This window comes from Lucilia sericata, unplaced genomic scaffold, assembly GCF_015586225.1.
Source record: "Lucilia sericata isolate MDLA Ls3-8-SP2 unplaced genomic scaffold, ASM1558622v1 Contig000201F_arrow, whole genome shotgun sequence".
NCBI lineage: Eukaryota > Metazoa > Arthropoda > Insecta > Diptera > Calliphoridae > Lucilia > Lucilia sericata.
Window position 1 is genome coordinate 228,973 of NW_023994229.1, and position 144,179 is coordinate 373,151.

Genomic DNA, 144,179 nt, shown 5'->3' on the forward strand with positions numbered 1-144,179 from the left:
TATAAACTACACTTCATTCAAGATTTATTTCAGTTCCAAGATCAATTAAAACAATTCGATATCGGAATTAGTCCTTGGGTTCATTTAAAGCCAAAGGCTCTGAGAGGAAATTCTTTTTAGAATGATCTTTAAAGGGTTATTTAAAATTCTACCTCAATACTAAAATTACACTTAAAATTTTATGGTAAATAAATTTTTAACAAAAAAAAAAATATATATTTTGTTTACCTCTTCCTACACAATTTTTCTCTGCCCATTTAATTGAAATTATTTTTGGTTTTTCACTGCTTTGGCTGTCACATCAACAACCATAATTTTACGATTTGATTATTTCTTTTGATGATTCAAAACATTGCGAATGCAATTTGCAGAATTTTTTCTTTCTTATATTTTTTTTTTAAATTTTATTATATGGCTAAATGATTATTTGCTTTCAAATATTTGTGCACAGTGTATTGACCTCACTAAAGCGCGCAAAGTGTGAAAAACAACAAAAGTGTGTTGAATGAATATTATATTAAGAATTTAAAATAAATTCTAATTTTAATTATATTCTTATAATAAAATATATATAAAATGATTATTTACAATACTTTTTATCTTGTGATATATCGTTTTTTTCTTTTTTGTATATATTACAAAAGGAAATTCTTTCGAAACTTAAAACTATTGGTGTGTGGGTGTTTAAACTTAACTATGATTTTCTTTAACTTCATCTTTGCACTCTAAGGCTTCGTTGACATAACCCTCTGTGACGGTTTTTTGTCTAGTCATTTCGAGTGATTTTTGTTCGGGTGATTTGGCCCATTCTTGTAATTCACCCGAGGCCCACATCCAATAGATAACACAGCCTACTAGATAAATACCAGCAGAAATAAAGAATACAGTCTTCCATTCTTCACTGGTTTGATTTTGTACCAAATAACCGGTCAACATGGGACTAACAATACCGGGTATGGTGGCAAAAGTATTGCCAATGCCCATCAAAACACTAGCATGTTGGGGAGCAATATCCAAGTGGTTAACGCTGTGAATAAAAATAAATTAGTTATATATTCTAATTAATTTAAGAACTAAAAGACTTACGCAAAACCAGACCAGGCAAATGCTCCCAAACCTACAGCTATGGTTATACACACCACGGACCAAGTAGGATCCAATAAATAGGCGGTGAGTACCATGAAAACAGTTTGTGCTAAGAAAGCACCACAATTAAAGTAACGTCTTACTTGTGTGGTGGTCAAATAACCCTTGACTTGCAGCCAATCGGCCAAATAGCCTGAAACACCCAACAAGATACCCATGGTAAGATATGGCACAGCTGATAGGAAACCAGTTTTATCCAAATTAAAGTTTAAGGTATCTGTAAAAGCAAAAAAAAATTAGTATCAAGTTCAAAATTTTTAGGTGGAACCAAACCTAATTTGTATATTTAGTTTAAATTACCTTTAAGGAATGTTGGCAATTGAGTCAATAGAGTATAAAAACCCCAATTTTCTGAAAAGTGTGATACGGCAATGGCATAGAATGGCAACGAAGTAAATATGGCTTTCCAGGGATGTTTGATTCTTTGTTGTCCTGTAATGCCAATTGTTTTCTGTATATAATTACGTTCATCTTCCGAACAGAAACGATCCTTATCGGGTCCCGAACGTACAATAACCAACCACAAGACCAACCAAATACAACCAATAACACCAAATACATAAAATACACTTTCCCAGCCGTAGGCTGAAGCCAAGAGTCCCGACGAAGGCATGGCAATAACAGTACCAGCATAGTTGCCGGCAAAAGCTATGGAAGCCATGCGTGAACGTTCTAGCGGTGGGGACCAACGGGACCATACAGCGTGTATACAGGGGAAGGTAACGCCCTAAAGTGGTTTTAAAAAAGAAAATTGATTTTAAAACGAAAATGTGGCTTTTTAAGTTCCAAGTTTGTACTTACCTCAAAGATACCTTCGATAATGCGCACTGCCAGTAACATTTCCAAACTGTGCTTAGCGGCCATGGGTGTAAATAGTGTTAAAATGGCCGTGGTGCCAATACCAATACCGAAAACCTGGAAACAATGTATATTTTACATTAGAGAGGAAAAAGTAATAAAATGTAGACGAATCATCTCCATAGAGAAGCATTGATTTTTAAATGTGATCCTTCCGAAACATCTATTAAAAAAATTTCAAAAAAATTTCTTTCAGTTTTAAATGGAATTGTAATAGAAAAATATTATGGGTTCTATCATGAACCAAATCCCCAGATTGTTTAATTAAATTGTATCACAATTTCGATAATTATGAAGTTTTGAGTGAATGAACCTAGATATTCTTTAGGGGGATCTTTGTCGATTATGGTTGGACGTATTCAAAATTTTATAGAGCCACAATTTATATCTGATTTTTATTTTATGTGGGCTCCGGTAGTTTAGTGATTAGTGTTCTAGTCTGGTAGACCGGAGGTGGTGGGTTCAATTCCCCCCTGAGGCCTAGGTGTATTTCTTCGGATTTGATGTATATACAGTGATTTTGGATATGTCCCTAATAAGGGTTCCATGGTAAACAATGGACCCATCCACATAACATCTTCATGTCATATAACCTTCAAAATTATGACTTTTAACGAAATAATAAAGTTTACTTGGACACACAGACAAGCGAACATCATCGAATAGACTTCTAAGTTTCTGATATTGAAGTCAGAACCGATTTGTACAAGTCCGTGTGTAAAAAATATCATTAACATTTAACATTTAACTAACATTTAACTATTACATCTTACCAAATTACCACCAATTTTAGCTCCTATAAAACCGCCAATAAACTGGGTCATTATATAACCATAGAAAAAGGAACTTAAAATCAGACCCTTCTGCTTAGGATCCCAAGGGAAATCTTGTTCCCATGATTCGTTGCCATTCTCATCGATCACAGTACGATTCTCTGTCATAGCCACAATGGCCACACTTAAATTGACACGCAAAGAATAGACATTGAAGAAACCAAAGAATGCCAACAAGACCACTATATAACGACGCTTTCGCCAAAATCTCCAACTAAGCGGTTCTGCTTCAACAATTTCGTTTCTGAAAAAAAGAAATATATATATTAACAATCAGAAGGGAATTTTTAGAAAAAGTCTTGTTGAATAACATTAAAAAAAAGATTGCTATTGCACAGTTATTGCACAAAACAAGGTCAACTAATCAAGCGATTCGTACTTCTAAGCTTCTTCGGCTGCTCTAATGCAAAGAGTCATCAGCAATGTAATAAAATAGTAAATTTTGCAATCATTTTTTAACAGCAGTAGTTGCAAGAGTACATCCCCGTTTAAAAAATAACTGCCACTTAAACCAGACTAGCAGCTAACCAACGAAACCGACAGCTTAATCAGTGTTTCTTTTAATCAAACAGCTGGTAAGTCACTTTCGCTTTCACAATACCCACAGCAGCTTGTTGCTGTTTTACAATCGCAGCAGGACAGACAGACAAACGGACTAATATAACAAAAAAAAACACGTTTTTCTATAGATACAACTTAATATATATTTTGTTGTTGTTTTTTTTTCTACTTTTCTGTTTACACTTTTTTGTTGTATTCTCTATTGTTGTTTTTATTGTAGCAAAAATATAAATTTATTGTATATTTAAATTTATTTATAATGATTTGTTTCTCTGTGCTATTATTAATGCTTGAATGAATTTTACTCTCATAGAAAATATTGCATAATATGTGTTTGAATAGAACTGATTCACAGTGGGTTAATGTGAAAAATATTTAAATTCTAAAATATCGATCTTTGGTTAGAAGTTGTACATATTTTTTGCAGTGAAAACTGAAATATTTTCACTTAAAGATCTTCTTATTCCCTAGATTGATCGCTTCGAGCACGAAATATAAAACATTTAATAAGAAATCATTTTTTAGTGTAATAACGATATAGTTAAAGAGAAATCTATCTATATTTATTATAGCCTACACCACTATAGTGGGAAGCTCATAATTATGTATAATATAAATGTATCTCGATGAAAGTTCTCACAACTAAGTTTTATACAAGCCTTGATGACCTTGCCGAATGATCGGACTTTATTTGACCCTAGCCCCCATACAAAGCCCCCTTCAGAAAGTGACTTGAATATCCGCAATTCATTTATTAGCACTGTTATTGCAATGAAATTTAGCACAGACAAATATTATATAAATACAAATCTATATAGTCCATTTTATCGGGATCAGTCCACATTAGCTCCTATCCCCCATATAAAGCCTTTTTTAGAAAATAAGTTTTTCGTCAATAAATTGCTTAAATAAATCGGAATCAAGGTAATATTTAAGATATATGCTTTATTGTGAAAAATAAATCACATTTAATATTCATAACTGGTGTAGGGTATCATTTGGTCGGCCAAGCCCGACTATACTTTCTTACTTGTTAAAAGATTGAACATTTGATCATTAATGAAAGATTTTGAATATGTTGAATATTTTTGTCTATTAAATGCTGACCAATCTATTGAAGATGAAGATCTTTAAGTGAAAATTTACCTTTGAATAAAGATCTACAGCTTTTCAAATGAAATACCGATTTTTAAATATCAATATTTTATTTTATGATCGATATATAATTTAAAGATGGAATTTTTATTTTGAATCTTTCATTAAAAGTTTCTGCTGGCGATTTTCTCTCTAGATAATAAGATAAATGGAACTGCTGTAATTTTGTGATTGATCTGTCAAGATCGGTTTTTTATTTTGAACTTGAGCTTTAGTTTATAGATCGATGTTCGAATAAAAGTACAGTTCTCTCATTTAAAGTTGCATCTGTCGTTACAATATAATTTTTTCATTTAAAGATCAATATTTTATAAAACTATCGAAATTTCATTTAAAGATCAAGATGCAGTTGTAATTTTCAGATCGATTTTTCATTAAAGATCACTTCCTTATTTTGAAAATAAATTTTAAAAAATTAATGTTTCATTTTAGAAGGAAATTTCATTTTAATCAATTTAAAATGATCTTTCATTAAAAGTTTCAACTATCAATTTTTTATTTAAAGATCATAAATATCGATCTTTCACTAAAAAAAAAAACTATTTCTCATTCCGATTAATAGTTAATTCCTTTAAATTATTCATATAAAAATGGAACAGCTGTCATTTTGTGATCTGTCAAGATCGGTTTTTTATTTTGAACTTGAGCTTTAGTTTATAGGTTGGTGTTCGACTTAAAGTTCAGTTCTCTCATTTTTTTTTATTTAAAGATCAATATTTTATAAAAATATCGAAATTTCATTTAAAGATTAAGATGCAATTGTCATTTTCAGATCGATTTTTATTTAAAGATCACTTCCTTATTTTGAAAATAATTTTTTACATATTAATCTTTCATTTTAGTAGCAATATTCATTTAAATCTATTTAAAGATCGGTTTACTAAAAGTTCGATCTTTCATTAAAAGTTTTAGCTGTCGATTTTCTATCTAAAGATCATAAATATCGATCTCTAACTAAAAAAACTATTCTTAATTCCGATTAATAGTTCATTCCTTTAAATTATTCATATAAAAATGGAACATCTGTCATTTTGAGATTGAACTGTCAAGATCGGTTTTTTATTTTGACGTTGAGCTTTAGTTTAAAAATCGTAGGAGCAGCAACTGTCGTTACAATATAATTTTTTAATTTCAATATTAATATTTTATAAAAATATCGAAATGTCATTTTTAGATCGATCGATGCTATTGTCATTTTTAGATCGATTTTTCATTAAATATCACTTTCTTGTTTTGAAAATAAATTTTTATTTGAGAAGGAACTCTCATTTAAATCTTATGTGAATATCGCCATCTATTATTAAGTTTTTTCATTAAAAATTTTTAAAATAAAATTTTTCACTAAAAATTCAAAAATTTTCAAAAAATTACATTTCATAAATTTTTTACTAAAATTCAGTAAAAAATCAAACTTTCGCTCAAAAATAAAACTTCACTAAATTTTAACAAACATTTTCTATAAAACTAAAATTATTTAAAAATTCTCAAAATCGAACATTTTTATTAAAAAATTTTAATTAGGTCAAAAATTCTGAATTGTTAGAAAAATTAAAATTTTCATTAAAAAGTGAAATTATTTAGAGGAACTAACATTATTTTTTGAGTGTAAACAAATTCATTATGCAAAGTTTTTTTTTTTTAGTTTTTGCGTATATTTTTTTGTTTATTTTTATTTGAAAGATTTGAACATACAGGTTGCTGTTTTACTATGTCATGTTAGTGTTGCTATTTATTCGATAATATCTGGTTGCAGAGAATAAAACTAAACTAACTTATATATACAAATGTTTTTAAAAATAAAAGTTTACAATAATTTGCATAAACTCTTTTAGTTTATTGACTTTAACAAAAATTACTTAATATTTCTATAAAATTCTAATTTTTTCTAAATAACCCATATCAAACTCACTTTTTAACATAAAACAAAAGCGTGTTTCTTATGGGGATTAAAGCCGTTTAAGATTCCATAAATAAAATATTTATAAAAAACTGGATTTTAGCCATTAACAATAAAAGTGGCAAATAAAAAAGTTTTTAAGTTTAAAAATAAAATATAGTATATTTTTGTTTAATAAAGTTAAAACATTTGTACTTTATCTGAATGTTAAAAATAATATTGGAATATGTTTGAGTTCCAAGAAACATGTACTTTTTCAGATTTGACTTTAATTTACATTTTTGTCAAAATGAGTTAACTCCAACAAAGTATTTGCAGCCTTCTTTTAAAACTAAGAACTTTTTATTTGAATTTTCAATGAATTTGGGATGAAACTGAATTAAAAAATTTTAATTTATTAGATTGCCAATGTGTTTAACATATTCAAAAGTGATTAACTCCATTTAAATCAATTATTTAACTTATACTACATACACATTTAACAATGAAAGTTATTTTCAGGTGATAGGTAACTGTCAGCTCAACTCAACTCAAGCTCAATAACAACTTATATTTACTACTTTTTTAACTTTTTGTTTCTTTTTAAGAAATACCGGTTTAACTTATTAAATCATTACCGTTTAAGCTCCAAAAAATAAGCAATGATAAATTGTTACATGTATTCAAAATATAATTGGGGTCTTATCGTGTGTTTGATACTATGTTAATTTCAACCCAATCCCACAATAGTTTGAATTTATTAAATTTGAACTTTCGCATTCCTTTAACGTTTAGTTTGGCAATTTCGTCGACATTGAAAACATGTATGCGGTAAAATGTTTTAACATGATTGATAACTTTTTCAATGTTCACGCTTGCAAAATACTAATATAACATCCAAAACATTGGATTGATCAAGCCAAAACAATATTTTTTTCTTGTTCACTCTTATTACCATCAACATTTTTGATCAAATATTTGTCTTAGATTTTATATACAATCTTAAAAATAGCTTAAAAAAGAAATTCCAAAGGAATTTTCTTAAAATACGCAAAAATCAATTTAAAGTAATAACAGCTGGTATTTACCAAAACATAATAAGCAACGATTGATTTATATTTCCTAATCTAATTAGTATAGTATGACATGTTATCACTTGATTTGTCACAATATTTGCACATAATTATTATGCTAAAAAATATATAGTTAAGATCAAATCAAATAAACAAATCAATTGCAGTATAAATTAATGATAATAAACTAAACTCATAAGAATGTGACGTTAATGATTTTGTGTTAATAAACACACTATTTTGTTAGCATACTAATATAATAAATTTTAAATTGTTTAATATAACAATCGCTAATTGTGTCCAACTACTAAGAACAAGTAGTAAACGTTAAAAAAAGTGAATGTTTTAAACCTTAAACAAACACACAAATTTTAAATTGTTTTAAAACTATGCAAAATCACCAGCAGTTGTTCTAAGAACAATAGTTAGGAGTTTTGAATGTTAAAGTGCAGTCACTCAAACAACCAACTAAATATTCAGCCCTATTTAGGAAAACATGTCTTATAGATAGGTAGATAGATAGATAGATAGATAGATAGATAGATAGATAGATAGATAGATAGATAGATAGATAGATAGATAGATAGATAGATAGATAGATAGATAGATAGATAGATAGATAGATAGATAGATAGATAAGATAGATAGATAGATAGATAGATAGATAGATAGATAGATAGATAGATAGATAGATAGATAGATAGATAGATAGATAGATAGATAGATAGATAGATAGATAGATAGATAGATAGATAGATAGATAGATAGATAGATAGATAGATAGATAGATAGGTAGATAGATAGATAGATAGATAGATAGATAGATAGATAGATAGATAGATAGATAGATAGATAGATAGATAGATAGTTTTCCAAGGTTCAATATACACACACAAAATTTGTCTATTTTTGATGAAATTTTCAAGGATGCATCGGATTTTTACTCATACCTCCGTTATTTATGGGCGGATTTTAAATAGGAAACTTCTCGAAAGCATGGACCCCTAAGTTATCTGGGGTCTTCAGAGAATTTATTTCAACAGACAGACGGACATGGCTTCATCGTCTTAGCTATCTATAAGGATCCAGAATATATATACTTGACTTGTAAAAATTACAAACGGAATGACAAACTTATATATACCCTGCTAACGAAGGTGAAGGGTATACAAATTAAATTACAGTATGGGTTATTATAAGTATTCGGTGTAGCTGAAATTTTTTAATCAAATCGTTTGTTAACTGAAACCCCAGTTTCTTAGCTTAATTACAAAAAAATTATTTAAGATTTTAATGGGGTGGTCTAGTTTACTAATTCCAAATTTACCTATTTAAAATTAATTTTTATTTTGATGCTTATCTCTTAAAATATAATTCAGTCAGTGAGAAATGGCATGCGAATATTAAAAGTTGTGAATATGTAAAACAAATAGCACTAAAAAAATTACAAAACAATTTAAAATTATCTAGATTTAACAAAAACAACGGGGAATTTTTACACTTAATTTACAGTGAGTGATAAAACTATAAATTTGTATTATTTAAATAATCCAAAGATTATTATCTACTGTATTTCTTAGTAAATGGGGCGAACATATTTTAGTGGCCCCACTTATTACGTCAATTCTATATTTAATGAACTTTATTTGTTTAGTTTGAAATTGAAATCTCTCTTATCTTTTATATGATTTTAATTTACTACTTTAATTTTGATTAACTAATTTATTGGAGATCTTAAACTGATTAGCATTGTAATCTTGTTTAAAGTGTCAATTGACTAGTTTAAGTAGTAATACTAGTTAGATTAATAATGTTTTTATTAACAAAAAAAAAATGAAATATGTTTGTTTGTCCTTGACAAAGAAATTTTAAATTGATTACTTTAAGATATGATATCTGAATGAATTGTTAAGTTGTAAGTCGTATTTACAACAGTTGTATACATTTATACTATAACGTGTGATCATCTTCTGATAATCTATTTAACAATAGCATAATTTTCTTATATTGTATAAATTTATACAACATACATGCATACAACACCAATTGGACTTTTGTATTTTGTTCATACAACTTATACGATAGTTTGTGAATTGAATAAATAACCGAATATAGTTGTGAATAATTGTAAAACTATGGAGGTGATGCAAATGTATTTCTTTATATTAGTTGAAGGCCGTTTCGTTTGAAAATCTGATTTCCTAGTTCTTGACTGCAGTCTTAAGCTTTTTTTAAATTATTTCTACACCATTTCCTATTTATTTTGTATTTCATGGTTTTAAAATAGTTTTTTTTCGAAAAACGTTAAATTAGAAAAAGCTAATAACAATTTATAAACGTTGAGGGACCTTTTATGGGAAGTAGAGTCAATTGTGGACCGATCCTCATACAATTTGGTAGAAGATTTTAACTCGTAAGAAACTGACTTGTGTCGAATTTCATATCTATACTCTTATTTTTAAGTCAGTAATGAGAACTCAATTTCTGAAATTGAAGGGGGATCTTAAATGGGAGGTAGGGAAAATTATGGTCCGATCTTTATAATATTCGGTGGAGAGATTTTTACTCGTTTGAATCTTACTTATGTCGTATTTTTAAGAAGGTAATGGGCGTTAAAGTAATTTTTTTTAGGAGACCTTATATGGGGGATAGGGTCAATTATGGACCGATCCTCATAACATTTGGTAGAGAGATTTTGACTCATATGAAACTTATGACGAATTTCATCGCAATACTCGCATTTTTAAAACAGTTATGATTGTTAAAACTGGTTTTCGTGGGCCACTCGTATGGGGCTTATGCGAAAACGTGGACCGATATCATCCATTAGTAGTACCAAACAAACCTTTTTGCTCATAATACCTCATAATATTTGGTAGAGAGAATTTGGCACATATGAAACTTACTTATGTGGAATTTCATCGCTGTACTCGCATTTTTAAAATAGTTATGATTGTTAAAACTTGTTTTCGGGGGCCACTTGTATGGGGCTAAGCGAAAACGTAAACCGATATTGTCCATAATTAGTACCAAACAAAGAAAATTACTTATTTGTAAGCCAGTAATATGCGTTAAAGTAATATTTTGTAGAGGACCTTATATGAGGGGTAGGGTCAATAACGAACCGATCCTCATAAAATTTAGTAGAGAGAATTTGGCTCATATGAAACTTATGACGAATTTCATCGCTATAGCAGCATTTTGAAAACAGTTATGATTGTTAAACCTGGTTTTAGGAGGACCACTTTTATGCGAAAACGTGGACCGATATTGTCCATTATTAGTACCAAACAAACCTTTTTGCTCATAAGAAACTTACTTATGTCGTATTTTTAAGCAAGTAATGGTTGTTAAAGTAATTTTTTGAAGGTGACTTTATAAGAGGGATAAGGTCAATTGTGGACCGATTCTTATAAAATTTGGTAGAGAGAATATAGCTCATGTGAATCTTATTTATGTCGAATTTCATTTTTGCTCGTAAGAGACTTACTTATGTCGTATTTCTAAGTCAGTAATGAGCGTTAGAATAATTTTTTGGAGGAGACCTTATACGAGGGGTAGGGTCAATTATTGATCGATCCTCATAACATTTGGTAAAGAGAATTAAGCTCATATGAATCTTATTTATGTATGTGGAATTTCATCGCTGTACTCGCATTTTAAAACAGTCATGATTGTTAAAGCTAGTTTTTGGGGGGCCACTTGTATGGGGGCTATGCGAAAACTTGGATCAATTTTCAATACCAAACAAAACTTCCCTATGGGAAATATTTGTGGAAAATTTAAACTCTCCAGTTTTTTTTTCGTTCGGACTCTATCGTGCTTTGAGCATACAGACAGACGAACGGACAGACGGATGGACAGACAGATGGACATGGCTAGATCGTCTCAGAATTTAATAAGGACCCATCTTTTTTGATGCTGGATATACAAGTTACGACATACTACGATACAACAACAGCAATTGTGAATTGGACAAATATGTATGTATATGTATGCAAAAATTATATTGTTGTTGTTTTTATGACTATTGTAATATTTGATAACATACAACGCTTAGTATACAACAACGATTGTGAATTGTACAAATATGTTGATATTTTTAGCGTTTTTATTTTAATTGGAATACAAAACTTCATGGAATATTTCCGAATTTCCAAACTGGTTTTGAGAGTATTGCTACTTTTGAAATAAAATTGTATTGCAAATGGTGTAGCGTGGCTAGTGAATGGATTATGAGTAATATGATGAAGTCTTGTTTAAGTACCTATAAAAACCTCAAAGAAAAATAATGCAAATAACTAGAACAACTTGTAAGTGTATATGCAATTGTTCATTGTATGCAAGTGTAGCAGAATTGCAAATATTTGTATAATTGCGCAATTTACCGACACACCTTTAATTGAAATTACTTATTAACCGAAAAAAGAAAACGGAACTTTATTTAAATAAAAAACGTTTAAAATTATCTTATTTTATTTTATAAACTTACGGATCATATGTTGATGATTCCAATTGATGATGATTATCTTTTCCATTCTTTGCAGGTTCTTCGTTCATGATTTCCTCTTTTTAGTTATTACAAATCGGCTTGTTAAAAAGTTTCCTCCATAAATTTTACACTTAAAAGTTTAGACGGCGGCGGTTTGATTTCTGTAAATATTTATTATGAAAATAAGGTAAATATTATTTATTTATAAACAAACACGCTATGATCATTAAATTATTATAACTATTAAAATGAGTTTTAACTGTTGCAAAACCTTCGCTATAAAAATATTTCATTTTAATATTTTAGAACTTTTATTTTCAAATTGGCACGCAATTCATCTACTTATTTGCCATTTAATATTTATTTAACTAATTTACAATAATTTGCTTAAAATATCAGCTGTGTTACGTTGCATTTTTATAAGGTCTTTCCCTAACGTGTTGGTTTAATGATATTCGTTACGGGACTTTATTAGGGAAATATGAAATGCATCACCACACGTTAGCGTTGGAGTTATTTGTCAACAGCCGAAAATAAGAAAAACAAACAACAAGCTACAACTTCATTTAAAAAAACACTTAACTAAACAGGTAAGTACTTGAGCTATTAAATATTGTTTTTCATTATTACTTAAATGTATTGCATTCCTACTTATACATACACACTTACGGACATACAAGTATGTACCTTAAAGTTTTTTAATTAATTTTATATATTATGCACAATATTTTTGCTTTCACGTGCTTGTATTGAGAGGAAACGTATCGAAATGTTTTCTTTTATAAAAAAACAAGTTTTGTTTGTTAAAGTTTGTTTTTTTTTTTTAATTATTTTTAATATGTCACTCAAATTACGTGCGTATTTAGTTAATTATCAATTGTTTTTATTTGATAATTTAGCAATGACCGATTCCAAAGTTGATATTTGGTCTGAAAATCAATCAATAAATGCACTGAAGAAGTTGTTTCAAGTGCAGTTATCGTTTAAACGAGTTATTTGGTATTTTTAAATCTATTAGAATGTCTGGTTTCTAGATTAGCCGTTTCATTCATAATTGCTTTACTGCGATAAAGTAAATACAATGGCTATAATATAACAAAAAAGTAAAGCACACTTTTCTAATTAGAAACGTAATTTAAATTACAAAAATGTAACAGTATTCTTTTACGAGCTCTACCGATCTCTCTTACAATGAAAATTCACATTCGCATAGTAAAGATAGGGAGAGAGTAACTTTGGTAACAATAATATATATGGACTTATGAATTGATAATAAGAGCTTAGTTTTGAAAAATTTTAATTAGTATAAGAGATACGTGGATCTAATATTGAGCGCAAATAGATTGGAAATGCTTTAGCTCTGAAATATATAAATTAGATCAGATCGGATTGCCTTAAGCAGTACTTCCCGATTTTGAACTTTTCTAAAGCAATTTAGTTGTCCACAGAAATATGAGTTTTCTTATGAATCTCGCAAGCTTATTGGTCGCAGATCCATAAAAGAATTTACTCCTGGTCCTTATTAGATTCTTAGACGATCTGGATGGGTCAGTCCGTTCTCCTAACCGTCTGTCTGTTGAAAGCACAATAGAGCATGTGAGTGCTAGGATAATAAAGTTTTGTGAAAAGCGGACTTTATTTGACCCCTAACTCTATGTAATGTTCCTTTAAGCAAGAATTTATAGTTGGGCATGGCCGACCATATGATAAAAATGTTGATTATTTTTTAGATAATAAAAAAGTTATTTAATATTTACCATAATTCAGAAATATTTTAACAATTTGCTGACAAGAAAGGGATTTGGGGGCAGGGAGTTCATATCACAGTCGTTATAAATTTTGATAGAGCGATTAAAGTTATTTATGCAGAATATTATCGTGATGTTAGCGTTTATAACCGTATTTTGAAGAGCACTTTGTATGGGAGATATGGTAAATTGAGGAACGATCATAACTCAAATCAGCAGTATCATTAAAACGTTTATAAAACTAAGTTTTGCCGATTTTTGAAGAGATACAAGAACATTTAACATATTTATGAGCTCAAAAGTCCTATTCGGGGGTACGGTTGTATGGGGGCGAAATAATGGACAGATTGGAACCATTTTCAATAGGCTTCGTCCAAAAGAAGAGTATGTGCCAAATTTCATCAAATTATTTTGAAAATGCGACCTGTAGCGTGCGCACATGGTTAACATGGACACACAGACGGATGGACGGACATAACTAATTAAAGTGATTTTGGACTCATTGGTGGGTGGGTGTAGGTAGTTTTGACTGTGTTTTGACGCATAATACCCTCCCAACTATAGTGTTGTAGGATATAATTATCTTAACGTTGATACAAGTATAATGCTGAAATTTCCCACTAAGTTTTATATGAATAAAGTTCGCTCAGCCAAAATATATGAGAATCAGTCCTGCCCCCATATACCCCTTTTACAGAAAATTAGTTTATTTACTAAAAACGAATTAAATTTCTATAGAGTTCGGTCCATAGAGCAAGGGATAGTTAGAGTGATGAGGTTTTGCAGACTTTATTTGACACTAGCCCCTATATAATGACAATATTGACATAATTGTCCCTTCCAACTTGTATGAGGATCGTACCTACCCCCTATATCATAATTTTTACAGCAGTATATATATCATAATTTTTAAATCAGTTTAACGTCATTAAGATAAAATTCGACAAAAACGTTTTGTTCTAAAAAATTTAATTTTCTTTAAAATTCTATAGAATTTGGTCCATAACTGGCCCTAGTTCTTTTACAGGAGCAGACTACATAAGTTAGCCTATTTGTAGGGCGTAAGAAACAGACATAAAACAAGTTCCTTGGCAGGTTCTTTCAAGGTCGTTCAAAGTTGCAGTTTATATGAAGACAACTACACCTTTAGCTCGATAATATGCTGAATAAATTTAAATGAAATTTGTGTATATTTTTACATAAAAGTACCGGTTACAAAATTGAATTGAATTGAACTAAGAAGAAGCATAACACAAATAAATAAAGGGGACCTGTCAAGATCATCACTATGTTATTGAGAATTTTTGGCAGATTTTATAACTTGTCTAAAGATCTGTTAAATTTCTTAATATTTATACTAAATTGGAATCGCTATGGGAAATTTTCACATTTTAACAATGAGGAGGTTATAAAGATGTTATAGGTATAGGATCAATTGAGCCCTTTTATAAATTCTTAACAAATGTCTCTCTAATATTCCCAAATTCAGGTTTTAATCCAAAATGAGAATATAACTTTGATTAGCTGTGGTTATTAATAGTATTAAAATTTAAAACAAAGCTGAGCACTATTACAACCGATATTTCAAACCGTTATATTTTTATTTATTTTCTTGTTAAATAGTTAAACAATTTCAATCAATATACATACTTGAGTAAGTTAGCAGTAATTTCGTTTAAAATATTTGAAAAGCTCACGTCCAAATCCAACAGGTATGCGAGCTTAACGAGATGAAAACTTAGATTAAATCTCAAGTTAAGTTTGGATTGACAGACCACACTAAATCAAACTATAAAACTACACTAAACGCGTAAACTTATCTTACTCCACGTACTATATAATAGATATTAATTGAATCTATGCGTGAAATTAAAACCACAAAAATCAAAATTATTTATTTGCAGAGGAATTTTTTCGCGCAAACTTTTTAACACACAACGGAAGAACTCAATAAAAGTAAACTTTATGACAGGGCTAATAAACCAAAGTAATAAATGAAAGTTGTATTTATATGGCAAAAAAATTTTTGACTGCAAACACAAATATAGTTGTTAATTATCTAAATACTTAAAAATGTCCATATTAAATAATTTCTTTAAGTACTTATTTAACTAATCGTAAAAGAATATAAATTTATTATGTTTGTTTTTTTCAAATTTTATAATCTTTTGAGTGCAATTTGGAGAAATGTCGAAATTTTGAAAAGTTTCTTAAAAGAAAACACAAATATGTACTAATAAAATCTAATACCAGCGTAATTAGCAATGAAAACAAATCTAAATCTCGTTTTATACTTTTTTTTTGAATATTTCCTCATGTGCCAATTAACAAACAACAAAAATTGTTATCTTTATGTCACATAATAGTAATTCTGTTGTATCTTTATTTGTATGAGAATTAATCAGTGTTTTTTTTTTGTTGTTGTTGTATTTCATTTTATACTTCTTAGTTAATAAGTATTTTATTGGCAATTAACTAATATAAATATTTTTTTGTATTGTGTAGAAAGTACAATGGCAACAACAACAATAGCACAATGTTAATTATAGTTGAATTAGATTTAATTTTTTTTGAAAATCATGGAATTTGACATAATTGTATGTATTTCTGCCAGTCAGTGTTATTTAAGCAAATTTAACAAAATTTTTTTAAGGGGCAATACAATTTTTAATATTTACCTGCTGCTTAATTTCAAGTTCCTTGAAATACTTTAATAAATACACTTTTCTATCGAACTTTCTCACTAGAAATATATTGTTTTCTATTTTATTTTCTTTTATAACTTGTTGTAGTTTCTAATAAACCAGTAATTTTTTTTATTGTTTTCCTTTTTGGCAATATCGAGTTTGAAACTGTATTTATGTTTTATTTATTGTTGGTTGTTTTTTTTTTTTGTTATTAATTTTTGCAGCTTGTAACACTTGAAAACCGTCTAAAGCTTTTGAGTCTCTGCAAACGACTAAAACCCCAAATGTCTGTTACTCCACGAATACGGTTTGAAAACAAATCCAGTCAGTAACTACTACTCATACGACTGGCAGCAAAATAACTGCTTTAACGGCAGCATTATTGTTTATGATCGTTTGTTATTTTTTGTTTTATTCAAACACCCTCTTCTTGCTCACGCTTTGCTCACAATTCATGTTTATTGGGTTACTTACTTGTGGTATTCGATTTCTCAGTATGCGCGTTACTAATTGATTAGAATGGGAACCACACAACTACTGACGAAAAATAGTCTGAATTTCTGTGCAATTCCTCAAATTTGTGCTATGGCTAGGGAAAAGATTACTCACAAAAATCTATTACAGCGACTGGTTCTTTGGTACATTGAAATGTCTCATGAAGTAGGCGATCCAAATTCAGGCATCTAAAGTATAGTCTATAGTCTAGTCTATAGTCTAGTCTATAGTCTAGCCTATAGTCTACTCTATAGTCTAGTCTATAGTCTACTCTATAGTCTAGTCTATAGTCTAGTCTATAGTCTAGTCTATAGTCTAGTCTATAGTCTAGTCTATAGTCTAGTCTATAGTCTAGTCTATAGTCTAGTCTATAGTCTAGTCTATAGTCTAGTCTATAGTCTAGTCTATAGTCTAGTCTATAGTCTAGTCTATAGTCTAGTCTATAGTCTAGTCTATAGTCTAGTCTATAGTCTAGTCTATAGTCTAGTCTATAGTCTAGTCTATAGTCTAGTCTATAGTCTAGTCTATAGTCTAGTCTATAGTCTAGTCTATAGTCTAGTCTATAGTCTAGTCTATAGTCTAGTCTATAGTCTAGTCTATAGTCTAGTCTATAGTCTAGTCTATAGTCTAGTCTATAGTCTAGTCTATAGTCTAGTCTATAGTCTAGTCTATAGTCTAGTCTATAGTCTAGTCTATAGTCTAGTCTATAGTCTAGTCTATAGTCTAGTCTATAGTCTAGTCTATAGTCTAGTCTATAGTCTAGTCTATAGTCTAGTCTATAGTCTAGTCTATAGTCTAGTCTATAGTCTAGTCTATAGTCTAGTCTATAGTCTAGTCTATAGTCTAGTCTATAGTCTAGTCTATAGTCTAGTCTATAGTCTAGTCTATAGTCTAGTCTATAGTCTAGTCTATAGTCTAGTCTATAGTCTAGTCTATAGTCTAGTCTATAATCTAGTCTAGTCTAGTCTATAGTCTAGTCTGTAATCTTGTTTTTAGTCTAGTCCTTAGTCATGTCCACCCAAAATGCGAAGGACATAACTTAGTCGACTCAAATTTTACTACCAGTCGCTTGCAGTCTTAATTGTAATCAAACAATTAATCCAATCGCTGTAAAACTACTAAAAACTGTCGGCTTGATTTCTTTATCTTGTAAAAATGGAAAAAAAATGTTTTGCAAAATTTGTTTTCGTTGCTAAAAAACATTTTAAACTAAAAAATACTACAAAATACAGTTTATCTGAGAGGTAATAACAAAATTATAATCGCAATATGTTTTTGTCGATTAAGACATTTGATAATCTAGATGACATCTATAAATTAAGCTGATAAGTAGTTGGTTGGTGCTAAAACTTTAAGTACTTTTTTTTATTTCATTAATTAATGTTAGGAATTTTTTTCATTTAGTTTCAAAACATATCTTTTAAGTAGTAAACTCTTCAAATATAATTGTAATAAACAATAATTTGTTTATAGAAACAATGTGATATATGGCTATAATTTATGGGAGCGGGGGGGACTATAGCACAGCTAGAAAGTAACTGAAATTTTTTTTGAATTCTTTAAAATGATAGGCATAAAAAGAGTTATTAAACCTTTCAGAGAGTATTTAAGATTGATATTTATTTCTACAGCTGTCATGGTAACAGTCATAACACTAGTTAGTACTTTGACTAGTTCTTTGGGAAATGTTTTTTAAATATATTTTTAAGTATAGTTGATATCGGGGACAAAAGAGATTCTTTTAAGAACATTACTTTAACGCTCATAATTGGATTAAGAATATCAGTATAGCGATGATATTTAACATGGAGTCGAACCAGAGAACCACATAATCTGGTACCACTGTAAACACTAGCCCGCAGGTCAGAGTTTCGGGCTTTGTCTTGTCTCGGTTATTCGAGAGGTCCCTTCGGTACGCGGTGACTGTGGTATAAAATCGAATTCGCAGGAAGAGAATGTCGGTTAAAAGACTGATGCACGGTAAAGTCTATAATTCTGGAAAAGTTCGGCGCTGTTGCCGAGACAACAGATACCCCGCACGCGTTGGAAATTAGTTGGTGTTAGTGTATATGATACGGGATGAATGTACGTAAAGCACTTCCGCTTCTACTCTAACTCTACTCCAACAGTACTTTGATTCGAAATTTGTTACCGATCCAATATTTTTTATTTTTTGTCACATAATCTAAAAACTGCTAGTAAATGTTTAATGGCGGTCCAATAGATCAGCTGGTAGAGAATTACATACTTTTAACTCGAAATCTTATTTACAAATCGATTTATAAAAACCTGGTTCAACAAAAAACGATTGCGCTTCACTATTTTCTCTAAAAGAGAAGAAAACGATAACTAATTTAATTTTTAATCAAAAAAGAAATTTATTTTCTATTTAACAATTTCAAACATTCCTCAAAACCCCATATAATTCTTTAATATAACAAAATGGCCACAGCTATAACTACCACAGAACCAGCAGATAACCTGTATGCCGAATATTTAGAAGAAGAAACGCCTAAAGAGCAACCAAAAAAGAAAAAATTGACCAAAGCCGAACAAATGGAACTTAAACAAAAAGAAGAAATGGAATTTAAAAAATTGGAATTAAGAGTAAGTTTTTCAACTCCCTTATGAGCACTTCCATAAAATATTATAATATTTTTAACGAATTTCCAAGGATCTTATGAATAGAGAATTTGAAATGTCTAAGAAAACCGCAAAAAAATATCATAAACATTGGGAAAATATGTGCCGGGAAGTTAAATTAAAAGAAATGAAACAGGAATTAGAGGTATGTGGTTTTGGGGCTCTGAATAAGAAGTTGAATATAATTCTTTTAAATATAATTAGGATTGGGAAAAGAAAGTTAATCGTGTTATGCAGCAAAAAGATGAAAAAATTCAACTTATTTTAGATGAAATCTCTATAACAAAAGAAATGCATAAAAATAACTTTTCCTGTCAACTAGAGATTATGGATTATTTAAAGGGTGTGTTATAATTTTTTTCAAATATGGGTAATTTTATGTTTTACCAACTATTTTCTACATAGATGCTTTAAAAACTTTCCAAGAAACTTCCCGCCTTTTGTATGAACAACAAGCCTCAGAAATCTTGCATGATTTTTACGACGAAGTTGCTGCAGCAAAAGAAATCGAAAATTCTATCAAATTAAATTGTGAAAGTGTAGTTCATGCTACTGATCTTTTAGCTGAGCAGGAACTATTAAGCGATTATAATATATTCCTAGACAAACGTGATGATCGTGTTAATACCGAAATTGAAAAACGTTATCGTTTACGTGATGCTGTCACTAAACGAATGAAAGATCTACGCAAACAATTAATAGAATTTCTCGATTCACTAAGAAATGTTTCTTTGGATGTTCACAAATATGAAAGAGTTAATACTTTAATGGAACGTCAAAGGAATTTTGTTACGGAATCGAATAAACTTAATGAAGTAGAGCAGCATGGTTCTCGTGTTTACAGCGATCTGCAGCATGATTTGTTGCAAGTAGAGGCCGATGCTAAGCGCAAGATCAATGATCTAAAATTAGAACATGCTTATTTTATGCAAATACGTAAAAATATTGAAAATGAAATTAAGCTTGATCGGGAACAGACCCACGAGAAGCTAAAGATAATGAGTAGTGAAAGTTTTAAGGTGCTTAAAGTAAGTTTTTGATTACAGGATCACAATGATGTAAAAACAGATCATGTTGCTATACAGAACTATTGTTTTAGAAATTTCAAAAACTACATAAACATGGTGAACTGTTATTGTCTCTGGCGGCCAATTGTAGAAAATTTCAAACAGAATCAGAAAAGGTAGTAGCTTGGGGTGATTTTCAAGAACCCTTAAATGATGATGACGACCGCGATAAGGAACCTTTTGAATTGGAAATTCTAAATCTTAAAGATCATGTAGATATGACAGAAGCCGAATTAAAAAATAATATAGAATTAATGAAGAATTTTTGGCGTCGTCAAGCCTTGGCTGAAGCTCAAATTGTACTACTTGAAGAACAGAAACAGCAGTTGCTAAAGGAAAATCAAACTTATATTGAGACTATCAAACGCTTAAGCAAGGCCGATAATGTGGAAGATCTTAAGGAAACTTTGAAAATTCAAAGCGTTTTAAACAAGGAATCATTTTTTTAGATGTAATGGATTTGGATGGATTTTCTTATTTGACTTGGTTTTCATTTTATTAAAATTCTTTGAACTTTGTACTTGAAATTTATTTTATTATTGCCTTCCTTTGGGATCGTAATTTAGCACATCAAACGTCAAAATCTTATAAAAAGACACCGACCAATCTCGATCGTTAGTGTCATTTAAATTTGGTGTGTAATCACGACGAAAACGTATAAATATTTCGGCAAAAACTATACGATGCGGCACTGCCAATACCTCGTAAGGAGTTTTAAGATCCGTATCCAGTTTTCTTAAAATCTCATTGATTTCTACTGCCTCTTCAGCTGAATCAAAATCTTTTGTATTCCGCAATCCCACAAACAACATATCGATGAAACAATATCTGCGACCTATAAATAAAAATAGACTTTTTTTTAATAAAAGTATAATTTTAAATAAAATTTTTACTTTACCATAATTATGCTTTGTGGTCACTTTCATGGGTATAGCTCTACGTAAATGTTCCGTCTTGAATCGCACCAATTTTAGACGTGTATCATTACGTGATAATATCATGTCTTCAGTTATTTGCTGATAACCTATGGGTGTGGTAAACTCTCTGACCTTAAGGGTATTTTGATCACGTATTATGTTTGTTAGGACCACTGCAGCCTAGAGAATGTCAACAGAAAAATTTAACAGATTTTTTTTATATAATTAACATAAGTGTGTTGAGTAAATTAGTATGTTGTTGAAATTTAAGTCTAAAATCACCAATACAGGTTGTTGTCTTTGCTAAGGCATTGTTTTTTTTAAGTAAATCTTCAAACCTTTGATTTCTGTTGTACACTATTGTGAATTATAGTTAGTGTTGCCAGAAAAATTTTGATTCATATAACCCCTCGCTTCACCATCGTGAGAATATATAGTTTTCCGACCCTATAAAGTATATACATATATCCTTATAGATGTTGAAATCTATTTTACAAAGACCCTAGATATCTTCTGGGAGATATCTTTTGGATCTAAATCTTCAATAATTCTGTGATACATGCTTTCGAGAAGTATCCTATTTAAAATCGAAATCATGTCTCAAGGCAGATACAAGATTTCAATCTTGCAGCTAACAGGGACTAAAGAAAAATTATTCTTAACATTCATTAGACAGGCAGGCAAACTTCACTAAACTGATAGCAGTGAAAGGTAAAAAATATTATGAATTCACCCACATCTAGTAATGCTGCATTTTATATCGATTTCAAAATTTTATTTTTATGGAAGAAAATTTCGACGTGAAAAACCGAAACATTTTTTTTAAATGGAAATCTTAATTACAATTTTAATTTATAGTGAAAATTTGAATTTTTGTAAAATTTTAAGTTTTTAGAGAAATTTTAAGTTTTTAGTGAAAATTTAAATTTTTAGTGAAAATTTGAATTTTTAGTGAAAATTTGAATTTTTAGTGAAAATTTGAATTTTTAGTGAAAATTTTAATTTTTAGTGAAAATTTTAATTTTTAGTGAAAATTTGAATTTTTAGTGAAAATTTGAATTTTTAGTGAAAATTTGAATTTTTAGTGAAAATTTGAATTTTTAGTGAAAATGTGAAATTTTAGTGAAAATTTGAATTTTTGGAGAAATTTAGATTTTTTTTAGTGAATTTTCACTTTTTAGTGAAAATTCGAATTTTTAGTGAAAATATGAATTTTTAGTAAAAATTTCGATTTTAATGAAATGTTGAAAACTTTTAAAGAAAATTTAGTTTTTAGGGAAAAATTTAAGATGAAATTCAGTGAAAGATTCCGATTTTTTGTGAAAATTTTAGTTTTAGTGAAAGATTCAATGTTTTGTGAAAATATTGATTTCTTGTGATTTATACCTTACACCACTTTAGTGGGGAGGGTATATTGAATTTGTGCCGATGTTTGTAACACATAATAATTGAACCTACATCCACCTTAAAGTATACCAATCGGCTTAGAACCAATTTCTAAATCGATATATTTATGTCCGTCCATCTGTCCGTCGGTATCTCTGTCCTCCAATGAAAACCTTTTAATCAAACTACAAATCGCAGTTTTAAAAATAATTAAGATTGGTCCATTATTTTACATAGCCCCCATACAACTGAACCCCCGAATAGGGATTTTGACCTCATAATTATGTTTAATATACTTATATCTCTACAAAAAGCGAACAAATTCAGTATAAATCTATTTTATGTAGACGTAGATTCGTCCACCAAATATTATGGGGATCGGTCAACATTTTCTCCCAATAAAGCCTATTTTAGAAAATTAGTTTTTCATTAATAGATTGATACAATATAACTTCTGGACACATAAAACTATTTTCCCAAAATTTTATTACGGTTGCTGTCACGGTAACTTATTTGTGACTTTTTAAATTGTATTCCGAGGAGAATATTTCTTCAAGTTCATTGTCCCTTTCGTGTTTCAACAGACATACGGATGGACGAAAGGACATTTTTATAAAGACACGCGCAATTAACTGCCTATATTTTTTGGACCATATTTGTCTTCATTGAAGAAATAGCTATCTGAACTCCGTTGGACAAGTTTTGCTGGGACCAATAGGTGAAAAGTTACACGCATTTGAACAAAACCCTGTATGACCAAAATACATTTGACCCACTCTAAGTCCGGCAGTTCTGGACCGATAGCGCTGAAAAATTGAGTCTGGCCCACTATCCAATAGTACTAGCATTGGTGCAAATTTCGTCAAAATCGATTTTTTGAGTTGGTTCACTTGATATGAAATTGTTCATATAAACCACTAGCAGACCTCTAGTATTAAAACTATCGCTTCTACAAGTAAGAAAATAAGCGCTGAAGCAAATTGAGAGCAAACCTTAGTGTTCCCAAATTCCTTAATATTATCTTGGAAAGAAACCCAAATTAGTATCTAGATATCTCAGTCCATTTCATAATCAAAAAACACAATATAATCACTTATCAAAACCTTACCTGTTTTGAACCCCTTATAAATTCCGATTCCACAAAATCTGAATCCCAAAATAAGCGAAACTTAAATAAATTTAACTTAGTCCACAAATATCTCCAAGGATTATGTAAATATATTAATTTTGGTATAATTTTACGATTTTCATAATTAAATTCCATTTGACGTTTCCAATTGTGGTTATAACGCCGGCGCGTCATACATGGATATCGCCTCCAATAATTTGTGATTAATTTTGTTGCATTGTTATTAAACGAAAATATATTAGATAATTTACATAGAAATTTTGTTAACATTTTTGGATTTTTTTTAAGATTTTGTTTTTTTGTTTTGTTTCTTTTTTTTTTTTTTTGTTATGTTTAGAAAATTATAAAATGCCAAAAGTTCAACTTTCTTTTCAAAAATAAAAATCTATCTTTTTTGTATTTCTCTTTGCATTTTTTTTTTTTTTTTTTTTTTTTTGAAAAATTATCAAGCAACAACAACACCCACATAATTTCAGTATTTTGAAATATTGTTTTCATTAAATGTTGTATTGAATAGTGTCATATTTGTGGTTAGTAGTTAGTTTATATTTGAAAAGAAACATAAGATAGCTAAAGGGGCTGTTAAATAAAATGTAAATTAATAAATATATGCTATAATATTTTCTCTTATATTTTAGTATAAAAGTAGTGTAAAATACTTTAAAAATAAACCATAAAAAGTCTACCAGAAAGAACATTTCCTTGTGTTCTTTTTTCTTCCAACAAAGACCACCTAAACTGCCTGTTGAAATGTATGAAATTTAAATAAAATTCCCATTTGCCTATGAAAAGCAAATTTCTTTGTCCGATTTGATAATGTTTTTGTGTCTGTTTTTTCAGATTTTTCTTTAATTTTTTTTATAAATGTTTTTTGTTTTTTTTTTTGTATTTTTTTGAATCGTGAGTCATGAATAGCCTTGGAGAGTTATGTTTTAAAACGCCATTTCGCGCTTAATAACTAGTTAATGATGATCTTTTATCTGTATTATAGTAGTGTAGTTATACTTCATATAGTTTGCTTCAAGATGTGGCATATTTGTATGTATCGGCATAATATGCAACAACAACAGCAACAACAACAAACACATGCTTACACTCATATAATATTAATATTATTATATAGTAGTTTCTTGTACTGACTGTGTGAAGAACTCTCTGTGTGTTATTTAAAAATTCAAACGAAACAAGTTTTAGTTTTTATTGGTCAAATGTGGTGGTTTTGTTGCTTAAGCATGGCCAGGATCCTTTTGGCAGTCAGCGTACAACATTGGCGCACTGATTAGCTGTAAGAACACTCTATATGCCACAAACAACAAACTTATAAAAGCGACGACTTGTTTTTTTGTTTTTATTTTTGTAACTTTTTTTTGTTTGTTTCTTGGTTTATTTTGTTTGTTGCACACACAAAGAAATGGCAACATAAAATTGAAGAAAAAAAAAGAAAAATATCAAAAATCCAGTTTAGACCAGACGCGTGAGTTTTTTTTTTTAATTCGAGTCCAAAAATAACACAAATTTTCATACCCTATATTACAATTTTAAATGTATTGTATTGCATGGCTGGCATGTCATGGTGTATGGGTATGAAACTGAAGATTTTATTTATACACACATCCATACACTTACCATACGTATATTGTCCGATAGAAGGAAGAGTGTCATAACCTGGTATTTATTTATACACCAATATGGAACTTAATTTCTTAAATTAAAAAAACTAAGTTCAACGGCCAAATCTTTTTTATCTCGAAATTGTGTAAATATTTGAAGAAATAAACATTTGGCGCAAAAGTTTATTTGACCTTACCAGACATTTGTAGGAGCAAATAAAGTATGTTCTATGGACTATTCTATAGACTAGTCTATGGACTATTCTATAGACTAGTCTATGGACTATTCTATAGACTAGTCTATGGACTATTCTATAGACTAGTCTATGGACTATTCTATAGACTAGTCTATGGACTATTCTATAGACTAGTCTATGGACTATTCTATAGACTAGTCTATGGACTATTCTATAGACTAGTCTACGGACTATTCTATAGACTAGTCTACGGACTATTCTATAGACTATTCTATAACTAGTCTATGGACTATTCTATGGACTAGCCTATGGACTATTCTAAAGACTAGTCTATGGACTATTCTATGGACTAGTCTATGGACTATTCTATGGACTAGTCTATGGACTATTCTATGGACTAGTCTATGGGCTATTCTAAGGACTAGTCTATGGACTATTCTATAGACTAGTTCATGGACTATTCTATAGACTAGTCTGTGGACTATTCTATAGACTAGTGTATGGACTATTCTATAGACTAGTGTATGGACTATTCTATAGACTAGTCTATGGACTATTCTATAGACTAGTCTATGGACTATTCTATAGACTAGTCTATGGACTATTCTATAGACTAGTCTATGGACTATTCTATAGACTAGTCTATGGACTATTCTATAGACTAGTCTATGGACTCTTCTATAGACTAGTCTATGAGCTATTCTATAGACTAGTCTATGGACTCCTCTATAGACTAGTCTATGGGCTATTCTATAGACTAGTCTATGGGCTATTCTATAGACTAGTCTATGGATTATTCTATATGGACTATTCTATAGACTAGTCTATGGACTATTCTATAGACTAGTCTATGGACTATTCTATAGACTAGTCTATGGACTATTCTATAGACTAGTCTATGGACTATTCTATAGACTAGTCTATGGACTATTCTATAGACTAGTCTATGGACTATTCTATAGACTAGTTCATGGACTATTCTATAGACTAGTCTATGGACTATTCTATAGACTAGTGTATGGACTATTCTATAGACTAGTGTATGGACTATTCTATGGACTAGTCTATGGACTATTCTATGGACTAGTCTATGGACTATTCTATGGACTAGTCTATGGACTATTCTATAGACTAGTCTATGGACTATTCTATAGACTAGTCTATGGACTATTCTATAGACTAGTCTATGGACTATTCTATAGACTAGTCTATGGACTATTCTATAGACTAGTCTATGGACTATTCTATAGACTAGTCTATGGACTATTCTATGGACTAGTCTATGGACTATTCTATAGACTAGTCTATGGACTATTCTATAGACTAGTCTATGGACTATTCTATAGACTAGTCTATGGACTATTCTATAGACTAGTCTATGGACTATTCTATGGACTAGTCTATGGACTATTCTATGGACTAGTCTATGGACTATTCTATGGACTAGTCTATGGGCCATTCTATAGACTAGTTCATGGACTATTCTTTAGACTAGTCTATGGACTATTCTATAGACTAGTGTATGGACTATTCTATAGACTAGTGTATGGACTATTCTATAGACTAGTGTATGGACTATTCTGTAGACTAGTCTATGGACTATTCTATAGACTAGTCTATGGACTATTCTATAGACTAGTCTATGGACTATTCTATAGACTAGTCTATGGACTATTCTATAGACTAGTCTATGGACTATTCTATAGACTAGTCTATGGACTATTCTATAGACTAGTCTATGGACTATTCTATAGACTAGTCTATGGACTATTCTATAGACTAGTCTATGGACTATTCTATGGACTATTCTATAGACTAGTCTATGGACTATTCTATGACTAGTATGGACTATTCTATAGTCTATGGACTATTCTATAGACTAGTCTATGGACTATTCCATAGACTAGTCTATGGACTATTCTATAGACTAGTCTATGGACTATTCTATAGACTAGTCTATGGACTATTCTATAGACAAGTCTATGGACTATTCTATAGACTAGTCTATGGACTATTCTATAGACTAGTCTGTGGACTATTCTAAAGACTAGTCTGTGGACCATCCTATAGACTAGTCTGTGGACTATTCTATATACTAGTCTGTGAACTATTCTATAGACTAGTCTGTGGACTATTCTATAGACTTGTCGATTGACTATTCTATGGACTAATCTATAGTCTATAGTCTAAGACTAGTCTGTGGACAATTCTATAGACTAGCCTATGGGCTATTCTGTAGACTAATCTATTAACATTTCTACGAACTAGTCTATAGATTAGATTGTCTAGTCTACACTAGTTTATGTTATATGAACCTTGACCAAAAAGTATATTTTGTTAAAAAAACTTTATTTTCGGAGTTATGACATTATTATCACTATCACGACTATAGTTGTGCTATCTTCAATGTGAGTGTAAGTGAATTTGAGAACAAACAAAATTTATACCTTGAATGGTTTTTATGAATTGTATGAGATGAAGATATTTGATTAAATTCTTCAGTTATATCAAGATTATTGACTTTATATAGTTAATTTTATTAAGGCATATTGCACATAATGGAAATATTTTCGGCGAAAATTTAAAAATCTGCTAAAGAGATGAAAATAATAGTAATTTTATAGGATTATTTACAACAGAGAACATTAAATGTATGTTTAGAGTGAAATTGTGTAAAAAGTTTATGAAAAATTTTTATGAGAAATTGTATAAATTAGTTTGTTCGTATATATGGACTATAGATCCTTTCAGAATTGTTCCTTTTGCCATAATTTTTTAAAAGATTTAGTTAATTGTATCGCTATCTCATCTTCTGAAATGGAACTTCAATCGGAGGCTATTTTCAAATGTGGTTCGATTTTTGCCATATTTAACCTGTATTCATGCTAGATATCAATAGAAAATATTTGTAAAACTTTTAAGTCTCTAACTCTTCCAAAAGTGCTAAAGGCCTTATTTGAGCGCTATCTAGTAAGTAAATATTAAATTACGTTTTTAAGAGTTTATTTGAAAATTATTCGGAAATTAATATTCTATACGCAATTATTACATTTCGTTTCAGTTAAAATAGCATTAAAATTAACTTTAACCCTGCCAATTGCAAAAAATAAATATTGATGAAAATGTCTCTGAATAAAATGAAATTTCTTTTTCCTCTTCAAATAAAAGTTATTTGGGCAAATACTCCATTCTTTGTCCATGTAATATGTATGAGGGTCAAGTTAATTTTAATGTACACATTTTCTATTCTCTTAAAGGTGGAGGGGGTAAATGAATCCATAAAATTAAAGTGCGCTCATAGAATATAAACATATTCTGAACGTAAAGATACACAAACACACTTCCACATATATTTTTACCACTTTATTTGTAAGTGTTGGTCTTATGGTTGCTGTTGTTGTTATTCGTATTGTTATAATTGTTTGTAACAATTGTTAAATACAAAATAAATAAATACAATTGAATGTGCTTCTTCTCGGCTACATATGTATATATTTTATTTACAATACTAAACTATTTAAACATACATTTCAACAATAACAGAAACAACAATAGCAACTACGAATATAGTGTTCGAACTTCGAATATTTATATTTAGAGAATGAATGTTATTGTTGTTATTGTTTTTATGGTGATGATATAATAAAAATGTGTTGTAGTTGTTGTTATTATTGGGTTGTACTCCCGCAAACCACCCACTACCAGGCAATATTTAGAGCTAGAAGTTCTCTTTTGATTAACTTCATCAAAGAGTGTTTGTGTGTGTGTGTGTAAGTGCATTATGTGTGAATAATCAATTTTACACACACATAAGTGCACAAATAGTTATATGTGTGTAGTGGTAGTTAGTGTAACTAATTTGTAAGTGTTTGTAGTTTTTATTATACCCTACAGCCCTGTAGTGATGAGGGCAGATGTTTGTAAATATGAAAGAATCATATCGTGTTTATCCAAAATTTAGATCCCTGTCTACAATATCCGTCCCTCTATACATTTAAAACTTGTAATCAAAATCCAACTCCCAAGTATGAACCTGGCTAATCTGTGGAATATCTGTGGAACGTTTAGATATAATGGAACAATTATGATAAAATTTAGTACTCAACAGTGACCAATATCAGACTGTAAAATAAGGTTGCTTTAGGATATCATTTTAAAGTTCACTAGTTCACACCACCAAACTATATGTATCGGTGCATAGTTGAGCTCCCTTTTACGCTTCTTTTGAAAAATCTGTTTATCTTCAATAAATCGTATAAATATATCGATTATACCGTTAAAATCTATAAAGCTCGGTTCATAACTGAAAATCACTGAAACGCCCAAAAACTCGCGACAAATGAGCTTCCTAACAATATTAAACAATTGGACCTAACCCGGTATGAGTCTCCCCTTTTAACACCATAATTGTATGGTATCATATGATCGGACATGTTCACCTATAACTTCTTATTTGTTTACTTTATGTGTGGACTTTTCGTACGTCTACTACGACGATGAGTGTAACAAAACATAACAAACGAATAACAAAAAACCAACAACAAATGCCGGCAAAACACTTGTGTAATTATTCCAACTGAATCTATTCCAATGAATACAACTGACTGACACGGTCACTGCTGTCTGCATCGTCTGCATCACCATCATACTACAATTTCCAACTGCAAAAAAAACTTTAGTGGGAATCTTTTTCTGCTCGTTTTTCGTTCGTAACTCAATGAGGGAGTTTCTCTGCAAAATTTGAAGATGTTTTTTCTTTTTGCTTAACCATGAGTTAAAACACAGCAAAGAGTAATTTATCATTAAATAGAGAGCGAGAAGACTGAGAGTTTGTAAAATACTTCTCTGGCAGATAGAGAGAGAGAGTTTGCTAATAGGAAACAGTAGATAACTAAGAATTTATATAACAATCTTCATTTTCATTCTTCTCGATATCAGAATTAATTATCTTTGTTACCTCATATCATATCACATCCAACCATCACTTCTGCATGTTTTTCTTTTCAATTGCTTTCGTTCTTCTTGTTTTTGCTCTAGAACACTTGATAATTGAATTTTAATGTTTTTTTTTATTCTTTTCATTGTGATAATACTGTGGGGCTTGGCGCCTTTGTATGAATATTTTTCACACGTTCAATACTTGCGATTATTTTAATACCAAGTTTTGAAATATTAATGATTTCATAAGTTTGTATTATTACAAAAACTTGTCAACCTTTTTTTCTATTTAGTATTTTTTTTTCGATAGCATTTAAAACTTAATTTTTCATTAAATTTACAAATTGTTTATTTTGTTAATTTAAGTAAACAAAGAAAAAAAATTCAAATTTTATTGACTACAGTTTATTAGCAAAAAAAAAGGGTATTAATACGTTGATTTATCCTGACTGTAGAAGAGAACTTGTTTTGTAATTTGATGAGTAAACAGCATTCATATGCACTTTTGGTCTCTTTGTAATGTAGCCCAGCAAACATTTCATTACCAATTCTCTAAGACTTATCACTGAGATAAATATGTATATTCAATATATATACATACATACCAATAAGTATATAAAAATTAATATGTATTTGTTTGTATAAATATAAATATTCAAAACAAAAATGGGCTGACTAGCAATAGAGGGCGTGGCACCTCCCATATTAATTATATACAAAAAAATCTATATATGAGAAACTTTAAGAGCAAAAATCCGAAAAACATTGTAATCCATATGAGCATATGGGAAAAATGGGTAAATTAGCAATATTAGCAAATTAGACACCTCACATATGAAAGAAATACAAAAATTCGTATATCTGAGAAACTATGAGAGTTAGAATTTTGCAAGAATAACATTGACATCCATGTGTATATTTGTATAATATATTGTCAGATTATTAATAGGGGACATGACAACCGTCCCTTTATAATAAAGTTCGTATATTTGGGAAACTACAACAGGTATCAGACCTCAACTGTTGTATAAGTAGCTGTAATATCAATATGGTTTTAGGAATAGACCCACTAGCAATATAAATACTTAGAGTCGTACATCTGGAAATATATACCAGGAAACTTTTACATCCATATGAGCATTTAAGGAAAAAATGGGCAAACTGTCAATAGTGGACGTGGCACTTTTCATATAAAGCGAAAAATGTGTTTGTCTTGGGAACTAGAAAAGTTCCCAACTATAACTAGTCTAATTATGAAACTAAATATGAATGGCTCCACACATATAGCGTACCCGTTTCTGATAAAATCCAGATCTATAACTTTTGAAAATTCTTCATAATCGTGGACACGGTTGTTTGTTTTATTCTATGTGATCTTACTTTTCAGCTGAACAATACTTGGTGACAGTCCGGAACAAGTTATTTTTTTTATCTATTATTACGGTGACTAGTTGTTTGAACATTTTGAGACAGTAACCACAAATTACTCTGATTAAAAATGTACAAATAGCTCTGCATAGTTCAAGTAATTAATTCCTCAAGTATAATACAAAAGAACATGTTTCAAAAGTCCCCTCTCTTTATTACTTCGAGGACAGTACAGTGAAAACTATCCCTTTGCTCGTTTACTTAGGGTACAGCAAAGTATTTACTACGTAGACTCTGTATTACAAGGTGTACCTGTGGAACGATTACATACAAGATAGACTGCTATTATATAGTAAGACACGAAGACGAGTGATGCCAATTCAGAATTCTCAATTATAGGCCATTTGATTTGGAACATTACCAATCTGATGAATTAAGACCTATTTAAGTTCTGCAGTTCTGTAAAATTTTAAAGAGGTGAAGAAGAATTGTAGGGGATTACTTCCTAACTCCGGAAATTTTATTAAATCAGGATATACTATAGCCTTCAGATTCGCGTTTGTGGTTAAATACACTAACATATTCCACCCTATATGGTTCTATAGTATTTGTGCAGTTATTGGAACTATTTTGTCAGCGTATGTGATAAAAGTTTTCATTCAGGTCTTGTCCATTGCTAAGAAGAATAATGAAATAATTTCTGATCAACTCCAATCATAATCGTTTGCTAACTTATCGTGAAGACTCAAGAGAAGATTCCCTTTAATAAGCATGGTGAATTCTATAACACTGTGTTGAAAATTTAGAGGGCTATTGAAGGCCTCCGGCACTGTCAACTTCATACTTTTTCAGGATATCTTGTAATCCGCAATACATTACTAAAAATTACTAAAAAATAACCCACTAGAGGTAAAATCTACTCCAACGAAATACTTCAACCTACTTGGTTGAAGTCAAATTGTGGAATAACCTGGCGAAAGTACCCAAATTCGAGAAAGGGAATTTCTAGTTTGGGCATTAACTAGAAGAAGATATTGGACTTTAGTAGTATAGAATATTTCGGGCAAAATATGTTATGAGATTTGTTAGAAGCAACTTATAAACATCTCATTGTAGGATCATCCAAAAATATAGATTCTTTTTAAATGAGTTTTCCACTTTCCATCTCTGAATTAAAAGGAAAAAAGTACTTTTGTTTCTTATTAGATTATTATTATTTTTTATATTTTATTTAAAATAAGATTGTGGTTTTATTGATTCATTATTTTCTCTTATGAAATTGTTCATAGTTTGTTTTGAAAATACAACAAAATTTCCCAGACAGATATAAGAAATCTAGAAAGATGTATGATTTTAAAAATATGTAATATTAATACATATAATAATGTAATGAAACAGGTAATGTTTGTTGGGTTATATTAATGTGTGAGTTTCAAGTTGTTGAACAAACAAATGCTGTAGTAGCAGCAATAAAACAACAACAACGATAATAACAACATTTTTAGCGGCAGCAGCAAGAGTTGTATTTGTATCATGCATTGCACTCCAACTGGAATTGTTTTTATTTGCCAGTGGTAGCAACGATTCAGTTGGTTTTGGGCTTTTGTCTGTTTCGGTCATGTTTACAAAAGTGAAGCAACAATATTTATTGTTGTAATTTTGTTCTTTTTTTGTTAATTTATTGTTTTATTTATAAAAAAATAAAAACAAATTGTTTTGTTATTTATGTTGGACAGACAGACGGTGAAGATGTCATATGTAAACAATATTAATTTTAAATAATGCGTTATTTTAAATGTCTGTGCGTGAGAGATACTTTTGTAGTTCTAAAGTTAAACATGAAATAAAATAAAACAAAGTGCGGTTTAAATAAAATTAAAGTAATTAGTGCAACGTTATTTAATTAAATTGTTTATAATTCTAAAGTTATATATAAAAAGATTTTAGAAATAAAACTTTTTATACCTTAAATGGTTTTACCTTTTGTTTTGATAGTTTAATGCATTTCCCAGATACATACATGCAACATACATATGTAGATACAAATGTATATGTTTAGTTAAACACAGGGAACACATTGAATCAATATATTTAGTACTAAACATACTTTTTTTTTGTAAAATCTAAACACAAAAAGTATGCAAGTATCTCATACATAAATTTTATACTACGAAGATACAATACTACAAGTACTAATATATGTACATGTATGTATGTGAGTATCTGTGCAGACGTAGTAAAGTACAAAATCCAAGTACAACACACGGTGGATGAATCTACTATATAAATGGATGGAGGTATGGATGCATCATAATTCCAGTTTTCGTGTGTGTATCATTTCGTCTTCTAGTCTTCAGCAGTTGAAAGAGAACTTGCTAAACAAAAACAGGATAAGAGGAGAAGAAGGAGTAGTTGATAGAAAAGGAACAACCAGAAAACATACAACAATACAAATACACTACAAACACTAAAGAAGACTATAATACTTCATTCACACAGATACATAATTAAATACATAAATAAACATACATACAAACTTATTTACTACATATTAAATGCACTAAAAATAACTTGAAAAAAAAAATAACAACAAAATTCCATATAGATACTTATATGCAACATCATAGTATTTATGCTAAACTTACAATATTTATGTATAAAAAATATGTTACATACATACATAAACTATAAGTTTCTTAAATGAAATTGTATCTTTAAACGTCATTTGAGATTTGTGGTTTTAAAAACGGTTTTATAGCGCAACGAACGAATGTGTTAAAAAGTCATACTCATACTTTATTTTTTACTTAACTGCAATTAAATATCAAATTGAATTTATTCATACAAACATACATACATACTTACATACATATGTGTAATATTTATATGTTTAGTGATACAACAATAATAGTTGTGTTTTGTTGCTATCAATGAGTGTTAACGCTTAAAGTTAGCAACAAAACGAACATTACCTACTTGGCATCACTCCTCAGAAGAAATCTGCTAAATCTTGAAATTATTTACATTTTCTTAAAAAAGGTTTTTTTATTTGATATTTTTTTTTGATTTAAATTTTATTTTAAAATATTTTTTTATTGTTTGACATAAACACATTAATATTTGTATTTTTATTTTTGAATTGGTAGCACTTTTATCGACGTTAAAATTAACTTGTATAATTTTACACGTTAACTCCTAACGTTTATAAATTTTAAATTTATATGAAATTGCCTTTGAACGTTAGCAACAAAACACAACTAATATTTATATTAAAAACAAAGATACATTTATTTTGGTTATCTTAACTGCTGCGACACTTAAATAAAAACTTAAGAAAAAGCAACAATATTTTATGAGCAGCAAATTGTTAAAAAAATTAAAATAAACCGAAAAAAAATCATAAAAACAATTACAAGGTGATGGGATTTAACAGCAACAACAATAATTTAATTTGCTGACAATGCAGCAGCAGCAGCAATAATTACAACGGCCGCAACAACAAAAAACAATAACCGAGGTGAGTTTTTTAAACCAACCAGTTAGTTTAGTTAACTGACGTAATTTGCACATCGTACTCTAGTAGTGTATCTGTCAAAATGCAATAAGTTTTTTTTTTTGTTTAACCCATATTCTGCTTATGTTTACAATTTTTTATGGTAAAATTTAGAAATCATTGGTTTTGCTTAAATTTGAATATCGAATGAGTCAGTTAATATTTTACATTAATTTGTTATACAACAATATCAATACATTAATAAACATTTACATTTTCACTTGATACCAGAAAATCACTTCACTATTTCCCTTTATAAGATCAAGTTCTAGATTTGTCTTCTATATTACAATATTTCTGGCATATTCCCCAAAGTCCTATTAAACACATTGCAGCAATATGTAGGCCGTTTGTGCTGTTTTGAGATTGACAACAACAGTTGCAGCAGACAGACACTCTTTGATGCAATATTTTTCAGTGTTAATGTCGAAATTTTTTTACATAAAAATAGTGACTTGTTTTTTTTTTACAAAATTCTAAGTTGTTTATATGGCTGCTCTATGTTTTTTAAAGTCTCTTGAATATTATTTAAGAACCTATTAGTCAACAATTTTCTCCATGACAGCACTTAATCATTACGAAATGTTTTATAGATACTAAAATATAAACACTGTATGTACTTTTTTTAAAAAGTACCTTTTTAGTACTTTATGACATTTAAACCTACTATAATCTAGTCTACAGATTATACTATAGACTAAACTATAGACTAGACTATAGACTAGACTATAGACTAGATTATAGGCTATACTATAGACTAGACTAAAGACTAGACTATAGACTAGACTATAGACTAGACTATAGACTAGACTATAGACTAGACTATAGACTAGACTATAGACTAGACTATAGACTAGACTATAGACTAGACTATAGACTAGACTATAGACTAGACTATAGACTAGACTATAGACTAGACTATAGACTAGACTATAGACTAGACTATAGACTAGACTATAGACTAGACTATAGACTAGACTATATACTAGACTATAGACTAGACTATAGACTAGACTATAGACTAGACTATAGACTAGACTATAGACTAGACTATAGACTAGACTATAGACTAGACTAGACTATAGACTAGACTAGACTATAGACTAGACTATAGACTAGGCTATATACTAGACTATAGACTAGACTATAGACTAGACTATAGACTAGGCTATATACTAGACTATAGACTAGACTATAGACTAGACTATAGACTAGACTATAGACTAGACTATAGACTAGACTATAGACTAGACTATAGACTAGACTATAGACTAGACTATAGACTAGACTATAGACTAGACTATAGACTAGACTATAGACTAGACTATAGACTAGTCTATAGACTAGACTATAGACTAGACTATAGGCTAGACTATAGACTAGACTATAAACTAGACTATAGACTAGACTATAAACTAGACTATAGACTAGACTATAGACTAGACTATAGACTAGACTATAGACTAGACTATAGACTAGACTATAGACTAGACTATAGACTAGACTATAGACTAGACTATAGACTAGACTATAGAATAGACTATAGACTAGACTATAGACTAGACTATAGACTAGACTATAGACTAGACTATAGGCTAGACTATAGACTAGACTATAGACTAGACTATAGGCTAGACTATAGACTAGACTATAGACTAGACTATAGGCTAGACTATAGACTAGACTATAGACTAGACTATAGGCTAGACTATAGACTAGACTATAGACTAGACTATAGACTAGACTATAGACTAGACTATAGACTAGACTATAGACTAGACTATAGACTAGACTATAGACTAGACTATAGACTAGACTATAGACTTATAGACTAGACTATAGACTAGACTATAGACTAGACTATAGACTAGACTATAGACTAGACTATAGACTAGACTATAGACTAGACTATAGACTAGACTATAGACTAGACTATAGACTAGACTATAGACTAGACTATAGACTAGACTATAGACTAGACTATAGACTAGACTATAGACTAGACTATAGACTAGACTATAGACTATAGACTAGACTATAGACTAGATTATAGACTAGACTATAGACAAGACTATAGACTAGACTATAGACTAGACTATAGACTAGACTATAGACTAGACTATAGACTAGACTATAGACTAGACTATAGACTAGACTATAGACTAGACTATAGACTAGACTATAGACTAGACTAGACTATAGACTAGACTATAGACTAGACTATAGACTAGACTATAGACTAGACTATAGACTAGACTATAGACTAGACTATAGACTAGACTATAGACTAGACTATAGACTAGACTATAGACTAGACTATAGACTATACTATAGACTAGACTATAGACTAGACTATAGACTAGACTATAGACTAGACTATAGACTAGACTATAGACTAGACTATAGACTAGACGATAGACTAGACTTTACACTAGACTTTACACTGGACTATAGATTAGGCTATAGACTAGAATATAGACTTTACTACAGACTAGACTATATTCTAGATTATAGACTTAAGAAAGTTTGTACTAAAATGGATATTTTGAAAAACTCCGATTTCAAGTCAATATTACAAAGAGTATAAACTCTTCAAACCAAAAATGTTTACGTTTTTGAATACTTCAAATGCACTCTACCATAGTAGTACCTTTATATAGAGTTTGTTGGGAAATTTCTCTTTATTTTGGTAAAAAACCATAAAAAGTATAAAAAGCTAATAAAACGATTTCCTCAATATATTACCTTGAAATATTTTCAATTTACATTTCTTTTATTATTTGTTAAAAAAATGCATTTTATTTATGGAAATTATATTACAAAATAACATGCATTTTTACCCAAAAATATGCACTCTATAGTTGCACGATCTATAAAGGGTTAAATGACATTTTATAGTAAATTCATTTACAGCTGCTGAACATCAAAAATCATGTGTTTTCCGTGCATTCGAACGTATTATCATATTGTGAAGATCGTCATGCGAATTTTCGAAAAAAAATTAACAAAATCAAAAAACAACATTTTAATGTTAGACTTGTTGACTTGAGCTTGTGTATTTATAACCATTTATGGCCCGGCCGGTTGGTTGTTGTTGTCTTTATAGGTTGTGTGATTTAATTGCAGTGTATCGAGTTAGTGTTTGTTTCTTTTTAACTGTTTTTGGTGGTTGTTGGTGGTGCTGTTGATGTTGGTGGATACTTGTACTACAGCTTTTCTGTTTTTTGGATTTTCGCATCATCATCATCATTTCTATTCAATTGACAATTGCATCTCTGGGGACACCACAGTGACAATATTGAGACAAACATTTATCAATTTTCTTTATTTGTTTTCATTTGTTTTGTCCAAAACAAGCTGCTGCTCTTACTACTACTGCCATTGAACATTCAAAAGAAAAAAAAATATGTATATAAAACATAATTGAAATGACTGACTTCTACGGTTTTCGGCTTTCTTTTAAAAACAACTTACATATAAAACATAATTACAAACAGTCAGATAATGTACATTTATGTACGTATAATACATTTATTCATACATCCATTCATACTTACAAAATACGCACAACTTTCTTTCTTTCCACATACAAATTTAAACATATTAGATCTGCCCTTAAAAATAATTTTAGATCCATGCAAAATACTTGCGTTTGTAGACCAGACTATAGACCAGGCTTTATTCTCAACTATAGGCCTGACTTTAGACTAAAATGGAGACTACATTTTAGACTATAGATTAGACTAAAAGTCCGTGGACCAAATTATAGACCAGAATATAATCTAGACTATAGACCAGACTATAGTTTAAACTACAGACCTGACTTTAGACTATGCAGTTTATATCAGGTTATAGTCTAGACTATTGCCCAGACTGTACTCCAGAACAGACTTCAGTCTAAACTATATACCTGACTTTAAACTATAAAACAGACAATAGTTTAGACTCTAGGCCAGACTATAGTTTATACTATAAACCAGACTACAAGTCTAGACTGTGGACCAGACTATAGACCAGACTATATACCAGACTTTAGGCTATAAAAAGGCTATATAGACTTTAGGACTCTATAGTGTAGACCTATGCTACAGACCAGACTGCGCTATATGAAGAGTAGACTTTAGTCCAGACTATAAAACAGATTTTAGACTATAAAAAAGATTATAGGGTTGACTCTAGGTCAGTCTATAGGTTAGAATATATACCATTTATATAGACCAGACCATTGTCGAGACTTTAGGCCTGACTATACTCTAGTTCTAGACTACAGTTTAGATCTTGAAGATACATAGCTATAGTCTTCTTCTGAATGTCTTACCGAAACCGAACAAATCATTTTTAGCGGGGCAGACCTATTCAACATAAAGTGGTAATGTAACTGGCTCTTTTGTAATGAACTGTGTGTATGTGGAGTGCTGCGGTGTGGCAGACTGCTGCTACTCAAATTAAACTTTCTGGCTTTTAGACGCAGTTAGTTTACAAGTCTTTAGCAAGATGATTATTATCATTGCAAAACAAGCATATAAATATAGAAATATCTTTTTATCTAACTATAAATGTATATGTGTTCGAGTGTATGTTTGTATGGTGGTACTAGTAGATTTTAATATATGTGCATCCATAGTATGTATTTGTACATCAAACAATATTCGACGTCGTCAAAATGACAATTTAATGCGCGATGAAAGTCTGATGGTTGAAATGAAAAGTGCGTAAAAGTCGTCAACGTCTTGTTGTTGCTCGCCTTTATCGCCATCGCCTTTAACCGTTTAGTTGATTTGACTTGGGTTGAGTTTTGTTGTCAATATCAGTTTTGTTATTTTACCCACAAATCTACTGTCAACCAAAATGTATAAAATAAAAAAAAAATCAAAACAAAATCATAAAACTTTTTTTCTGTTTGAAGCGTATAAGGAGGCAAGAAGCTCAAACAAGTGGTATGACCAGCTACAATTTTTATGGCCTAAAGCAGCTTAGATAGAGTTAACAGCATGGCAAGGCAACCAGCTTTATTTATTTGTACAGACAACTCTATACATAAAGATTTATTTACGATTTTTGTTGTTTTTGTTTTCTTATTATTATAATTATTTTGTTTTCTGTTTTTTTTTTTTTTTTTTTGCCATAGTGAGAGAAGAAACTATTATTCGATCATACTTGTACATAATTACAATCATGTACATAAAAAGAAAAATAATAAAAACTTTTGAACAACCTTCAAGTCATTTAAGCCATTAAATGTTTATTGGGTGGGTTTTTTTCTCATAATAAATCCAATCAGCTAAAATGGTGAAACTTTTAATATATTTTTGGGATTAATATTTATAGAGAAATTTTTAAAATCATTTTTGTTTTTTAGAACAGCGTAACAAAATATAAAACAATAGTTTTAATTAATATTGTGTTATTTTATTATAAATGTCATTGTTGGAGGAGAGGTTATTTTTGAAAGTGTTATTTTTGCAAAAATTATTGAAACTTCTAATAAACACTTGTTTCATTTAATATTATATTAATTGCAATTAAAAAATAATTTGTCATTTTCAATAATATTTTAAGAGTTTCTATATACGATCGTGATTTTTTCAATAAAAGTTTGTTTGCACTTTGAAGTTTTTACGCAAAACAAGGTTATATTTCAAATCCAGTTAGAGGAGAATGGAGTTAAATTGAAATTAATCATATTATTCTGACTTTGACAAAATATTTCCTGATTTTGTGTATTAGTCATATCTTACTATATATATACCTGTTTATAAATTTATAAATTGAAATTAATTTGGGTCGAAATACTTGATTTTCTCCCATCAAGTGTTTTTCAATATTTCCGTCGATAAAAATTTTGTACCTCTTTCTTGACTACTTAAGTATTTTTTATCAATTTTATATATAGAAGTGCTTCGACTATGTTCGAGTTGTTATTGGAATTTTCAATATGATTTGACCTAATTTAAATATGCAATTAAGTTAAGGAATATAAGATCACATTATTATATTTGGAACATGTTTAGAAGAGGTTTAGGTATTTATTTTGTAAACTTCGATAACGTTATAAAAGAGATGAAATTTGAATTGAAACGAATTTCATTTCAAAGTTTTCATTTGAATACCCATAATATTATTATTGTTATATTGCAAAATTTCCTTAAATCTTGCACAAATTTTACAAACAAATTTTGTGAAATAAATGTTTTGGGTTTATTCGTATTAAATTTGACATTTTGATTTATTAAAGGTCATTAAATAATGAATGATATCATAAGTCATGAAAGCTAATAGTAAAATTTTAATATTGTTTAATAAAAAACCAAATAAATTAAATAAAGAAATGTTTATCTTTTGTATAATGATGTTATTTTTTTAAAAATAATTATGAGCTAAATTGGGTTTTTAATGGAGCATAAATTTTTATAGTCAAGATGTTATTTTTCATAAAAAAATAGCTTAATGATTCTTTAACATTTCAAAGATTCTTAAAATCGGCAAAAAACTCTAACTTTCGGGTAAAGCAAACCACTTAGAGAACTCGTTTATCACTCTCTGCCGATGTCTGATTTAGTCATGAGTATTAGTCACTCAACCCTTGCGCAAAAGGATATTCACACCCCCCTGACGACTATATCAAAATTGATAGATGAATGGACGAAACTCAGGTGGTCAAATATCACCACTTGTAGAATATCGAGACTGCCCACTCTGACAACAGATAGGACTAGGACTCTCTTGTCTCTTAGTAAGAACTAGGCTTCTAACTGGTATAATTACTGGGCACTGTATGATTGGACATATGTCGGAACGTACGTTATAGCTACTGTAGAAGCTGCTTCGACGAAGAAGAAGTGAAATCGGTACAACACCTTCTATTTGACTGCCTAGCCTTACAAGAGCATAGACTACTCTATCTTGGTAGAACTCTTTTCCATGATCTGGACTGTCTCGGAGATGCGTTACTAGTAAACATGATCGGTTTTATTAGAAGCACCGGCTGATTTTCAGGGAGAACGAACGAACCAAGTTCTCAACGAAATTAGGGAGGGAAACCATTCTCTCAATATTAGAGAATGGCAATTCTAAGGGTATCACAATGGACCACAAGGCCTCCGAGTGAACTCGCTTACTAGCTAGCAGCCCACTTAACCTAACCTAACCATTAGTCACATTCTGTGTTTCTATAAAGTTACATTTCTTATGGGCCTAAAATTGTTACCTTGAAATGTTCAATATTCTGGAGATGTTATATTTTAATTCAAATCTATAGATAAACTTTTTTACACTAAGATGTGTCATATATGTATGTATATAGTAGTATTCGATATTGCATGATCATTCTATGGACTAAATCTGAGAATTAACCAAAATCATCATAAAATAGATATAAACAACTAATTATAATACCCTTCAAAGCGGTTAAATGATTGGACCTTTAAATTTAAATAAACAGAAATTTAACTTTAACACGTACACAACACTAACATCAATTAAATTTTAATAAATTCCATAAACAATTATAATGAATTTTAATATAACCACATAACCACTTTGAAAATAACCAACTTATGTTAATTTCTGAGTGAAATGAAGAAAGGTACTAGTTCTGTATAATTCATTATTAGTCTGAATTAAACAGTTCTTTTGATCTTATGCTGTCAGACAAATTATTTTATATTCAAATAGTTATAATTCTGAAACACTCTTTATTCCAGTAGTATAGAACTAGTTCTCTCATAAACAGTCCAAAAATAAATATTCTGAAAAAATACATGCGGACATCTGTTTAATAAAATTCTAATGCTTTTTTTTATTTTTTTCCTCACTATACTACAAAAAAAATTTCATATTTTTGCACTAAATGAAAATGATTTTATCACGCCATACAAGTATAATTGACTATTAAATAAAAACATACAAAAATAAACTGTTACTGTTTCTGTTTACTTAATATGGCCATTTTGGCAGCATTAACATTGGTACCGAAAATTTTTTGGCTAAAAAACAAAACAAAACGCGGTGATTTTTGTTTTATCTTTGCAAAGTGTTTTACATTCGATTGTACGTGAGTTTAGCTTTAAAGGTCTTTTTTATTTGTTGTTTGCTTTTTGTATGTTTTTTTTCCCTCGATTTTATTTCATTTTTATTTTTATACATATAATTTAATTTTTTTATTTAACGGTCTTTTACATTATACGAAAATAACAATTCTTTTTTTTTTGAAAACAATCAGATGCAGCAGCAACAATAAGTGACATTGTTGTTGTCGTACATTTATGCAGACATAAAAATAACCACGTATGAATAGTTTAATATAAATGATGCAAATATACAAATAACTGCAATATAGCAACTACATTTGTTGTAACAGCTACAGCAGCAACAACAATTTTGACATTTGCTCTACAAAAACAAAAACTCGAAATGAATTTAGTGTGTGAGAGTCTAAATGCATTTATTTACATCTCTAAGGGTATTTGAATAAATTAGTTGTTAATCGGTTAATCGATCAATTTTAAAATAAAGAATAGACTATAGACCGGCCTATAGACTAGACTATAGAGTTGACAATAGACTAAACTATAGACTAGACTAAACTATAGACTAGATTAGACTAAAGACTAGACTATAGACTAGATTAGACTAAAGACTAGACTATAGACTAGACTATAGACTAGACTATAGACTAGACTATAGACTAGACTATAGACTAGACTATAGACTAGACTATAGACTAGACTATAGACTAGACTATAGACTAGACTATACACTAGACTATAGACTAGACTATAGTCTAGTCTATAGTCTAGTCTATAGTCTAGTCTATAGTCTAGACTATAGACTAGACTATAGACTAGACTATAGACTAGACTATAGACTAGACTATAGACTAGACTATAGACTAGACTATAGACTAGACTATAGACTAGACTATAGACTAGACTATAGACTAGACTATAGACTAGACTATAGACTAGACTATAGTCTAGACTATAGACTAAACTATAGACTAGACTATAGACTACACTATACACTAGACTATAGACTAGACTAGACTATAGACTAGACTGTTGACTAGACTATAGACTAGATTATAGACTAGACTATAGGCTAGACTATAGACTAAACTATAGAGTAGACTATAGACTAGACTATAGACTAGACTATAGACTAGACTATAGACTAGACTATAGACTAGACTATAGACTAGACTATAATCTAGACTATAGACTAGACTATAGACTAGACTATAGACTAGACTATAGACTAGACTATAGACTACACTATACACTAGACTATAGACTAGACTATAGACTAGACTATAGACTAGACTATAGACTAGACTATTGACTAGACTATAGACTAGATTATAGACTAGACTATAGGCTAGACTATAGACTAAACTATAGACTAGACTTTAGACCGACACTACACTAGACTAAAAACTAGACAATAGAATAGACTATTGACTAGAATATATACTTGACTATAGACTAAACAATATACTTTACTAAAAACTAGACAATAGAATAGACTATTGACTAGACAATAGACTAGAATATATACTTAACTATAGACTAAACAATATACTTTACTATATGCTAGACTAGATTATAAACTACATTATATTCTATATACTAGAATATACCTATTGTCCAGACTATACAATAGACTTGAATATATACTAGACTATAAACAAGACTGAAGACTAAAATATAGACTAGACAAGACGCTAAAAAAGAACTATTGGATAGACTATAAAAAATAGTATATTATTTTATTCCAGACTAAATATGTGCTAAACTATAGTTCAGACTATTATCTGAACTAAAGTGCAGACAATAAATTATAACTAATATACTTTAGACTATAGTCGTGACTCTAGATTAGACTATAATACAAACTATAACTATAACTCTAGCTTAACTTATAGACAAGGCTTCAGATTATATTACATTCCAGAATTTAGACTACTATCCAGAGATTATACAAGCATCCAGAGTTTAGATTAGACTAAAGTCTAGACTATAAGCTATCATAAGTTTTACAGTAATTTTTACGCCTGTTTGTCTATCCAACATCAAGAGACTTGCATTTGCGACTAAAAGTCAAAACCTATATAGCAAAATGGACTACAATGGGTGAGAGTATAAGCTGCCTTGGACAGACAAATGCCAAAAATCAGGTTCAAGTAAAAATAGCAAAATTACATTGCAATTTCAATGTTTCATTTTACTTAAAAGTGCAGTCATTGCCTATATAAAAACACCTCAAGTTAAAAAGCAAGTTAAACAGCTAATTTCTAATTATCCATTTAACAATCCATGTATAATTATACATTTGCTCGATTAATCGATTTAAACAGAAAACGCCGTTAATTGAATACCCTATTATTTGTTTATTTACCTACAGACAATTATTTGAAATAAATACTTGTGAATAAGAAGAAAAAAAAAAGTAATAAATACAAGTACGACTGGAGAGAAACACAAAATTTCAATAAAAAAAAGAAAACCTTCAACGAATCAAACAGAGTTGTTGGTTGACTACTAAAGTGTTCATTAAATAAAATAAATGGATCAATTGCTTAGTTTCTATTGTTGTTGTTGTTGCTACAACGCTGCTGCCATTGATGTTATTGTCGTTGCTGAATGACCTGATACGAGTACGAGACAACAACAACACAACAGGTTGAGAAAAAAAATAAATAAAAATATTTCACTCATAAAGATTGTAAATAAAGAAATAAATAAATTTTATTTTATTTACAATGTTAAACATGTTGCTGATTAATGATGATGATAATTATGTTGCTCATAATGACGTTAATGATGATGAAGGCAGACCAACAACGTTGTTGATGACGACAATAATGTTGATGATGATTGTTATAAATTAGTTGAATTCATTTAAATATTCTAAATATGCAGCTTTCTAAAAGTTATTAAGCTCTTGCTTTTTTGTCTTCTTCTTCTTCCCCGACATTCACATACTTATTGCTGCTTGTTGTTGTTGTTGTTGTTTTTGTGTCATTCTAATCGTTTTTATCTAATTTTAAATTGTTGCTTAATTTGTTTTTTTTCTGTTGCTGTTGTTGATTTTTTCTTTCTTATTTTTTATTAAGTACCATACATAATTTGTGGTTTTTCCTACTTCCTCAAATATATCTGTCTATCTTATGCATAAATACACCACAATCTTTTTTTATGAGTGAGTATTTATACTAGATACATTTATACCGTTCGAATATGTAGAAGTATTAATAAATTTAACAGAGCATAAAAGAATGTCTTCATTTAATTTAAATGAGCTGTCATAAAAAAAGTAAAATAAAATATTATTAATAATTTTTTTATTTATACAGAAATTAATTTCACCACATAAATATTCATTCATGAGTATTATCAAATGCCGCAAAGTGCATTATTTTCTACCACCACCATCGCTGATTGTCTCTGTCGTATTTTTAGACAAAACACATTTATTATTGTCATTTTGTTATGTGGAATTTCAAAAATATAGAATTTGTTTTAAAAATAAAAGTGTATATATAAGTGGAACACTGCATTTTGAGCGGAGAGTGATATTTCAAAATTTCAAACTGTTGAAATAATGTCTGTTCTATATTGATGACCTCATTTTTAGAAAATTAAATTTTTTTTTCTTTTTTGTATTGTAGAATTAGGACCTTATTCATAACAATTTATCAGAGGATTATAAGAGAAATTTTCAGAATTTTTCATTTTCATTTTCTGCTTGGAAATCAAAGCAGATACCTTCGAGGTGTCAAAAGTTGAATTTTCATAATTTTGAATTTCAATTATTAAGAAGGCTATAGACCTAACTATAGTCCAGAATTATACTAAACTGTAATCCAGAATTATACTAAACTATAGTCCAGATTTAAACTAAATTATAGTCCAGACTAAAGCTATACTTCAGAGTGCAAACTGAACTATATAGTGCACCCTATAAACTAGATCAAAGACTAGACTTAAGACTAGACTATAGACTAAACTGTAGACTAGACTATAGACTAGACTGCACACTAGACTATAGACTAGACTATAGACTAGACTATAGACTAGACTATAGACTAGACTATAGACTAGACTATAGACTACACTGTAGACTAGACTATAGACTAGAATATAGACTAGACTAGACTATAGACTAGAATATAGACTAGACTAGACTATAGACTAGACTATAGACTAGACTATAGACTAGACTATAGACTAGACAATAGACTAGACTATAGACTAGACTATAGACTAGACTATAGACTAGACTATAGACTAAACTATAGACTAGACTATAGACTAGACTATAGACTAGACTATAGACTAGACTATAGACTAGACTATAGACTAGACTATAGACTAGACTATAGACTAGACTATAGACTAGACTATAGACTAGGCTATAGACTAGACTATAGACTAGACTATAGACTAGACTATAGACTAGACTATAGACTAGACTATAGACTAGACTATAGACTAGACTATAGACTAGACTATAGACTAGACTATAGACTAGACTATAGACTAGACTATAGACTAGACTATAGACTAGACTATAGACTAGACTATAGACTAGACTATAGACTAGACTATAGACTAGACTATAGACTAGACTATAGACTAGACTATAGACTAGACTATAGACTAGACTATAGACTAGACTAGACTATAGACTAGACTATAGACTAGATTATAGACTAGACTATATTATAAAAGTGTTGAATGCAGGTTCAACGAAAAGTATTAACAATTCGCCATTGATTTTTGTCGCTCATCGTTATTTATTATTCCTAAAGAGATTTTTAAAACCCGTTGTTGATTTGTTTTTGGATAAAACTCATGAATAAACTCTTTAGATGATTTGAAACTAAATGCATTTAAGTTTAATGCAATGTGTATCGAGGTACATTAATAATAATATTAAAAGGAAAACAACATTAAAAACAAAAGAAAATATTTAGTTAAATCAACAACAAGAGTTGGTCATTATAATCATAAATACTACAACTGCCACACATACATACATCTGTACGTATGTATGTATACAAAGTGATGCTAAATAATGTTACATACATTCATATGTACTATACTAGTATTACCATTACTTTATTATATTCTCACTTTAAACTAAGTATGTAGAGCATGTCAAAGTAGGTCTGTTCATTTGTTTAATGTCCGTCCTGGCAACCAACTCACTGTCTATTAACATCTTGTATATTTGCAAGATGTATAGTATTGTATTGCACAAAGTTTTAAAAAACAATATATGGAATTTGCATATATACACACATACACACTCACATTGTTGGCTCACAGTGAGTGTGTGTGTAATTGCAAGATGTTGAATGTTAGAAGTCGGATTTCATAAATTATTACAATTTTTTTTTTTTCATTTTATTATTATTTATTCTGTTATATGTATAGATGTGTGTATTATTGTCCATACTGGTTTTTAAATGTTTCACATTTAAGTGTGTGTTTTTTATTTACTTTTTTGAAGCCTTTATAACGGGTGTCAGTGATATCACACTGACCAACAAACAAACTCCATCCACTCCACCTTGTTGCAAGTTGCAACAAGTTATAACGACAAACAACACGCACACACACTTTACACCAGTTGCCACGATAGAGTAGGATTGTTTTGATTAAAGCTAAAGAAAAAAATGTTTTGAATAAAAAAAGTATATCATGTTTTAATTAAACAAATTCAATTCATTGGCAGGCACTTTGTCACAAAATTTCAATAAAAAAGACGCCTCAAAAATCAGTCAGGTTTTTAAAAATACAAAACAGTTTGAAAATTTAAATTTTCACTGCAATGCTTGTGGTACTAGGCATTTGTTATAAGATGGATTGATTATTTAACAGGGTATTTGATTTATTTTTTTCCTTCATTATCGATTTCTCGTTACAAATTCAGGCGGCAAACAAACACTCACATCAAAATTGAAACTGGAGCAAATGTTTTATTTGAATTTTTGTTGATTTTTTTTATTGGTTGCTTGCCACAATTATTGGCTTTGAATTTGTATTTTATTTAAACGAAGCAATAAAGAGTTAGTTAAGTGATTGTTAGTTTAAGACAATAATGTTTTATAAATTATCTGTCTATTACCGAGGCAATATTTGTTATGTGACAATGGTTTTTGGAAATTTATTTGCAATACTTTGATGGAGTGATTTTAGCATTGATCACCGTGACTGATCGAGTTTTTTTACACTTCACAGTGTGTTTTTGATTTTTTTGGAAGCTCCTGTTTTTGTGATAGTTAAAAAGTTTGTATTTTTATGATCGCAGAATGTAGGTTGAATTGTTGTGAAACATAGAGATAGATAGATAGATAGATAGATAGATAGATAGATAGATAGATAGATAGATAGATAGATAGATAGATAGATAGATAGATAGATAGATAGATAGATAGATAGATAGATAGATAGATAGATAGATAGATAGATAGATAGATAGATAGATAGATAGATAGATAGATAGATAGATAGATAGATAGATAGATAGATAGATAGATAGATAGATAGATAGATAGATAGATAGATAGATAGATAGATAGATAGATAGATAGATAGATAGATAGATAGATAGATAGATAGATAGATAGATAGATAGATAGATAGATAGATAGATAGATAGATAGATAGATAGGTAGGTAGGTCTTATCAAGACTCAAAAGAGAAATGTCTTGAAGGATAATGACAACCCCCAAACTAATGATGAAATTCGGAAACAACATAAATCCTCGCAGCTTCTACAATCTCAGCATTTTTCTACTATAATAATTTAACAAATTGCACTTTGTGACCTTATATTTATCTATTAACAAATTTTAAAAGTTTAAATCATAATTACTTTTATAAATGAAAATAAATCATGTCCTTCTTGTTTTGAAAATCGTGCTTTAAAATGTGACCATATTTAACACAAATAAATTGTCTATTTCATTATTTTTTTTTTTTTTTTTGTCATTGCAATTATTTTATTTCACTCGAAAACAATTGATTTCTTGTGTATTTCTTTGGCCAAGTGTAAATTGGAAATGGTTTTTGTTTTCTTCTGCTTTATCTGCTTCTGTTACCAGTATAACTGGCCGATCAAGTGCAAGTACTCAAGTGTTTAAGTGTATGTATCTGGTCTCTTTGGCATATAAAGAAAAGGAAAATAAATCTGGTATAAACCAAAAACAGCGGCCTACTCATTCTCAAGTGATATCTGACGTTACTCAGTGTTAGTATATCGGCAACTACATCTGTAGTTGTTGTTGTTTATATTATCATGCTGTTGTTTTTGTTTTAAATCTGATATGTAAATATTTGTTAACAATCGTATGGATTATTTTCTTTTTTTGTAAAAAAAAGCAAAAGCATCACATTCTTTTGAGCTTTAAAAGGGAGAACTGACAAATATGTTCACATTAATTAAACAGATTGCAATAATTTGTCTCTGCTGTTACAGCTCCTCTCTCTCTCTCTCTACCACTGACACCTCGTTCAATAATGCAGTGGTGCATTCACATTGTTGTGCAAGTAATTGGAAGTGAAATGAAAAATAATAAAATTTTTGGAATACTTAATTTAAATACAAATAAACAACAAACTAAATCATACGTTTGTATCTCTAGATCTGGCTATTTATGAACAACTGTGATCTTTAAAAAATATAAATAAATGTACCGTGCGATCTTCTCGTGTACATGGTTGATTAAAATTTCATTGAATTTGTCTTTAAAGTTTAATCATGAAAATATTTTTATACGTTTATTTATTATGTAAAATTGTATTTCCCAGTAATAAAGGGGAGGAGATGTTGGGGTTAATATGTTTCTCTTTTGATCATGGTATTGTTGTTGTTATTGTGGTTTTTCCTCAATATACAGATACATTTAATTTAATAATATTCGCGTGTGTTTCAGTTGCTCTTTAAAAATGATTTTGCGTTTATTTACGGTGTTGTTGTTGTTTTTTTAATGTCCTGACCTGTGTGTGCTGCTGCGCATGTTTCTTCTTCTATTCACATTTAAAACATCTTAAATAAGTATTAATTTATGCATTTCATTTCGTTGCTGCGCCATTCATTTGTGAATGTTTTGGTATGGTGAGGAATTCATTCATTCATTCATACATTCAGTCAGTCAAATTCTTCATTCATATGATGTACGCGAACGTATGAACGTATAAATAAATAAGTAACAAACATAACGAGGATCGTACGTCTAGAGTTTGAACACATATTTAAGTATCAATTGTAATTGTGTGAACTTACTTTCACTTTATATCAAAATATTATTATCATTATAACTATTTTAGTTAGTATTCATTCCTACAAACGATGCGATGACGCTGACGTTGATGTTGGAAGTTGAAGTTGACGACGATTCCGTTTAAAGTATGCAATGCACTGCATTGCACTTGGCTTTTTAGCTTTAGCTTTACATGTTTAAGATGGCTGGCGTGTGTTAATAATTTAATAGATGCACACATTCATACTTAGTTACATACATATAGCATTTGGCAAGCAATTCCTTCATCCGCAATCTTATATAGTATAGTTACATTCATCCAATCCATCCAGCTATCCATCTAGCCTAGCAAAAGGCAACCATCCAACCAACCAACCAAGCAAACACATCTATTCATTTGTCTTTTCCACTTAACAGTCCATTGTATGCAATTTATTTGCTTATTGTTTTTGTAATTTTTTCATGATTTTTTTTTTCTTATTGGGATTTTTTTCGTGTTCCTATTCGAAACTAACTAATACTTATTTACATGGATGCAAAAGAAAAAACTTCAAGTTCGCATGAAAATAAAATTAAAAAGCCAAACACCCACCATCAGCGACAACAATAACAGCAATAACAACATTAACTTGGATCATGCAGCGTTAGCAGCAACAGCCAGTTAAAACAACTTCTTGTTAAAAGTGAAAAAAAAAAATAACAGAAATTCCGCAATGTTATGATAGATACTGACTTGGTTGAGATTACAGTGCAATGCTGAGATATAATGACTGTTTAAAAAATGTAAGTTTTTATGGACCCTAAATCCCTAAAGCGAAGGATACCCAGTTTCTGGTGCTATTTGTATGCTATTATTTGAAGAGGACTATGATCGAAGAGAAAACTCCTTTTAAGCATTCTGTGTAACGACAACATGAATTAGTCACCAGTCATGGGAATTGTTCGTTAATATTTTCGACCACAATAAAAATTTGTCTGAAATTTTATATATTTGATCGATGAATGAAATCGATGTCTTTGATTTTGATGAAATTAGCAGCAAGCTTAGTACTATTGGTCACAAATTTTCAGTGCTATCGGTCCAGAACTGGTGGACTTAGAAGGGATGAAAATTGGACATTTTAGTCATACAGGGTTTTATTCAAATGAATGGAACTTTTCACCTATTGGTCCTAGCAAAAATTGTCCAAAGGAGTTCAGTTATTTATAGCTATTTCTTCATTGTTTCCAAAAATGTCCAAATTATACTTCCTTTTGTCAAATTCGATCTGAAAAACAATATATTTCGATTCAAAAGCGCGATTTTGACACGGTATACAAGTATCGCCTAGATCAGCCAAATAAAGACCAAGAAATGGAGGCATTACTCTTTGAAGATTGTTGTCAAACTCAATAAAAGCTTTTCAAGCAGCGAGATTCATCCAAAAGTAGTAAAATTTAAATTATATATGAATTGATATCCGAAATACTGTTTGGAATCATTATTGGCGATAAAAGGTGGATCCATTATGAATACCCAAAGCTTAAGAGATTGTGTGAAAAGCCGTTTGATCGGGCTAAGCAATGTATTTGGCGGGAACCTAAAATCTGACCAGACCATTTCAGGGAACCCGAGCGAATGCGAGCATTGGCAGAAAAACTTTCAGAAAATACGGCCAGAAATGAAAACGTAATAATCCATCAAGTCCACAAAGTTGCAATATATATCGAAATCCCATTTAGAAAGAAGTGGTTGAGAAGTTTTGCTTCATCCGATCTTACTCAACCGACTATTATTTGTTTCGATTCGATTTCGATTGAGAGCGGGCTTTCTGGGGTTCGCCTCAACTCTTGAACTCGAAATAAAGGCAATTCTTAGAATATTCTCCAAAAATTCTTTTTTTTTTAATTTTTACCTAAAATCCAATAATCTGAAATCTTAAAGCTCCGCATTTTCTCACTAAAAATCCGAATTTTTCCTAAATTGATTCTTCACTAGAATTTTCGATTTTCACACGTTAACTGAAAGCCCACTGATATAGAAATTCTTTGTACAAATAACAGGAATACCGTTGCAATATTTCTGTCACGGATTGTAAATAATTTTAGCAGGAGGGCTTCAGGTATTTTTACAAACATACATATTTTATTATCGAGATGTGTGAGTGTGTGTATCTGTGTTATATGCCTTGATAGCTGGTGGTATTTTATTGCACCAAGACAAGTTGTTCTCATGGCATTTTCACAAACAGTCATGTCTTGTCTTGTTGTTGCTTGTTTCAGTATTGTTGTTTTATTGTTTTTTTTTATAAATATTTTTTTTTTCACTTTCGGATTCATGGTAAAATGAAGCCAGTTTTAAAAATAGTTATTAAATCTTGTTTCCTCAGTTGGCTTTTTAGTTGTTGTTGTTGTTGTTATTGCTGTTGTTGGTACTTTATAGATCTATAATTAAACTTTTTCTTAGTTCAGTTGGAAGTTGAAGTTTGTAAGCTGGAAAATATGGCAAGATTTTTTTTTAATATTATTAGTATTATAACTATTCTTGTGGTGGTTGTTGTTTTTGTTGTTTAAGAATTAGAAATAGTGCAAGTGTCTGGGGGTCTAACAATAGAAATAACAAACAATGGCCCAAGAATTACATTAATATTAACGGCTAAAATAACAACATTAAACATAACAACAATAACAATTATAATAATAATAATAAAAAAGAATCGGAAATTCTTGTTAATCTTAAAAATGTGAGAAAGAAATCTTATAAAATTAAAATTGTGTTTTACAGTGGTTGGTGAATATTTATTTTGTGTTACTGTATATGTGTGTGTATTTCTTTGCTTACAAATATCCGGTAGATTTGCATATTTTAAAAAAAGATTTGTTTTTGTTAAAAAGAAAAATATAATAAAAAAAAAGAAATAATAAATTAAGTGTAACCAGACCCTACGATTCGGTTAGTTTAACGTCGTCATAGTCGAAATATCTAACTTAAACTCCATAGAAATGTATGAATGAATTGTATTGAATTGAATGGTCGGATCTTTTGTGGCCACAAAATAATTTGCAATTCCATTTGACCGCCAAGATGCGGCTTTTGTTACTATTTTTTCGGTAGTGTTTTTTAAATACTTTGTGTGTGTGTTTTTTTTTTCGTCTTTTAATGTGAAAATGAGCAAATATACTTTCCGCATCGCTAGTTACATTACTAAGTCACTCAGTCAGTCAGTCAGTTAGTCGAACGACCGAGCCAGTTAGTCAATTAAACTCCAGTCTGTTAGTTTGAGTATGGAGAAGCTATAGCTTTAGTGCTTACTGCTGTTGTTGTTATTGCTGTTGGTGCCAGATAGATAATTTTTTTTTTCAGATACTTTACTACATAATATTGTTTTGTTGATGTTTGCAACTATTTAATTTTATTTGTTTGTTTGTTGTTTGGTTTGGAATAGTGTTGCTGCTGTTTTGTTTTCAGTACGCAATTAATTAAATTTATTTTAATGAATGTTAATCAAATGTACGGATGTTGCCTTTTTCATACTCGTAAATGATGTACATACATTTAACTATAATGACGTAATCTGCGGTTTTATAACCGGTCGGTCTATATAATATTATAAATATTATTGAATTAGTTCCAAAGGTTAAAGAGTTTTATGCTCGTTCATACAACTTTATTAGTTGCTGTTGGTGTTTAGTTGAACAACAAACTCAACTGCTAGTTTATGTGGTATGAAATCACCCAATGACATTTGTTAATTGCAGGGGATAATTTGTATTGAGTATTGAACCCATCAGATTGATGGTCAAAAGTCTACTTAAATTAATTGGTTTATTAAGAGGTATTTAGCGATTGTTTTTTTATTTGTTCGCAACAATAAATGTTTAATGATGAATTGATTTGAGCAAAGTATAAACAAATAAATTTGAATTTTTATTATTTTTTTAATTTAAAATACCCTGATTAATAGTGAGAAATGTGGGTTAGAAAAATACAGTTAATCATATTTGAAAAAATTTCGTTTTGTTTAAAATTGTATATTTTAATAAATTACTACTACTTTATTTTGCATTATGTATCTTAAACTTTTGTGTGATTCACACAATGATCATAAGTCGTTGAACTAGTCTAGAAACTGTTCCCTCATCTTAATAAAGATCATCTAAATAAATGGTTCCCAGAAGGGGTTCTCAACATGGAATTTTGCGTTAGAAATAAGCAATCGAAACATTGTAGAATTAAACAAGAAGTTTGACTCTTATGGCTGCTTCCCCAATTCTTGTTTGATATTTACATCTCCAATTAACAGTTATTCCTGAGAAAGAATACATAAGTGATCAATGTGACGACCGCACCATATCGATGATGAACCAGTACCCTGACATCTATTCTAGTCTATAGTCTAGTCTATAATCTAGTCTATAGCCTAGTCTATAGTCTAGTATATAGTCTAGTCTATAGTCTAGTCTATAGTCTAGTCTATAGTCTAGTCTATAGTCTAGTCTATAGTCTAGTATATAGTCTAGTCTATAGTCTAGTCTATAGTCTAGTCTATAGTCTAGTCTATAGTCTAATCTATAGTCTAGTCTATAGTCTAGTCCATAGTCTAGTCCATAGTCTAGTCTATAGTCTAGTCTATGGTCTAGTCTATAGTCTAGTCTATAGTCTAGTCTATAGTCTAGTCTATAGTCTAGTCTATAGTCTAGTCTATAGTCTATAGTCTAGTCTATAGTCTAGTCTATAGTCTAGTCTATAGTCTAGTCTAGTCTATAGTCTAGTCTATAGTCTAGTCTATAGTCTAGTCTATAGTCTAGTCTATAGTCTAGTCTATAGTCTAGTCTATAGTCTAGTCTATAGTCTAGTCTATAGTCTAGTCTATAGTCTAGTCTATAGTCTAGTCTATAGTCTAGTCTATAGTCTAGTCTATAGTCTAGTCTATAGTCTAGTTTATAGTCTAGTCTATAGTCTAGTCTATAGTCTAGTCTATAGTCTAGTCTATAGTCTAGTCTATAGTCTAGTCTATAGTCTAGTCTATAGTCTAGTCTATAGTCTAGTCTATAGTCTAGTCTATAGTCTAGTCTATAGTCTAGTCTATAGTCTAGTCTATAGTCTAGTCTATAGTCTAGTCTATAGTCTAGTCTATAGTCTAGTCTATAGTCTAGTCTATAGTCTAGTCTATAGTCTAGTCTATAGTCTAGTCTATAGTCTAGTCTATAGCTGTCTTTTAGAAATATTTAAAAATTTGCCTGTAACCTTTAGCAGGCCTGAAAAAAACTATCAAAAGCTTTAGGAATTTAACAGACAATTTCTTTCATTAACCATCCCAATCCACCAGCCTGCCTGCCTGATATAATTGTGTTATTTTCAACTTAACAACTAACATGTTTCATTTAGTCAACTCATTGCATTAGTTATTGCAAAATTATATAAAACACATCATTTGATGACTTTAACTAATACAGATTGCAAGAAGTTGTGGAGGTTTACCCCTTCCCCCTACCTCATTACTTAGGTTGTAATGATGTCATTATTTAGTTTTTTTTTTGTTATTGTTGCAGCGTTTCATCAATATGCACAATACAAACTAAATTTTATTTCTCAACCGTTTTTTATGACAATTTAACTTTGGTTTTAAAAATTTTACATTTTGCTTCGTTTTTTTTTAAGTTTTTTACTTTAATCTTCATTTTTAATGGTTTTTGCAACTATTGAGTGGAAAAATATTTGTTAACTCACCTATTTATTGCTGCTAATTGAGTCAATTGTTGAGTTTTTATCTTGTTGCAATGATCATGACACGACTTCCATTTTATAGCTGTTTCAACAGCAACAACAACAAAAACATTGTTCGTTCATTTTATGTGTTTTTTTTTTAACTTAATGTTGCATTTTTAGCCTAAAGATCTTCCTCCTTTTAAGTTCACATTTAGAGAAACTGTGGAATTTTTCAAGCAGAAATTCAAAGTAGTTACTGCAGTTGTATTTCTTTTCTTCTGGTTTTTTCGTCTTTAATAAGCTTAAAATCACTAGCATAAAATTATTAGAAGACAAAAACACTGTTTATCAGTTATAAGGGAAAAAAAGAAGACATCATCAATTGACTAAGATTAGCATAAAAATCATCTTTAATTTAACTTTCATTTATACATAGTTTTCAAATTATTCACAGTAAATATAGAAAACGAAAAAAAAAAGAAAAACTTAATAATAAATATTTATGTGCTTGGTAGACTCTACCAAGAGTTATACATTATTAAGAAAACATAGAAAAAACCCTTTTTTTTAGATCAACCAACCCACATAAACGATTTAAATGAAAGAATATTTATACAATTATTCTTTTTTTTTACTTCTTCATTTTTCTAAATAAATTTGTTGCTGTTCGTAGTCTATGCATGTTGTTTGAATTGTTGTATCTATTGTATCTTGTATGCGTACAATTGTAAAACATTTTAACTTAATTGAAATTAATTATGGGAAATGTTTTACTTTTTTTATTTCCAAATTTTTTATTATCATTTTGTGTGTCTTTTTACTGTCCAATAACAAGACAAATGTTAAAATTGTACATTTTTTCGGAAGGGTAATTACTTTTTTAAAAATACTAACTATAGAAATCTACAAAATAAGTTCTTCTCTTTAATAATAATATACGTTTTTTTTGTGTTTTGGTTTTTGAAAATTATCTTAAAATCTGGGTTAAGAGAAAATTCACTGATCCACGCAAGAAATTAACCCATTAGACAGTTGGGATGAAAAGTAAAGAAAACTGAAAGTTTAAAACATCTTTTGTGAAGAAAGTATATGTGAGACAATTTTAGATTCGTACCATCCAAACATGATTAAAGTTCTAAGTTATACTATAGTCGTGTAAAAGATTACCAGATTCATTAAAAAAGGAGCTTCAACTACTCATTCCTAATCAGAAATTTATCTCCTGGAAATATGGAATCCATTAAGCATCCTTGAAACAAAGAAAATTCGGATATTAGACATCGAAAGATGGTCCAGATCTTATCTTCCAGAAGTTTATAAGTCATCATAATGTCAATGTCCAGAAGTATTGAAGGGGTTCAAGAATTAAGAAAACTGTAATAATGCCCTATGGTCCTCTTAGTAATGGATATATAACTTCTGTTGATTAATGAATTCTGCCTGAGATGTCAGCGAATAAATCTAGGCAACTGCAGCACCGTTCACTTAGTCTCCTGGAAATGTGCAATCCATTAAGCATCCTTGAAACCAAGAATATTCGGATATTAAACATCGAGGAATTGTCCTGATCACGACTTTCAGAAATTCATAAGTCAAAGTATTACTTTCCTAAAATAATTATACGCTTCCATTGGAAATCTTGAAATAGACATGTTGTTTTCGTGTTATTTTCGGGGAATGGTTCCCCTGATTCCCTTTCAGGTATTCTAGATCCCATTTTGAAAGAGAAGCGGTCTTCCCAGGTCAATAAAGCTTTGCTTATTGACGGTCCAGAGATTTCAAAGTTTCATTTTGGGTTTAACACTCCAAAAGTCAACAAGTTATTTTAATGTGATAATATTACTTTTCGTTCCTGGAATTTTATGAGATTCAGACCTGATGTGTTGGTGTTACTTTCCAAATGTTATCGGAATGGTTCTCCTGATTCCCATTTAGACATTCTAGGTTTTATATTGAAAAGGGAAAAGTCGTTCCAGGTCATCAAATCATGATCTATTGTTTTATTAGGATTCCTGGACTGCCCGGGAACTTCAGAAACACTTAAATGTGTGCAGAACGATCCCTAAGATTGTCCCGGGTCGTGAATATTTGTTCCTTTTTTGTACTACTTATTGTGAAATCAATATTCGATTTCATTCAGTATCCTGTAGGAATCTTCAGATTCTTTCATTAGGAATCCTAGGGGTGTCAAATCTTTTGAAAGTACCTTCCGTCTTCAAAATTTTATTCAGAAAGTGTTGAAGCTATGGCGAAAACCCTTTATGTTCTCTTTTCTGTTTGGAGAAAACCCTTTCTGGACCCTTTGATCATTTCTGATATTTATTTGCGAAAATAACACAGATTCTAGAGATACTGCTTTCCAAAAGCTTCGGAACCTCCAAAGTAGTTAATGGGTTAACTATAAACAAAAATCTACAACAATAGATTTGAGCACAAAAAAATATATCTACTTGTGCGATTACCTCTTATAGATCAACATAGTAAATTACAAGCAACTAACAAAACTGAGGTTGTGTAAATGACCCCCCACTGAAAAGCGATTATTTTAACACAAGAAGTACTTTAAACATAATAAAAACTAAAAATGTTTTTCGTTTTAATTTTTTTTTTTTCAAATTTCCTCTAAAAGGTTAAATACGATTATATACGCTGGGTCAGCACAAAATCTACAAAATTATGGTTTCTATACAAGTTCTAAAATGTATTTCCGCTAAAAATGTTATAAAAAAATCACATAATTAATGGATGACAATTTTAGAGCAGAAAAGAAGAGGCGAATGGTCTACTTTTAAAATTTAATAAGAAAGGGAGTTGAGAAACTAGATTTTTAATTTAAATTAGCTATAACTGCAAACAATGAAAGCAAATTTCTAAAGATTCATCCCAAAAAATGTGTTAAACAAATTTTATAACAACTTTCATTGATATTGCCAATTGATTTAAGCGAAACCAGTCAAAATATAAAAAAACTCTAGTAAATCGGTACCGTGAACTTTGTTTTACTTAATTGGGTTAGATTTTAAAATACAACAAAACACAGCTTAACTTAATGTACGTGTGTAACCATAAATCATTGGGCAATTACTCTGGTAATGTTAAGCCTCAGCCAGATATTTATGGTCATGTCAATGATGTTTTTTTTTTGTGTAATTTTTGTTATTTCTCTCTCACTGGCACCCAGTGTGTTCATTTTAATACTTGCATAGTTTTTGAAATTTTTTAAATTTGTTTTCTTTACATTTCTTCTGTTTTTTGTTTTTTTTTTTTTTAATTTTATTTATTTTGTTTTCATCTTGCTGTCAAATTAAAAAGCTATTTACTTGAGGTAAATGACAGTAGTTGGGACGGACATAAAGTCAAACTTTAACGAACATGATGATTACACTGATGTTGTTCATTAAGTCGTTATTTGTACAATTATTATGTTTTAAAGATGAATTATAATTATAATAAATACGTGATCTATTTATGTCGGTTATGGAAACGTAAATTTTATTTATATTTTTATTAAACAAAATGCACATGTATGCAGTTTGGTTAGTGTAGCTCAGATTTTATGGGTTAAAAATTTTAAATATTTAGGCTAGGATCAGTTAATACTACTTGCAGGAAAACAGTGATAGATGTGTCTAAGCTTTAGAGGTCGACAAAAGCTCTACCAATATATAAACAGCTACCTTAACACATTCAAACCTTTTCTTTGGGACTTTGTTAAGAACCCTTGAGTTATTCTTAGGCTTTTTAAAACCATGACTATAGACCAAATACAAAGTATTTATACCAGTAAACATTTTAATGATCCACTTTTCTTATTCAATTTTGTATCTGACATCTACTTCTCTAAATGTTTCACGGTGTTAAAATTCGTTATTACACAATAGCAAAACAAAAGCGATAACAGTTTAAAATTGCTTGATTTTTTTTGGTGTGTTGTATATTGTATCATCATGAGCATGATGATGATTTGTATTTAACATCATTATCACTCAAAAAAAAAAAGAAATACGTACGTACTCTCATAATTACATACATGAAAAGCTTAAAGCGTAACAAAATCAACCAACTTATGTACGTACGATCGTTTGTGTACAAGACCACAACCCGATAACTTTTATAATTTTTAATTTCTGTTTTTAAAATTGCAGGTTGTTTCTTGTTTTTTATTTAACAACAACAAAAGCAGCGCTAACACAACAACAATATTTAAAGCGCGTAAATATCGGGATATTAAGTGAGGTGCTCCTAGAGATTTATGTTGAATGTATGTATGTCTGTCTGTCTAGCTGACATACTGACTGATTGTTTAAATGGAGAGGAGCACGTGATACTTGTCGAAATGCGTGTATTATAAATGTTTTTGGGGAACGTGAATGAATTTGCTTTATTTTAACTATTTTAATATTTTACAGAAGATTTTTAAAATTTAGAAAGTGAAATATTTCATAAAATGAGAGCAGAACAAAGTTAGAATAGAAAGTGCTCTGGGTCTTTATAATATTTTGTGGGAAACATTCAAAATTCTACAATTTTCATTTAAAGTCCTAGATTGGTAGATAATCACTATTTGAGAATCCATACATTTCTTGAAATAAAATGTTCATTGTATTTTAAAAATCTCAATAAAGTCGTTTACATCACTACTTTGACTTTCTCAATTCTTATCCGGGATAACGTTCTCATTATCATTTTCAATAACATCCGTTGTCAAAGTATATACATATGTACTACAACACTATGTAATGTTGACAACACAACGTTGTCAATAGTGCAACTATTCGTTGTCGAAATCTAAATTTTATACACATCCGTTGTCTAAATGTTAACAAACGTGGTAAGCTCACTATTGACAAACAATCCGTTGCCAATAGTGAGCTTACCACGTTTTTTAACATTTAGACAACGGATGTGTATAAAATTTAGATTTCGACAACGAATTGTTGAAATGTTGTCAATATTACATAGTGTTGTCGTACGTATGTATATACTTTGACAACGGATGGTATTGAAAAATTGTAAATTTGGTACCAGGCATGTATATTTCTTTTTCCCGATGTGTAGGGCCCTCTCTAATCTAATCTAAACTGTCATTAGAGATCATGGAATTAGAAATTTTAAAATATCGATTTTTAGAAATTGATCCTCTGTCAGTAAAAGTAGCTCCTCCTTTAAAAGCGTTGATGCTTTTTAAAATTTTGAGTAAATCTTATAATTTTTGAAATTTTAAGAAACATTTTGGATTTGTATATAATTATATAAATATTTAGGTTATAAAGTTTAATCTAAGACCGTATTGGATTGTAAGAAAGCTTTAACCAAATAATCTACCAGAGATAAGCTTTACATCATATAGCTAACAGGACCTTCGGGAGTAGTTAGCAAAAAAATAACAAATGTTTTTACTTTAAAGGGAAGAGACATGAGGGCCTGAGACTCCCATAAGGCCTCTTAGAATAATGAAACGAAAGGTGGAACTACAAAGATTTAACGGGGTGACCCTAACGAGTTTAGAATGATGGAACTTATTTTAGGTGGACACACAGGTAACGGACACAACTATACCAAAATGTACATACGTGCGGATTCAGACAAACGTGAGCATGTGGAAAGAACAGTTAAACTTTGGAGCACATTCTTCTTCATTGTTAGGATTTTGTAGAAATTAAATTAATTACAGGCTCATGCATTTTAGGAATTTTTTGTTATAAAAGCAAATTTCCCAAAATTACTATTTTTTCACTCACTTGACCATCTCTATTAAATACACTTAATAATACAACTATATAATAAATAGTATATACATTTAAATGTTGTAAAAAAAGCGAATGTGTCTAAAGTAGGCGCAACAAATTCATAAAACATAAAATTAAACAATTTAATAGATCTCACCCGGTGTGAAATCCACATCTTTCCAAACTCTTCTTTAAAACAAAAACTTATTAAAACATAAAGATTACATATGTAAGTAGTAAACTACATTTCATTATAAAGAAATTACTTTGGAAGTAACTAATGAACCCCGACATTTGTTAAAACACTGCACATTCAGTTATTAATTCAATCATGGCGTTTTTCAAACATAAAAGGTTAAACAAGGCAAAAAACAAAGGTGTTAAAAAAAACTTTTAGAATAAAAATGTAAACATTTTTATACAAGAAACTTAAATATTTGAGGTGAATTAAAAATAAAAGTAATTTATGCTAAAATATGAAAAAAAAAGATAAGAAGAAAAGAAAACACCCTTTACATGTGTTAATTACTGTGCTGAATACCAAGAAAAACCTCCTCACTCGACAGACATGATCAGTAAAAGTGCAACAATAAGATGAAGAAGGTAATGATGATATTTAATATGTAGAAAAGAAATACTGAATCTATTTTCGTGCTTTATATAAATATAAAAGAAGAAATGTAACTACAAAAACAAAACCATGTTTTATTCACGAAAAAAAAATCTAGTGTTAATTTACATTTGTGTAAAACATCTTAACCTACATTGGTAGTACAAGAAGCTCAGCATGCAACATGTTCATAAGTATGTTTGAATTAAAATAAATACAAATGTCTATCCATTTAAACTGAAAAGTGTACGAGTATTGTAGTACTTGCAACATGTACTTATCTATGTTAACATAAATGTTATTTTTATACTCGCAACATCATGTTATATTTAACAAGAAATTATAACTTTTTTTTATTCTCCAAAAACCCTCATTTTTAATGGCAATTTTATTATTATTTTTTGCGTACAAGGAAATTATAGATTCACTTGTGTGTCTAACGTTGGCTGTTTTCCCAGTACTTTCTAACAATTTGAGTTACAAACAAATGAAAATGAAATTTATGTTTAAATTGAAATTTAACGGCATATGGAAATGTTTTATTTTTACTAGGTATTTTAGTTTTTTTGCTACAATAACTGCAGTTGCAGTAGCTCTGTTAGACTTAATTATTCGTAAAAATTAAAAAGCCGAAAAAACACTTAAAATGTTATTGCCACAAAACACAGCAGCCGAAGAAAGTTGTAAAAGTCTCTGTGTGTGTAAATAATGCAGTTTTAGCAACCTTCCCTGCCTACAAACACTCGTAATAATAGTTGGTCGGTGTCAATAAACGACCTTCCGCAACAACTACAAACATACATACTACTACAAAAATTACAATAAAAGTACCAGCAATGAAACAGGTTCATCAACAACCATGTATTCAAACAACAACAACAACTTAGTAAAAGAGCAAAAGACGTAAAAATATAGTAAAAAAATGCATAAAAAAATAAAATTAAATGAATATAAAAGAAAATAACATCAGCGCCCCCACATTGTTCACATAATTGAATATTAAATGCAACAAACACTATAATACGATGGATGGATGCATTCAACAGAGCCACCAACCACCATCACACTCGTTGTTCACATTCATTCATTCATATTCCGACGTAAATACTGCAAACATTATAATTATTTGTTATGCACGTACGTACATACAACAAAACGTTGATCATTGGCGCCATTAACATTTGTACGAATGAAAAAATTGTATAAACCGTGAAATTTCCACGAAAAATATGCTTTATTTTTTTCAAATTTTCTTAAAAAAAAGTTCTCATTAGCTGTAAAACCTTGATGTAATGTTTAATTGTTTTAATGTCAATGTATTGTTATTTTTCAAAACTTCTGTGGGAATGCGTTTTCATTTCTGTCTTTTTGCCTATCTATCTATCTATCTAATTTATCTATCTATCTATCTATTATATCGAGAGACGAGCTCGTCGAGAGCGAGCGCGATCGAGCGAGGAGCGAGCGAGCAGCGAGCGAGCGAGCGACGGATCAGCGAGCGAGAGCGACGAGCGAGCGAGAGAGCGAGCGAGCAGCGAGAGCAGCGCGATGCGAGCGAGCGAGCGAGCGATCGAGCGAGCAGCGAGCGAGCGAGCGAGCGATCAGGCGAGCGAGCTAGGCGAGCGAGCGAGAGAGCATCCAGCGAGCTGCCGAGCGAGCTAGCGAGCGAGCGAGCGAGCCGATCGAGCGAGCGAGCGAGCGAGCGAGGAGCGAGCGAGCGATCTAGCGAGCGAGGAGCTAGAGAGCGAGCGAGCGAGCGACAGCGAGCCGAGCGAGCATCGAGCGGCGAGCAGCGAGCGACGAGAGCGAGCATCTACATCGACTAGCGATCGAGGAGATCTATCATATCGATCATCTAGAGCTATCGATCGATCATCGATCTAGATCTAGCTATGCTATTCTACGATCATCTATCTAGTCTATCTATCTATCCTCTCTATCTTCTATCTATCTATCCCTATTATCTATCTATCTATCTATCTATCTATCTTCTATCTATCTATCTATCTATCTACTGTCCTATCATATCTACTCTGATATAGAAACCCCACTCGATTAGTTTTGCAGAATTTTCGATTGCCACAGAAGATATTGTGTAGTTTAGGACCATGTAATCACACGTTTTAAATGAAATTTAAATATAATCCAATCAGTCTCGTTTTCTTAACTTAAATTCAACTGAGTATTTAAAAACAACTAATGACTGGAGACTTGGATTCAGCTTAACAAAATGAAGTTTTACTGCCTTAACGAATAACCTAGGAAATCTTCCAAAATTTCCGTCTTAAATAGAGTATTTCGTACATACATATATGTATATAATTGGTATTAATTAAATCGTTTGCTGAATAAGGAAATTCTTAAAATTCAACAAATGATTAAATGTAAATATGATAATTTAAATAGTTTTGTAAATGATAAGAGATCTTGGAAAGAGAAAAATTAAAATAATTGCAGTGAAAATATGTAAAATGCATTTGCTGCAGCAGCATAACAAAGTACTTTCATTTTCATTTGTCGGATTTTCGCATCATCTGATGTGTTTCAGATAACATAAATTCATTCATACATTCATCCATCCATACGTTCATTTATTCATTCCGCAATTCACACACATACGTACATACATATGTACGTTCATTATTTTTTATATCATTTCGATGTTTACACAGGTACACATCTTCATAACATAAAGCAGCTCAGCTCAGCACCACCAACTATAAGATGCGAATGTAACGTAAAGAGAGTTTTTTTGAAACAGAATCTGTTTAGAAACAGTAAAAAAAAACGAAACAATTGTTGCAACTTTAACTGCAACTGCATCATCACATCACCACCATCATCATCATGAAAATGAAATTTACATTTTATGTTACAATTTTATTTCATTATACATACGATTACATTTATACATAGTTGTACGCCAGTACAATAAATATATATTTTTTGTAGTTTTTTCTTCTTCTGAAAATTGCCAACTTTGAAAACAATAAGACAGCATTTCATCATTGTGAACTGTAACAAGTAAGATTCACAGTTTAGAAGGCTGTTACGAACCAAATGAACCCTTCACTTTAATTTATTTTAATGAAATGTAAAAAAGTTTAAATTTTCTTACCGGAAATTTCACAAAAGATTTTAGATTTTTTTGAGTTTTCTCAAGTTTTAAAAGCATAGAACTGTTTATAATTGCTCTTAAGTGGTTGCACTATAAAATAATGACATGTGAATTTATTTATTTAATTTTTACATTTAAAAATATTTTCCGTATAGTAAATATTATAGTCCAGATTATAGTCCCGGCTATAGTCTAAACTATAGTAAAGTTTATAGTCCAGACTATAGTAAAGACTATAGTCCAGACTACAGTTACGACTATAGTCCTGACTATAGTCCAGACTACAGTAAAGACTATAGTCCTGACTATAGTCCAGATTATGGACCAAACTATAGTATAGACTAAATTATAGTACATACAATAATATAGTTTATAGTCCAGACTATAGTCCAAGATATAGTCCACACTATAGTATAAACTATAGTCCAGACTATAATCTATACTATAGAATTATAGTCTAGACTATAATCCAAATTATAGTACAGACTATAATAAAGTTTATAGTCCAGACTATAGTAAAGAATATAGTCCAGGCTATAGTCCACCCTATAGTATAAACTATAGTCCAGACTATAGTAAAAACTATAGTCCAGACTATAGTAAAGACTACAATTCAGAATATAGTCCAGGCTATAGTTCTGATTATAGTCTAAACTATAGTCCAGATTATAGACCAAACTATAGTCTAGAGTCTAGACTATAATCGAGATTATAGTCCAGTTTATAGTCCAGACTATAGTCAGACTACAGGTACGACTATAGTCCTGACTATAGTCCAGTAAAGCTGTAGTTCAGACTATAATCCAGACTATAGTCCATACTGTAGTAAAGACTTTAGTCCTGACTATAGTCCAGACTACAGTAAAGACTATAGTCCAGATTATAGACCAAACTATAGTCTAGACTATAATCCAAATTATTGTATAGACTATAATAAAGTTTATAGTCCAGACTATAGTAAAGACTATAGTCCAGACTATAGTACGGGCTATAGTCCACACTATAGTATAAACTATAGTTCAGACTATAGTAAAAACTTTAGCCCAGACTATAGTAAAGACTACAATTCAGAATATAGTCCATATTCTATAGTTCTGATTATAGTCCAGACTATAGACTGTAGTCCAGGCTATAGTATAGGCCAAGTACGAACTAACCCACCCAAATGAATGAAAAGAATCATTGAAAACAAACCACCCTAGTTTGTGCTGAATTATTACCAGCTGTTGTAACTACATTTACTTAAGACCTTTAAATATTGCAGGAATATAAAAAAAATATATCTAGATGATGAAGAAAACTCCAACTCGTTGCAAAGTCATAATACATTTATTGTTTGTTGATCCATCCATCCAACAGCCACCCATTCATGTAAACATCTATGGATGGATATTGAATTTACGAGTACTTTAAGCAAATGGCAAACAAACAACAAACACATTGAAGGCATGATTGTAGGTTTGTTGTTGTTGTGGTTGTTGCTGTTACATTTAAGCTGATTTATTATTGTTTACCGGTGTTGCTAAAGTGCCACAGTCAGCACTTAAATAACAAACCAGAGCAAAAATCTTGTTATTGTTGTTTTATTTTTAGTTTTTCGTTAATTTTTCAGATTTTTTTTGTTGGTGTGTTTTTTGTTTTTGTTTGCCGCATTGCATCTACAATAACAATGAGAAAAAAGCCAAACTATTGCAGGTTTTAAGTTATTTACTATATTTACCATGCTTGGACAATGTTGCATGTACGTATAAACAACAGTTTGCTTAAATGTTTTCTTATTGTTGTTTTTCTATTTGTGATATTGTTTTGTTTTTTATTCGTTTTGCATCCACTAACACTGAGTGGCATTTCCCGCCGAAAATGTTTGTTAATATCCATTCAATGCTGCAGTATTCTGCATATGAAATTGAAAAAAAAATGAAAAAGAGTATCTGCAAAAACAAATGATGAGGAAAAATCCCCACTATGCGGCGCTCCAGCCATAGTTGTAAGGTGTTGTATCTGTTACAGCTACTTTTGTATCTTTGTTGGTTTTGTTGCAGTGGTTGATGTTGTTGTTGTTGCTAAAGTTGTAACATGTTTTATTCCACATTTAGGAGAGAAGAAATAGAAAATAACATTGCCACCGATGACAGCTCATTAAAAATAATTTCACTATAACCTACAGTCGTGGGGGAGATAATAATTGTACGAATATGTGTACAAATGTTACATGTACTCAGCTACACACATGCATACCATTACACATATTAAACATAACCCAGTAGTTTTGCAAGGAGTCAGTCAATATATCCATTTTAAACAGTTTGCCAAAAGTAGTTGATTAAAGCGAGTATATATATTTCTGATTCATTGTGTATTCTTTGTAATGCAGAGAGCAAGTCCATTGTCACTTTAGTGCCCCTATGTAATCAAAAGAAAAGACGCACCTTACAAAGTATTTAACCTGATCTAAGTAGATATAAGATAATAATTTTCTCGTTAATCTGCAGATAAAATCACTTTACCGGAACCTTCACCCCAAACTGCAGGAAAGATTTATTTCTTTACATCCAATCATAGTATATGTATTAATGTAGTGTATGTAATAATGTAATTTGCACATTATGTTTTCCTTTTAATCACATAAATACAATCATCAAACAAAAAAAAAACACAAAAGTAATGAATAAATGAATGATACAAAACATTTGATGAAATTTATGCATGTAATTGATATTGTAGTTTTGAAAAAAGAAAATCAATATTTATGTATGTAACTTTTCATGTATGTATGTACTTGTACATAACAATTTACATACAGAAAAATCGTGTAGTGTTAATGAGTAGTTTGTCATATCGACGACAACTCATACCATTATAAGCAATTGTCAATGTAATAGAAACATTGTCAAATACTGATTCATACTAACATTCGCATAAGTGGGTGCGTCTAGTATTTTTGTTGTTAAAGGCAATTGAGGGCCACGATTCAAAAAAACAAAAAAAAAAAAAAATCTCACATCTGTAGCTTTCACATCTCATACAATGTTGTTCAAGTTGTAGCTGTAAAAAGTGATTGTAATACCTGTTATATTTTATTATCATTAAAATTCCATAAAGATTTGTTATTGTTGTATAAATGACACCTAGAACTATTCATTCCAACTGTCTGTTCAATTAAAGCTCTCATGTCCACAAAAGGAGGGCGTGAGAACTTAAATGTTCATTGTTGCACTAAATTGAATCTAAATGTCAAATCGTCTTATAGCTAAAGTTATGGAAGTATTTTGATTGTTATTGTTACTTTTTATTTTTATTTAATACCAAAGAGAATTCATCGAATCATTATACAAAAGGCAGTTGAAGAGTTTTTTTAATCAGTTTATTTTAGATTGTTGGTTCATATTTCAGTTTTTATTTTAGATATTCTTTTTTAAAGGGTGTGATATTTTAAGTTAATATAATTTGTATTTATCTTACAATCGATTTTTGCTCGAATATTGCCGTTATATTTTGGTTATTAAAAAAGCTGCTAAATCTTCTTAAATACATCTGCAAAAGGTTGACACGTCAAAAATATAGTCTTGTCTGATATCTGACCTATAGTATTGAAAAAGAACCATGATTATTTTCTTTATTATATGTATGTAGTTGTGTTTAGTCGAGTCTGTAGCCATTAGTATAGTCTTGCCAATAATGTTGCCAGTAATCTTCACTATTGCATTATCATTAGTAGTCTTGCCTGTAATCTCGATTATAGTTTTGCCTATAGTCTCGACTATAGTTTTATTCTATAGTCTCGATTATAGTTTTGTCTATAGTCTCAACTACACCTCTGTCCATAGTCGCGACTATTCTTGCCAATAGCCCTTCCGATAGTCTCGATTTTAGTTTATAGTCAGGACAATTGCTTATAGACTATTGTTTATTGTCTTGCCTTTTGTCTTGTCCATAGTCCTGATTATAATTTCGCCGTTAGTGTCGACTTCAGTCTTGTCTGTAGTCAAGACAATTGTCTATAGTCGTATCTATAGTCTCGACTATAGTCTTGTTTATAGTCTCGACTAGAGTCTTGTGTAAAGTCAGGACTATAGTCTTTTCTATATTTTTGGCTAGAGTCTTGTACATAGTATCGACTACAGTCTTTTCTGTACATAGTCCCGACTATAGTCTTCTCAATAGTCCTCCCAATAATGCTCACTACAGTCTAATCTGTAGTCTCGTCAATTATCTTTGTATACTGTCGGTTATTATTTATAGTCTCGACAATTGTTTATAGTATTGCCTATTGTCTTGTCCATAGCATCGTTTAATCCCGTCTTGTCTACAGTCTCGACTATAGTGTTGTCTACAGTCTCCACTGTATGTAGTCTTGACTAGAGTCTTGCTTATAGTCTCGACTAGAGTCTTATTTTATAGTCACGACTATAATGTTGTCTATATTTTCGATTACAGTCTTGTACATAGTCCCGACTATAGTCTTCTCAGTAGTCTTTTCGACAGCGTTAATTAGGGTCTCGTCTTTAGTCTCGACAATTGTCTATGTATAGTCTTGTCCATAGCCTCGTCTTGTGTTTAATTCCGGCTATATGTTTATATTCTCGATTATAGTGTTGTCTATAGTCTCGTCTATAATCTTGTCTATATTCTCGACTATAATCTTTTCTATAGTGTCGACTATAGTCTTGTCCACAGTCACGACTTTAGTCTTGTCCACAGTCACAACTATAGTCTTTGCAATAGCCTTTTCTATTTGTTACAGTATTGTTGACTATAGTTTTTTCTATATTCTCGATTATAGTCTCGACTTTTGTTTATAGTCTTGCCTATTGTATTGTCCATAATCTTGTGTGAAGTTTAATCCCGTTAAAGACCGTTCCGACAACATTGTTATCAATAGTCTCGAATATAGTATCTTCTATAGTCTTATTTATATTCTCAAGTGTATCCCATAACTATAGTTTTAACTACATCTTAGAACACGTTTTTGTTATTTTGTGTAAATCCATCAAAACTTCTGCTACCGAGTTCAGCTAAGATCTGCTACCGAGTTCACCTAAAGAATGTCTATATTTCCGACAACATTGTTATCAATAGTCTCGAATATAGTATCTTCTATAGTCTTATTTATATTCTCAAGTGTAGTCCATAACTATAGTTTTAACTTTAGCTTAAAAATATATGACTTAAAATATATTTTTATTACTTTTTCGAAAATCCATCAAAACTTCTGCTACCGAGTTCACCTAAAGATTCGGCTCAAACGAATATATTTAGTCTAACACATTTTCATCTGTATATACTTAATTACCATATAAAGGGTTAATTTTTTTTTAATTTAATAAATTTTAAGTTTCAGTGACCTCTGTTCTAAGCTTTCATACTCATAATCTCAGGTGATTTTGTTTTTTAAAATGTTGTAACATTTAGCAAATTTTTAGCTTAATAAAAACACAATGACTACTTTATATTCATGCAACGTATGTGACACAAACAAATGCTTAAACTGTTTTACATAAATCTCATTTTGTGTGTATAGAATTTGTATAAAAGATTTTGTTTTGTTGTAGTTTTTTTTTTTGTATGTTTTTACATTCTTTTAGAACATTGTAAACTACCAAACTCATGTTTACCTCCAACTGAGAACCGCTGATCTGTGGTTTATTTTAAAAACTTCGCATATTATTAAAAGAAGCAACAGCAAAACAGTATAAACTTTTAAATTACCTCTATTCTTCTTCAATTTGATTGTATCTACAGCCATTAGCAAGAAAATTAACCCTTTAATATACCTTTAATATGAATAGACAATTAGAATTTAAGCTTTAGACATTTAAGCCGTAACTAAGATAGATAGATGATTGTTTGTCAACATAAATATTTGAATGTTTTTATTTGTCAAATACTTTTAAAATCAATTTCCTGTAAGTTTTTTTACAATATTTACACATTAAGTATACTTAATATTCAGTTGTTTTTATGTACCTACATATATGGCTTTTTAGCAATCCATAATATTTTGTTTTTTAAGTTATTCATAATTATAACTTGGTATTTGAATATAAAATATATTAATTTTCAGGTTATAAACATTTCAAATGATGAGTTTAACGACTTAATTTTAAGAAAAAATTAGTAAGGGTTGTCAAGTAAACTCTATTTTAACCCGAAAACTTCGCATTCTTTATATATTTTCCACTCTCACCAATAAACTCTCAAATATTTTATGGAAATTCAACTTGACTTTATTCAGAAATTTGTAGTTCACCGAATTCAATGGTAGTGGTTCTTCGCTCTATCATACATTCTCTGAAGGTCATGCTAAATATCGAAAGTTATTTGAATATGTAGACCCGACTGTTTAAGGGTTAATTTTAGTTTCTGTGTCTTTTTGTTTGGGTTTTTTACCCACAAATTTCACTTTAGAACTGTGTGTTTGTTTGTATTCAAGTATTTGTCTTTTAAATTGACTGACTCTTAAAAACAGTACATTTATTTCACACATTCCGCCTTTTGTTTGCTTTTTTTGCTAACACTGCAAAGGTTTATTTTTCTTTCATTTTTTGTTTCCAAAACAGTATCTTGGCATGTCTTTTATATTTTTAAGCTTTAAATCACAAAACAAAGAAATAACCAACAGACGGACGGACAGAGAGTTGGCTGGACAGACAGACAGACAAGATACATACCGAACAGAACCTCTTAGAAGTGGTCAAAGCTGGTACCATATCTTATTATAACAAAATTACAAAAAATATAAATAAATATAAAAACTTCAGAAAAAAAAGGCAAACTGAAATGGAATAACGAAATAAGCAAAAATTAAGAATGTGAAATATATAAAAAAAAAAAAATACTGGTGTCTACATGTATAAAATAAATAAAAGAAAGAAATAAGAAACAAGATATGTAGGTGATGAGATCATAACTTTTTATTAATTAAAACAAAACAACAACAACAAACACTAAAGTTATTAAGACTCTACTTCAGATACAAAATGCTGGCCAATTATATTTTTCGCTTACACCATGATCTAAATTTATAACAAACCACAAAAAACTAAAAACGACCTTTTTTGCTCAAATCCTAAAAATGTAAAATTTCATGCCCATTTTTAGCTTCTAAGATGATTTATTTATTTCCTCATGCCGTTAATAAACGTTTTAGAAATTTTTAATTTAATTAATTGTTATTATTGCTATTAATACTACTTATATGAATTAATTACATATTTTAATTTGAATTTTATTTTATTTTCAAATTCGATCATGTTGCCATAAATGAAATAGAATATAATAAAATAAAATAAATTGCAATTGCACATGAGTCGACAGCTATAAACACAACAATATCAACAAATACAACTGCCAGCAACAACGCTGACGACAACGCATTTTCATGAGATTTCTATTATACTGCAAGTATAGGCAATCGTATCGGTGTTATTTTCTTTTTGCTGTAACACTATAGCCAGGATGTTAAATGTATTAATTCTTGAAAAATATGAATATGTATCAAGCACGGAAAATTGAAATTTTGAAATAGTTTTAGACTATAGACTAGACTATAAACTAGACTAGACTATAGCATAGACTATAGACTAGACTATAATCTAGACTGCAGACTATAGAATAAACTATAAACTAGACTATAGTCTAGATAATGGACTAGACTATAGACTAGACTAGACAATAGACTAGACAATAGACTAGACTATAGACTAGACTATAGACTAGACTATAGACTAGACTATAGACTAGACTATAGACTAGACTATAGACTAGACTATAGACTAGACTATAGACTAGACTATAGACTAGACTATAGACTAGACTATAGACTAGACTATAGACTAGACTATAGACTAGACTATAGACTAGACTATAGACTAGACTATAGACTAGACTATAGACTAGACAATAGACTAGACTATAGACTAGAATATAGACTAGACTATAGACTAGACTATAGACAAGACTATAGACTAGACTATAGACTAGACTATAGACTAGACTATAGACTAGACTAGACTATATAGACTAGACTATAGACTAGACTATAGACTAGACTATAGACTAGACTATAGACTAGACTATAGACTAGACTATAGACTAGACTATAGACTAGACTATAGACTAGACTATAGACTAGACTATAGACTAGACTATAGACTAGACTATAGACTAGACTATAGACTAGACTATAGACTAGACTATAGACTAGACTATAGACTAGACTATAGACTAGACTATAGACTAGACTATAGACTAGACTATAGACTAGACTATAGACTAGACTATAGACTAGACTATAGACTAGACTATAGACTAGACTATAGACTAGACTATAGACTAGACTATAGACTAGACTATAGACTAGACTATAGACTAGACTATAGACTAGACTATAGACTAGACTATAGACTAGACTATAGACTAGACTATAGACTAGACTATAGACTAGACTATAGACTAGACTATAGACTAGACTATAGACTAGACTATAGACTAGACTATAGACTAGACTATAGACTAGACTATAGACTAGACTATAGACTAGACTATAGACTAGACTATAGACTAGACTATAGACTAGACTATAGACTAGACTATAGACTAGACTATAGACTAGACTATAGACTAGACTATAGACTAGACTATAGACTAGACTATAGACTAGACTATAGACTAGACTATAGACTAGACTATAGACTAGACTATAGACTAGACTATAGACTAGACTATAGACTAGACTATAGACTAGACTATAGACTAGACTATAGACTAGACTATAGACTAGACTATAGACTAGACTATAGACTAGACTATAGACTAGACTATAGACTAGACTATAGACTAGACTATAGACTAGACTATAGACTAGACTATAGACTAGACTATAGACTAGACTATAGACTAGACTATAGATTAGACTATAGACTAGACTATAGACTAGACTATAGACTAGACTATAGACTAGACTATAGACTAGACTATAGACTGGACTATAGACTAGACTATAGACTAGATTATAGACTATAGACTAGACTATAGACCAGATTATAGACTAGATTATAGACTATAGACTAGACTATAGACTAGAGAATAGACTAGACTATATACTAGACTATAGACTAGACTATAGACTAGACTATAGACTAGACTATAGACTAGATTGTAGACTAGACTATAGACTAGACTATAGACTAGACTATAGACTAGACTATAGACTAGACTATAGACTAGACTATAGACTAGACTATAGACTAGACTATAGACTAGACTATAGACTAGACTATAGACTAGACTATAGACTAGACTATAGACTAGACTATAGACTAGACTATAGACTAGACTATAGACTAGACTATAGACTAGACTATAGACTAGACTACAGACTATACTATAGACTTGACTATAGACTAGACTATAGACTTGACTATAGACTAGACTATAGACTAGACTATAGACTAGACTATAGACTAGACTATAGACTAGACTATAGACTAGACTATAGACTAGACTATAGACTAGACTATAGACTAGACTATAGACTAGACTATAGACTAGACTATAGACTAGACTATAGACTAGACTATAGACTAGACTATAGACTAGACTATAGACTAGTCTATAGTCTAGTCTATAGTCTAGTCTATAGTCTAGTCTATAGACTAGACTAGACTAGATTATAGACTATAGACTAGACTATAGACCAGATTATAGACTAGATTATAGACTATAGACTAGATTGTAGACTAGACTATAGACTAGACTATAGACTAGACTATAGACTAGACTATAGACTAGACTATAGACTAGACTATAGACTAGATTATAGACTAGACTAGACTAGACTATAGACTAGACTATAGACTAGACTATAGACTAGACTACAGACTAGACTATAGACTAAACTATAGACTAGACTATAGACTAGACTATAGACTAGACTAGACTACAGACTAGACTATAGACTTGACTATAGACTAGACTATAGACTTGACTATAGACTAGACTATAGACTAGACTATAGACTAGACTATAGACTAGACTATAGACTAGACTATAGACTAGACTATAGACTAGTCTATAGTCTAGTCTATAGACTAGACTAGACTAGATTATAGACTAGACTATAGACTAGACTATAGACTAGACTATAGACTAGACTATAGACTAGATTATAGACTAGACTATAGACTAGACTATAGACTAGACTATAGACTAGACTATAGATTAGACTATAGACTAGACTATAGACTAGACTATAGACTAGACTACAGACTAGACTATAGACTAAACTATAGACTAGACTATAGACTAGACTATAGACTAGACTATAGACTAGACTACAGACTAGACTATAGACTTGACTATAGACTAGACTATAGACTTGACTATAGACTAGACTATAGACTAGACTATAGACTAGACTATAGACTAGACTATAGACTAGACTATAGACTAGACTATAGACTAGACTATAGACTAGACTATAGACTAGACTATAGACTAGACTATAGACTAGACTATAGACTAGACTATAGACTAGACTATAGACTATAGACTAGACTATAGACTAGACTATAGACTAGACTATAGACTAGACTATAGACTAGACTATAGACTAGACTATAGACTAGACTATAGACTATAGACTAGGCTATAGACTAGACTATAGACTAGGCTATAGACTAGACTATAGACTAGACTATAGACTAGACTATAGACTAGACTTTAGACTAGACTATAGACTAGACTATAGAATAGACTATAGACTAGACTATAGACTAGACTATAGACTAGACTATAGTCTATTACTTAGTTGCTGGGTATTACTATATTAATTTCAAATAAATCAGTTTGTGTTAATAAAAAGTATTAAATATGTATTTAGTTTATATTTTAAAAATATGCAAATCGATTTTTCGAATTCGCATGAAATTGAAAACTTAAATAGGTGAAAATTAGTTCAAAATCATAATCCTATTGACTTAAGAATTTTGCGTTTAATTCACACTTTAAAGGTCTGTTTGTGAGAATTACTTTTAAGCCAGTTAGGTTAATTTTTGTGTTTTTTTTTTTAATAATTACATGCACGTAAAGTAGATATTCACAAACATACACACAGATACTAATTCTCAAACACGCATACAAAGACAATACAAGTTTCAGTACTACCAGTTTGTTTTTAGCTGTTTTCTTCTGAATCTAAATCTTTTAATGTTCACTGTCTGTATGTCTAGTTGGTTGGATGACTGGATGGCTGGCGGGCTGGTGGCTTGTAAATATCTCACATACTCTAAATGATGAAAAGATTTTTTTATTTTAATTTGTTTTCTTTAAGTAACTTTATTTCTCACTCTCTTTAATATTATATTCTTATATCTTCTCATTTTAGAGCTTGGGAAAGAAATACTACCAACAAAATGTATACAAAAACTGATGAAAGAGTGTCTGGAGTTGGGAGTTTTTGTTTAAACACTAACACTCGTTTTCGTATTCGTATTCGTACTCGCACTCTTACTCATTCCACATCTTGCTGATAACTGAATTATTGGCAACAGCGATCACTGCGACAGCAGCAGCAACAACATCACGGCAAACGACGACAACAACTACGACGACGACTTGGCTAAAAGGAAACAAAAACTGGCTTCGTTAGTTGATTGTCATCCGCCGTCGCGAGTTGTTTGCAAAACGTCAAACCCATAATTTTCGTATGAGATGTCAAGGTGATGCGCGTGTGCAAGTACGCGATAATGTTCATAAAGAAACAGAACAACAGAAGTTTGACAAGTATTTTTTCGACATAACCCCGGAAGAATGATGAATTATTTTTATACTTGTGTTTAAAGTTCAACTATTGTCAAAAGAACAGAACACAACACTCACGCTCTGTTCTAACACCAGAGTTTACAAAAGTGTGTTAAATATTGTGTAAACGAAAAAAAAAGATCAATTACCCTAGTGCAATAGTGTTCTTAATTATTTAGAAAAAGCCCTTAACCCAATAAAAATATTGATTAAAATCCAAAAAAATATCTAAAACGAATAAATAAAAAAAGATGGGTACAAAATCACCGGGTGGACCTCAACGTTGTCGTTTAATACTTAAACAATGTATTGCGGTGCAATTATCGAAACCAGGTCATACACTTGATGATTTTTGGATGTACGATTCTGGCTACATGGTTTTTCAGGTAAGTTTTTTCTTAACAATTATCCAAATACACATACACACTCACATATTTTACAACGTTAATCTCGTAGCATGAACAGATTTCATTCACAAACAAACGAAAGCGCTTGATTTCAAACGCCACAAAAATTCTCACACTTATTTAATATTTCAATCATTTAGCGTCTTGGGTGCGTTTTATTGAATTATTATTTTGTTTTTTGCTAAATTAACAAAATGTATTCACACTTTTATGCAATTCAATTAACAACAGGTGGAACGTACAACAGCAAAAATTATGTATATTTTTATAAGAAAAAAACTTATTTTAGAATATACATTCATAATATTAATTTAACCCACATTTTATGATTCAGAATAAATATTAGCTAAGTGTATTTAGGTTGGATTTAATCAAATATTGAAATGATATTTTCAATGTTTACACCATTTCCTATAAATGTTTCGTGTGCGATTTTTATAAAAACCACATATTACTTCTTATTTTTTCTTCGAATTCTCTATTTAGTCATGGAATTAAAATATTATTCTTGGTGTCCCTTGGGCCACTTTTTATAGGAATACCTCTTAAAAGTTGTGAATTAATGTACTAAAGAGGCCTCAGTTCCCTACCGGTGATTGAAAGTCCTGATACCAGCACAATATATTAAAAACTAATTAAATGCAATCTTTTCGAAATGGGTCTTGAAAATTCCGTAATTTTGAAATTATAGCGAGAAAATCCTGCCCTAATCGAAGTTGCAATTGCTTCCTAATGTTAGCTCAAAAACGGATTACAACTACGAATAAAAGTCACTGAGTAAATGTACGTTAAAACCTATAAAATATTTGGCGAAAAACACGTGACTACTATTTTTTCTATATCTTTTTTTGGTCTTACATTATTTTTGTTAATGCAAAATCAATCGAATCATATAATAAAGACATATTTATAGAAAATCAAGATCAATTTTTTAGGGGTCACGTAATTTTAGCCTAATATTTGATAGGTGTGAACATACCTTAATGAACCTTTTCCAGAACATATGAAAGGAATGTCAACTCTATAACACTTTCACAGAAACAGTCTAAAATAACAATTTCAAACAAATATCATTGGTCTAAACTTTAGGGTCTATTAATGCCGAAGTGCTTTACGTGAGTATCACTTCCGTTTACAACCACACAGATGGGATGGCCTCTGTTGAGTCGGCAACAGCACCTAGAGACGCAACCGGTAGACCGAAGTACAAATCCATCAAATAAGCCGAGACTTTGTTCTTACTCACAGTGACACACTGTGGTAATTCTGATATGAATAGAGTATACTCTGAACATATCTGGATAAGGAAGGAAAATTCAATGATATCATTTGTATATGATACCTTTCATCCATCATCATTCAACCCAGCACACTTCTCATTCATCTGACACATTCATAAGAGAAAAACATACGACCCACTTATTCTAGATAAACGGGAGGGTGGCATACCCTACTCATTTCCAACGCTTAGTCCCACAGTCACTCCTTTGTGAGGTATCTGTTGTTTCGGCATCAGCACCGACATCAGTCCCTTAACCGCCACTTACTCTCCCCGCGAATTTGGATTTAAACCACAGCTACTACGTGGATCCCGAAGGAACTTCAACCAACTGAAAAGCCAGGACATAGTCCTGCGGGCAACTGGCCGCCCGTAGTACCAGATACCAAGGACTAGCCGAGGATTGAAGTGACATCACCAGTTTATAGTCCCGGCAGACTAGAGGTACTGGTAGCTCCTCTTTTACCCCGGGATAGCAATACACCATAGAAACATACCAAGGGGAAACTTTAGGGTCTCCAAAATTACCTAATTTTGAACTGATTACGAGAAAAAAATTTTACTTTAGAGAATTTTAGAAAATACCGCATATACAGTGCCAAAAAAGATTAGAATGGATAACGGTACTGAGAACTGTTAATAACTCAATATTGTTTATTATGGATATCACTGACTTAAACTCCGAAACAATGAATTTCATTTTAAACCAATCAAACGCCCAGTTCCTGCGATTTATTAGCTAGATTATATAATGATCAAACAAAACAACAAGACAGCGTTCCATAAAAAGGGGTTTTAGAAGTAGTTGCACTTGTTCCAAAACTAGTTTATTTTTAGAACAACATCTCATATTATATAATATCAAAATTCAATTAAACACAGATTCCGAAAACTATTATATTTCACATTTGTCTCTGAAACTCAAAAATAATTTAAAAAAAAATATTATATCGCAATAAAATTAAAACTTTGTTTTATGTTTTATAATGTTTTTTTTTATGCTATGGAAATAAAATGTTAAAAAAGAAACAACTATGTATGTAAAGTTTACATTTACTAACATTCTCATTACTATGAATCACAACTTCTTGTGAATTTTGAATTAGTAATGTCTCTTATGGAAGTATCCTTCAATTGAGTTTATTGCTTTTGGCAAGAAAATGTAACTTAAAAGTACAAAAAAAATAAAACTAAACAAATGATAAAAAAAGACATGAAAATACCAAAACACAGTTCTGAAATGAATAAAAAAGTAAAATATTCGTATTGTACATGTTATGAAAGATAAGATTATTGACAAAATATTTTTAATTGAAATTGAGTGTTAAATAAGATAAGAATTTTTTTAAAAAAGTAAAAGTTTAAAAATTAAAAGATTTTTTTCTAAAATATTGAGAATTTTACACACGCAATAGATTTTCTCATATTTAGTTGGAAAAAAGTTTCAAATTAGACCAAAAGTCCGATTTCATTTTAGTTTAGTGAACATCAGAATGGATTTCGGAAGAACAAGTTCTATAAATTCTTAATTATATTCCTGGCCGAATTCTACAGAATGATTAATCTATACATGTGGGCAATTTAAAGGAAAATCTCTAAGGACAGGAGATTGGTCTCCCAACAAATAGATTCACTAAGACGAAATGTATTTTCCCTAAACATTCGATGTAAAAACGGGTAAAATAGGTAACCTCATACATCTCCTAAACTAGAAAAGGTACGAAAACAATATATAGCTATGAAAGGGAACTTTTTGGTACTTTTTTGTTCTTCTACTGGTACTTTTTGAGTTTTCTATAATATTGAACTTAGAAACTCAATTATTCAGGAAAATCTGTAAAAAAATCTGTTTCTTCGAATATACAGAGAAAACCCACAGACTCATTACAGTATGTTTTTTGTTTTATAATTACGACGAGGGTAGCGAAACTCACCGGGTAAAACTAATATTTTACAAATAAGTAGCGTTACTGACTGACTGATTCATCATCGCACAGCCCAAACGGCTGAACCTAGAATCATGAAATTTTGGCAGTGGATGTGTTTTTGGTTATGTAGATCCACTAAGAAGGGATTTTTGGAAATTTGTATATTTACGGGTAAAAAGGGGGAAAACGGGTAAAACAGGTTTTCTTAATTATCTTGCACAATATTAGCGATACAAGAAAAATTTTTTTTCTTAAAATGAGCAGATGGGTGTCTGGTACTTTTTTGAAATTCGTACTTTTAAGGGGTAAAAATTTGTAACAAGGGTGATTTTGGTACCTTTTTTGGCCCTTTATAACTTTTGAACTAATTAAAATAATAAAATTTTTATAAATATTTTGGATACATCTCCCAAAATTATGAGACACCTGTTTGGTACTTTTTTTAAATTCAGTCCTTTTTGGGTGTAAAAGGAGAAAACTGTATTTATGGTACTTTTTTGGCACATTAAGAAATTTTTTTCGGTTTATTGAATTATTCCTATTAAATTACAGACTAACTTTGTAATATTTATTGTAATAAAATTTTTGCTATTTCTCTGGAGAAAAAAGTACCAAAAAGGGAAAAAACGGGAAATTTAATTTTATTCAAACTCATTGAGCCAATTTTTATAAAATTTGAAAAAGTAGTTTATTTACTTACACAAAATGAGCTGTTGGTATATTATTTTGGAATTCGAGTGTTTGGTACTTTTCATTACTTTTTATCTCATAAATGGTACTTTTTAATTTTCTAAAATAATCAACCTAGGAACATTAATTTTAACATACACGGTCTTGACTGAATAATATTCTGTAAATGGGAACTATTTGATACTTTTCTATTCTTCAAATGGTACCTTTTAGATTCTCTATAATGGGAACACACGGTCCTTATTAAATGAGAATTTAGGGGCAGATTTTTGTACTTTTTCGTTTTTCGATGATACTTTTTGATATTTTTACGATATTGAACATAGATATTGAAAATAAAATTTAAAATTTAGGGACCTTAGTGAATGAGAATCTACTGAAAGGGCCTTTTGGTACTTTTTTGATTCATCAAATTATATTTTTTGAATTGTATATAATATTGAACACAGAAACATAAAATTTTTTATTAAATCTATTAGACGTATTTTATAGTACTTTTGTTTCTAATAGTTCTTTCGAAACTTTCTATAATGTGGAAGGTAAATGAATGAAACTAAAAATACAAGCTTCTTACTGAATGTGAATTTAATCACGTGATATTGAACGTATAAAACTGAAACATTAAAAAAATGTTTAATCAATTTTAATTTTCTATAAAAGTAAACAAAATTTTTTATGTATTTAATTTAAGTTAGGGTAGCGAAGCATACCGGGTAAAACTAATAATTTATAAATATTAAAACACTTTTTAAGAAAATGTTTTGTTTTCCCTGCAGATCAATATTAAACATTTTAATTGGAATTGCAATTTTTTCACTCTCCTCCCTCTAAACTTGGAGCAGTCTAATGAACACTAATTGATGCATATTTGCATAAAGTTTTATTGTTTTTGTATTTTTGTCTTTTCACCATTTATTTACATTAGTAAAACTTGCACAAACAAAGTCATAATAATTTAAATAGAAATAAATAAAGTTATTTATTTATTGTTTTACTTTTAGAATTTCTTGTCTGCAAATGCACAATGTTGGTGGAATGCACCTTTAACGGCGGCTACACGAGCACTCAAATACGCTGGTCATGTAGCGCCAGGAATGCTATTAGTCAGTGGAGAACCATGTGCCTTGGAGGTAGTAAGAGGTGCATATGCCAGAAGTGTTCTAAAGCCGCCAGCGACTTATGTCATCAGTTCAGTTGGTGAGTGGTAATATTTGCATAAAAGTTATATAATTAAAAAAATATTATCTATAAGTATGAAAGAATATGGAAAGGTTTTGATTACTTTTGTGACAGTTGCTTAAAATGCAATGTGATAATAATAGGAATTATATAGTTAAACTAAACGGGAAAAGAGCTAATATAAGTTAGTAGTAATTTCTCTACTAGTACGAGTATGTTTGTTAAAATTTGTCATTTTTTTATTTCCTCTGTTATATATTTTGTTTCTTTTTGTAATAATTAAAAAAATATAAAAATTTTAAAATATTCTTCAACAAATAAAAAATATAATTTTAGTTATTTCAAAATTAAATGTAATGTCACAACCAACAACAAAATTTGATCTGTCATCTGCTATAAATCCTCTACAAGATGAAGAATTCTCTGAATTGACCAAACAGGAAATACTATTTTGGTCTCATAAGCTTAAAATAACACCATCACAACTATTTTCCTTGTCCAAAAAGGAACTGGAAATTATTATGCAAAATGCTATAAAAGGCGAAAGGAATCAACAAGAGAGACAAGAGCAAACTAGACGCTGGGAGAAATTAAGCAAAATGAAAAGGATATTAATAGAAAATCAACAGAAAAATCGTTTAAGAGGAGGAGCTGGACCCGATTTACTGGAAATTTTGGCTCGAGCGGCCGAGGAAATTGAATATATGTATGGCTCGCGTTATGGTACTTTTGACACATCGGGAGACATGACTTATGACAGCTCCCTTGATACTACCGATGAGTCACCATTTTCCTACAGTTTATACAGTGATGAGGAAGCTAGTTATGAAAGTGCAACAGAAGATTTTTCATTTAATATTGATGAAAATTTGGCATCTACTCCATATAGTGGTTGTCCCAAACGGCAATTACCCAGAAATAATACTTATTGTGTACCTAATGCAGATGCAACCTTCAATGCCACTTATCCTAAATCGTCTTTTAAACTATCAGATGTAACTCCTCCGTCTGGTATGAGAAGTGTTAAACATTCTTCTTACAATTTGGCAGATGTTACCCCTCCTTCGGGTATGCAGTTGGATAATTGGTCACCACAACAAGTCCATCATATCGATAATATTTCTGGTGTTTCGAAAGCTTCCTCATTTCGCAACTATACCGATTATTCTATACAATTTAGTCCAACGGGCACCGAAGAGACCGCCAATAGTATATCGGTGGAAAATTATGATGAAACTTCGGGTAAAGTAACGGCTTCTTCACGTACATTTACTCTACCACCAGCCACTACTCCAACCAACGCTCTGGAATTGTCTAACATTACCCCACCTACAATGGCAAGTGGTTGTCTGCCACGCGCCATAAGAGGAGTTTCACTCGACAACGATCTCTCCAATATCTCGCAACCTATGTTAGCATCGGGTTGTATTAGAAGCCCAGCTTCTAACTTGACAAATATCAGTCCACCTGCCTTGGCATCAGGATGCATTAGACGTCCTGCTAGACGCAATGATTTATCAAATATTTCACCACCTGGTTGCATCAGATCTCCCGCCAGAAGAAGGGATTTATCAAATATTTCACCACCAGCATTAGCCTCCGGTTGTCCGAGAAGTGTTCGTTATTCACCCTCAGCATCGGAAATTCGTCGACGTCATTTAAAATCAACATCTGGTGATTTATCAAATGTAACAGCTCCCGCATTAGCATCCGGTTGTTATGGTCAAGCTTCACAATTACATGATATTACGTATGATCAATACCCTACCCAATATTCGTTTGATACAGAAAATGTTCCAGCTCCTCTAGCAATGTCAACAGCCCAACGATGCCCTATACAATCAGCACGCAGAGCAAAAACTCCTTTAAGAATAAGACCAAATCGACCATATCGTCCCAGAAGAATTTGTGAAGAGGAATAAATTAAGAAGAAATACTTTTGGAAACTATAAATCTAAATTAAATTGTTTTAAATCTGTGTATAGCTTTAGTAACAACATTTTCTATATTTTATATAATAAAAAATACCAACATTTTCGATTAATTTATTTTCAATTTACTCAAAATGAATGTGCATAATTTTTGTTTGTAAATTTAAGGTGACATTGACGATTGCATTGTGACACCAATTATGCAAGGCCAGTTTACTCCATTACCTGAAGCTCTTTGTGATGTTATTATGGATCTGACGGCTGAAGGTCATTCGGCAACTATTGAAAATATTCGTACAAGAATTGAAGTGCGCTTTCCACATATGACTCCACCCTCAATTGAAGTGATTTATGATTCTTTGGCACAACTAATGCAGGAACAAAAAATCTATCAAACAGCAAAAGGTTACTTCATTTTAACACCAGAGTAAGTGGTTATTATTTTAAAAGAAAAACATGAGTGTTTCTACAAGCCCATTAAAATTGCATTTTACAGGCGCCGACGCAGCCGTTCACGACCTCGTAGTCATCATAATGGTTTTATGGATTTAGATGAATCAACTGATAGTGTTCCCCAGGAACCGCGCACCATGTTGATGACTAATGCCGAAGCTTTGCACTCGTTATATGGTGAAATTTCAACAGAACGTGATGGTGATTTGACGCATCAGTGCATTCAAACTAATTTAGCAGATGTGATATGCGGTGGTAAGTATCATACCTACATTCACTTGGCATTTTTTATTTATTATTTTAAATAATTTTTGTATATCTCTTAAGGCAATTCAAATGACAAAATTCTTTATCCTCGAACATCGAAACGAAGAAGTTCTTCTTTCCCCACACCACGCAGTCTAGAGAGAAGACACAGTTTACGGCTCTTTGGTTCATCGAAACGTTTACAGAGATGTGCCTCTACAAGAAGTCTATCAAAAACATATGCACAAACTTTAAATACAGATAGTAGCAGTTCGGAATACCAAAGCACAGATTCTTCATCACCAAGTAGGTTTCAACATAAATCTATCTATCTATCTATCTATCTATCTATCTATCTATCTATCTATCTATCTATCTATCTATCTATCTATCTATCTATCTATCTATCTATCTATCTATCTATCTATCTATCTATCTATCTATCTATCTATCTATCTATCTATCTATCTATCTATCTATCTATCTATCTATCTATCTATCTATCTATCTATCTATCTATCTATCTATCTATCTATCTATCTATCTATCTATCTATCTATCTATCTATCTATCTATCTATCTATCTATCTATCTATCTATCTATCTATCTATCTATCTATCTATCTATCTATCTATCTATCTATCTATCTAATAAATAATAATTCCTATTTCTCCTAAATATTATCTACATTAATTTCATTATCTTTTAGAAAAAGGATCTTTGCTATCACGACTATTTCGTCGAAGTGGGCGAAATAAGGCGCGACAACTTGAAACTTATTCCGGCCAATTTCCTCCAGCTGAGTGGTTTAACTCTAAAGCTGTACACTTACATAGTGTGGGCACACAGACACAAGATCATGTAAGTACTATATATTTTAATTTATTTAATAACAAATCAATTTTAATAATATTTCTTATTTTACAGGATATGCCAACAATACACACACTATCGAATTCGACATTCTACGATGGTTCCGAATTGAGTCAACGCTCATTAACGCTGCCTCGACGACATCGACGTAATTTATCCAGTGAATCGACATTTTTAATATCGTCTCGCGATTGCTCGCCAATACGAAGACGGTCACCCGCTTATTGTAGTAGTTCTTTGCCCAGATCAACGCAATCAATACCAGCAACGGCGAATGGCAACAGTAGTACCGTAGCAGGCACAAAAGGCAATCAATCGGCGGCCACATTATCGGCACGCACCAGTACACCCTACAAAAGTTCACAAAAGTCTATACAAAGTGGATCGGTGGCTCGACATATGTTGGAGCACTCACCTTCACGAAGCGCCAACTCTTCACAAAAGTCAACGAACTCCGGGAGCAGAAGTCAGGAAACTAGAAATGACTATCGCATGTGGCAGAGTGGTCCTTCTAGTTTGGAGTCGGGCAAAACTTCTCTATATCCTTCAGGTCCTTCGAGTATTGACAGTGGTAAAGTATCATACAACAGAACAAGCGGTCATTCTAGTCTTGAATCTCAACGTTCGACAAGCTCAACGGTAATACAACCCAGATCTATAATCATGCTTAATGGCTCGCCTAGAGGGACACCTAGACATCAAATACTAAGAGCTAGAAATGCAGAGCAAGTTATGCGAAATCAGTCTTCCACTACTACCAGCACCTCCTTCCCCATAAATGAAACTAGGTCCACAAATAGTAGAGATACTTCTAATTCTGAGAAAGCGGAAAATGCTGCAGCAATTACCAACTCGACTTCAAATAACTCCATAACACTTAAATTAACCACCTCCAACGATGGTCAGCATAATCTTCCCAATACAAAAATTGTGGTACAAAACACTCCAGCCCATAGTGTTATCACTTTCGAAAATAGCAAATTAACAGAAAATTCAAATGTTTTTATCATTAACAATGAAACCACAACCAACGAAAGAGGAGAAATTATTAGAAAAACCTTGTCCAAACAACACATGCCAGCAATGCAGCAACCGGCAACTGATAGACCAGAGAAAAGCAACCATCAGTCAACAGAAACTGTTAGCGAAAAGAAATCATCGGAAAATGGCTCCTGTCGAGAGTCCGATGCAGATACGCTGTCATGTATGAGCACGTTATCAGCCGACAAGTCTAATGATACCAACAACGAATTGCCAAAGTTTTCCAAAAATATTTTTAATGATAATACGACAACCATGAACAACAGTCGTAATATGGGTTTACCACTACTACCCACAAATACTGGTCATTTAATTTATAAAAACAATGTGCTCAAGAACTCCGACTCACCCGTCCAGTCACCAAGCGAAGAGAAAAGTCTTTCAGTGGTAGAATTATCAAAGCCTAAAGCAGATATTACAGGTTCAGTGGGCAATTTAAGATTTTATGAAAAAAACTCCAAGGACTCGTTGGCTAAAGCCATCAATTCCAATTGTGAGTTAAACAACTTGCGCTACGAATCTTCCACGCTTTTGGCAAAAAATGATAACCTCAATTCCAATACATCATTAAGTGGTGGCAGTTTGGTGCAGATACTACAAAAGAACAGCATTTCCCTTGGTAGTGAACCCAATTTGGCACAAAAAGATACCAATTGCGCTACAACGACAGACAAATCAATACGAAAGGATACCCTCGATCGTCGTCTAAGTCTTTCTAAAGATCACTCCTCCGAAGCCGAGGATCTATTCAACTTTCCCAGCCTAACGGATTTGTCTTTTAATTTCACCTCATTAGCAGCACAAAAAATATTACAGGGTGTTAGCTTAAATAGCATAGATACATTGGTGGAATTAAATATGGCTGCAGCAGCTGCAGCGGCTGCTGCTGCCGCGGCTGCCAATAACACGAATGCGTCAGCAATGGAAAAACCACAAAATAATCAACCCACATCTGTATGTACAGATTTCGGTCTAGTTTAGCTTTAAACATACAACAATGTAGTGAGTGAGTGTGGCACACAACAGCAAGAATTAATGAGATCATATTCAATAGAAATAATTAAATACATTAGATTTTAGTCAATGACCAATGTGAGTAAAACAAGTAGAAATACAAACATACATAGAACATTTACATATACACCATACTTTTGGCACATTTGCGTAAACTGTTAGATATATAAAATTATTCCCCAAAACACAATATCCACAATATTTATCTAAACTAAGAAGTAAATTTAACGTGTTACCAAACATAGAAATCCCAAAAAAAAGTATTGGAAAACTGGGATCTTAAGACAATAACATACGTATTAAACATGTAAATATTTTAATGCAAAAAGTTATACCAATCAGCATTTAGTAATCTATAACAAATTAAATAATAACTTTATCCAAAATGTTAACAAAAATAACAGAATCCTCATACCGTTAAAATCCCTTGTTAAGACAATTTCAGTATATTAGAGGATTATTTGGCCAGTAAACTTTTTTTGTTCTAAAAGGATCAGTTAAAATTTGAATAATAAACTATTAGTGCCAAAATATACATACACAATATATTAAATAACGAATAAATTAGTATAATATGATTGCAATAGCTTCACTTTTTAGTCAATATTTATAAATAATCAGGCTTCTCGCTCAGATATATCTTATTTGAGGTATTTGAGGAAATATGCAGGAGGAAATTTATAATGTGGATACATTTGACTCAGGATTCAACTTGAAAATTCAAAATTAAACTTGCATTTATTTGTTTAAACTTAATATATGCACCTTAAAACCATAAGTGAAATAAATTTTTTCGAAAGAAAACTTTAATGCCAGTTGTAGAAATAAAATCAATATTAAATAGAATATCCCATATACACACATATATCCCCTATAGATTTTATATAAAATTTTGTATATAATTAAATTACTTATGTATAGTATATATAACACAAATAATTTAAGTAGTATTACGCGACATGTAATGAACAATAATAAAATAATGAAAAAATATATAAACATAATTCAATATTATTGCTTTTTATTCATTCGAAAAAAATCCTTTTTAATAGGCTTTACTAATGAAAAAAAAAAAATAAGGATCTGTGCGTAGAACTGTATCTATCTATCTATCTATCTATCTATCTATCTATCTATCTATCTATCTATCTATCTATCTATCTATCTATCTATCTATCTATCTATCTATCTATCTATCTATCTATCTATCTATCTATCTATCTATCTATCTATCTATCTATCTATCTATCTATCTATCTATCTATCTATCTATCTATCTATCTATCTATCTATCTATATATCTATGTATCTATCTATCTATCTATCTATCTATCTATCTATCTATCTATCTATCTATCTATCTATCTATCTATCTATCTATCTATCTATCTATCTATCTATCTATCTATCTATCTATCTATCTATCTATCTATCTATCTATCTATCTATCTATCTATCTATCTATCTATCTATCTATCTATCTATCTATCTATCTATCTATCTATCTATCTATCTATCTATCTATCTATCTATCTATCTAATACTATGGATTAAATCGTTACCGTTCCGACACCGTATGTATCTTGGTTCGAAAACTGATTGGTGAATTGAAAGGGTGGTGAGTTTTAGCTCTCCAATGTGTTGAAGTATGGAGAATTATGCTGGTTTTTGTCTTGGATTGCCACAGTATTTTATCAAGTTGCCAGAAAGTTAAAAATTTTCAAAAAATATACATATGTATATTTTCTCCTTGTGAAGGAGAAATTAAAATCAGACGATTTTCCATAATTTGAAGTTATGTGCGAAAATTTTGTAATTCTTTTGAATGTTTTCTGTAAATAATTTGCATTTAATTTAATTTATAACTTTATACATGCACTTTGTTTAAAGAAGACAATTTCCATTTTACATTTCAAGATTCAAATTAAAGAACAGTGTATCTATCTATATACAGTATTGTTCGAAACCTAAGCAACTTTTTTTGGCATTGTATACAAAGTGCTATATTTTCTATATTAATTGATTTATTCAAAATTATATAATTGATAATAATAACATTATGTGTCTACATTATAATAACAACAACAAAAGTTTATTTCCATTTCGCTGTGAGTTACAAGAAAATAATAACTGAATTAACTCCATAAATAGCTGTTCGAAACTTAAGCAACTTTTTGATCTTCTTATGAAAATCTTTGGTTCTTTTGAGTTCCAAACACCTTTATGGAATAAATTAGTTACTAGTGTAGTTCGTAAGGAATCCCAAGCGGATCTTAAGCCATTCGCAAGCTTCTATGTTTTCTAAAACTGCAAGTTTCGACCCAGCTCTTCAGAAGGGACTTGAGTCGGGAGATTTTGATGGACAATCAAATAATTTGGGTCCTATTACCCGATAACAACTCTTAGATCAACTTTGCCAAAGGTTTTGGTTCATTATCATGCTGAAAATAGCAATAAAGTAAGTTGTTCTGTTCGGTGTACTCAATCGTATGATTAATTTTGTTGGAGAAAAACGTCCCAAAAGGAAAAACAATCGAACTTTGTTTGTGTTTCAACATCAGGACTAACCCTTCTCTTCAAAAAACGTGGCCACAGCCTTAAATTTTTGCACTCCATTCATTATTGGGCCTTTACTAAAAGGGTATATTGTAATATTTCCTTCAGCCTTTGGGCCTCGCATACTCTTTTTGAATTTAGGAAAGGAAAATGTGGACCCGTTTGTAAATAAAACTGTTTTTATTAGTCTTGCGTAATCTATTTCAATATTCTACCCAAAATTGTACAACATTTTTGAAAAATCTAATTTCTTTAAGTAAACTCTGTGCCATGTCACTGCGGGATTCATATGCGGTTACATTATCGTACATTAAAGACTTAAAAAAGCATGGAGGTCAAACAAATTAGGTTGTGGGCAAGATTTTTAGTGAGTAGAGTAAGTCCTGATGTTGAAATACAAATAAAATTGTATGTTTTACTTTTTGGCCAACAAAATGAACCATAGGATTAAGTACATTAAACAGAACAACTTACTTTATTGCGATTTTCAGCATGATAATGAACCAAAACCTTTGGCAAAGTTGATTTAAGAGGAGTTATCGAGTAATGGGACCCAAACTCTTTGATTGTTTATCAAAATCTCCCGACTCAAGTCCCTTAGAGATGCTGTTCGGCATTCTGAAGCGCTGGGTCGAAACTCGCAGTTTTAGAAAACATTGCAGCTTGCGAATGGCTTAAAATCCCCGTGGGATTCATTACGAACTACACTAGTAACTAATCTATTCCATAAATGTGTTTGGAACTCAAAAGGACCAAAGATTTTCATAAGAAGATCAAAAAGTTGCTTAAGTTTCGAACAGCTATTTATGGAGTTAATTCAGTTATTATTTTCTTGTAACTCACAGCGAAATGGAAATAAACTTTTGTTGTTGTTATTATAATGTAGACACATAATGTTATTATTATCAATTATATAATTTTGAATAAATCAATTAAAATAGAAAATATAGCACAATGCCAAAAAAAGTTGCTTAGGTTTCGAACAATACTGTACATATAGGGCTCTTAGTGATGTATTTTAAATAGGAATGTATCATTATTAAATTGAGTCATTTAAGTCTTACAAAAGTAAAAATATTGCTGTCAATTGTCGTAATAATGGGTCAATAACAGTTCATAGACCCCGTACAAAATACTTCTTGGAAATGTTTTTAACATATAAAAAATTACTTATAAATATTCCTTTGCCGTACCGGCTTTATGCTTTCTTCATTGTTTTGTTATATTAAGGGACAAAGTACACATATCACAATTAAAAATAAACTAAATTACAATTAAAATCTGTAAAATTCTTTCATAATCTGTATAAATATTTCATAAATAATTATGACCCTTTACGCTAGCCAACACGTACTTATTTCATTATAATCTAATGTATTAAATCCAAATGATAAACATCTTTAGAATACATATGCACACACCGGAATTGTTTACTAATTTGGAAAGACAAATAATGTATGTATGTATATCAAAGTAATCAACACTTTGTAAATAGTTACTTGTTAATATACTCAAATCCTTACACATACTACCATACAAATATGTAGGTAAATCAATTTCTTTAACAAGTATCAAAATATAAAATTATTTCAATCACGTCCAACTTTCACAAAACTAACAACTGTGGACATCTTGCTGAGGTTACTAATTTTCATATGTCCTTTAGATTGACAAGAGTTGACAAACAGTTTAACGCTTCAGCACGTTTTCAATTTAATTTTCGAAACACTTTCGGTCAAACAATGTCACATTAACAGATGTATACTACATATAGTATGAATTTTGAAATGGTTGTGTATTTATGTGGGGATATAAATACATATTTGTATAAGTATGTATGTTTTAATGTATATGTATGTATATTGTATTTATACATTAAATTTACTTGAATTATCTTCAGATAAGTAGTTGAGATGTGTGTTGTGTATAAATATCTGCAAGTACTATTTAAAGTTTGTTTAGAGGCGTTAAAGCATTTCCTAAACTTGACTCAAAACTTGTAAGTAAAACAATAGAGTTTAAGTATCTTATTTTCTTCTTAATAACAATGGCGAAATGAGTTATTGAAATAATAAAGGAAGTTCTTGAAAAAGTTAATCTAGTTCAGAGTTTTAAAGGAATTTTATGAATAAGTTATTTATTAAAAGAAACTAGTGCGAATGTTAAACTAAGATTTTTATTCACATCGAAACATTGGCTTTTGTTAATAAAAACAAGTAAGAATTCTATATTCCAATCTTATATACCCTTCACCATGATGTTTTAAAAAAACAGTGAGTACGAATTTTATTACAAAAATCAAAAAGTACCAGTTATAAAACGAAAAAGTACCAGGAAGTCCACTTTTATATGTTCTTACTTACTCCGGGCTCTACATGCTTAATTTTATGTTTCTAGGTTCAATATTATAGAAAATTCAAAAAGCACCTTTTGAAGAACTAAAAAATACCAACAAAATCCGGGCTCTTAGTTACATGTGTTTAGGTTCAATATTCAAATATCAAAATGTACCTTTAGAAGAACGAAAAAGTACCAAAAAGTCCCCTCTTACGGGTTCTCACTTAATCCGAGTGCTACATACTAAATTACATGTTTCTAGGTTCAATATTATAGTAATATTCAAGAAGAACGAAAAAGTACCAAAAAGTCCCTTTTATGGTTTCTCACTTAATCCGGTCTTAATTACATGTTTCTATGTTTAATATTATAGGTATAAATTTCAAAAAGTACCTTTTGAAGAACGAAAAAGTACCAAAAAGTCACCTTTTTATAGGTTCTCACTTAATCCGGGCTCTATATACTTAATTTCATGTTTCTAGGTTCACTATTATAGAAAATTCAAAAGTATATTTTATAGGTTCTCACTTAATCCGGGCTCTACATGCTTAATTTCATGTTTCTAGCCAAAAACAAAGTAACGTAACGTGTTTACCGTATGATTGTGTTGTTGTTGCTTTATTATTTCTGTCTCAGCATGCACGAAAAATCAAAAATTTTTATGAAATTTTCAGAGGTTGTCAAGGATATTAGCTCATATCTGTTATTAATGGTCTGATTTACCCGAACGTATATACATACATACGTATGTCTGATAGAATTATTGAAGATTCGGATCTCCGAAAACTAGTTTCAAAATACACACAGACGGTCATGGCTAAATTGACTCCACTATCTATCAGGATACAGAATATACATATGTATGTATATACTACTTATAGGGTCGGAAAATTATATTATAGACAAACTTGACATACTTATGTATATACAATATACCGTTCTTACGAATCTACATACAACTTATAACTAATCTAAAAACTTACCCAAAAATCATACTTATATTTCATCCGCAATCTCTTTTTATTGAAATTTGATAACATTTCTTAATTATTTAATAAAATTTGATTTGTTTTTTATTACACTAACTTTTTATAAAAAAGATTTTATTTCTGCATTGTATTGAAAACACACTTATTTGATTTTATTTACTCTTTACTATTTTGCTTTTCTATGCAAAAAACAAAAACAAACATTTAGGCAAAAACAATAACAAACATTCTCTTGCTTTTATTCTAACAAGAGAAATGTAAACAATGCAAAAGAAAACACACAAACCGACAAACACACGCATTAATTAGAACAAACATTTGCATAAACTTTAAACGAATTTTACACTTTATTTTTTAAATTTCTTTTAAAATAAATTTATTAATTAGTTTATTAAGACTATTAGCAACATTTTAGTATAAATTTTATATTAAATAAAGCATTATTTCTAATTATTTTGGATAAATTAAATGCACTAAACACGAATTGAACTTAACACGCACGAATTTTTCATTGAACTAAAAAATAGCGGAACAAAAAGAAATGACAAGTAATGCAAGTGTAGAGAAATGAGAAAGAACTCTCCAAAAAGGGCAATTGGAGAAGGTAAACAAATAGGAAAAGAAGTTTGAGGAAAAATGATCAGTTGGTGTGTTTAGTAAGAAGGTTCCAGGATAGAATTATAGAATTTCTATTTTGACAAAAGGTTAACATATCAAGATTTTCTACTCTCAAAAAATTTCTCTGTTAAACTTTTAAAATTACTTTCTTCATAAGTTTGCATTCATTTAAGTTCCATTTATAATTGTAAATTAATTATGTAACTTTAAGATACATAACTACAAACTTCTATATAAAATAAACAAAACTTAATTCATTTAAACACTTTAGCTTTGAAATTCTATAAAAGTAAGAGGTTAAATTTAAAATAATATAAATCACTCGGGAGTAACTTTAACTTAAAAAGGGTTTAGGGTTTTTTCCTCTTGCAAGTAGAACAAACAAGTAACAAATAACAATTTATGGTTTGAAACAATAAGCAACTTTTAAAAATGCATAAATCAAAAATTAATCCTAAGATGACAACTGAAAACAACGCAAAAAAAAGAAGCGAAAAACAATCGAAATGAACACAAACAACTGTCAAAATGATAATCGCAAACAACTGTTTGTTGTATATGGAAATAAATAGTCCACCATACATACCGCCATAAAACTCCTTTAAAAAGTACGAGTGTCCAACCAAACCCCACAACTAAATTAACGAGCAGAAGTAATACTGGAAGTGTTTGTTTTTTTCTTATGGTCGTAGTCAAAATAGTTCTTTCTAGTGGTATGAAAATACATAAAGGAAGATACTCTACATACTACTTATATAGTATACGAAGATGTAGATTTAGACCGGTTGACAAAACATAGGGTGTTCAAGATACTGAACACTGATTTAATTATAAGCAACGAGGCAGGCAGCCAGCCAAGCAGTCAAATAAACAGACAGACAGACAGTTATAGATGAAGTTAACCGAAATGAAGAAGAAAAAAATCAATTCAACTGACAACGCAAAACGCATTTCACTGATTAGGAATCCAAAGTGGAACGAGATGATGAGGGCATTTGTAAGGGAACTCAATGAGTTTAAAGGATGAGAATGAAAACAACGATTATGAGGATGATGACAATAATCATAAAAACAAATGTAGAAAAATATGAATGGGGTGGCAGAGGCAGAAGAACGAAGTATCGTATCATTCATTCATTCATTCATTCATTCATTTAACATACAAATACAAATTCTACCCCATAATCCACTTGTTTTTGTTCATTTAATGGCGTTTATTATGGTGGCAACTTTGGCATGATAGCAATGTTATAAATATGAGGTCATAAATTGACCCGAAATGAATATTGTTATAAACTTAAATGTATTCATTCAATCTATTGAGTATTAAAATGAGAAGTTTGGCATTCTGTTTTTCTTGCCACTTCTTTGTTTCTTCTTCTTTTATTCATTGTGAAAATATTTTATTCTATTCTTGTTTGGCGATTAAAGTGTAATAAAAGGGATGATTTTGATTACAACAACAATAGCAAAAAATGTTAACCGAAATGAATTATGGAAATGTATAAAAACATTTATTTATGTAAATATAAGAATACGAATACAGTAGGTGGCCAATTAGTAATGGTTCCTAATATAAATAGTGTTTAAGATGGACTTTTGATTTGCTCAAAGCACAATAACAATCCTTCTTAGGAACGGAATGACATACATAAAGGACATAGGATGCTATCTATGCGATCGAGCGATCTACTAGATCGAGCTATCTATCGAGCGAGCGAGCGAGCGAGCGAGCGAGCGAGCGAGCGAGCGAGAGAGCGAGCGAGCGAGCGAGCGAGCGAGCGAGCGAGCGAGGAGACGAGCGAGCGAGCGAGCGAGCGAGCGAGCGAGCGAGCGAGCGAGCGAGCGAGGAGCGAAGCGAGCGAGCGAGCGAGCGAGCGAGCGAGCGAGCGAGCGAGCGAGCGAGCGAGCGAGCGAGCGAGGAGCGAGCGAGCGAGCGAAGCGAGCGAGCGAGCGAGCGAGCGAGCGAGCGAGCGAGCGAGCGAGCGAGCGAGCGAGAGAGCGAGCGAGCGAGCAGAGCGAGCGAGCGAGCGAGCGAGAGCGAGCGAGCGAGCGAGCGAGCGAGCGAGCGAGCGAGCGAGCGAGGAGCGAGGCGAGCGAGCGAGCGAGCGAGCGAGCGAGCGAGCGAGCGAGCGAGCGAGCAGCGAGCGAGCGAGCGAGAGCGAGCGAGCGAGCGAGCGAGCGAGCGAGCGAGCGAGCGAGCAGCGAGCGAGCGAGCGAGCGAGCGAGCGAGCGAGCGAGGCGAGCGAGCGAGCAGCGAGCGAGCGAGCGAGCGAGCGAGCGAGAGAGCGAGCGAGCGAGCGAGCGAGCGAGCGAGCGAGAGCGAGCGAGCGAGCGAGCGAGCAGCGAGAGCGAGCGAGAGAGCGAGCGAGCGAGCGCGAGCGAGCGAGCGATCGAGCGAGCGAGCGAGCGAGCGAGCGAGCGAGCGAGCTAGTATCTATCGAGCACTAGCGATCTATCTATCTATCTATCTATCTATCTAGCGATCTATCTATCTATCTATCTATCTATCTCTATCTATCTATCTATCTATCTATCTATCTATCTATCTATCTATCTATCTACTATCTCCTTCTGTTAGTCTTATGCGCACACTGCAGGTCGTAATTTTGAAGATAATTTGACCCATGAACCTGTTGAAATTTGTTGAAATTGGTCCATTTATCACCTAGCCCACATAGTAAAATTAATCTGGAATTTTTTAATCGATTTGTTTTTATAGGATGTGGCTTTGTTTTTTCGTATATCTATTGAGTTGGGCTCACCCTGTACATGTTTAAATACTGAATATTTTTATACATATGTTTATATTAAGGAGATCCCAGAAAAAGTTATAAATAATGTTAGTTAAGTAGAACCTATTAAAACAAGTTTATAATTTCGATATCACCTACAAAGGTATAATAAATAGAAAACAGATTTATGATGCAGTATAAATTGTAAGAAACGATTTTATAAAGCAAATAAATCGCTCCTTTTTGTTGCTGCAAATGACAACTTCTTTTCCTCTACAAAAGTGGTAGCATCCTATTACATACACTCTCTACTAAACAGAAGTAGTGAATATTAATGACAATTTTCAATTAATAAAATATCATGAAGTATACAAGAGTACCATTAAATGTATACATTATTATGTAACCATATGTAGGATTAATATCAACTCTTAACAAACATACTTAATACAAATCAAATAAATTAGTTAGATATTGATATGATAATTTCAAAAATTTATTGAATACTTTTATTTGCAATCAAAACTGTAAGAACTAGGGCGAAAAGGGATAAAAGTATGTGATCACTATTATTACCCTACGCCATCACAGTTGGGAGGGTATAATGCGTTTGTGCTGATGTTTGTAACGACCAAAAATATTAGTCCTACACCCACTTATATATGCCTCTTTCTGTCAAGGAAAGCTATTGAAAATGTCGGAAATCGGTCAATTATTTCATTTAGCCCCCATACAACCGGAAAAATTTCCGTTGCATATATATTCAGTGTCATATTGCGAGAAAACGGATCTCAAATTCGGTTGTAGCTCCTAAAAATACATGAAATTAAGACAAATTGGTTTTAAAAGTTTTTACAAATCTTCATTTCGTTGTTGGCCTGTGTAATCAACAAAAAAAACTTTTTTGTTCATTATTTAAAGTGGCTATATTTAAATATATATAAAAGATGGAAAAATATAGATAAAATCAATATCCAATATTATGGAAAATATATTTGTTGGCCTTTAAGAACAAAAGAGAAAATAAATATTTGTTTATCACCGTTAAGTACTAAGTGGAATCATTAGGTATGATAATGTGGACGATTGTAACGTCAAAAACGGAATTCACAATTTTCTTTTTATTTTCCTTTGTCCTTTTTACCCAAGGTAACGGAAGTACAATTTTCATATTTGTAGATAAGCATTAACCATCATTTGTTTTATTTGGCTTGAGGTATTTACTATTTAAAGTGTTTTGCACAAATAAAATATTTGATTGACATGTTTTCCTTATTTATTAGATATTTATGAGTATTTAAATGAATGAAAGAAAAGATGATGACTAATGAGGTGTTAACAATTGACCTACAATCAATACATATTTACTTCTGTATTGTAGTAAATTAAGATTATTTTAAGTAAAGCCAAGGAAGGAAATCGTTTGTGTTTAATATTTATTTACAGACATTAACGATTTGTTGGGAGAAAACAAAAACTTGTTACTAAATATGTAAACTATTGATAAAATATACAAATATTTCTATGCTTAATCCCTAAAATGTTCCTATGTCAGATTAGAGATCGACAAAACAGTGAAACCTTATTAATCTTTTAATATAATTTGTTATTACATGTTTGACATGCAATAATTGTTTGTATTTAGGCTTTTATTTAAACATATTTTCTTTGAGTTTCGTGTACCTTGTTAGTCGGCTTTGTGGTATTAGCAAATAACCTCAAAGTCATCAACGCATTAGGATTGCAGTTACCTTTTACAGAGCTACACTCTACCCCTAAATACAAAGACAAAACACCACAATTGAGCATATGTTGATGCCACATTAGATAAACATCTTCGCTAAACTAACACATACCGTGAAAATTAATAGCTCACACCATTCCAACCCACTTTTAGATTCTAATCAGCATTTAAAAAGTTCACCCAAACAAACCAGTCTACTCTGGTCTTAGCTGACAGATTTCGAAATTCAAATCAGATTCACAAAACATAAGGACCTTAAATAGTCGACGTTTAGCACACATATGTCAACATTTCGGTCACTCAAATATTAAAAAGATCCTTGTTAAAGTGAAATTTCAAATCAGACACCGTTTTGTGGTTTGATTGTAATTACAGTGCATTCGAAACTGGTTGTGAATGTATGGATGGTATTGTGATATGAAATCACCCCTCACTGCAACAATAATCGAAAAGTTAACATTTAAATCAAACCGATGCGATGCTGCAGAGCAATGTTTAACAAATAATAAATGTTAGAATCTGCACAGATGTCATCTTTTCTTGTTGAGGGACGAAATGTCTTGCAACGACACTACTCACTCCATTAAAAGGGTAGTTTTTTGAGTGCAAGTGAATTATGTATTGGACTGGTATTCGAAAACAATAAATAAACACACTGTTTGCTTGGTATTTAATGCACAGTGGTGAATGTTAATAGAAATCCAAGAAGATCTTATAGGCCATAGTATTTTCCCGTATTCTGCATTCCGAATGAATCCAGGGCTTGTACAAGAAATCCAACGTTTTAGTTTAAATAACCTAAATATAAATAAATTGGATCTAAAAGGTAAACTAGTTCCATATTTTATTACAGTTGAAATAATTTCAGATGTAAGAATAGAATTTCCTGTCAATCGAATGGTTTGGTAGAAATAATGCAAGTCAAGTCGAGAAGTTAATCAAAAATAATGTAAACTTGGAATGAATAATTTGTTGAAAAGTGTCAAATATTGAATTGGTTGGCGAAGCACTTGAAATACAACCTCAAAGAAATAGATTCATTAGTCCGTAGTAAGATTAGTCAATAGAATAGAATATAGACTAGTCAATAAATCAGTCCATGGACTAGTTAATAACCTAGTCCCTATAATAGTGAATAGACTGGTTCATAGACTTGACTGGTCATAGACCAGTTAGTTCCCTAGTCCATTCACCATCAACTAGTTAATAGATAAGTCCATAGAATAATCAAAAGACTAGTCCATAGAATGTTCTTAGATTAGTTAATAGACTATTTCAAAGACTATTTCCTTGATCTTAAAGTTTGGTAAAAATTTGATCCAAATCGGTAGCCGTTTGAATTTTCTGTAGGAATTACAATTTAGGTTCATTATTTAAAATTTTCATTGTACCGTATGACTGGTGTACCGTTTTAATTCTAAAGTTTCAGTGGTATAGAACAAAAAAAAAAAAAACAGAATCGTACCAATTTTGGGAACCATGAGTACAAAAGTTGTAGGTTTGGGAATATAAAACCTATATTTGATCTGATTCTACATTTAAGTTCAAAACTAAATCTTCATCACTCTATTGCGGTGTTTTGCAAAGCTTAGCGCTTCACTATTCTTGTGGAATAAATGGAAACGAAAATTTTATGAGAATGAATGTCAATTCAGAATAGATTTTCCTTCTATTTCCCATAATTATAGGCTCAAAAGCCCTGTTCGGGGACACCCATGGATCTTTGTTTACATAAAATGTATTTATCCGGAATTTCATCTCAACAATATCCTTTTTAAGCGAATTGTGGACATTTAACTAATTTTCTGAAAGAGTCTTCCAATGAGGGCTAGAGTCAAGTGATGTCCGATCATTAAAAAATTCGGCAGTGTTATCAAGCCAAGTATAAAACTTAGTTTTGGCGCTAGACGTCGATATATGTTAAACATAATTATGAGCTCAAAAGTCCTTTTCGGGAGGTACAATAAAAGATCTTAACTATTTTCAATAGGCGTTATTCCCGGGATAAAATCGACAACGACTCTGAGCCGATTGGTATACTTTAAGCTGGGTATAGTACCATCAGCACCAATCCAATATACCCTCCCCACTAGAGAGGGGAGATAATTCTTCAGCAGGAGCTTCCAAAATTGTTGCAATTGAATACGAAATCGTCCTACTGTGCATTAAAATCGAAATTATGTTTTGAATTCCACAATGAATGAAAAGCGAAAGGGAAATATAACTATAGTTGTGCACAAAAAAACCTGCTGATCTGAAATAAAACCTGTAGTTCCTATTACAACAATACGAGTGTAATAGAATTACACAATATGTGCGTACATTAATTTGGCGACCGAACAATTTACTCTCACAAAGAAAAAAAGAAAAAACGTATTGTCGAGCTATTTACAAGGGTAGATTATGACTTACTTGATAGATTGATTATTTAGACTGTAAACTTCAAAAGGTGGTGGAACTGAAATACTTAAGTTCTTGCAGGCAATGGTAAACTCTAGGCAAACACTACTCTCTATACTCTTATAACAAACAAAGTGATCTTTTAGAGCAAAAATATTTCAATTTTAATAGTATTGATGTGTCGTCTGTAGGGTAACAAGGATAACAAAAGAGTATTTAATACCCGTAAACATACGTGGCGGTCTTTAACATGAATGAACATACGGTACTATATTCCTTTTGTCAAGTGAATAGCGGATAGAGTTTGATTTCGATTTCATACCGGAGAGAATTTATTCATCATTATTGTCGAGTATGCTTAACAATATGCCGATTTTTCAATTCTATTTAAGGCTGTTTATGGTTTTATACTCATTTTAACTCGCCACAAAACCACCACATTAAGTGTGCTCAATTAAGTTCGTATGTTGGAAAAAAAAAGAAGGAGACATTTGCAACATTTAAATGGAACAACAAGTACATACTGAAATATTTATTTTATTTTTACTGGAATAATAAACCAACCACATGAATATAAAGCTAATACATTTCTTTTTTTATTTTGGAATATAAATATTCTTATATTTTTTAATGGGTTTCATGTTGCTTACAATCATATTGAATTTATTTATTTACTTTCACTCGTTTTTTTTAAACACATCGTACTTTCTTTTAACACATTTACATAGCAAATACTTCTACATATTTAACTAGATTTACAATTGGCAAATGTTTTCACATTTATTCAAAAACGATTTCAAGCGGAAGTATTGAAGATAAGCTTGTACTTATAAGAATTGTCTATACAAGGATATATGGTAGCAAGTATGTATCAATGTATGCTAATTCTACAATTTCAGTTACTTGCATGATTCAGATGATTGAAATAATCCCATTATCCTTTAGCAAATTCATGCAGGTGTTAACAAAGTAATAACATTTGATTCGTTTCATTTTTTAATACTTTGAACTGATTATTTGTATTTGCAAGACTGTTGATTATGGTATAAATATCTTTAAAGTATGTATTTAGCACTAAGAACAAAAGAAATAATTTAATATGATTTTTTTGTATTTATGTATATCAATTGGTTTATGATTTTTTAAAAAAGCTATAAAATTGTCTATGAACATTTAAACATAAAAGTAAAATGTAAATTATTTTTATATTTCTGCATATTGATATTTATCGATTTTCTAGTCTAACGGCTCAGATAAAGAAAGCCTATGATGAGTAAAAATTCAATAAATATTGAGCGATTATAAATGTATATAGCTTTAGTAAGATTTGTTTTACAGTCATATATTAGAGGATTTATAGCAAATCAACTCAAATGAATCAAACTTGATGCAACAACAACATAAACAAATAAAGCTTTATATAGACTAGCCTATAGTCCAGTCTATAGTCTAGTCTATAGTCTAGTCTATAGTCTAGTCTATAGTAGTCTAGTCTAGTATAGTCTAGTCTATAGTCTAGTCTATAGTCTAGTCTATAGTCTAGTCTATAGTCTAGTCTATAGTCTAGTCTATAGTCTAGTCTATAGTCTAGTCTATAGTCTAGTCTATAGTCTAGTCTATAGTCTAGTCTATAGTCTAGTCTATAGTCTAGTCTATAGTCTAGTCTATAGTCTAGTCTATAGTCTAGTCTATAGTCTAGTCTATAGTCTAGTCTATAGTCTAGTCTAGTCTAGTCTATAGTCTAGTCTATAGTCTAGTCTATAGTCTAGTCTATAGTCTAGTCTATAGTCTAGTCTATAGTCTAGTCTATAGTCTAGTCTATAGTCTAGTCTATAGTCTAGTCTATAGTCTAGTCTATAGTCTAGTCTATAGTCTAGTCTATAGTCTAGTCTATAGTCTAGTCTATAGTCTAGTCTATAGTCTAGTCTATAGTCTAGTCTATAGTCTAGTCTATAGTCTAGTCTATAGTCTAGTCTATAGTCTAGTCTATAGTCTAGTCTATAGTCTAGTCTATAGTCTAGTCTATAGTCTAGTCTATAGTATAGTCTATAATCTAGTCTATAGTCTTGTCTATAGTCTAGTCTATAGTGTAGTCTAGAGTCTAGTCTATAGTCTAGTCTATAGTCTAGTCTAGAGTCTAGTCCATAGTCTAGTATATAGTCTAGTCTATAGTCTACTCTATAGACTAGTCTATGTATAGTTGGTCACGGCCGGCCGACCATATGAAACTGTATACTAGTTTGTACCATTCTCATTAGTTTTTCATTATTTTCTTGATTGACTTAATAATATTTTTCATAAATGTAAATCTCACAGATTTTCCTATAAAATTATGAAACATCTTATGACTGACATAAGTAATTTATTCGAAAATTATATTAATATTGAAATGGAATGTGTTTCTATTAAACTACTTAAATTATATAGTTATCGCATCTGAGAAAACAATATTCCATAAATTTTCTAAACTTTTATTATTTTCTTAATGGTATGGATGCGTAGTTGAAACTTCTTGTCATTTACTCCAACAAAAACAAAGACATTAAAAGATGTTTCTTATCAAGACATAAATCGAAATAAATTTACATAATTATCTTGTAGTGTTGGCGTAATTGAATTAAGGCAAAACAAAAATAGAAATATACTTTTGCCACATAATACTAAATAGAATAGTTAATAATATTTAAAAACCAAAATGTAACACAATATAAGTAGAAAATGTTTATGTGTTTTTTGTATAAAAGACAAGATTTAAATTAATTAAGTCTTTAGAAAAGATAAAAAAATTATTGTTGGTTATAAAGATAAAGAATAAACATTTTTTATACATTTCTATACATATATTTATATATGTATGTATATGTAAGCATATATTGCCTTCAATAATATCCTTAACTACTCACACATGTTCTTATACAATTTGTAATCTTGTTAGTTTTAGTTATGTGTGCGAGTAGTTTCTTAGCTGGAGAAAATCACATTAACAGTCTTCATTTTTGACATAAAGCAATTTCACGCCTTTTCGATTTTGACAACTGTCTTGGCTGTTTGATTGAGTAGCAGATAATCACACATCTGTAATGTAGTTAATGTTTTTCTTTAAACAATCTATTTCTTATGTCAGATTAGGTTTTGAAATAGTAAGCGGATACAGATATTCATCCATATTCATGCATGTATCGAATATTTATACCCTACACTACTATAGTGAGTAGGGTATTGTGCGTTTGTCCTGATTTTTGTAACACTCAAAAATATTGGTCCTACACCCACCAATCGGCTCAGAATCACTTTCTGAATCGATTTAGCGGGCATCGTCGATCATATAATACCCTACACCAGTGAGTATAATAAAAATGTTGATTATTTTTTAAATAATAAAGCATTTGTGCGTTAATTCTGGAATATTTTTACTTATTGTTGACAAAAAAAGATATACTCTAAAAGAGGGACCATATGGGGGTATGGGTAATTGTGGGCCTATCCTTATAAATTTTGGTAGAGGAATTTTACGTCTACATCAAAGTTATTTATGTAGAATTTTATCATGTTATTAGTGTTTATAAGTAATTTTGACCTTCAAGTCATTTTCTGAATGGGAGTTTGTATGGGGGCTATGTTAGGCTCGATTATAACAAAATTCGGTAATGTTATTAAAACTTCTATAAAACTTAATTTTGCCGATTTTGGTTAACATACTAGAACATTTAACACTATTTTGAGCTCAAAAGCCCTATTCAGTGGGTAGGGTTGTATGGGGGCTAGGCGAAATAATGGACCGATCTCAACCATATTCAATAGCATTTGTCCTTGGATCGATAGAAGAGTATGTGTCAAATTTCATCAAATTATTCTGAAAATTGCGACCTGGAGCGTGCAATAACACAAACAGACGGACGGACGGAAGGACAGACGGACATAGCTAAATTGATTCGAGAAATTGATGTAGGACTTTTTGGGTCTTCCAAACATCAGCTCAAACGCATAATACCCTCCCCACTATAGTGGTGTAAGGTATAAAAATAGCTTTTATGATTAATCTGAAGTTTTATAATTATAATTCTTTTAAATTCTTAAAATTTTTAAACAAAAATGCTGAACTTAATTATGTTATGATTTCATTTGCATAAACGTAAAAAAATTATATAAATTACGGAATGGCAAAAATTACATAATACATATTGTTGTCTGTATACATATACATACATATGTACTTATACATACACTAATATATGTATGTATGTAAGTACAATTATTTATATATATATGTAGTTATAATAAATTTAATTTAGTATGCAACTCATATGTTTGGTGAACAATTATCACCTGAAAATATGCAAAAATTAGGAAAAAGCTAAAAAAACACACACAAGTCAGATAGATAAATAAATAAATAAACGCAGACAAATAAACCAACAAACACACACATAAACATATTCATACAAGGACATTAGCCAAATACACATAAACACAATCGTAAAAAAATAAAATAACCATACGTAGGAAAACTAATTTAAATAAAATGAAAATGAACATTTTTATATAAACACTGCATATGTTTGCCAGTTTGTGTGTCATTTTATAAATATGTTGACTGAATTTTATATACAGCAGACATGCTCAAAAATGTACATATGTATGTAATATACAGATCCATATGTATGTAGATATATACATATTTACAAAAATTTATATTAACTAACACAATGGTCAAGTATGAAATAGTCAGATATTCTCTACAAGTTTTATTTGCTTGCAGGACATTGTTGCCAATTTGACGTTTTTCCCGTCAAATCTGACGTTTTTGGAATGACAATTGCGGGAAAAAATGCGTTTTAGTGGTTAGCGGGAAATTTGGAGATTTTTAACCAGAGTTTGGAGATTTCTGGCGTTTTTGCCCAACTTTGTAATAAACATTGAGTATTTCGCTTATTAACCCCTCTTTTCACCACCTCCAGTTATCGTTTAACTGATAGTTATTTTTCCAGTTAAGTATTTTCGAAAATATTCACTATAGTCTATTCTATAGTCTAGTCTAAAGTCTAGTCTAAAGTCTAGTCTATAGTCTAGTCTATAGTCTAGTCTATAGTCTAGTCTATAGTCTAGTCTATAGTCTAGTCTATAGTCTAGTCTATAGTCTAGTCTATAGTCTAGTCTATAGTCTAGTCTTTAGTCTAGAGTATAGTCTAGTCTATAGTCTAGTCTAGTCTAGTCTATAGTCTAGTCTATAGTCTAGTCTATAGTCTAGTCTATAGTCTAGTCTATAGTCTAGTCTATAGTCTAGTCTATAGTCTAGTCTATAGTCTAGTCTATAGTCTAGTCTATAGTCTAGTCTATAGTCTAGTCTATAGTCTAGTCTATAGTCTGGTCTATAGTCTAGTCTATAGTCTAGTCTATAGTCTAGTCTATAGTCTGGTCTATAGTCTAGTCTATAGTCTAGTCTATAGTCTAGTCTATAGTCTTGTCTATAGTCTAGTCTATAGTCTTGTCTATAGTCTAGTCTATAGTCTTGTCTATAGTCTAGTCTATAGTCTGTCTATAGTCTAGTCTATAGTCTAGTCTATAGTCTAGTCTATAGTCTAGTCTATAGTCTAGTCTATAGTCTAGTCTATAGTCTAGTCTATAGTCTAGTCTATAGTCTAGTCTATAGTCTAGTCTATAGTCTAGTCTATAGTCTAGTCTATAGTCTAGTCTATAGTCTAGTCTATAGTCTAGTCTATAGTCTAGTCTATAGTCTAGTCTATAGTCTAGTCTATAGTCTAGTCTATAGTCTAGTCTATAGTCTAGTCTATAGTCTAGTCTATAGTCTAGTCTATAGTCTATTCTATAGTCTAGTCTATAGTCTAGTCTAAAGTCTAGTCTATAGTCTAGTCTATAGTCTAGTCTATAGTCTAGTCTATAGTCTAGTCTATAGTCTAGTCTATAGTCTAGTCTATAGTCTAGTCTATAGTCTAGTCTATAGTCTAGTCTATAGTTTAGTCTATAGTCTAGTCTATAGTCTAGTCTATAGTCTAGTCTATAGTCTAGTCTATAGTCTAGTCTATATTCTAGTCTATAGTCTAGTCTATGTAGTCTAGTCTATAGTCTAGTCTATAGTCTAGTCTATTCTATAGTGTAGTCTATAGTCTAGCCTATAGTCTAATTTACAGTCCAGTCTAGTCTGAAGTGTAGCCTAGTAATAGTGTAATCTATAGTCTAGTCTATAGTTTAGTCTATATTCTATTTTATAGTGTCGTCTATAGTGTAGTATATGGTCCAGACTATTGTCAAATAGTTTAGTCTGTAGTCTAGTCTATTGCCTACTATATATTCTAAAGCTGGCGATTTCTAGCGGTTTTGTGACATGGTTTTACGAGAAATGGTGAAAAAATATTGGCAACACTGTTGCTAGATAAAAAAGGAACAAATTTAGATTCAAACGAGTTGGAGAGCTGAAAAAAATAACAAGTGTATAGAAAAAACAACAACACACATACAGTCGGACACGCGTTGGACACATAAACATAACGTTTTGATAATAAAATTCGCACATATTTTGTTTAACTTGAATATGACCATAAAATGAGCACACATTCTAAATACAAACATAGAAAAAAATACATGGCCACAACCAAGAGATACAACATCTAAACTTCCACATATTGGGGAAGCCATTCTTTCTATAATGTGTGAAAATACGAATGTGTATCGCAAAAAGACTGAGTAATAATAAAAAACATTCTGTTTTTTAGTTGGCAAAAAAAGTTCTCAAACTCTTTTGAAATTCGGAGAAGTTTGTGGTTAAAACAAGGATAAAAGTTTAATATTGCACACTACCACAACATTTCATATAAGAACTTTGTTTTTAGAAAAAATTCCAATTGGAATTTAAGTAAAATTTTACTTAATTACTATATAATCTGAAACTATAACCAAGACTCCTTGCTATAAACAAGGCTATATATCATAACGTTTAATCCTTTATCTCTAGTTTATATGTAGATTTTGTATATAATTTTGTAATCTACTCTACATGATTTTGTTTTCAATCGGATAAAGGATTTAAATGTTCGTTCAATTCAAACATAGTGTTTAGTTTTGGTATCAGCAACGGAAACACCAACAACAACAATACTATAAACAATTGTTATAATATGTAGTATGTTTTATAAGTTGCAAAAAAAAATATATATTGTAGCAACAAAATATGTGTACGATATGAATAGTGTTTAAGCCCATTCCATTATTTTGTAGTCTTGACACAATCAACCTGTTAGTGAAACAATTGATGAGAGCAGCAAGCAGAAAGAAGAATGGAAATATATTTAGAATAGCATTTTGTAGCATGGTGCTCCGCCTTTTTATATTTCATATAAAAATATTCAATGTTGTACGCGCATGTTGAATTTTATTTAGGGTAGTTTCAAACCATATTTTCACTGTCTATTTGTGCACATGTTGTTCTTTTATTAAACAGTGGTATTAATTGGACTATAATTTGAAAAAAAAAAAATATTTTTTTATAATTTTTTTAAATTAAATCTTCCTTTCTGATATAAAATGAAAAAAAAATTTAATTAAAAACTGGATTTCGGTATGAAGAATAACTGGTTCCCAAATTATAATATCGAAATACAAAAGATAGGCAGGCCAATCATGGGGCAGGAAACAGACTACATTCTATCTATACTGAATTTTAATAGATCATTCAAGACCAGAATACCGACAAGGGATAATTGGGGCGCGAACGCTGTCCTAAGGGACGACGTGATCTCAATCCATACTGATGGCTCAAAGATAGAAATTGGCACGGGATCGGGAATCTTCTCCGAAAAAATAAATCTTCTACTGTCTCTTTGACTACCTGACACCTGCATGGTCCTTCAGGTAGAGATATATGCCAGAAGAATTCCCGAACTAAATCTCGAAAATTCGACTATACATACCTGGACAGCCTTGCATCAATCAAGGCTCTTAACTCCAATGTTATTAAGTCGAAATGAAATATCTGATTAATGAGCAACCAAAGGGTCGTCTCATGACTTAACCCTTGCGCAAAAGGATATTCACACTCCCCTAACGACCCTATCGAAATTGATAGATGAATGGGCTTTGAGTGAGATGGAACTCAGGTGGTCAGATATCACCACTTGTAGAATATGGAGACTGCTCTGGCCCACTCTGACAATAGATAGGACTAGGATCTTTTGTCTCTTAGTAAGAACTAGGCTTCTAACTGGTATAATTACTGGGCACTGTATGATTGGACATATGTCGGAACTACTGTGGAAGCTGCTAGGACGAAGAAGAAGTGAAATCGGTACAACAGCTTCTATGTGACTGCCCGGCCTTACAAGACCACAGACTACTCTATCTTGGTAGAGCTCTTTTGCATGATCTAGACTGTCTCAGAGATGTGTCACTAATAAACATGATCCGTTTTTGTTAAAGCACCGGCTGGTTTTCACGGAAACCGAACGAACCAAGTAGTCAACGAAATTAGCGAGGGAAACCATTCTCTCAATATTAGGGAATGGTAATTCTAAGGGTATCACAAAAAGGGCCACAAGACTTTCGAGTGAACTCGCTTGCTAGCGAGCAACCCACATAAACTAACCTTACCTATATAGAGCATCTGTCCAATAAAAAAGTTTGTGGTTCGAATCCTAGTTTAGATTAGATGAGAGAGGGCCCTAAGCACTGCGACCCTGTTTTGGATCTTTTGTGCAGCCATTGGGTTCACCATAACAGGTTTAATTCATGTATGAAAATAACCAATCAAATGGTGAGAGGTTGAATATATCCTTCGAGGCTAGTGATGCAACACCTAAGATTCTTCTACGAGTTCTTAGTGATGGACAATTACTCAATATGTGTTCAGTGGATTTCTCCCGGCAGCCACAATATCTACATAGCTTCGATATGGCGTTTCCTAGGATGAATTTATGATATTTGAGACCCGTGAGTAGTCTCGTTAGTATTCTGAGATCACTTTTGTTAAGCGATAGCAACTTTTGGGATTTTGCCCTTGATAGCATAATTGATATCGCTTTGTCTGTCTAAGCCCTGTTATAGCTTCCCAGTGGCACGCAAATTCTGATTCGACCCACGATTCGCATCTTTGTCTGACGTATCCTTGTGGGATACCATAGAATTGTTCAGGGCCGATAAGAGCGGATTTGCTAAGCAATCCGACCGTTCGTTGCCAGAATGACCTTTATGGCCGGGTGTCCAACATAGTGCTAATTTGTATGTTCGTTCATTCAATGATGTCACACATTCCATTACAACACTGGAGCTTGGCTGTCTGACATTATGTAAATTCGAATCCTAGTTGACATCAGTAGTAATCCCTGTAATACCGGGAAAGTCTAGTAAGCCCATTTGTAACCAGTTATTTTTTGAACTTCGTCGATCACAAGTAAGTACTTTCACTTGGCTCCCATATTACTTGCCTAGTTACCGAGTAAGTCAAGTTTTTCCTGAATCATTAATGAAATAAGTAAGAATTACAAATATTGGTGTCATCTGCAAATGAATCGGTAAATTTTGATATGGAAAGTTGAAGGAAATAAAAATAAGGACAATTCAAAAAATACCATTTAGAATGAAAAAATTCTCAAAGGATTTCCCTTCAAATAGGAGCGCTTATATTTAATTTTATGTATTTTTATGTTGTGTGCTCCTTTACCAGTGCCTCAGGTGGGAATTGATTCCAACACTTCCGGTCTACCAGACTAGAACATATCATTATTATTTATGTTCTAAAAACTCCATTTGGTCCTATATACACAGAGGGAAAAAGACATATACACGCCAAACTGTTTATAATTTTTCAATACCATCCGTTGTCAAAGTATATACATACATACGTACGACAACACTATGTAATGTTGACAACATTGCAACAATTCGTTGCCGAAATCTAAATTTTATACACATCCGTTGTCTAAATCTTAACAAACGTGGTAAGCTCACTATTGACAAACAATCCGTTGCCAATAGTGAGCTTACCACGTTTGTTAACATTTAGACAACGGATGTGTAAAAAATTTAGACTTCGACAACGAGTTGTTGCAATGTTGACAACGTTGCGTTATCACATTGTGTTGTCGTACGTATGTATATACTTTGACAACAAATGTTATTGAAATATTATAAACTCTTTGGTGTCAATTTGGTACCAGGTGTGTATATTTCCTTTTCCCTATGTGTAGGACTTAGTAACGATAGTAGTAGTAAAAATTTTAAAATGTTGACTTAATAAGTTTAAATAAAACTAAATTTCCGTTTTGGTCCTTTTCTCCACCAAACATTTTATTTAAATCATTTCCTGAGTAGATTAAGCCATGTCCGTCTGGCTGTCCACGTAAAGCTTGTGCCAGCTATTAAAAATGGTTGAAACCGGTTCATTAAACATCATACAACTGAACCCACCGAATAGTGTTTTTGAGCTCATGATTATGCTCAATATACTTGTATTTCGACAAAAGACTGCAAAACTATGTTTTATACAAGACCTGATGACGTCTGAACTACTACACTTTCCATATGCCCCTAGAAGTGAAGCAGAGCAGAGAGTCTGATAAGAGTAAGCCAATATCTGGCCTGTTGTGCGCTTCTTTATCAGAGTTTTTGGCGGAAATCGAACCAACGATCTGCATTGCGTAGCTAGTTTTAGTTCGATATCTTCTCATTATGCTTTTCCAGTCAAAATAAAGTAAAGGCTAAACAAACTTAAAATAAAATAATATTTATTTTATTTAATTCACAAAATATTTTGAAACCACTGTAACATCTTGTGTTTATTGTTTTTATAAACTAAAACAATTCAGCCAACCAGCGTACGTTTTATGCTCACTCCATCTCTCTCTTCAACAAACAATAAAGCAACAAAATATGTTTGCAACATTCAAAGCAGATGCACCTCTTTCAAATAAAAACATTTAACAGAGAACAAGATGCAGAAGGCAAAAACATCACGAACATAAGGGGTGTTCTTTCACTTTTAGCAACAGAAACACACACACACACTTTCACAATACACAAGGACAATAAAGGAAAAATCAGGACAGATGTGTGAGTACTATTGGATTGTGTGCAACAATTTAAACCAGAATCCAACTAGATTTATACTTATGAATGTATGTAAGTATGTAGATTCATACCCTGCTTTTGTTTTTCAAATTGGTAAGAAGGATGTTGAGTAAGAGTGTGTGTGTTTGAGGGAATATCAAATTAAACGCTCTGGAAAAAATCTACTTAAAGAGAAACAGATTGTCGCGGCGTACCAGTTTTCGCTTAGACTTTGAAAGTGTTGGAACACTAAATGAAATTTAAACGGCTATAAAAACGGAAAAAATATCTTATTGGAAAAAATACTTATAAACTGAATATAAAGAAGAGAAGGACTAAAAAACAAGTGAAAAGTGTTGTAAAAGAAATTTTTAAAAATTTTAATAAAAACAAAAATATTGAAAAAGTGATTTGATAAACAAACCCAAAACTTAAAGTAAAAACTATAGTTGCGTATGAATATGATTATGGATAGCGGTCATTCACATACCATACAACGGGCATCACCTGTACAGGAGTGCCCACAAGCCAAGGATTTACAAATATCAACTACTCCACCAACACCACCCAATGATGATAGTTATCAGGGAAATACAAATAATCAATTATCACCAAAGACCACCACCACATCACCAACAACTAAAAGCACTTTGAAACGTTCATTTGATGTGGCATTTCTAATGATGCCCGATGAACGTTTAAAAAATAATCAAGTGGAAAAACAAAGACCTCAGCCACAATTCTATCAGCAATTGAATAAACAACCGGAAATAACAGTAAAACAAGATTTGCGACGGTATCCACAAATAATGGTGAAAACTCCACGCATCTATGATGATCCGACGCTGGTAATAAGTTCACCCGAATGGGAAGCAACACCTTTAAGAAGTGCTTTTACCAAGGTTCCCTCACGTTTGGAATCACCCGGCCAGCCCGCTCCTCCTTTGAGTCCAGATCAGCTGAGCTGTTCTTCAATGAGTCCTCCCGTCGCTACAACACCACCACGTTCTGCCAGCGCCAGTAGTAATGACATCATATCTATTGACAGTTTGCCTTCATCACCTACTAGCATGTCGCCGAATATGGTTTATCAAAATTTTCGCCCAGAATATTCACCAAATGGAGCTTTTCATTCGGTCCAGACACTTCAAACGCAAAGACTAAAGCAACAATTGCTCTATCGTCCGAATCTTAGTCAAGAACAACAGTCTTCAGGTCCACCACCACCTTCCAGTCCACCAGAGTTTTTCCCTGTTTATCCAGGATTTCCATTTCCTCATGGAGCTGGTAATGTACCGCATCCATTTGCGGGTATTCCTCATCCGGAATTGCCTAGAATCGTGCAAAATCCTGCTGCTGCCGCCATACTCTCCACCCTGATACCGCCTACTTTGGCCTCAACATTCACACTTACGGCCCAGAATGTATGTGCGAAATGTAATATTAGTTTCCGTATGACTAGTGACCTGGTGTATCATATGCGTTCTCATCACAAAAGTGAAGTAGCGACGGATCCCAATCGGCGTAAACGCGAGGAAAAACTTAAGTGTCCCGTTTGTCAGGAAAGCTTTCGAGAGCGTCATCACTTAACACGCCATATGACGGCCCATCAAGACAAGGAAAGTGACCAGACCAACAGCACCCCCAATAGTTCTTCAAATAATAGTTTTGCCGGCAATAATAGCTCTCGTCATAGTAGTCAACGGCCTGCAGCTTACAACAAATGACTAAGAAATGATTTCAATTATTTTTGAAAATAGAAAATTTTAAGAAATTTTCCATGTTTTTGTTTTAAATTTGTTTTAATTATTTTTTAATTAATTTATTATTTAGTATTTTAACTTAAAATTTTGTGATACTAAATTAATATAGATATTCCATTATATTATTTATTAATTTAGCTCTAAGCCGTGCAATGTTTTAGATTTATATTCATTAATATTTAAGAATTATTACGGAAATATATTCATGTGTACATAACGAATAGATAAAATTAATTAATAATAAAGAAAAATCTGATCTAGTCACTGATAAAATTTAAAATAAAAAATAAACATTTTAAAATAATTAACTTTTTGTACATCTTTTATTCTTTTCACCAAAACAAAAACAATTTACGCTAAACAAAACACCAAGAAAAGCAAGAACAAAATGCACTAAGCAGCACATACCCAAACATACGTTTTTCTCCAATAAGCAATGTTGTTGTTGCTTCTTTGTCAAAGCATGCAAAAAATTGTCTTTTTTTAATTAAATTTTCAGAGGTTGTCTCGGATTTTAGATCATATCTTCTTTATTTATGGACGGATTTTGCTGATTTTAAATAGGATACTCCTCGAAAGCATGTCTGACAGAATTATTGAATACTTGGATTCCGAAGATATCTGGAGTCTTTAGAAAATTAATTTCAACAGACACTCAGATAGATAGATAGACAATCAAGCAGACAGACAGACAGACCTACAGACAGACATATTGATAAACGGAAATGGCTTAATCGACTCCGCTATCTATAAGCATACAGGAAATTCTGGAAATTGCAAACGGAATGACAAACTTATATAGACCCTTCTCACGATGGTGAAGGTTACAAAAAATAAATATGACATACAACGATACAACGCCGATTGTGAATTGTACAAATATTAAATTCAAAATTAAAACAATTACTTAAGAAAATTTCCCATGTTTCCACTCAAAAAACAATTTGCACCACTAAAAACAAGATTCATCGACTCTTATTAACAAAGTTGTCTCTATTCCTCAATAACTTTGTGAAATAAATGCAATTTTTGTTACGCTCCATAATTGAAATTTGTCAAGGCTCATTTGCAGAGAATGTGAAAGTTTTTTTTTTTGGTAGAGCTACATCCAACACTGATTGGTTATTTAGCAACCCCATATATGAATATATTTTGTTAAAAAATTTGTTACACTCTGTTAAAATTTGTTACGCTAAACTATTAAACGATAACTAAACCACATCAATAACGCCAAGTCCCTGCAAATGTATCATGGGAAAATTTAAAAAGTAGACAAGTTAATAAGTAACCGAGATGGTGGGAACAAGTCATTCATATTAGTTACGACAACAAGATTACGGCTTTTATTTTTAAATATGTTGTAAACTTAGACAACGGTTAAAATTTATGACACAACGAAAAGAATGTGCAAAATTGCCGGTTGTTTAATAATGTGCATAGACGAATAATTTGAATAAAGATGTTTCGGAAATTTAGAAACAATTCAAATTGATTTCTTCCGATTTTATCAGCGACCATTCGATGGTGGTAATAACTTCTTCTCTTCTAAGAATTGCCTCTCTTCACCTAGAATTCTCTTGTCAGTCATCATCCAAGGCAGAACAACTAAGTTTTTCTAAAATGAGCCCACAATAACACCACGATTTACCAGCGCTTTTATTAATAACATCATATCAATTGAGATTTTACGCTCATCTCCTAGTAATGCAGTCTAAATATTAAAATGTTTACCCGACTTCCACTACACTGTACACAACTACTATATCGACCACCCACCAACAACGCAACTTTGTCAACATTGCAACAATTCGTTGTCGAAATCTAAATTTTATACACATCTGTTGCCTAAATGTTAACAAACGTGGTAAGCTCACTTTTGGCAACGTATTGTTTGTCACATTTAGACAACGGATGTGTATAAAATTTAGATTTCGACAACGAATTGTTGCAATGTTGTCAACATTACATAGTGTTGTCGTACGTATGTATATACTTTGACAACGGATGGCATTAAAAAATTATAAACAGTTTGCTGTCAATTTGGTGCCAGGCTTGTATATTTCTTTTTCCCTCTGTGTAGTTACTACCTCCCTTGGAATTGATAACGGTCCACATCCATATACTGAAATTTCACACTGGCATTATATCGGTCCTAATATTGGAGACTTATTATGAATTAATAGTATTATAAGCAGATTATGGATCGTTATTTATGGATCAACAGTCGGTTTTAGTTATTTCATAAAAAAATCAATTTGTTACGAAAAAAGTCGAAGTACTTTGCATGAACCCATGTAGTGCTGGCCTTATTTCACGGTGATGCCTTTTCAACCACAAGCTGGGCTGATTAGACTACTCACCACCCTTTATGGTTCTTACACGCCGGTGACAATGGTTCTGCCGGTCCATATATAAAAACTTTTAACAAGTACTCGAGCTATCTAATCAACACACAATGGAGTGGCCTCTGTTGAGCCGGCAACATCATTTAGAGACATATGCGGTAGACCGAAACACGAATCCATCAAATAAGCCGAGGATTTGTTCTTACTCACAGAGAACACCTGTGATAAATTTGGTATGAACAATGCAAACACTGAACATACCCGGACAAGGAAAGAAAACTCAATGGTATTACTTGTATGAGATACCTTTCATCCATCACCATTAGTGAACCCCAAACCATAGAGAACAAAATCTGAAGGTATACGTGTGGGTGAGGTCCGCATAGCCCTACATTAATTTTTTATTAACACCAACTCAACAACCAACCCCAACACTAAGTCCCACAGGCACTTCTCCGGCAATACCACCGAACTTATACCGAATTATAGTCTTTACTAGGGTTCTATAAATCGACTTTCGAATAATCGAACAATCGACTTTTTGTCGAAAAAAGTCGAAAAGTTGAAGTCGACTATTTTGTTTCAAAAAAGTCGATAACTCGACTATCGTCTGTGAAAAAAGTCGAAAAGTCGACTTTGTTAATAAAAGTCGGAAAAAGTCGAAAAGTCTGAAAGTCGATAAGTCGAAAAAAGTCGAAAAAAGTCGAAAAAAAATCGAAAAGTCGTAAAAAGTCGAAAAAAGTCCAAAAGTCGGAAAAAGTCGAAAACTACAAAATTGTAGAAAAAAGTCAAAAATAGTCGAAAATTTTAAAAAAGTGGAAAAAAAGTCAAAAACTCTAAAATAGTCGGAAAACCCCGAAAAAAGTCGACTTTTCGTTTCAACTATAGAACCTTAGTCTTTACCGTGCATTAGTCTCTAAACCGACATTCTCTTACCGCGAATTTGGGTTTAAAACACAGCTACCACGTACACCTCGATGGAACCTCTCCAATAACCAGGACAAGACAAAGTTCGAAACTCTACCAGTTCCCGTTGCACCACATGTGGTTCGAACCCATGCCGAGTCATTCCAAAGAAAGGCTGAGGATACATTTGATCATCATCAGTTTATAGTCCCGGTAGACTAGAGATACTCGTAGCATCTCTTTTCCCCGGGATTGCAATAACACCGAGACGAGGTGTTATCCCCATTATCTCAGTGTTAAGACATTGAGATAATGGGGATAACAATTGGTAACTTTGAAACTAGATCATTTATGGAGAAATTCGAGTCGAAATTGAGTAAGTTTATAATTATATTATAAATTAAGATTACCCAGGATGTTGTGGTAGATTTTTACTTTAAAACTTTTAATTTAATTTCAGTATTTAAATCTCAGAATTTATACGCTGGGTACATTTTCTAACCATTAGAGAAGTAGAATAATTGATTTAAATAATCTTTCCCTTTATCATGTTAAATAGCTTAAAAACAAACAATGGGAATCAGAGAACAATGTTATGAATTATGATGATACTGATGTTGCAGCAATTCATATGTATCACATCTTTTAATACCAACATACAACACAACAAATAGCAGGACCCAAAACAACAATCAACGCAACCCAACCAAACAATCCAATTTGGTAAAATGTAAAAAACTTTTAACAAACAAATAGAACGACCAACCAACCAGCCAACCGACTAGCGACCACATTTCTCATGTTCTTACTAAAAAAAACTGACGTGATTATTTTACTGATGGTTGTTATACAGTTTTATTATTGTTTTTGTGTGTCGACCGTTACAAATTGAGCTCCCGTTTAAAAAGCATTTACACTCATACAATAAACAATAAGGCCTCGGGTTATTTAATATCCTGGAAAAACAAACAAACAAGGTCACCCATACCCAACAACAAATGTTTTCCCACAATTGCCATAATACAGCTATTTTAATGATACCCCCCTTAAGACACCTTGTTCAACGCCTTCTTCTTTTTTTTGGGTTTGTTCGCCATGTTGTTGTTATTGTGTTGAAAAATTTACAACAATCACACACACACATCCAACACAACACTTGAGGAAAATGCTAATAGCGTTATAATGTTAAACAAATTGCCAAGTCATAAAGGAGCAAGTGTATCACCAGTTAGTCTTTCCCTTCTATTGAAAAATGATTGAAAAGCCACTTACATAGAGAATACCGGCTTTGCAAAGACCGACAGGCATTTTGTTTTTAAAAAATATGTGCAGAAAAAAAAAAAGAAACTAATTTTGATACTGAATGATTTCCGTTAACAAATATGCAAATATTTTGACTCCATTTAACCATAAATATCATAATCATAAAACTTGACGCTTCTAGCAATTCGACGACTACCGTTGGCGGTTGCTATTTGCAGTCAAATACTTTTTGAATGTAATAATAAAAAGTAACAACGTACGAGTACATTGAATACGAAAAGGTACCCTTTACAAAACTTTGTATAATTTTATTAGATTCATTTTTTAACATTTATATTATGGTTTCTTCTTGTATCCGTATGTAAATACAGTTAAAGCAATAATTTTTCGTGCATTACAGTTGCTAATATGAAAAATAATACATATGAATTCAGAATCAAAAATCCCGCATTTTAATTATAAGGATAACTGTATCACTATTATAATCAAAATAATTTTTTTGTTTACTTTTTGTAGCCGGTATTGGTCGGGTTATTCTAAACAAATGTTCAATTGAATTTTTTATCCTAAATTTTCCAGTTATCATAGATTTTCACTTTTTTCTAATAGAATTTTATTTAAGGATCTTTAACCACTTATGGGTTTTTCGTATCAAAATTGGTTTTTCATTGAAAATTGAAGTGACCTGCCTAATTTTGGTTATAAACCTAATGGACATATGGGCATTTCCACCGAAAAGTATATTTTTTGCCACATCACGCACATTAATTGACAATATCTTAAGACCATTCCTTTTGATTGGCCCATACTTTATCCTATGTATAAAGCTATTAGAGCTCTACATAAAAATATAAATAATTTAAACATATATAAATATTTTCCCTAGATATAGGCAGTTAATGGTGCGTGACGTGATGTGACAAAAGTAGACTTTTCGGTGGAAATGCCCATATGTTACAACATATCTGAAGAAATACACCTAGACCTTTATTGGGCCTGTTCGGCGCTCTTTTACCAAAATCTCTGGTGGGAATCAAACCGGATTTACAGACTTAACATCTAACCTAGAGGAAGCTCGCGCAAAAATCGGCTATAGATTCCCAATTAATATATTTTGATATGAAAATCCTAAAATCAGTTGTAGATATTTAAATAACGTTCCAAGTTAGAATGTTGTAGCTGGATTCATCCAAAAGCAAAGAAATTTGACACCATCTGATTTGAAGCCGAGAGATCTTGAAAATCGATTTGACATGTTTGATAGAAAGTCATATTGCATCGTGTTTAAAGAAAGTCATATTGCATCGAATCATTATTTGCGATGAAATATTAATTCATTTACGATAAACCGAATCATAAGAGATGGTATCTAGTTCAGCCGAATCGGCTCCAAAGTCTAATATCCATGGCACTAAGGCAATACTTTGTATTTGGTATATACCAGTTAGTAATTAAGATCTAGGTTCATATGAATACTTCTTGACTCTGTTCGATACTGTTTGAACGTCAGTCAAGTAGAGTCGATGGGATTCCGTTTTGATTGGACCACTCCACTCGTCAAATGTATTATTGTGATTTTTATAGTCCAGATCTTGGTCCGTCGGAATACTGTTCTAGTACATGGTCAAGTCTATAGTGTAGTCTATAGTCTAGTTTTTTTTTTTTATCCCATAAAGGTTGTGTCGGATTCCTACCGACTAAAACCACCTCCATCGTCAACACCACACTCCGCGGAACTGCCACCAGGTACTACTTCGCGGGGTGGTCAGCTTTGTCGCTGAACTTCCGATACTGTTTAAACGTCTGTTTAACATACGCTCAGTCAAGTAGAGTCAAAAGGACTCAGTTTTGACTGGACCACTCCACTCGTCAAATGTATTATTGTATAGAATTAGATCCAACCTGTAGCCGTGAGAAATCTCAAGATGTCATTAAGTTTAGGTCAAGATATCTCACCAAGCTTGGGTATGAAATAACTTCCAAGAAAACTGTTTCTCTTAACGGATAGAGCGGGGCATTCAGCGGAAAGATGGAAGGCCGTTTCTTCCTTTTCCTAGTCTTTGCAATTGGGACAGTGGTCATTGAAGAGGAGCCCATTATTAACTTAGTCCCTTTACCGGTGCCTAGGTTATTCCTTATATTTTCAGCCTTATAAACAAGTAACCTTAGGATACTGTTTTTAATAAAATCTAACGGAGTTGGTACTGAAACGGCGTTAGAGATATCAAGAGCTGATCCCGTTCTGGCAAGTTCACCTGACTGTTCATTTCCGTAATATGTTTCTTTTCTAAGCATAGGAACCCGAACAATGATAATGACTGACAGGAGTGTCAGCATTGAAAGATCTTTCTTGCATTGTCTGATTAACAGGGAAGTGGTAGTACAAGAGTTAACTGAAGGAAGTACCGCTTGAATATCGACAAAAATTCTTATGTTTAGCCTGAAAAAGTTTACAGTTTTTGGGAGGATGGTAAGATTTACTTATGCCAGCATCTTCACCAAAGACACCAAAACCGACACCGAAGTTAATTTTTGAACCATCTGTTAAGATTCTGGTAGTACTAGGAACTATTTTAAAAGGGAAATTAAAGAAATAGTTTGTACAATATTTCAGGAATTAAACAGTTAGTTCTTCTCCTAAAAGTAGCCTTTTTTATGTTAAAACTCGAGTTCCAATAATTATTGAATATAGAGTCTCGATATATTTTGAAGAATTGCCATTAAACAAACGAACAAGCAGTTTCAGTTACTTATATGTTTACTCATTTCCATCCAGATATGATGTTGTCTGTACAGGAAAAAATTATTCAAAACTTTTTGACATACGGGTTTACTATTTATTGTGTGCGATTTTAATATACATTCTCCAGTTAACATTTGTAACTATTTGGGGCCATTAAGGTTGTAATTACAATTTACATGTTTATTGTTTTTAGAGTTTTCTTTCTCGGTACAAACGGAAATAGTGTTAGACAGGCAGACTCTCATGTGTCTTAAAGTTAAACTATGTATTTTTTGTACTAAATAGTAACATATAAAGTACAAAAATGTAAAATAAAAGGTTATTTTACAAATAGTTTATAATAAACTTTACAAAAATATTGCGGTTCAAGTTGACTCAATAAATTATTTAATATTCCTATTCCTCTGTATGTACATACATATATTGTTTATCCCCATTCTAAGTGGCTAAAATGTTGTGCAGCCATTAATACCTTTACGGTCATAAATATTGTGGTTCTCATCGCCTTGCCAACTTAACTTAAAAATAACTGACGTTTATCCCGCTTAAACTTTAAACTTTGTCGTTTTAATTTTGTCGACGTTTTCATAACCGGATACGCTTTTGTTTTTTTTATTATGATTCACATTCATATTTTCCCAAACTCAGGCATATTTTGTGTTGGTGTTGTAGAAGTTTTACCGCCATTGTTGGCTTTTCATTGCCACTCAATAAAATAGTTGCACAACTTATACAGAAAGTAAAAAAAAACTATGGTTTGTTCAATTCTATTTAACAACAACTGCCACTATGAAAAGTAAAGGAATAACAGATAAAAAAGGAATAAGATTGTACATCCGAGTTTAAATACTACACAGGCAAGCGTAACAAAAAATGGAAACAAAATTAAAACCAACATCAGTAACAAAAAGGATTATGTTGTGTTGAAAAGTGTTTCTCTCTCTCTAAATGAAATGCTTTTCTTTTTTTGTTTTGCCTATCAAATGATAAATTACCAAAAATAAGGAAAATTCCGTAAAAATGAAGTATAAAAAGTTATTATATTTGTGGTCAACAATGGAACTTTGTTTGATTCGTTGGTAGACTTTAAATGAGCAGTTACGAACTGTTATAACAAACCATCAGAATTTCAATGAACATACAGATTTGGTATCTATATAGTTTGCATTCTTTTGTCGAAATAAGTCGAACAGTAACAAAATATAAAATGTTGGGTTTAAATGGCTACATAGTAGACATTTGCAGAACACCATTTACAGGAAGTGTAAAAACAAAAGCAGCTATATCAAAAATTTCGAATAGAAGCAAACCTTTACAGAAATTTGATTCAAAATTATTTTTATATCTTCAAATCCATTTTAATAAGTTTATATGTAAATTATAAACACCATAAGAAAAACTCGCTGATCTTATAATATTTCGAGAAAATAAAGATAACTGCCTTTGTATCTAAACTCATCAATTGTTATTTAAGCTTTTGAAAACAACTCATCAAAATCCAGAATTACAAACAAATTCATTGATCATTAAGTATTACTCGAAGTTGCAAATCTTAATTGACGTTTAACGAGCGATTTTTTTCTTAGACGATCTTCTAGATTCTAGATTATTTTATGTGAGAATCTGAACTCCTTATCTGGCTTATCACCAAAAAATCTTTGTTAGAAAAGTTATGAATATTGAACAATTTTCTTTCCACAAAAGTATTATTTATAATTATAAAAAGAGGGGAAAAAAATTGTACAAAATATTGACTGGGTATATTGATAGTCAGATTCTATTGTTTGGTTGGTCCTTTTTATACAATTGATTGGTTTCTTAAAAGTCTAATTTCGAGTGTTCTATAAATCCACTTTTGAACAAAAGAGTTCCAAATCTAGTCGACAATTTTGTTAAAAGAATCGAAATCTTTTAGGAAAAAAGTACTCCATCTTGTTGTTGTTGTACACCTAGTATGTCGGGACTATAAACTAATGCTAATCAAATGTAACCTCGGTCTTTCCCTGGAATGATTTTTAATGGCGTTGAGCCAGAGAACCACATAATCTGGTACCACGGGAACCGATAGCCCACAGGGCAGATTTTCGGACTTTGTCTAGTACCGGTTATTAGAGAGACCTCTTCGGTGTGCATGTGGTTTAAATCCAAATTCCCAGGAAGATAATGTTGGTTAAAAGACTGATGCACTGTATTATTCGGCATAAGTTCGGTGCTATTGCCGAGAAAACAGATAACACACAGAGGATTGACTGTGGGACTAAGCGTTGGAAATGAGTTAATGTTAGGTGTATATGATATGGGACCAGGAGTGGATGTGTCGGATATTTTTCTCAATGTGTGTGTCGGATAAATGAGCAGTGTGCGGTGTTGAATTGCGATATGGATGTAATGTATCTTATACAAGTGATTCTACTGAATTTTCCTTCCTTGTCATGTGTATATGATACCGGACCAAGGATTTTTTCTCAATGAGTGTGTTGGATAAATGAGAAGTGTGCGGGGTTGAATGGTGATGGATGTAAGGGATCATAAAAAAATGATACCATTGAATTTTCCTTCCTTGTTCGGATATGTTCAGGGTTTACTCTGTACATACCAGATTTACTACAGTATGTTCTCTTTGAGTAGAAACAAGTCCTCGGCTTATTTTATAGATTTCTGTTCCGCCGACACAACAGAGGCCATCCCGTGGTTATTAACGGAAGTGATGTTAAGCAACGGAGCGGCAATGGTCAGAGAATAGACAGCTCAAGTACATGAGTAGAGTGCACGTGTAAAAAGCACAATGGGACCAACGTGAAATATGCCAACACGGCAGGTGTCCGCGCACTCGATATTAACCGCACAGAGGAGCGACTTTGGGACTAAGCGTTGGAAATTAGTTGGTGTTAAGTGTATACGATACGAAACCAAGAGTGACTGTGTCGGATGTTTTTCTCAATGAGTATGTCGAATGAATAAGAAGTGAGCGGGGTTAAATGGTGATGGATGTAAGGTATCTTATACAAGTGATACCATTGACTTTTCCTTCCTTGCCGGATATGTTCAAGGCTTACTCTGATCATACCAGATTTACCACAGTATGTTCTCTATAAAAAAGAACAAGTCCTAGGCATATTTTATGGATTCCTGTTTCGGTCTACCGATTACATCTCTAGGTTCTATTGCCGACACAATAGAGGCGAATTTGTAAACGAAAAAAGATATATCAGATGTTAATTTTTTTTAAAACTGACAGAATGAACTTTCATAAATAAAGTTGTATTGGCGCTGTTATAACGACCCAAACTGCGAAGATCCAAGCTAACTGCAACTCAATTCATTTGACAAGTATACTTTCTGCCGATTTATTTATTCTCAAGACCCCTTACCGCGAAAACAGTGTATTTTTCATTATATATACACTGTAACTTTGGCATTTTTTCATTACTCAACTACAATAACAGTATCTATATAGTATCTGCACATAGATTTTTATATTCATTACAATAATAAAAACAACGACGGTTAAAAAATTTGTTCAAAAATATTTTTAGCATGCCAATGTTCGCTTAACGAATTCTACAAGTCCCTATTTGCAACATTCGTTTAGTTGGTTTGGTAAATGAACATAAAATATTTTCAGGAGAATTTCAGTGTTTTTTTTTTGGGTAAAACATTTTCTGCTTTCGCAACTTTGAGCATAATTAATGAGAACAGTTGTTATGGGTTCATTCTTTTCATTTTATTTGTTGTTTTTTTTTTTTGCGGGAAAACTTTTCTGACTAATGGCTGACATAAAAGTTGTTTTACACAATTTACTCAATTAACTTTTTCAGGTAGTTAATCTTTGTTGACAACTACCACAAAACAAAAGTTTTAACTGTGTTTTCTATTTTATTTTTGAAATTGTTATTTATTTAAAAATATGTAAAATGCAGGAATATTTTAGGTTAAGCGAAACGTTGAAAATTTGACTTGGTATTATATTTAAAAAGAGTAAAATTAAAAAAGTTATATTTTTTAATTAATTGCAAAATATCATCATCAAAGGTATAACAGGTATCAAATTTAAATATTGTTGATTAGGACTTTAAGGTCCTGCGATTTGTTTCAAATGTATACGTTAATATAAGATTGATAAAGTGATAGTGGAAAGTAAAACACAATCGATAATGAAATTCTCTGCTTGAATTATTTCTAATCTAGATGCGAAAATTTATTTAGTTAAAACGATTTTCATTGCAGTTAACCCAATTAATGTTACATTTCATTTTGAAGTTATATCCCCACAATAAAACTCCCATTGTATGCCTTATGAATATGTTTGTTAAATCTCATATTTAATATTCGCACATATGATATTATCCCTTCATTATTACTTAATATTTATATTTGTTTTGTAGAATAGCGATGACTCAAATTTTATAAGTATTAATGTATATTTATGGGGTTACGAAAATACATATATACATTTCTTTTACAAATATGAAAAAATAAATTTTTAATTTTATTAAGTGGTCATCCATCATTTAAATGTAACATACATAAAATCTCACAAACACATATTTCTATATAAATACAAGCATACATATGTATGTAAGTGTACGTAAAATTGGAATCCTGCTGAAATCCTGGATGTTTAAGTAATTACACTTAAATACGATACACAGTTAATATCTCATGTAAATTAGTCCTTAGGCAATTTTAACACAGTATTATTAAACTAGGAGACTAGCTCCATAAAAGCCTTCCTTTTTATATCCTACACTACCATAGTGGGGAGGGTATTATACGTTTGTGGTGATGTTTGTAACGCACAGAAATATTGGTCCTACAAACACCCTAAATCAGAATCACTTTCTGGGTCGATTAAGCCATGTCCGTCCGGCTGGCTGTCCATGTAAAGCAAGGTACAGGTCGCAATTTTCAAGATACTTTGATTTGGACCATACTTTGATTTGGCCCAATGACGAAGCCTATTGAAAATGATTGAAATCGGTTCATTATTTCACCTAGCTCCCATACAACTCTACCCCCCGACAATGGGTTTTAAGTTCATAATTATGTTAAATATTGTAGTATCACTACAAAAAATCGGGAAAACTTAGTTCTATATACGTCTTAATAATACTACTGATTTTCGTAATTATCGGACTTTATTTGACTCTAGCACCCATACAAAGTCCCCTTCAGAAACTTACTTGAATGTCCAAGTCAGCACAAATAAATATTATATAAATATAAAAATATTCAGAAAATTTTATCAGGCTTGGTCCATATTTGCCTCTAGCCCCCATATAAAGCCTCTTTCAGAAAATTAGTTTTTCATCCATAAATTTTTTAAATGTAACGGACCATGGTAATATTGAAGATAAATGCTTTATTATGAAAAATAAATCACATGTAATATTCATAACTGGTGTAGGGTATCATATGGTCGGTCACACTCGACTATACTTTCTTACTTGTTTCTTTTGTAAGACATCAAATTGTTGGTCGTAGCTCCAAAAAGTATAAATATTATGTGTCTTTCTGTTGAAAACACAATGTGGCTAAAATGGAATGAGCCTTTTTGTCCGGGTATTGGTTCATAATTAACACAAAAATCCTAATAGGACCTTTTCTGAAAATCATATTAATGCTCATATTAATATCGTTAAATGAAAATGTTTTAATGGTGAGTATTTAAGATTTGGCACATTGGAATATAAATAAACTCTTATTTATACCCTACACCACTTTAGAGGTGTCCATTATTTCACCTATGCCCGTAATTTCAACAAATATATATCTATAGTTTTTAATATCTACACCATTTCAAGTTTAATTTGAGAAAATCAAAAGTTATATTGTGAAACACCAAAATGAATTTTAGAAATCCAATTTAATATTGAGACATACCAAATTAAATTTAGGAATCAAAATTGATATGAAGAAAAAACAAATTGAAATTTGAATTTTCAACTTAATATTGAGAAAAAACCAATTGATATTGAGAAGTCGAAATTAATATTAAGATAATACGAATTGAAATTGACAAAATACAAAATGATATTAAGAAAACCTAATTTTGTATTGAAATTTGTATTATTTTAAATCCATATTCTATTTAAACATTTTATAAGAAAAATATTTTCATACAAATTTTAAATTTCTCATTTTCATTTATTAATTTCTCAATTTCAATTTGTAATTTCTTAATATAATGTTGGGATTCTGAATTTAAATTAGTTTTTTCTCGATATGAATTTGCATTTCTTAATTTAATTTTATTATTTCTCAATATTAGTTTGGATTTCTCAATTTCAAATGGGGTTTTCTCAATATTAATTTATATTTCTGAACTTTAATTTGAATTTTCTAAATTTTAAATTGAAATTCTCAATATGAGTTTGTATTTTCTCAATTTAAACTTGAAATGGTGTAGTAGGTAACTTAATCAAAGGGGTAAGTTGACATGTATTTAAAATCAGTACATATTTATTAAAATTATCAAATGTTTTTACATCAAAGGTAACTATGCACTGATAGATACCTATTTGTTGAAATTACGGGCACTAGCCCCATATAACCGAACCCCTAAATTGGGATTTGGAGCTCATAATTATGCCAAATATACAAATATCTCTACAAAAATCGGCACAAGTACCTTTTATACAAGCATAAATGATACTGCAAAATTTCTTAATGATAGAAACGTATTTGACCCTAACCCCCTTACAAAGCTCCCCTCTGAAATGGCTTGAACGTCGTTAATTCCCTTATAAACAAGTGTATTTCAGTGAAATTCAGCATAATTAACCTAAATGTTTACATGAATGTCAAAGTTCTTCATATAAAATTTGAAGATTCTAGCTTTAATAGTTTCTCAGATATACGAATTTTTCCAGATGAAAGTCCGCTTTTTTCCTCCAAAATGTTCAGATGAATATTTAAGTTCTTCGTGCAAAATTTGAAGAATTTAGTTCTATTAGTTTCCCAGATAAACGAATTTTTGTATTTAATTAATATGGGAGGTGCCACTCCCCTCAAGGGTAGTCCGCCAATTTATTACCCAAAATATTTAAATGGATGTTAAAGTTATTCGTGGAAAATTTTAAGATTCTAACCCCCATTATCTCAATGTCTGGTTATATTTTATCGTAAGGTTAAATTGACAGTTTTTATACAAAAATTATTTTAACCGGCAGAATATCTACCAGTTAAACGATAACCGGAGTTGGTGTTAACGGGGGTAACTGTAATAGTTTCCAAGTTAAACGAATTTTTGTATTTAATTTATATGGGAGGTGCCATGCCCCCTAATGGTAGTCCGCCTACTTTTTGTCGCAAAATAATCATATTGACACTAAAGTTTCTCCGACAAAATTTCCCGAGCGTTAAAAAAGTTTTCGCGGCAAATGCGTTAAAGTTTTCGATATTTGCTGTAAACAAAATTTTAATTAAATTTTTTCATACAAAACTGGAAATTTTCTATATAAACTAGTGCCATTGTTTTACCGCGGCGGTTTAACCCCCTTTCAAATTTAGCTCCCAAGCATGTATATAAAAATTAATGCATGCTATTAAAAATTAATGTAAATTTGTTTATGAATGGTTATAGAAAATCGATTTGCCATGGAAGGTTTTTGCACCGAGACCCGAGAAAAATATTTTCGTTATTAGAACACTACTGACTATCACGTAGTGATAGGGCCTAATTTTGCTTATAAGTTTTCTTAATAAAATTGGTACCAAATTAATAAAGAATGAATATCGTCTCCATAACGCTTCTTCAAAACTAGCTCCGAAGGTGACAATTTCGAATAAAAATGATTGGTCTCAACTCCACTCGTTCTACGAGTACAGGCTATAATCATTTTTGCTGGGATTTAATGCTTTTTAAAGTTATCGATATAAATTATGAAAACTACATTTTAAGCACAAATATTTTATAAAGCTCTTTTAAATCACTTATAAAGCAAAATATTAAACCATTTTTCAATAAAAATATTTGTCACACATTTCTTTATAATAAATATTATGAAACACTTTGGAATTATCTATATACATATTGTAACTTCATATACATATAAAAAAATACTTGCTGCAGAATTTCTATCTATATATTATTTATTTGCATTTTCATATGCATTATTTTATCAGTTTGTCTTTTTTATATATTTTTACTCGTTTTTTTTTTTGCGTTATTTTTTTGCAAACTTTTCGCATATGCAGTGTATATAGTTTACATATGTGAATGCCAAGAAATCATCCATACGGCATGCCACATATCACACATGTTGTTATGAAAACACACGTATGTTGTCTGCAGGCGATGGTATCTGCCAACGAACAATGCCAGTTTATGAATTTAACAAATTCTTATACACACAAGCAAACAAATATAAGAAAGATATAGTATGTAGCGATATAGGTATACTTATATACTAAGTAAATATCCATAACATATATATAAAATATTTACATATGTATTTATATGTTGTTTCTACATATATAGATAGAGATACTGGTAACAAAAGAAACTCTTTTGCAATTAATATAGAATTTTATTTGAAAATCTTGTGAACGTCTGTCCGCCCCTTCTCCTTAACAGTGGATTTTTTCATTTGCCCATAATACTTTATCGATTAAATGTGAATGAATTGATATTCCTCCATTTTTAAAATCTTATTGGAGCACAAAACTTGGAGCTCCTCCTTTTCAATACTCATTTCATATTCTATATATAACGCATGCGTTGCGAGTTGCTCTTTTGTGAGTATAGCGAGTAGAACTCGCATATCAAATATATTTGTATGTATTTCGTTAGATTTCAACCGTCATCAGTGGCAATGTGTATCTGTGGTTAAGTTAATAAATTCAATATTATTTCTTGTATGATTTTGACACAACACTTTTTGTAACGACTACTACTACTATTTAACAACTCTCTACTGTAATGATAAACTGTTTTTGTTTCGTTTCATTCAAGTGTTATACGGGTCAAAGATGTTAATATTGAGCCATCAATTATAGTACGCAGGCGAACAAAAAAATAAAACAGAATAGATTGAATTGGATTTATCAAAATCTAAAATTTACTTGTCGAAAATAAATCAACCAAAAAGTTGATTAAATATAAAATTGTATTTACTATTTATTTAGTGAAATTATCAAAAATTTACTTTAAATGACATTATTAGCAGTACAAATAAATTTCTACGGAAATCCAATATTTTCTAAAAATTGTGAAGGAAAATCTATGATAGTGAGAAATTAAAATAAAATTTTATTTTTATTCTGAAAAATAGTTAGATATTTTTGTCTATAAATGACACGTAATCAAGTGATTTAAAAAGATTTGAGAATTTTATATTATTTTGAGATTTCTTAAAAATTTTGAAATTAAACAGATTTCACTTACCACAAGAAGCCCTGTTTTAAAAATGTGTTGATATAGTCTGAAAGACCTTCTCTATCGTTCTTATACATTATTTTAAAAATTTCCAATCTAACTTGTAAGTAATTTCTACAATGTCCTTATATATTTTTAATCTGACATGATTTTTGTAATTGCAAATCATGAAGAAACAAAAAATAACAGATAAATTTAAAGATATATTAAGTTTGTGTAAATAAATATGTTTAAAAGAAGTCAAAATTAAGATTTTTTAGAGGTCACGTCATTTTCAAATATTTCATAGATGTGAACGTAGCTTTAAAGTAATAAAAATGTTTAAAATAAAAACAATGAGAATGGAACTGATGTAGTTGGTGAACGATCGGGAAAGACTCCTATACTCTAATAGTAGACCATTTACTTCAGAGAAGTCCTCGGTGTTGTTGCTATCTCAACATTATGCATATTGTTTCATGCTACGCGACTTATGGTTGAGACCTGCCACTCAACTTGTCGGGGCAATTATTGGGTTCGCATTGACTTTGGCAATTTCTACTTCCTTTGTCACATTATCTGACATACAGAGGGATCCTGATTTATTGGCTGGGTATTGCGGACTACCAAATATGTCTCTAGGTTCTGTTGCCGAATCAACAGTGTCATCTCAGTTATATCGTTGCGCTGGCTTTAAAAGATTAAGGAATGCACTGGAATGGGTCATTAGTTGATGGGGATTGCATTTTAAATAATGCAATCTTTCATGATATCTACATGTGGGGGTAGTCGCCCCTTGACTTTATACCAGTGATTGCTTTTTTCTTGTCGGGGTTTGCATTGGGATTGATCCCATGCTGCCTGTCATTCCGCAACGGGGCTACTATGGCAAGAGTCTAGATAGCTAGAGTACTTCAGCAAAGTGCTTGTACATGGACCGACACAGCCATGTACAAAAATTGCCACCTAAGTTCTTCATAAAAGAATTCAAGTGCGTGATAGACCGTCCCAAGTATACCCAGTAGATGAAAAAGACCACCGCGAAATAAGGCCGTCAAGGCAGGTGTTCACGTTAAGCATTTAGACATTCTACCTTAAATCCGATGTATTTAAGCACATTATTGATGAAAAACTGATTTTCTAAAATAGACTTTATGTAGGGACTAGATTTTGTATGGGTCAAATGAGACCTGATTTTTATGAAAATCGGTAGCTTCATTTATGCTTATATAAAAAATAGTTGTGGCGATTTTTTAAAGTATAGACATAATAATTAGCTAACAAGTATAAATTGGAAGATCCTGTTGTATGGCTGCCAGATAAATAAATAGACCGATTTCAATAGACTCTGTCTTTGATATTGAAAATTGCGACCTCTAGTTTGATTTACATGGACAGACGGACGGACATCGCCAGATATATTTTGAATTCTGAGCTGATTAGTGAACTTCAAGGTGGGTGTAGAACAATGATATGAAAGAGTCATATAAATTTCAGATCTGCCGACATTTGTACAAATACGTACGTTTACAAAGCGTTATTCGGAGGTTTGGTTGTTCGGTTGAAATAATAAAAAATTTTAATCTCGGTAGACCATCTAATGGAAAAAAATCAGGTGTTCAATAAAGCATTGAATGAAGTTCTCCACTATATATATGTGAATCCTTCGTAAGCAAACTATTAACACTGGCGGTATGCATTGACATAATTTTATACAATCTTTAGATCAGGTTTTTATATTGAAAGTGACCGCCGTAACTGGATTCAACTATATACTAAGAAACATATGGATATGTTACAAGATGTATGATATAACTTAAACCAACTCCAGTTCTAACTTAAAAAGTGTAATATGAAACAACTACAGGAAATTCAGCGTTCATGCTGCTTGGGTATAAGTGGTGCCATGAGCATTCAGCCTTAAAACGTTGCTAGATATTTCACCATTGAAATATATATAAGATATGAGGTGGCACTTACAGCAAAACGGCTCATAATTTTGGGCGACAGGATAAGTCATCAATGTAACAATGGAAGGCTATATCCAGACATCGGACGTGCCCAATCGCATACCAATTATAAAATATGTCGTGAACTTTGAAACACTGATGATTCAATGTCATGGTCCAGCGGAACATTGGGGTAAATACTCGTAAGAATACGCTGCTACATGGATGGCTCTAAACTAGGGGACAAAAGCAGGAGTTCTATGTGGAAGACCCAGAAGCAGAAATAGACTAACATCTACCTAATCACAACACTAGCGTTCAGGCAGAAGTCCGAGTAATAAGGGAATGCAAAATTGGTGTTCATGGCTTTAACCGAATACTATCACAGAGGTAAGCTTTCCATCATATGGGTATCAATTCGCATACTTGCGAGGAAGTTAACTTGATGAACGCAAAACCATTCGACGCAAAGAATTAAAAACATTTGCGTGAGATTTCAATTTTGTAGGTAGAACCACGAAAATCCTATGGGGTGAAAATTACGTCCATTAAACTGAGTTTCTGAATATCGGACTACAATATCTTCATTGATCAATATACATTAGAGTGTCCCGAGAAACAGCCTTTTTAAGAATCTCTTGTAGGAATACCACTCAATCGATTCGCATTAATGTACTGAACACGAGAAAAATAAAAAAAATATTTTTTTGAATGGTCGTCAGTTCCACAGTATAATTTTTGAAAAATAAAATATTTTTGATTTTTTCGAAATTGGTCTCAAAAATTACGTAGTTTTGAGCTGATTACGTGAAAAATAATTTAAAATTTTTTTTTGGTCTACAAAATGATTTTAAGTGGGCTGGAGAGGCATATTATTTTCGCTTGTTATAGAGATGGATATCAAAATTGTCGTAATTTTTAGCTCATACAGAAAAAAAAATACAGAAAAAATATTTAAAAAATAGTTTGGTATTTGGTTTAATCCATTTCAAATTTTTTTAGAATTTTATGAAATTTATATGCTTTTTATAATACAATAAAGGTCGCTTTGCGGACCAGAAATACACTTAACAAAAATTTTAATTATTTTTTTCTTGCGATAAGATTACAGAATTTTTGACACCCAATTTGAAAATATTGTAAAAAAAATTTTGAACATATTGTACTGAGATCAAGTATTTCAATCGGAGATAGGAAACTGAGGACCTTTTCAAAAAAATTGATTTTTATTTTTCTCGTATTTAGTACATTGAAACGCATCGTTTTAGAGCTATTCCTCCTAAAAAGTGGTCCACGGGACACTCTAATATACATATAAGGTTTTTGTTTTTACCAACGAACAAAGTTCGATTTCTGAAATGCAAATCAAAAAAAGAATCTGAAAAAACTAGATGATTTAGAGACAAATGTGATCACTTAAGTTATATTATTATAGAGAAAATTTGACGCTCGGGCCAAACAATGAAAATTTGTGATCAAATGCGCTAAGGATACAATAATGAAAATATGTGATAACTAAAAATCTATGATAAGTTTATTTCCTATCAAAATTTGATTTATGGAAATCTAAAAGTCCATTTTCCGACAAAACTAAAGGCGCTAGGACCAAAAAAACAAAAATCTGTGATAATTTATACTTATTACCAATATTCGATTTTATTATAAATCTAAAAGTTCAATTTCAGGTCAATTTGGAGGCAAAAAAGAAAATGACTTCTGTATTGGTATGATATAATATTTTTAGCCGATTTTCGTCCTTTTGGTCCTAGACAAAATTTAGAAAATAGTACACAGAGGGAAAAAATATACTCTCCTGGTACCAAATTGACACCAAACTGTTTAATTTTTCAATACCATCCGCTGTCAAAGTATATACATACTTAGGACAACATTATGTAATGTTGACAACATTGCAACAATTCCTTGTCGAAATCTAAATTTGATACACATCCGTTGTCTAAATGTTAAAAAGCGTGGTAAGCTTACAATTCACAAACAATCCGTTGCCAAGAGTGAGCTTACCACGTTTGTTAATATTTAGACAACGAATGTGTATAAAATTTAGATTTCGACAACGAATTGTTGCAACGTTGTCAACATTACATAGTGTTGTCGTACGTATGTATCGGCTAAAAATATTATATATTATGAACATTTTTGTTTAAAATTTTTCACATTTTAAGTCTTACGGTTTTAGTGCCGCCCTACTGTACGTATGAAGTATGTAGAAGTGTAGGGTAAATATGTATGTATGTATTGTCATATTTGAATGTAATTCATCATGTAAAGTTATTTGTATCTGCTTGTTTTCACATGTTACGAGTATTTATAACGACTACCGTTTCACACTGTTGACTGTCCATTTCAGGTTTTTATGGAGCAAGTGGGTGAGTTTGTCACACCGATGGATGGACGGATGAATGGACTGATGGAAAATATAATCTGTTGAAATCCTCAAATTTAATTTTCCACTTCTATGAATGCGTGATTTAACAAAACATTCTACATAAAGCAAGTGTTATGATTTCCAAGCTTTTTTTTACATTTGTCAAGTGTAAAAAAGTTCATATCAGTGAGACAAGGATAATGTATAGTTTTTTTTATGCGATATTTGACAATTTGCGTATTATTTTTAGCGAATAAGAAATAAAATATTGAAAACTCGTTAACCTGATTTTGGATTTTTATCGCAAAACGTTCTATAAACAGATGATGAAAAAGTATTCTTTTTTTTATTTAATTGTGATTCATAACGGAAGCAGTTATAATTGTTTTATCATCATGATAGAGAGTGTGTGGGATTGGGGGTTGAAAGGATGTTGCATATAAACTATTTGTATGTGTCTATATGTTGCCATGTTTGTGTGTGTGTTTGTGATGCTAGTGATAGTAACATAAGCTCATTATGAATTTATATCTGTATCTTGTGGCCACCGCAGGTGGTCGATCACAGCATATGAACATTGGAATATAACAATAACAATCAAATAGAATTTATATACTTGTTATTATTATTTAATAAATTATTTGCTCTAACTTATAATCAGCTTTACTTTTTACTATATAAAAATACACACTTAAACTCAAACCCAAAGTATAAAAATATCTAGTGAAAATGTTTGTCCCCGTGTTATCATCTTAGAGAATAGTTAAACGATTTGTTATATGTATGTGTGTGTGTCTATGAGGCAGGTATCTATGAGATTCTCACATGTATAAATATTTCCAGTTCTTGCTAAGTATTTAAGAGCTTTTGGTTGAAATAAAAAAAAAACAATCTGAAACTGAGCACGTGCTACCCATTAATTTATTTGCCAACTAAAGTCATCAACTTTGTACTCGTATTTAGAACAGTTGTATTTGCGTTATCTCACTAACTGCGGAGGTCCGCACGTGTCGTGACAATTGTAGCATTAGTCACTTTGCATTCAAATCACTGATATCTTCTCTCTTTCTGCTGTTTCGTTTATATTTTTTTTATTATTTAAAAAACACAGTTGTACTTATTTCACTTAAGTTTATTATGCGGAATTGTTCATTTCATTGTTTTCTTTTAGTTGTTGTTGTTTTTTTTGCTTCATATTTTTATTGTTGTCTTGCTAATCACCGTCAAGGAACAAATTAATGTTGTTAAGGAAATCCGTTGTGGTTCATGTACATCTCTATTTAAATAAAATAGATAGCTGTAGTGCTGTAAGAGAACCACACAAGGAGTATTAAACTGAAAAACAAAAACTGAAATAAAACAATAAATGCTTTTTTCCTTGTTCGCGGTGTGACAATAGATTGTCTGATTGTTCCTTTGGGAAAATGCGGTTTGTCGTTTAATAATTCAACAATTTCATTCTTTATCTTTTAATCGACCTGTGTTTTGAAGTCATTTAGTTTATTGTTGTGCGAGTGGAAACAATAAACGAATAAAAGTCATTTATTAAATTTAAACAATTTAGCATATGATAAGGATAAGAAGCAAAAATGCTGTTCGTTTTATTATTTTTTTAATTTAGTTCCTTATTTAAATTGATTTATTCCGCCGTAGTTTAAAATGCAAAGGAAACAGATTTGATGTGGTAACTGAAACAAATTATTGAATTATATAAAGTTTTTCGTTGCTCAATTCTTTTTTTATTGGCAAGCATGGACGATCTATTATGCTCGATCCAAATAGTAAAATTAACTTTTCCATAATTTTTGTACACAGAGGGAAAGAGAAATATACACGCCTGGTACCAAATTGACACCAAACTGTTTATAATTTTTCAATACCATTCGTTGTCCAAGTATATACATACGTACGTAAGCTCACTATTGACAAACAATCCGTTGCCGATAGTGAGCTTACCACGTTTGTTAACATTTAGACAACGGATGTGTATAAAATTTAGATTTCGACAACGAATTGTTGCAACGCAACGTTGTCAACATTACATAGTGTTGTCGTACGTATGTATATACTTTGACAACGGATGTTATTGAAAAATTATAAACCGTTTTGGTGTCAATTTGGTACCAGGCGTGTATATTTACTTTTCCCTCTGTGTACGATTTAAAAAACTGATTTTCTGCAAAAGGGGTCAAGGGGCCGAAAATATTGTTTATATAAAACTTCTTTCTGTCCAATTTCATTCCTACACTTTTATTTTTAAGCCATAAAGTAATTTTATGAAATGGACCTTGTATGGGTGGTTAGGTCAATTATGGACCGATGCTTATCAAATAGTGAATTTGTTGTTCCTATAGCACTTGTTCATATCGAATTTCATCGCTATATGGATTTGTTAAGCCAGTTATGACCGTTTAAGTAATTGTCTGATGGGATCCTTATATGAAAGGTAAGATCAATTATAGACCGATCCTCACAAAAGTTGGTAACAAGATTGTTGTTGCTATATTGGTATTATATGGGTTAAAGTGATATAGTTTTTACATATTTGCATATAAACCGATTTTCTTGAAATTTTCACATACCTTCTTGTTTGTCTGGAAGGAACTATAGGCTACTTTTTATTTCGAAATTTCAAGTGGGCAAGGTGCCATGCCCAAATACAAAATAAGTATTAAAATCTACATATCTCAGAAACTGCAATAGCTAGAGTCGTAAAATTGTGTATGGACAATTTAAACATCCATTTAGACATCCAAAATGGGCGGGATAGCTATAGTGGGCGTGGCACCTCACATATAAGAAAGCCTTAAATTAGTATGTTTGAGAAAATATAACAGATTCATAAAATTTTTTTGGAGCAACTTTAGTATGAACTTAAATATTTAGGACAAGCCAAAGGGGGACAATCTCCTCCCATATCAATTTAATGGAGAATGTTTATTATCATTTGAAAGAGCATTCTTTGGCATTTATTTTTTGAAGATTATGTCTATTAAATGTTGGCCGTTGATACGTCGCAAATGGTCCAACCGTTGAGTCCAATTTTCTATGACTCCTTCGAGCATTTCGACTGGTAACTGGCGATGTGGCCTGAATCGAAGCGGGGTTTTCCGTATAAACTTTAGACTTTACATATACCCAAAGGAAAAATTCTAACGGTGTGATATCACACGATCTTGGTGGCCAATTGACCGGCCCAAAACGTGAAATTATGTTCTCACCAAAATGTCTCAATAAATCCATTGATTGGTGCGATGTGTTGGAAGTGGAGCCGTCTTGCTGAAACCAAATGTCACCGAGATCACGAGCTTCGATTTCAGGCATCAAATAGTCGATTATCATGGCACGATAACGGTCGCCATTGACGGTTACGTTCGCACCGGCATCATTTTTAAAGAAATGTTTACATACCCATTGAGCCAGAAATGGGCCTCATCGCAAAACAAAATTTGTCTCGGAAACGTAGGATCTTCTTCCAACTTTTCAGTAGCCCATAGAGGCCGAGCGGTTTCAGTTGTGAAATGCCAAACTATACTAAGCAAAACTAACATCACAGCAAGACACGACTCACAAAAAAGGCTATTGAAATAAGTACCTCTACTTGAATCACCCATTACATCCCACACCGGGTCTGAAGAAGCACACCTAAGCCGTAATCTATATATTTAAAGGTATGTAATATTTGAATAACATCGCTTCAGCGCAAGCCTGGCAATGCAAAAATGAAGTTGTTCTGTGTGTCGAATATGTACCATCTTACTATCCTCGGACTTGCTTATTCTGAAGTGTCTTTTCGTTACGATTTTGTGGTTCTACCAATCATTTTATTATTCCTACTGGTGGGATTCCCTCACCCTCCGCTTAACTTCCTCAAGTTTCCTTGCCTGTATAGTAATTACAATCGCTCAATCCCTGCCGACTATTCCCGAGTTACCGGTACCCATATGATGGTAAACTTAAGGCTCTCATATAGCTCATCACAGTCTTGGATTTAAATTGCAAAAACTCTTTTTTGAAGCAACACCTAAAAACAGTGATACACGGTTGTCAGATCTTACAACGTTGTCAGTAAAATGTGCAGAAAATGTCTAACAATCGTGTGAACTTACAATTTTTATTTTGCAACGTCGTCAGAAAAAAGCATTACTGCCAACGTTGCAAGACCGTGTATACATAGCTTCAAAATCAACACAACCGAACTACTTCTAAAAATTATAGCACACACGTATAATACCATCCCCACTATGATGGTGTAGGGTATAAAAATTGCACTAAATTAATTACAAATGTTTTTATATTAATTACAAATCAAACAAATTACTTATTTGCTCTAAGTAAACATTAAATCTGATATCGATAATAAGTTTTCACATGAAAAACTATGAATCAAAATTATAACTTAACAACAATGTTACAAGTAGTTGGCAATAGCAAGTAGTTTTCCCCCATAAACTTCTCTGTTTTAGGAAAATATACTCAAGCACATAAAAACTTACATATCGCCATACAAATTATTATATTGCAGACGTTTATTTAAGTAGAGAATGAAAATAAACCTTAAGGCAAAGTGTGTTAGATACATATCCCTTGTGTCCTAGTATCACTGAATAACTGACTGCCCAATCAATAATATGTTCATTTTTTTCTATTTTGTTTTGAGATACTAGTATTATTATCAAATTTTACTTATTGCTTTTTTATTAAATTGTCACATTCAACATAATGTCAATGAAATATAGAAAATCCATTTATAATCCTCAAAAAGATCTATGTAAGTTTTCTTTTATGGTATAGGGTTGGAGTTGTATTGGAGAAGAAGTACACAAGAGGAAAAAAATGATTACATTATGCCACCTTTAACGTTAAAGGACTCAATTATATTTCTGGACAATATTTCTATTACTTTTTATTTTGTTTTTAGAAAATTCAATTTAAGTTTTTCTTGTAATTGACCTTTTACATTTTTCAAATTTTTAAATTTAAAATTAGAAATCAATACCTTATTATATTTTAAATAAACAGTAGCAATTTAAGAATTTTTTTTCATAAAAATCAATTTAGCCTAAAAGCACACAAAAATACTCCCTTAGTTATATAAGTGTAAGGACATTTATTTACCCATACATTTACACTTTAATTCAAATATGTTTACTTTTATGTGTCTGTATATAAATATACAGCAGACATGTGAATAAAAGTCTTGATATTCTACAATATTTTTTAAGCAGATTTATGTCGTAAAATTAATTGGATCCTACAAACATTGATAATTTTAAAAAAATGTTCGCCATAAAGAAAACCAGAGGAAAACCTTTACTTAAACGAAAAAAAAAAAAACAACAATGTACCTTCTTTTTTTCTCCAAGGGAAAACAGATTGTGCTCAACATTTGACAATAAACCTTCGCTTTATTTTTTTTACAACATTTTCACATGCAGGAACACATGCTGTTTTTATTATGAAAAGAAATTTGTGCGCCAAAATATATACTAAATATATATATTTTTATTATACATAATAGAATTAAATTTTCTTATCAGAAGAGACACAGACACATGCTTGTCATTTAACATAATGTTGGTGCAAAAGTTTTAAAGGAAGTAAGTAAGTTGTTTCATTATGGACAGCAAAATGTATGTAAAGTAATTTAAATAATTTTAAAAAATTTAAATTTTAATGTAGAAAAAAGTTTTGTTATTACAACAAATCCACATCTTACTAACAAATACATAGCAGTTACTTACATTAATCATAACAATTTATCAAAGGTTTATTGAACAAATTTTGTATGAAAAATTGCCTTATAAACCTGTGATAAATTATTATGAATAAGGCCCTAAAATGTACAGTAAACCCAGATTTTAATTTATTTAAAAACCGCTCTACATCTTAGGGGAAATTTGTCAAAATATTACTTTTTAAAAGAAAAGAAAATATATCACAGTTTGAAATGAAAAATGTTAACGTTTATTGAAAATGGGGGTTGTCTATGCTAAAATAGTACTTTGATTCTTTATAAAATGTGGCAACATTACATTTTTTATGTTGCATTGCCAACTACCATTGACATTATGAATATGTACATTTATTCAAGACAAAAACCATTAATTGTAGAGATTTTCATAAAGTCAAATATGTGTTGGAGAAATAAACACAAAACAATTGTTCAATTCAGAATCGATGTTATACGGTTGTGGCGTAGTAGGGTCGTAATTTTTACATCCACTATCAAAAAAGATGGGAGGTATATTGGTTTTGTCATTCCGTTTGTAACACATAGAAATATTGATCATAGACCCTTATAGGGCCTTTATTATATTCAAAGACGATCTAGCCATGTCTGTAATCTGTCTGTCTGTCTGTCCACCCGTCCGTCTGTCTGTCTGCTGAAAGCACGATAGAGTCCGAACGGAAAGAGCTAGAGAGTTGAAATTTTTCACAAATATTTCTTATAGGTAAGGTTTGTTTGCTATTCCAAATAAGCAAAACGGTCCACGTTTTCGCATAGCCACCATATAAGTGGCCGCAGAGCAGCTTTAACAGTCATTAGTATTTTAAAAATACGAGTATAGCGATGAGATTCAACATAAATAAGTTTCATATGAGCCAAATTCTATCTACCAAATGTTGGATCGCTCCATAAATGACCCTACATATGTATAGGGTCCCGTCAAAAAAATTACTTTAACACCCATTACTGGCTTAGAAATACGAGACTAGCGCTGAAATTCGATATATGTTATATATATATGTTTCTCAAGAACAAAAACCTATCTACCGAATTTTATGAGAGTCGGTTCATAATTTAACCTACCCCCCATATAAGGTCCCCTTCCGGAAATTACTTTAACGCACATTGTTGCCTTAATTTAAGAGTATAGCGATGAAATAAGCAACATTCTTATGAGTTTAAATTTATCTACCAAATTTTATGAGGTCCACAATTGACTATACTCCTCATATAAGGCCCCCCTCAGAAAATGACTTTAACGCTCACTACTGTCTTAAAAATACGAGTATAGCTCCGAAATTAAACATAA

The 144,179-nt window shown here is 31.2% G+C and overlaps 5 protein-coding genes across 9 annotated transcripts; 3 read left to right on the top strand and 2 right to left on the bottom strand.

The window, feature by feature from the left end:
* Positions 1 to 373: 373 nt before the first annotated feature.
* LOC119601943 (sialin) lies at positions 374 to 21,452 on the bottom strand. Of its 3 annotated transcripts, none has more exons than XM_037953227.1 (7): positions 21,336 to 21,452; positions 11,995 to 12,155; positions 2,778 to 3,081; positions 1,948 to 2,061; positions 1,447 to 1,873; positions 1,087 to 1,363; positions 374 to 1,027 (listed from the first exon to the last, which is right to left on the bottom strand). In XM_037953227.1, the coding sequence occupies exons 2-7, from the start codon at positions 12,060 to 12,062 to the stop codon at positions 691 to 693; spliced, it is 1,527 nt and encodes a 508-aa protein (XP_037809155.1). In that variant the 5' UTR covers positions 12,063 to 12,155; positions 21,336 to 21,452; the 3' UTR covers positions 374 to 690. The 3 variants fall into 3 exon arrangements, with proteins under 3 accessions (XP_037809155.1, XP_037809154.1, XP_037809156.1); XM_037953226.1 differs by lacking the exon at positions 21,336 to 21,452 and adding an exon at positions 16,421 to 16,757; XM_037953228.1 differs by lacking the exon at positions 21,336 to 21,452 and adding an exon at positions 15,393 to 15,411.
* On the top strand, positions 12,395 to 21,461 carry LOC119601944 (dynein regulatory complex subunit 2). 2 transcript variants are annotated; one of them, XM_037953231.1, is made up of 6 exons: positions 12,395 to 12,584; positions 19,377 to 19,531; positions 19,599 to 19,712; positions 19,772 to 19,910; positions 19,973 to 20,595; positions 20,667 to 21,461. In XM_037953231.1, the coding sequence occupies exons 2-6, from the start codon at positions 19,481 to 19,483 to the stop codon at positions 21,081 to 21,083; spliced, it is 1,344 nt and encodes a 447-aa protein (XP_037809159.1). In that variant the 5' UTR covers positions 12,395 to 12,584; positions 19,377 to 19,480; the 3' UTR covers positions 21,084 to 21,461. The 2 variants fall into 2 exon arrangements, with proteins under 2 accessions (XP_037809159.1, XP_037809157.1); XM_037953229.1 differs by lacking the exon at positions 12,395 to 12,584 and having other exon boundaries at positions 19,313 to 19,531.
* Positions 12,397 to 91,001, top strand: LOC119601939 (dentin sialophosphoprotein). 2 transcript variants are annotated; one of them, XM_037953208.1, is made up of 8 exons: positions 12,397 to 12,584; positions 78,535 to 79,336; positions 84,256 to 84,451; positions 86,533 to 86,791; positions 86,861 to 87,072; positions 87,145 to 87,369; positions 87,774 to 87,925; positions 87,992 to 91,001. In XM_037953208.1, exons 2-8 carry the CDS (start codon positions 79,202 to 79,204, stop codon positions 89,957 to 89,959), a joined length of 3,147 nt encoding a protein of 1,048 aa, XP_037809136.1. In that variant the 5' UTR covers positions 12,397 to 12,584; positions 78,535 to 79,201; the 3' UTR covers positions 89,960 to 91,001. The 2 variants fall into 2 exon arrangements, with proteins under 2 accessions (XP_037809136.1, XP_037809135.1); XM_037953207.1 differs by lacking the exon at positions 12,397 to 12,584 and adding an exon at positions 78,370 to 78,417.
* On the bottom strand, positions 21,171 to 25,728 carry LOC119601956. Its single transcript, XM_037953263.1, has 3 exons — positions 25,693 to 25,728; positions 21,533 to 21,731; positions 21,171 to 21,469 (listed from the first exon to the last, which is right to left on the bottom strand). Exons 1-3 carry the CDS (start codon positions 25,726 to 25,728, stop codon positions 21,171 to 21,173), a joined length of 534 nt encoding a protein of 177 aa, XP_037809191.1.
* Positions 91,002 to 114,843: 23,842 nt separating the features above from the next.
* LOC119601957 lies at positions 114,844 to 116,153 on the top strand. Its single transcript, XM_037953264.1, has one exon. The coding sequence runs from the start codon at positions 114,882 to 114,884 to the stop codon at positions 116,151 to 116,153; it is 1,272 nt and encodes a 423-aa protein (XP_037809192.1). The 5' UTR covers positions 114,844 to 114,881.
* The last annotated feature ends 28,026 nt before the right edge of the window (positions 116,154 to 144,179 follow it).

Excerpts from the sequence above, each read along its gene's own strand:
- LOC119601943 (XM_037953227.1), bottom strand. The coding sequence starts at position 12,062 with ATGAACGAAGAACCTGCAAAGAATGGAAAAGATAATCATCATCAATTG. Across the intron at positions 2,062-2,777 it reads CTAAAATTGGTGGTAATTTG|GTTTTCGGTATTGGTATTGG; the intron begins GTAAGATGTAAT and ends CATTGTTTCCAG. Across the intron at positions 1,364-1,446 it reads ATTGCCAACATTCCTTAAAG|ATACCTTAAACTTTAATTTG; the intron begins GTAATTTAAACT and ends TTGCTTTTACAG.
- LOC119601944 (XM_037953229.1), top strand. The coding sequence starts at position 19,367 with ATGGCCACAGCTATAACTACCACAGAACCAGCAGATAACCTGTATGCC. Across the intron at positions 19,911-19,972 it reads GATTATGGATTATTTAAAGG|ATGCTTTAAAAACTTTCCAA; the intron begins GTGTGTTATAAT and ends TTTTCTACATAG. Across the intron at positions 20,596-20,666 it reads AAAGTTTTAAGGTGCTTAAA|AAATTTCAAAAACTACATAA; the intron begins GTAAGTTTTTGA and ends CTATTGTTTTAG.
- LOC119601956 (XM_037953263.1), bottom strand. The coding sequence starts at position 25,728 with ATGACACTCTTCCTTCTATCGGACAATATACGTATG. Across the intron at positions 21,732-25,692 it reads TATCGGACAATATACGTATG|GCTGCAGTGGTCCTAACAAA; the intron begins GTAAGTGTATGG and ends GACATTCTCTAG. Across the intron at positions 21,470-21,532 it reads GACCACAAAGCATAATTATG|GTCGCAGATATTGTTTCATC; the intron begins GTAAAGTAAAAA and ends TTTTATTTATAG.
- LOC119601939 (XM_037953208.1), top strand. The coding sequence starts at position 79,202 with ATGGGTACAAAATCACCGGGTGGACCTCAACGTTGTCGTTTAATACTT. Across the intron at positions 86,792-86,860 it reads TACTTCATTTTAACACCAGA|GCGCCGACGCAGCCGTTCAC; the intron begins GTAAGTGGTTAT and ends TGCATTTTACAG. Across the intron at positions 87,926-87,991 it reads GCACACAGACACAAGATCAT|GATATGCCAACAATACACAC; the intron begins GTAAGTACTATA and ends CTTATTTTACAG.
- LOC119601957 (XM_037953264.1), top strand. The coding sequence starts at position 114,882 with ATGAATATGATTATGGATAGCGGTCATTCACATACCATACAACGGGCA.